This window comes from Phocoena phocoena, chromosome 20, assembly GCF_963924675.1.
Source record: "Phocoena phocoena chromosome 20, mPhoPho1.1, whole genome shotgun sequence".
Taxonomy (NCBI): Eukaryota; Metazoa; Chordata; class Mammalia; order Artiodactyla; family Phocoenidae; genus Phocoena; species Phocoena phocoena.
The window spans coordinates 9,112,894-9,234,592 of NC_089238.1; the positions used below are offsets into that span (position 1 = coordinate 9,112,894).

Below are 121,699 nucleotides of genomic sequence, written 5' to 3' on the forward strand. Positions count from 1 at the left end.
GACTTTGACGCGCGGAGACGGCGGGAGACGCTCCTCCCCGCGCCCCCTCGGCTGGTTCCCACCCCCGCGTAGCGTTCTAGCACCTTCCTCGCCCGGCGCATCTGGGCTCAGGTTGCCAAGTCCGCGCGGTTCACTCCGTCCGTCAGTCACTCAACAACTAGAATCTGCGCGGCCACGTGGGCGGGCACTGTGACGGCACTGGAGACGCGGCGAGGGCCGGGGGGACCCGACGGACCTCAGAGCCACCCTGGCCGCCGCGCGGAGCCTGAACGGCTCTGCTGCCCTTCCCCCCTCGCAGAGGCCCCTCGGCCTCAGCCACCGTCCCGAGTCCTCTGCCAGCTGCGCCGCCGCTGCTGGCCCATGGACACTGGTGGCAGTTGGAAGCGGGAGGAGGGGGACTCAGGCTGCGGTGAGAGCAGCAGTGACGTGGGACAGGGGCTCCGGGAGCAGCGGCTGCATTTCTGATCTTTGGGCAACCTGACCTTCCCCTTTTTGCTCTTTGCCTTCAATACCCGTGTCCTCAATGCCCTCTATTAACCCCCCAGATAAACAGAGTCAGTGCACTGTTTAGAAACAAATAAGTGTGCCAAGTGGCGATCAGAGGTCTGAAATAAAGTGGGGATGTGCGGGGAGGGTTACATTTTTAACAGGGTGGTCAGGGAAGCCCTCCTAGGAATGTGACATTCGAAGAAAGACCCACACGAAGTGAAGGACAGAGCCCTGCAAATATCCTGGGGAAGGGCACTCCAGGCAGCAGGAACAGCAAGTGCAAAGCCTCTGAGGCAGGAGTATGCCTGGCGTGTTCCCTGAACAGCATGGATAACTGGGTGGCTGAAGTCACGTGAGAGTGGTGGACAATGAAGCAGAGACGGGACGTACGGACAGAGTGAGTAGATCAGTGCTGTCCAAGAGAACTTTCTATACTTGCCTGGTATGGTAGCCATGGCCACGTCGTGGCTCTTGAGCACGTGTAATGTGACTCGTATGGCTGAGGAAATGGATGTTCAATCTTATTTAATTTTAATTACATTTAAATTGCCCCTTGTGGCCATTGGTTACACTATTGGACAGAGCAGGTCTAGACCACCGTAAGATCTGTGGCTTCGACCTTAATTGACATTGGAAGCCATTCGAGGGTTTGGGGGAGTGATTGACTGGACGTGACTTCTTAGTCAAGCCAGGTCATAAGGCCAGCCCAGATTCAAGCGGAGGGGAAACAGACTCCACCTCCTGATGGGAGAAATACCAGGCATAGACAGGGAGGGAAAGAATTGATACTGGCCATTTTGGAGACAATTCTCCGCAGTGCGCCCTCTGGCGGCGGCTGGCAGAGACGAGGCCGGAGTCTGTTTGCCCTGCTCCACTCAGAGTGGACACGAGTAACTCCACCTTCCTGACCCCAGTGTGAGCATCTGTCAGGGGCAGGTAATAAATTGTGGGAAGATGTTGGCTTGAATAAGAATCTGTAGAGAGAAGAGTTCTGACTACAGGTCACAGCCGTAAGGTCATTCTTTTTTTTTTTTGCCGAACTGCACAGCATACGGGATCTTAGTTCCCAGACCAGGGATGGAACCCGCGCTCCCTGCAGTGGAAGCGCGGAGTCTTAACCACTGGACCGCCAGGGAAGTCCCTGTAAGGAAAATTTGGAACAGAATCTTCTGGGAACCATGGTCACTTCTTCAACAACTTTTTTTTTCATAGACAGCTGGTAACCAAAGGATAGCATGGAGCAAAAGGATGGACCGTAAAAGGTGGATTTGTTTAAAAGGAGTCCTCTGTTGATTCCATTCACCTACAAGTCCATGATCTGTCATTCCTGTGACACTCTCTAATCAAATTATCTCATTTGATGACTCCCAAGATATTCATTTTAAGTTTTGTGTAGAGAATATAAGAAAGTACTTGCTGTCTGAAGCCAGAGGAAAAAGACCTGAATTTTTTCAGGGTTGGCAGACTGATGTTACGAAGTGTATTCCACAACAGAAAAATGGCAATGACTGTGGAATCTTTTGCTCCACACACACAAAAAGGCACTGCAAGTGCCTCTCCAGAGGGCAGCCTTTCCAGTGTTCACCAGAAGACATGCTTGAGTGTGGAAGGGGATTCACAAGTTGCTGTGTGAGTGCTGGCTCCTGGGCTGAAACTCAGCAGGGACTCTGGGAAATCTGACCAAGTCAGAGCAGATGATTTTGTTGCTTGAATCTCCAAACACTTATTTCAGTTTTTACAGATATTTCAGATCAGTGATGTTGGGCCACTCTTGCTACCTCAGGTTTACCTTTTTGTCCTTATTCATTTCTCCAGTTACCATGTACTATTTTTTAATGTTCGGGTTGGTTTCAGGTTTCTTTTTGTTTTTTGGTTTCAGTTTTAATTTGATGAATTCCATGCATCCCCTCTCCCTCATATTTAATATTTATATCCAAATGCATGCATATAGACAGGGCATGCCGTGCAGAGGGGTTTTTTTTTTTTCAAGTCTAAAAATGAAATAGTCGGGCTTCCCTGGTGGCGCAGTGGTTGAGAGTCCACCTGCCGATGCAGAGGACACGGGTTCGTGCCCTGGTCCGGGAGGATCCCACATGCCGCGGAGCGGCTGGGCCTGTGAGCCATGGTCGCTGAGCCTGCGCGTCCGGAGCCTGTGCTCCGCAACGGGAGAGGCCGCGGCAGTGAGAGGCCCGCGTACCGCAAAAAAAAAGATGAGATTACCCTGAATTATTCAAGTGGGCCCTAAATCCAATGACAAGTGTTATTATGAGAGAAAGAAGAGGAGAACCCCATGTAAAGATGGAGGCAGAGATTGGAGCCAAGAAATGCCAGGAGAGAGAAGCTGGAAGAGGCGAGGAAGAAGTCTACCCTAGAGCCCTGCTGACATCTTGATTTCTAACTTCCAGCCTCCAGCACTGTGAGAGAATACATTTCTGTTGTTTTAAGCCACCCAGTTTGTGGGGATTTGTTACGGCAGCCTTAGGAAACTAACACAAATCTGGACATAGATTGGATTTGGATATCATTGTAGATACACATACAGATAAGGACGCAGATGTAGATACGGCTGTAGCTCTAGATAAGGATACAGCTGTCAGTGTAGATATGGATGCAGATGTACTTAAGACAGAAACCTACAGACAGAGACAGAGATAACACAGATCTTGAGGAAACCCTGATACAGGAATGGAGCCAACCTGGGCTAACCATGGGGGCACTGCCAGAGGGAGGCCACCGCAGATGTCACAGACACAGCCTCCCACAAATGCTCCACAGCCAAACTCTCAAGGTTTTCTGGAGAATCCCAAATATCTGAAATGGCTTTCTTTAATGGCCCCAGAAAGCCTGCTCTTTTCTAGTTGCTAGATAATCATTTGGCACCCCCCCACCACCGAAGTGTAAAAGCAAAACTCGTCCCCAAACCATCTGAAGCTTTCTCTTATCTTTCTCGTATAAATCCCGTTTTGCCTTTACGCACTGACAGTAGTCCAAGGCCGTCTGCCTCCCCTTCCCACGCTGATAACTGTCTTCAAGTTAGACACAGGGGTTTGGAGCCCAGGAAAGAAGAGGGAGCTAGAAAGGGCTGAGAGAGGGGGCGCTGGGCCCCTAGGGAAAGTCAGGAGGGGAGTGCCCACCAAGCCGCTTGGGGATCCAGCAGCCAGCGCCTTTAAACCAGCTCCAAATGAGTGTTGGGGCAGCTCTGGGAAAGAGGTCCCAAGAAAACGCCTTTAAACATCCCTGTCTTAGGGACAGGAAAACAGGCCCAGATAGGAGGGGACATAGAAAAGGGTAAATGCCAAATACTTTGATTCAGGCTCAGTTAAAATTGGTAGTTGAAACCAAGTGACGCAAATTAGAAATATGTCTGTCATACAAATGAGTAGGGAAAAAAAACGCGGAATAGAGAAAAGGTACTCCCTTTACCCCGGTACTTTACTGCCATCTGCTGGAACGGTGTTGTAATGAATATAGAACACCACGACTTTAACAGCGCCCCCTAGAGCTGTAGAATAGACAGTCACAAAAGTATCTAATGAGAACTCTTGAAAGGACAGATGGTTAACAAAAATGCTTTGAGAATTGCAAAGCTCTGAGGGATTTATGAGTCTTTATTATCCGCGGTAAGACTGCAAACCATCTGTCCTAAAAGGAGAAAAAAGAGATCACCCAGGTGGGATGAATTCTTATTTAACTTAAATCTTTATGTATTCTGTGTTTCATCATCGTGAAAATTTAGTTTGTTTTGTTTGCTGAAAGGGGTCAAAAGCTTTCCCCCAAATGCTCTTTTAGCATTAGCGTCAAAGGTCTTATTATTCAAGAAGCTCTGCCCCTTCCTGTGTCCTCAGGTAAGTTGCTGCCTGACTCTGTGCCTCAGTTTCCTCATCTGTAAAATGGCGATTCTTGTTATGAGGAGCCAATGTGTTCATGCCTGCAATACGCCTGACACAGGGAGTGCTCAATATTACTGCAGACTGGTTAAAGGCACAGACTTGAGCCCAGCTCTGTGTTCAAGTTCCAGCTCTGCTGCTTGCTGGCTGTGTGATCTGGGACACGTAACTTAACCTCTCTGTCCTTCAATTTGCTTATCTGTAAAATGGGCATCAAAAAGCATGTCTATTCACACAAATGAACTTATCTATGGAACAGAAACAGACTCACAGACATAGAGAACAGACTTGTGGTTGCCAAGGTGGTGGGGCGGGGGAGGGAAGGATTTGGGATTGGGATTAGCAGATGCAAACTAGTATATATAGGATGGATAAACAAGGTCCTGCATAGCACAGGGAACTATATTCAATACCCTGCGATAAATCATAATGGAAAAGAATATGAAAAAGAATATATATGTATAACTGAATTACTTTGCTGTACAGCAGAAATTAACACGTCAATCAACTATACTTCAAAATTTTTTAAAAACTGCGTCTATTCACAGTGTTGGCATAAGAATTAAATGTTCATGCATGAAAAGTACTTAGAGCCGGCCATGTAGCAATTACTTTATGAGTTGCCTGAAAAGGTGTCCATTTTATAGGTGAGGAAACTGAAGCTTGCACAGATGCAAGCGTTTCCTTGAAGGTTGCTATCCTGATTGCTATCCTGCCCAGGGTCTCTGCGAGGCCAAGGTGGGTGGTGTCCCCCCCCCCCATGCCCCCCACCCCTGCCCTGCCTTCTTTCCCACCACATTTGCATCCCGCATCCCTGTTTTCAAAGTGACTGCGTCTATTTTTTATTGTGGAAAAAACACACAACATCCAATTTACCATTTAAACCATTTTGAAGTGCACAATTCAAGTGCATTTAGTACATTCACTGTGTTGTGCAACTTTCATGTCCATCTGGTTCCAAAATATTTCCACCCTTAAAAAACCCTCGTATCCGTTAAGTAGCCACTCCCCTTTCTCCCTGCCCTCCAGGCCCTGGCAACCACTAATCTTTCCATCTCTATGGATTTGCCTCTTCTGGACATTTCAGGTCAATGGAGTCGTACAGTATGTGGCCTTTTGTGTCCAGCTTCTTCAGTTAGCATCATGGTTTCAAAGGTTCTGCCGTAACATGGATCAGAACTTCATTCCTTTTTAAGGCTGAGTTGATATTCCGTTGTATGAATAGACCGCATTTCTTAATCCATTCACCTGTTGGTGGGCACTGGGTAATTTCTGCCTTTTGGCTGTAGTGAACAGTGCTGCTATGCACATTCGTGTACTAGCTTTTGCTTGAACGCCCGTTTTCACTTCCTTTAGGCATATACCTAGGGGTGGAATTGCTGTGCGTCAGGACTGTACCTGGGAATGGTAATTCTGTTTAACCCCTTGAGGAACTACTAAACGGTGTGCCACAGCGGCAGTGGCAGTTTCCATTCCCACCACGAACATGGGACGGTTGCAATGTCCCCGTGACTGTTTTTAAAGTACAGGCTGCAAAGCATGAGGCCCCCTGAGGCTGCCCCTTTAATCATCCCGAGATGGGCGCTCGCCCCAGCCTTCCCGACACTCTCAGGCTTTAATTGCTTCTGCCCACGTTCATTCTCCAATTCCTCAAGCGGGCTCCCTCATTCTTTGGGCCTCTAGCCCTGCGGTCATATTAACTCTGGATGTAGGCAGACCTGGGGGTCCAAATCCTGACTCCTTGCTTATTCTGTGTGCTCTGGGCAAGTGGCCTCAGTTTCCTCACCCTCCTCGTGCAGACACCAGAAGGAAACCTGACGGAATTTCCCTGAAATCTGGGTGGAGGGAAAGGCGTTCTAACTCTGACTCACAAGCCAGAAGCAATCAAAGAAAAACCAATACCTTTGATTTCTTAAAAATAGGGAATTCCCTGGTGGTCCAGTGGTTAGAGCTTGTCACTTTTACTGCCGGGGGCCTGGGTTCAATCCCTGGTTGGGGAACTAAGATCCCACAAGCTGCGCGGTGAAAAATAAAAAAATAAAAAAGTAAACTTTTACATGGCAAAACCACCACAAGCAAAGCCTAAAGATAAAAGACAGGTTGGGACAGGGTAAATTTTACGTGATGTGATTTTTTTTTTTTTTTTACCACAATACTAGTATTAAAAAAAAGGGGGGGGGGGAGAAAATTATCTGCAACGCCCATGACAAATACAGGGCCTTTTAGTACCTCACTATGTACTGTTCTGGCTGGAGATCCACAACCAGAGTCTAATCGGGCAGAAACATCAGACGGACCCCAAATAAACATTCTTTAAACAAAGAGGATGGAGAGGATTGTCTTCTTCACGAATGTCAATATCATAAAAGATAAAGAGGCTGAGGAAATGTTTCCGATTAGAGACCAAAGAGACAGGAGAACTAAACGTAACCCAGGGCATGACTGAGCAGGTCAACAGATACAACTGGAATACAGTTAGTAGGATAAATACAAAGAGCACAGCCACGTTAAATTTACTAGTGGATAACTGTAGCGTGACTATGTGAAAGCACCCTTAATCTTAGGAAAAACACACTGAAGTGCATAAGGCTAAAGGATCATGAGGTATGCCACACAATTTACTCTCGACTCAGGAAAAATGTGTGTGTGTGACACATACAGGGACACACACACACCAGTGCAAGCAAACGGAACAAAATGTTCTGTAATAGGTGAGTCCGGGTAAACGGTACACAGGGGTGTTCTTCGGACCTTTTTTGCAACTTTTTACCTTTAAAGTTGTTTCCAAATACAAATTTAAAAAAGAAAAAAAGAAACCGTCGGTATTTTAAGAGGACTGCCAGCAGCATGCAGTCTGGAATCGAGTCATCCTTAAAATAAAAAGCCAAATCGAACAGCTGACAAATTAAATGCTAGCCACGCGCCTCTTTCTATAGGAATAATTGCATCTCTGGGCTTAAAGTTAATTCTAAGCAACTTGAGACCAACCAATAAATTTACTTTTAATCAGAAATTTAAGTAAATTATTAAAAAACTTCCTCTGAAAGTGCTGTCAACATGGGTCTTGGTGAGGCCTCGCGTGGCAGGCAGTGTTCCGGGGAGGGGACTGGCACAGTGTCTCCCATCTATTTCCCCAGCCCCTTGAATCTGGGTCCGTCTAGATGACGTGGTCGATGGACACGATGTGGGGGAGGGAACGCATCGGGACTTCCGAGACCAGGTCGTGAGGTCCTGCGGCTTCTCTCTGGGCATCCAGGATGCTCCCTGGTGGGCCCCGGCTGCCATGCTGTGAGAAGCCCGGGCCACAGGGAAGGCCAGTGTGGGCACTCCAGCCACAGTTCCCAGCCAGCAGCCTGCCCCAGCCGCCAGGCGTGGGAGTGAGCCATCCTGGACGTCCAGCCAGGCCAGTCTTCAGGTGAGTCCAGGCCCAGAGGCCACCTGACCGACCACAAATGCCTGAGACTTCAAGTGAGAACTGCACGGCCGCCCTGTCAACCCATGAAACAGAGAAAGATGGGGGTGGGGGGAGGGGTGTGTGTGTGTGTGTGTGTGTGTGTGTGCGCGCTTTTAAAGTGAGTTTTAGGGTTTGCTATGCAGTAAAGGATTCACCTCACCCAAAGAAAGGTCTGGCCAAGGCGGGGCTCTAAGCCCTGGGAACATCCTCCCAGATAAGGGTCTTTTTTTATCCAGGTGGCCTATACGTACCCGAGATTTATGCTGGGGACCCTGGGCCACACGGTATCGGCTAGTCTCTCTGGAGACTAAGGTCAGCCATGTGGGATGGGTGGCCAACGTGACCAAGCCCAGTAAAGACCCTGAAAACCAAGGCTCAGGTGACCTTCCCTGTGCGTGTTGTCACATGGTTGCTGGGAGAAAGCAGCGCCATCCGTGTGACTTCACTGGCAGAGACAACCGGAAACCCGCGGCTGATCTCTCCTGGGCTCCGCCCTGTGGGCCTTTTCTCTTTGCTGATTTTTTTTTTCCCTTGCTGTGATAAACTAACGGTGCGTATAACAGCTTTCCTGGGTTCTGTGAGTTCTTCTAGCAAATGACTGAACATGAGGGTGGGCCTGGGGACTCCTGAACTCCGGGGTTACCAGCAGGAGTGATCACAACACCCGGACGCCGGGTGCCTCGCCTGCTGGAATTCCCCCTGGAGGTCTGAAGGACTCCTCAGAACACTTGTTTCCCATGGGAAGTAAATGCAACTGGCACATTGGGACTCGTGCCTATTTTCCTCAGGACAGCCCAGTGCATACCCCCGGAAGGTGGTTCATTCACACCCACTGCAACACCGACTTGCCGTGGAGAAAAGGACCTACCCGCAGGACCTCTCTGAATGCCAAAACAGAATTAGGACTGAGATCACCTCATTTCTGTCCCCCGGGTCGGGGGGCGGGGGCGGCACCTGAGGGGTCAAGGTACTCACCGGACTCCACCCTCCATCTGCTGTCATCTGGAAAAGGTGGATCCAAAAGAGCTCAGACTCAAAAACAGACATCTCTCCAGTGGCCCAAGCCAGGGAGAGCAGCCTGAATGGGGTTCAGCAGTAACCTCTGTTGGAGACTAAAAGGGGAAGTGGTAGAAAATACCTCCAGTCTTCCACGGCGGGTGGAGACGTCTGCTTCATTGCGTGATATAAGGACCGAGGCTGGCCTGCCCAAGAGGGCTCTGCCCCACTGGGCTGTGAGCAGCCTCAGTGAACACTTGCTGACGGGGATCGGCAGAGGGAAGGAGGAGCTTCTGCTCTGCCCTGGTCTCCCCACCTGCACGTGAGCCGTCGATGGGGGTTCTCTGTCCCAGGCAGCAGAACTCTCCCTCAGGAGCCCACTATGATGGGCAAAGGGGCTGCTTGGCTGGCTGGCCCCAAGACCGGCCTGTCCAGCTCCAGGGTGCCCCAGGGAGATGAGAGATGAGGGGATGGGACTTTATGAAGCGGTCACCCCCATCCCAGCAGCTCCCGAGGCTCCACCATTGGAGACAAGCTGACTTACAATAATGACTTTATTTTAACATAATTAATTACAGACATAAAAGAGCCGGGAAGGGGGTGAGCCCCAGCCTAGCCCCGCCCTGGGGCTGCCAGGAGCGGGTGAGGTGCAGGTGAGGCCTCCCTGATGACCCTCCTTCCAGGGGTCTTCCCTTGGCGGGGACCTATTGCTTTAGCAGGGGAGGGGCCACACAAGCAAGGGGGCGGGGAAGCCTCTGGGCCCCGCCCCCCCAGCAGTGCTGGCCTCCCTCCAGAATGCCGGCTCAGTGCCCCACCCTCCGCCTCTCCACCTCCTTCTTCTTTGTCCAGGGAGCAGACCATCTGGCCAGCCCCCCACCCCCTCTGCAAACCTAAAGGGGAATAAATACAAACTTTACAAAGTAAAAGGGGGTTCCAACGTTGCCTGGGCCGGGCCCGGGGTCGGACAGGGAGCAGGGCCCCTGCCGCGTGGGCCTCACATCATCCCCAGCTGCAACAGCGTGCTGGCATAGGCCATGGGCTTGACGTCGGGATGAGGCTGAGAAACCAGAGGCACACAGGTCAGACACAGACAGAAACGCGCCGGCACGTGGAGCACCAGATGCAGAAGCCAGCCCTACCCCTGAGAGCTGTTATGCACTCATAAGAGCCTCTTGCCCCCGGGGCCCAGGCCAGGGAGAGCAGGGGACCCAAGGGGGTGACTCACCACTGCTGTGAACTGGTGGAACTGGGGCCGCAGGTCAGAGCCCCGGAGGTGGATGTAGGCAGCTTTGTTCCCCATCTGGTCGCTGCGGGGACAAGGGCAGAAGGGCCAGTGTGGTCCATCAGAGGCTGGGTGGGCCTGGGGCATCAAGGAGGAGGTGGGGCGGGGAGAGGGAGGGAGAAGAGCCCTGGACAGAGTCAAGGACACGGACAGACAGAGGCTCACCAGGCAAGAGAGAGGAATCCAGGTGAAGAGGGGCCCAGGGGGCCGAGGCAGGAGGCGTGGGGATGAGGGGGAAAGAGGGCCACGTGGGAGCCGGGGGCGGGGAGGAGAGGGCCCAGGGAGCAGGGCCGGCAGAGGGCCTTCCTGACAGGATGGGCAGAGGGCACGGGCAGCCCCACAGAGGCAGGACTCTTGCCAAAACCTGGTCTCCAGGCTGACCATGCCCTGGCTCTAGTCAACAGGAAACACAGGGGACAGAGGAACGTGGTGTCCGGCCACCTGGGGATGGAACGGCCAGAGCACAAGAGACTCTGGTTTCTTCAACCAAAAACCAGCAAGGGGGAGGGCAAGAAGAACAGGCAACTCGAAGATCAGGAGACTGAAAACGTGGCCCTTGTTTGGGTCCTGCTTGGAAGAAATCGACTAAAATGAGATGTTGATGAGAGACGTGGGGAAATGGAACTCTGGCTGGGTTCAGGTGACTCTTTAGAAGGTGTGACAGTGGTGTCACAATTATACACAGGAAAGAAGACTTCCTTCTTTCAGAAATATACTAGGGCAACAACGGGTAGAAGCGAGAATGCCTGGGGTTTGCTTTACAATAGCCCACGGTAGGGGTGGTGAGAGCTGGTAACTGCTGAACCTGGGTGACAGGTGCGTGGGCGTTCATCATACTATTTTATCTACTCTTACGCATCCTGGGAATTTTCTATCACAGAAAGTTAAAAAAAGAAAACCACCAGATGGGTGGCGCAGGTGGGGACATACCAGTAGTTGGGGGCAGAGAAGACGGTGACGCAGCGCCCGCCGTGCGCCACCTCATAGCCCTCGGCCTTGACCTCGTGGCTACGGATGATGTAGTCCAGGTTGTTCTCCTCCAGGAAGGCCTTGGTGACGTCGGGCCCAAACTGACAACTCACACCCCGCTTGCTGACCGAGCGCCCGTTCTGGGGAGACAGGGAGCTCAGGGTGCCTGCTGCTCCAACCCGCCCGCTCTGCCCACAGCCCGCACCTGCTGGCCACGGCCCCGGGCAGACTGACCTGCGGCTGCGGGTCCGACCAGAGCAGGTCGCACATGGGACCTGGAAGGGAGCAGAGGGGAGCGTCGGGGCCTGACGGAGGGCAGGGGAGGGGCCGTCTGCCGCAGGGCGGGCATGGGGCACGTGAGACGGGACTCTGAGCCGCTGCTCGCCTCCCCGCTGACCTTCCCCCAGGACCAGACCCCATTCAATCCATTAGGGCCCCAAAGCTGGAGGGAACGTTTCTTTGTTGTTGTTTTTTTTAGCCGCACCACGCAGCACGCAGGATCATAGTTCCCCCACCAGGGATGCAACCCGAGCCCCCTACAGTGGAGCGCCGAGTCCCAACCACTGGACCTCCCTGGGGCCAGGGAAGTCCCTGGAGGGAGCTTTTAACACTGCAGTTCTGACCAGGTCCCTCTGTTGCTCAAGCCTCTGTGGCTCCCCCTGCCCTAGGAACAAAGACCAAGCTCTTCACCCGGACCTGTGAGGCCGGACAGGGTCTGGCCTCACCAGCCCCTCCGCGCCCCGCGCTTGCCCGGCCGCACTCCTGCGAGAAGGCACCTCCTCCTCCTGCCCTGTCGGTGTGCGCGTGGTGCCCCCAGGAGGCCCTCCCACGGCCCGCTACCTCACCACTCCACACACGCCCTCTCCCCACAGCTGTGTGTGGCTAACACTCTGCTGTGTGTCCCCATGACATCACTCCAGCGGCAGCAGGTGAGCTCACAGAGAAAGAAAGAAATGACCGCTGTGTGCTGCGGACACTCCTGCTCCCCGGCCAGCACTGCCTCACGAGGGAGGTGCACTGACCCACGTTACAGGTCAGGAAACTGAGGCTCAGCCTTGCTGTCTCTTGCCGAGGGCGCAAAGCCCATCGGGCAGGGCTGGAGGCCCCGAGCCCCAGAAGGGAGGGGCTGTCCCCAGCCTTCCCCAGTCACCTGAATCTGGGGGCTGCCGACTCCGCTCGATCTTCCTGATGTCATCCAGGGTGACGCCGTCTTCACTGAACAAGCCCCCGTGCATGATCTGGGGTTCAGGTGGGAACAGCAGCGTGAGGGCAGGGGCCAGCCACACCTCAACCCTCTGACTCGCTGCACCTCATAGCGGCGGCGGGGGCGGGCCTGCCTCACCAGCACTTTGCCATTGATACACTGGGCCAGCGGGAGCCACTCGAACACCTCACTGAAGAGCTCGTACATCTGGGCTGTGTACTTGGCCTTCACCTCACCCTCAAAGCCATAGATCTGGTTCATGTTGTCCGTCTCATGGTTGCCTGGCCGACAGCAGGACAAAGAGAAACCTCAGCACCGCTGGGTGCCCTCTGGCTCAGACCCCGACCAAGGCTGAGGATAGCCTGGTGGCCCCAAGCCAATGGCATCCACACAGCAGCTCACTGGTCCCTCCCAGAAACCCGGCCCCTTTCTAGAGGGGCAAACGGGCTGAGAAGGCACATGGCCACAAGGCCCAGGCCTGCACTGATCATCACGGAGTGGGTGAGGCCTGGGTTCAGCCCTGGCCCCGATCCCAAGTGACCAGAGGCCTGTCCCTTGCCCCGTGAGCCTTGGGCTCCTTCTTGAAGGACTGGCCGTGCGTTCTGGGCAGGAAGTACCGAGGAGGGGGAGGTATTGACGAAGAGGCGGCCCCCTGCAGAACGCCTGCTGTGGGCCGGCCCCACGCCCTGCTTTTATCTCCCACCCGCAACCTCACTCCTCCCTCCTGGGGCCTGGGGGAGACAAGGAAGCTGCCAGGCCCCCACGGCTGCAGCAGGCGCTCATTGAGCGTCTGCCACACGCCAGGTCCTGCTGCAAGAACCCCCCGAACCTGGCTGTGAACCTGCCCGGTGTCAGCACTCGTGCCCCCAGGAGCCCCCAACCCAGCCCGCTGCCCTCACTTCCTCCTGGTTCCCCCCTTCTCCCGGCTGCGCCTTCCGCTCACCGCCCCACCTCTCAGCGGGCAGGTCCTCCACCGGCGGCCCTCACTCCCTGGTGACCTCATCCTGCCCAATACCACACGTACGCTGAGGAACCCACACTTTACAGCCCCCCGGGTGCCCCCAGACATCTCTCAGTCTCACAGCCACGTCCAGAGCCAATCTTCCAGCCTACACCCTGCTCTTCCTGTCCCCCCATCTGTCAGTGGCAGCCACAGCCCTCCAGATGCTCCAGTCAAAACCTTGGAGTACCCCCTTTGACCCCTTCTTTCTCTCACACCCTCATCCAGCCCACTGGCAAACACTCTGGGTTCTACTTTGAAAAGTGAGCCCCAATCCAACCACCGTTCCCACCCGGGTCCAGCCACCACCAGTCTCCCTGCTCCCACTCTCAGCCCTTGGTTTGTTCCCCACACGGAGGCCCAAGGGATCCTCTTAACACCAGAGAGAGCCCCTGACCCTCCTCTGCTCAGAGCCCTCCCATGACCAAGTCCTCACCAGGGCCCACAGAGCTCCATTAACGCGATACCGCTGCACAGTGCACAACCTGCCCGACCTTACAGGGCAGGCCCGTGCATGATCTCCGTGAAGACACAAAACAAACACACCTGCAACCGGTGTCCCCACTTCTTAGGTAAGAAATGGGAGGCTCACAGAGGAAAAAGCGAGGGCTCTGCCCAGGTCCCCACACTGACCCCAGACCCTGCTGCCTTCCAGCTCACCTCGAAGTAGGTGAAAGTGATCAGGGTACAGGAGCTTAAAGCCGAAAAGGGTGAGGATCACTTCTACAGAGAAGGAGCCGCGGTCCACGAAGTCGCCATTAAATATCTGCCCTGCTAAGGAAAACAAGGGTGGGGGGGGGGACTGCTCCCTCCTCAGCCCCTCCACACCCCGGCTCCTGTCGGCACTGCCCCGGGGTCGAGAACGCCAGCAGGGCTTGGGGCATCTGGGCTTTCGTCTCTCCTCACAGTGTAGGTCTGGCCCAGCAGCTTGGCCCCTCTGAGCCTCGGGATGGTACTAAGATCTCCAACCTCGTCTGCTCCTCAGGGAAACTGATGGCAGAGCGGGAGACCCCAGGTGGTCAGCCGGCTTCAGCTCTCCCCCCAGTATAGGCCCAAAACCATAGGGCAAATGGGACACAGGCCCTCCCACCCGACACTGCACAGGCCTGGCAGCCCCACCCAGTGGCCATTCATCAGGCAGTTATAACATGAGCAAATACTTATCCAGCATGGACCGTGGGCCACTGAGCACGTCACAGGTGTTAACACACTATTCCTCTCAGTAGCCCGATGAGGGAAGCCCACTTTACCACTATCTCTTCTCCCCATTTTACAAACGAGGAACCCGAGGAAGTGCGAGGTGAAGTGACCTGCCACAGCCATAGCTGGAAAACGGCACAACCAAGAGGGAAGCCAGGTGTGGGCAGGGCCAGGCGCCCCACCTATGTGCTCTTGTACCACACACATCCAGCCCTCTTTCAAGCTGGGGAGAAGCTGGGGCTCGGACACACTGGCCACCTGCCCAGGTCACACAGCAGGCGGGGACTGGCCCTGACCGGTCTGGCCCCAGAGCCCGGAGCGCAAGGCCGCCAGCCGCTCCACCCCCACTCAGTGCCAGAGCAAGCACGCAGGCCTCTCCCTCCTCAGGCTCACGCCTGTTTCCCAGGCAGGGGTTCCTCTCCCTCCTGCACCCCATACCCGGGAGGCGGGGCCGGGGAGGGGCCTGCCCTTCCGAGGAAGGATACGTAGGGGTTGGTGTCCGAGGGTAAACCATTGAGCTCAAATATGTTGAGGAGGTCATAGAACTGGCCGTGGGTGTCCCCGCACACCGTCATCTTCTCTGTCTGGAAGAAAAGAGGCCACCGGAGAGGGAGGGGCCCAGAGAGAGATGTGGGGAGCGGGGAGGAGCGAGGGGAGCGGGGAGAGGTCACAGCAGACCGAGAAGAACCGTGCAAAACACACAGGCGTAAGGCACAGAAATGAGGGGAGGAGAGAGACAGCCAGGAGGAGAGAGACAGGGTCGGGGAGGAGGGCAGACGTCAGGGAGAGAGAAGGCAGACCAAGCCCGGTGGGTCTGTGAGTTTCTGAGCTCCGTGGCCCCTCCCCAGCCAGGGAGCCACCCGCCCCGGCCCGCCTGCCCGCACACTGCCCCCAGCGCGCACCTCTTTGAGCGTGGTCTCCACAAGTGTGCTCAGCTTGGAGAGGACCTCTTTGACCTGTACCAGAATCTGGAAGGCAGGGCAGGCTGTGAGTGGGGCCAGCTGGAGGGCCTGCCGCCCACCCCAGCCCCAGAGAGACTGTACTGGCCAGGAGACGCTGCTGGGCTGAGGGTGAGGGAGAGGCGGGGAGGGGAGAGGAGAGGAAGGGGCAGGGGAGGCCTGGCTGCGCGGGTGCTGGCCGGGAACAGAGGCGGCCCCTGAGCTGTGACCCGAGTGTCCCATGCGGTATTTAAACATCAGGATTATTTCATGGGAAAACCTAGATTCTTGGTTTCTCTTAAAACAATCAGCATGGATGGGCCTAGAGACTGTCATACAGAGTGAAGTCAGTCAGAAAGAGGAAAATAAATACCGTATGCTAACACATATATATGGAATCTAAAAAAAAAAAAAAATTGGTTCTGAAGAACCTAGGGGCAGGATAGGAATAAAGATACAGACATAGAGAAGGGACCTGAGGGCACAGGGAGGGGGAAGGGTAAGCTGGGACGAAGTGAGAGAGTGGCATGGACTTATATATACTACCAAATGTAAAACAGACAGCTAGTAGGAAGCAGCCGCATAGCACAGGGAGATCAGCTGGGTGCTTTGTGACCACCTAGAGGGGTGGGATAGGGAAGGTGGGAGGGAGACGCAAGAGGGAGGAGATATGGGCATATATGTATATGTATAGCTGATTCACTTTGTTATAAAGCAGAAACTAACACACCATTGGAAAGCAATGACACTCCAATAAAGATGTTAAAAAAAACAAAACAAAAACGATCAGCATCATGAAGAAACACACAGGATGAAGCCAGATGTGGAACATTTTATAAAACAACTGGCTTGGAAACGTCTAAATGTCAATGTCACGAAAATCTCCCAAAAAGGCTTGAGACTGCTCTAGGTGAAAAAAAGGTTAAAAAGGCAGGTCATATGCAGTAACTGATCCTTCAGTGGATTCTGGATTTTATTTTATATTTTATTATTATTATTTTTGGCCACGTCGCACAGCTTGTGGGATTCTTAGCTCCCCAACCAGGGATTGAACACAGGTCCTCGGCAGTGAAAGCACAGAGTCCTAACCACTGGACTGCCAGGGAATTTCCCGGATTTTGGATTTTTTTTTTTTTTAAAAAAACAGCTAAAAAGAATGTCTGGAGGGAAAAACTGGGGAAAATTAAAATATTTGTCTAGAAACACAGAGTATTAGTTCTTTCAGATTGAAGATGACCTTGACAATGTCATGTACACCTGACAGTGTTTGCAAATCTTATGGACAGCCTGTGGACTGTTTGCATTAGTCAGTATTATTGTATTGGTACTAAATTACTAAGGTGGGATGACTAAATCATAGTCACGTAGGAGAATGTCCTGTTTTTAGGGGATACAGATTATGATGCAACTTATTCTCAAATGGTTCAGGAAAAAGAAAAAAGTGTATGTGTATATACACACCCATATACATAGAAAGATGAAGTGAATGTGTCAAAATGTTAACGGTGAACCTCGGTGAAAGGGGTATGATGTTAACCGCACTGTTCTTTTGACTCTTCTGTAGGCTTGACAATTTTCTAAATACAAAGCTGGGAAAATAGAGTGTTAAAGAGAAGAGGAGGGAATTCCTTGGTGGTCCAGTGGTTAGGACTTGGCACTTTCACTGCCGGGGCCTGGGTTCAATCCCTGGTCGGGGAATTAAGAATCCCACAAGCTGCACAGCAGGGCCTGGAAAAAAAAAAAAAAAAAAAAAGTAGGAGATGTCCACTTCAGGTCAGAATGTAAAGATTTGTGCAAGGCTGTCATTCTTGCCCTAATGACGAGAACAAGCCAAAAAAAAAACAAAGGAACAAACAAAACAACCCCTGAAACATCTGAGAGCAAGGACACAAAGAAACCTAAATTCATCAAACTGCAGGCAGTAACGGCGAGAAACCCTTCCCTGGGAGAAAGGGGCCGTGACTGCATCCCTCCTGGCAGCGCGCCAGGAGGGCAAGACCCTTCAAGGCTGAGGGAAAGCCAGCAGAACCCTCGTGCCTGCATGGGCTGGCATTACAGAGCCCTGAGGGGCCCCGCCGCAGGCCTCCACCCTCGCCCTCAGATTCTCTCCCACAGCCACCCAGAAGGCGAGGCGCAAGGCGGCGTGGTGGAGAGAGGCCATCTGAGGCACAAAAGTGGGGGTGAGACTGGAAGGCAGAGAACTCCCCAGCCGCCCCATCTTGGCAGCAGGGCTGAAAATCAGAGCGCTTTCCTCCAGTTCCAAAAGCTGGAGACTTTACAGCATAAAGACATCCCTGGGATTCTGCCAGGGCTAAGATCCCAAGCCCTGCTGACGGGAGAGTCCTGATTCCACTCTGAAGACACCTGAAACCGGCGGTGAACTAAGTCCAGTAAGACCTGCCCCTAAACGGCAGATGAGATGGACAGAGACCCTCACAACAGCAGCCCGACAGAATCAGGTCCTGCCGTTTCCTGAAGGGAAGTTTTGTCTCAGTCGCTACTACTCTTTTACACAAGATGTCTGGCATACAATAAAAAATTATAAGACGCAAAGAGCACACAACGGAAGCAGACCCAGAGATGGTGGAACATCCAGACAGAGACTTTAAAATAACTATGAAAAAAATGTGTTAAAGGATCTAGCAGAAAAGGTAAATGACATGCACGAACATATGGGGCAGAGAGATGAAAGCTATTGAAAAAAATAACCCAATGGAAATGCCAGAAATAAAGCATTCATTCGCAGGGTGCCAGGCACACCACGGGCTCAGCAGGTGTTCACTGCCGGTACCGCCCTTCTCCTCTCGCGCCCTGTGATGGGGTTCAGGCCCGGCTGTGATGCTATCCTGGGGTCCCAGGTGTGTTCAGCCCTCGACGGGGGCGTTACCTGGTAGGCGCATTTCCGGTGCAGTTTCTTCTGGTCCTTGTACCACTGCATGAGCTCTTTCATGAAAGTGATTGTCACTTTGCCATCCTCAAGCTTGGGTCCGCTGTACTCATCTTCGATGGCTGGTGTGTGAATGGGGGGATGAGAGTCAGTGGCCATGGCCACTGTGAGGGTGGGAAGTGGGGCCTGGCTCCCAGGCACGGGGCAGACGGCGCTGGACACACAGGTTGAGAGGGGGATGGAGTGAGAGAAGATGCCACTCCCCGGCCGGGTCCTCTCATGGCCCGCTCCTTCCGTTCAGGTCAGCTCAAAGGCCCTCTCCTGGACTGGACTTGATAGCACTTAGCACTGTTAACTAACTAGTCAATCCTCTCTCCCCACTAGGACACCAGCTCCAGGAGGGCAGGGACTGTTTTGTTCTCAGCTGTATCCCCAGTGCCTACAACAGGGGCACCTATTAGGTGCCCAATAACCATCTGTGGAATGAATGACAGACTCAGCTGAGCGCCCAGAGGACCTATGGACAAACCAGACACAGGAGGCCCGTGACGGGTGAATGCAACTGTGGAGGGCAGGGTGGGTGGTACAGCAGGGAAGCTCGCCCGAATCCGGAACCTCCAGACCCAGCTCTGGACTGTGGAGCCCCCAGAAGCGCAGGTGAAGGAGCAACAGCGTGTGGGGACGGGCACCAGAGGCACCACTGAGCCCCATCCCCCCTGCGCCCCAGCATGCACTGGGAATGGAGGGCTCAGGCAAAGACGAGGAACGCTCTGGGCCGGGCACAGCGGGGCACCCAGGCCTGACTCACTCATGCTCTCGATGTCGAGTGAGTCCACGACGGAGCGCTTGTGCTCGTCACCTGCGATGGCCCGCTCGAAGGCCTTCTGCTTCACGATCTTGTTGCATTCCTGGTATTTCATCTTGGCATCCCTGTCGTGGGGCTTCACCTTCACCACCTGGGTGCGTGGGTGGGTGAGAGGGGAGGGAAGGAAAGAGGCATCAACACCCAGGCCGGGGTCGGGGCCATAGGGAGACGGGGACGCCGCGGCTGCCCTTGGCCTGCCTGGCCCGGGGCTTCACGACTGCTGAGCAGAGCACCCGTGCTGGGTGCGCTAGGGGTGCAAGCCTGGGCTTGCTTCACCTCTAGGCCTCAGCTTCTGCATCCCCAAACTGGGCCTGACAGAGCTGCCCACACAGGGCTGCCGGGTGCGTAAACGTGCTAACCCACGTAGATGCTCTTCATAAATCTTAGCTCTGACCATCATCAGAATAAAACTGGCCCCGCTTCAGCTTCCTCACTGGAATCAGAGCGGGCTGAGGTGCACTCTACTGATACCGTTACAGTCAATACCAAGGAGGGTGGGATTGACAGGAAAGGGTGGGCCGGATCCAAAGTCATAATTTACAGCCCAGACTCATCCGAAGAGGCAATGACTTGCTGGATAACCCGGACTCGCTGAGCCTAAGTTTTCTCATCTGCAAGATGGGGGAGATGACAGGCTCCACCTGCCAGGGCTGTTGGGGCATGCAGCCTAGGCTCTGTGGGCAGCAGCGGGCACCTCGTGGTGACGTGGCCCTTTTTCAACCTTGGGCTCTGGGGAGACCCAGGACAAGTGAGTTCCCTCAGTTTCCTCCTGTGTAAGGTAGAGGTGACAGTGTTTCTACCCTAGGGGGCTGGGAGGACTAAACAAGTGAACACTTGTGAAGTGTGTGCAGCGGTGCCAGGCGGGAGTCCAGTCCACATTAGCGTAGGCTGCTCTTCAATGCCCTCTCTCGTGGGCTGCTGCATTCATTAAATGAGATCGTATGGAAGAAGCGGCAGGCATACGGCTTTGGGACACACTTAGCTCTCAGGAAAAGGAGCCTGTCCTCTCCGCTCTCCTTACCTTCTACCCTGCTTCCTAAAAGCTCTGATCCTCCAAGCTGAGAGGCAGGCAGGGCTGCATTCAGATTCCAGCTCTGCTACTTACTTGCTGGGTGACCCTGGGCAAGTGAATTCACCCCTCTGAGCCTCAGTTTAGTTATCTGTAACTGTTCCTGTAACTATTCCTGTAACTATTAGTGGACCCTGCCTGACCTGCGTACCCTGTTGGCCTCCCCAGGAGCGGACTCCCACAGCTCCTGTGCCGGGGGGGCCCGAAAGGGGTGTGCCAGGGCTGGCCCTCAAGGGCAGGGATGCCCCCCGGCGGAAAGCCTGGCAGAGTGAGTCAGAAGCCTGGGAAAAGGCATCTGCTAATAACCCCTGAGGGTCAGTGTGGCTCACGCCCCTGAGAATGGGCGTGCAGGCCAGGAGCGGGGGCAGGAAGCTGGTTCGGGGCAGGCTCAGGCTAGGGCACCCTGCCAGGCAGCTCCACCCGGGGTAGGGGTGCGGTGCGAGGCTTGGGAGAAAGGCAGCACCAGACCTTCCCTGGAGTCCTCCCCACCAAGGAGACCTTACGAGTCCACACCGCAGGACGAAGTCCAAACCACCACTGGGCCTGGCCCACAGAGGCCCGCCCACCCCTCCACGTTCTCTGTTTGCCCAGCACTACCAGCCAGACCAAACTCCCAAGTCCCCAAGTGCACCAGCTCCTTCTCAACTCCAGGCCCCGTACAGGCTGCCCCCGGCCCAGAGCACCTCATTTCTACCTCCAGCGACTTTCTAGCCCCTCCTCCTCCTCCAGGTCTCAGCTCCCCTTTCCCCTCTCCCCCAGGCTGGGTCAGGCACCCCCTCTGGGCTCACACAGGGCCCTGGGCTCCCCCCGCCCGCCCCAGCCCGGAGCACTGCTGGAGATGGGTCTGCCTCCCCACTGCAAGGCGGCCATGGCCACGAGGGCAAGGCTGAGGCCGAGTCCCAGCTGTGAACAAATGCCCCACTAAGCATTCCCTCTGAGCCACTACCCTGTTTGCAGACAGCTCAGAGGCTGGGGTGCAGGATGCAGGCACACGCCGACGACCCCGGGAACAGAGGGGTGGGAGCAGCGACAGGAGCAGCGGCACCGGGACACAGCTAAGTGTTCGAACGCTCACCACACGGCTGATGTTGTGAGCAATTACCTTGCTCACTGTATCCTAGAGCAGCTCTATGTAATGTTATCACATCTCCACTTGACAGATTAGGAAACTGAGGCCCAGAGAGGTGAGGTCACTGACCCGAGAAGCCAGGATTCAGCTCTCTCGCTGCTTGAGATCCTGCTCCCCCAGCACGCTGGGATGTGCTCCCCTCCCTACCGCTGCCACTGTCCCCACGGTGCCCTGCGCGGCCTCCAGGGAGACACCGTCGTGGTCATGAGTGCAGGCTCTGGGGCCAGGCCTCCAGGGTCTGCATCCAGGCCTTCCAGGGCAGGCAGCCCTACCTCTCCAGCCTCCCTCAGCTTCTAGAAAGCGAGGGAGGCTGGAGAGGTGGAGGGTGGCTGTGAGAATTTAACACCAGGCCCATCACAGGGCCCAGCAGCGAGCGAGTGCCTGTGCCAGGGCCTGGGGCTGCTGCGACTGCTACTATAACTGGCTGCCTGGCTGGGAAAGGGAAGTGACCCTGCCAGGCTCCCGCTCCTGGGGAAGGTCGTTTGCTCCAGGTTGGAGGGGCCTAGTGGGTCCCAAGGCCTGTTGGGTCAGAAGCGAATGCTGGACTTTTCTTTAAAAAGTGGGATCTGGGGGCTTCCCTGGTGGCACAGTGGTTGAGAGTCCGCCTGCCGATGCAGGGGACACAGGTCCGTGCCCCGGTCCGGGAGGATCCCACATGCCACGGAGTGGCTGGGCCCGTAAGCCATGGCCGCTGAGCCTGCACGTCCGGAGCCTGTGCTCCGCGACGGGAGAGACCACAACAGTGAGAGGCCCGCGTACCGCAAAAAAAAAAAAAAAAAAAAAAAGTGGGATCTGGGTTGTATCCGTGTCAGTATCCAGATTCTGATAGTGATGCCAGATACGTCACTGGGGAAAACTGGGAGAGTGGGATCTCTGTATTACCTCTTACGGCTGCGTGTGAAGCTACAACGTTCTCAAAATAAAAAGCTGCTTTTAAAAAGTGGTATTTTCAGCTGGGAGTATTCACAGGCAGTTAACTACAACGACTCGAATCAATGAAATGATAACATAGGCTTGTGATCCCCACGTGAAGCCACGGGGGCTGCGCGTGTTTGAGAATTGGGAACTCTTCGGATTTTAGAAAGGTGACACAGTGCACCCGCGTGCTGTATGTTACAGGACACCTCCAGCAAGTCCGGGTGGCACCTGGTAACCACACACACTCCCGTTTCTGCAGTGAAACTTCTAGTCGCACTACATGGGGGCAAACAAGACCATCAACGGCCTATCAGTTCAGATCAGATTTTGCCACCAAATGAGTTGCCCAAACTTACCAGACTATTTTTCACAACGGCTCGGGTTTACAACTGAGGTGAAGGAGGACTGTAGTCTGGGAGCAAAAGCTCACTTCAGGGGACCCACATGACAATGGGTGGTGGGCCATTATGACTATTTCCAATGTAGAGGTGATGGGATGCAGCCCAGAGAGAGGCCACGCCTGCCAGTGGCACATGGGCAACCAAGGAAGCCAGGGGTCTGGGGGAGGCAGTGGGAAGCAGGACACTAGGGTTTTCACCCCATGGGTCGAGACCCTCCAGTGAATTCATCTAGGAGGTCACACCAACACTCCTTCCATAATAAATCAGAGTGAGACCATCGGAGTACGCTGTCTGAGCTAAGGGCGATGATTATGCCGACAGGTCTGGGACCAGGCTGTCCCTTCCTGGCTGCGGGACCTTGGGGCAGTGACTGCTCTCTGGGCCTTGGTCTTCTCACCTGTAAATCAGGGATAGTAAGAGTCCCCACTGCGTAAGGCTGTCATGAAGGTCACATGAGTTTGTACAGCACGAAGGTCACCAGCGCACCCGGCCCCTGAGAGCGCCGTGTCAGGTGTCAGCTGTGACCATTCCTGTCACTATCATACGTCCACACCTTAGAGGAACGGGCGTTCGTACAGGCTAGTGAGGCAAAACGCACTGCTAACTGACTGTGCTGGGCTATGCTGTAAGAAGAAACCCAAATGCAAACCATATTACAAACCAAACCCCAAAAATCCCAGGAGAGGGTGAAGAGTGCTGAAGGAGTCCCCCAGATCCGGCACGGGCCCGTGTGACTCACCACCTGAGTTCCAGCCACAGACGGGAAAGAACACAGGTGGAATCTTCTGAGAAGAGGACCCAATAAGGGGGCGGGGAATCCTGGAGCCAGAGTCCCCCGGAAAGGATGAGCTTGGAGATGAGGGGCATTGGTGGGGGGATTCAACATGGACCCATGGAAAGGGGAGATCAGCTCCTGCCCTGGAGGGAGAGCAGAAGAGAGGTGCCCCCACGTCCCCGCCCCCTAACAAGGCCCTGTGTCTGCACACGGCCCTTCCTGGGGGCCGCAGCCTCTTCCCCAGACACCCACAGGAGAAAGCGCACCCAGTACTGAGCAGGGGCAGGCCCTACTCTGAACGTACTACTCTTGCCGAATCCTCACAAGGCCACTGAGGCAGGCTCTGCTGTTACCTTCCGTTTACAGATGAGGGCACTGAGGCCGAAGATCCAAAGCTCTCAGAGATACACAGCTCATAGCCGGGCGTCCTGACCACGGAGCCGGTGCCTCCAGCCCCTGCATGAGTGACCTTCAGAATTTGAGACTATGACTCACAGTAAGAAATATATATTTTATCACACCTAATACGCACCCGTATTCACATAAATGAAAAATACTCTTTCCCGAATATATACGTACTTCCTCCAAACAATGAACTGCTGTCTTCTTCTCTATTCTGTTTGATGAAGACAGAAGTGCTGGTCTCAAACTGTTACACTGACTTCACGGCCCACTAACCATTACAAGCATGGACTATGGGTTCAAGTCTCAGCCCTGCCACTTCGCTGCCGGGTGACCTTGGAGGAGGGACTTCCTCTCTCTAGACCTCTTTCTCCTTCTTGCAGAACAGATTGAACGCATTTTCCTTCTTGTAAAAAGCACGTCAAGAGCTCACAGCAGAGCTAGGCCCACAGTAAGTATGCAGGTGAGGAAACTGAGGCTGAGAAAAGAAAGGTCCTTCACCTGAGGGCCCAGGCTGCTGTGAGACAGAGCCTCAGGCTCTTTGTTTAACCAAGGTCACATCTTGGTTCCGCCTCCGAGGATGCCATGACTTAAGAGGGGGCCTGGGCACATCCTCCGTGAAACTCCAGCACGTCACAAGATAGCCCTGGAGGTAGAGACTCTGGATGGGGAGCCACCCCAGGGCCCAGCCCTCTGCCCTGCACCCAGAGTCGGATGAAACGCGTCAGAAAGGACGGCCTGCAGGCGGGCGGCTGGCCCAGGTGGGCAAGGATCTCAGGCTCGTGCAGGGGCTCCCCAGGGCTGCTGGCAGAGCCCTCACAGGGAAATGGACCGTGACCCGGCCCCCAGGGCATCCGCAAGGCCCGGGAGAAAACTCAGATGCAGTATGCCCACAAGACGGTTGCAAGTGACCTCTCAGCCTCATGGAATATGTGGGGCGAGGCCCCAGTCTGGGCCAGAGCTGTGCCGCAGACCTGTGCTTGGGGTTCCTCTTATCTCCTGCCCCCTCCCATCTCCTCCAGGCCCCTCCCCCCATTTGGGGACCTGCAGGAAAGCCCTGTCCCCATCCAACCCCACCTGTCTTCCGAGTTACTCATTACAGAGCCCTCCAGCCCTATGATCTTTACACACACCACTTCACCAGAGCCCAACAGCTGCCCAGGAGGTGGCCACTCCTCTTGTCACCATTCTCCAAATGAGGACGCCAAGAGACAAGGGAGACGTTTGGCTGGGGAACGGCCTGGGAGCCCACGCTTGCAAGGGCTCTGTTCTGCTGCTCCTTCCTCCGTCCTCCTCCCGGGGGGTCACCCCAGCCCCCTCCTCCATTCCGCCCCTCAGTCTCTGAATTATCTCTTCCTCCAGGCCTCTGCCCGACCCTGACACAGGTGCCCCTGGCCCAGCGCCTGGCTGGAGCCTACACTTGGCCTGACAGCCGCCCTCCTCTCCGGGCCAGCAGCCAGCCCCAACCGTCTGCCCTGGCTCCCTCCAACTGCAGCCTGTGGCTCTCAGCCTCCCCTGCCGCCTCTCCCGACACCACAGAAGCTGCTCAGCGTGTGTGACGAATGAAATGAAAGGAGGGAGTGCCGGGTGCGGGGGCAGAGTGATCATTCATTCAATGAACACTAAGCCCCTGTTGGATGCCAAGCACCACCCCAATGACCAGAATAAACAAAACCCCTACTCTCAAGGAGTGACTCTCTTGAGTGGGGAAAGACGTGGGCCGGAGGGCTGGGCTGCCTGCCTTCAGATCCCAGCTCTGCCACTCGCCTGCTGCGTGCTGGTCGGCAGGGGACTTGAGCCTTCTGGGCCTCAGTCACCCCATCTGTACGATGGGAGTAATCACAGTTCCCACCTCACAGGGCTGCCGCACGAGTCCCTCAGCCAGATGACGAGAAGGGTATCGAACATGCCTGGCCCGAAGGCGTGTGCTCTGGGAGTCCTTACTCTGTCGTTATCATCAGAGCAGTTACAGTGATGGGGTGGCAGACGAGCGAGTGAACTGGTGAATTCTTGCCGTCCTCTAGGTCTCCTCCCTTGTCACCTCGTTAAAACACATTCCCCGTTTGCTCCCCTCTAACAGCATATCACCCTCGTCTATTTCCTCCCAGGCCCATATCCTCACCTGCAACGATTCTGTGTACCCTCACAATGACGGGTTTGCTTTTTGCCCTCCTCCGAATTATAAGCTCCACCAGAAGAGCTGTGTGCCTCTTGTTCACCAACAATAACAGCAACAATTATCATAATAGTTAATTATTACAGAACACTGACTACATGCTAGGGGCAGTTCTAAACACTTGGAAAGCAGAGGCTCATTTACTCTTCACGGCAACCCTGAGAGGTGGGTCTTACTGTCCTCCCATTTCACAGATGTGGGAAAGGAGGCACAGAGAGGCCGGGTCACCAGGTGACGATGGCAGAGCTGGGCTACGAGCCCGGCTGGCAGCTGTGGGATGAGCAAGCCGCAAGTAAACGTGTGAATGCCCCTCACACCTCCCCCGTCTAGTCCAGCCGCACACACAGAGGCCGTCCTCCCCCAGCCCGCCCCACCCGGCCCTCAGCACCCGCCCGGCTCAGAAGCTGGGAGCCGGCTCACCGCCCCGAGGCCTGGCTCACCGTCTCATAGTCGCGCAGGGCGGCCCGGAACTTGCCCAATGCCATGTTGCTGGCGGCCCGGCGGTAGTAGCCCTTGATGTACTTCTTGTCCATCTCGATGGCCCGCGTGGCGTCGGCCAGCGCGTAGCCGTAGCACTCGGTGCGCAGGTAGGCCAGGCTGCGGTTGCCATAGTAGATGGCATGGCTGGGGTTCAGCTCGATGGCCTGGCTGTAGAACTTGATCGCGTTCTCGTAGTCCTTGGCTGTGAAGACGGAGGAAGAGGAGCGTGAGGCAAGGCTGCCACCGCCCAGCCAGAAGGGGCCCTGGGCTGGGTACTCGCCCGGTCCCCCAATTTACAAATGGGGAAACTGAGGTCCACAGCCGAGCTCAGAAACGTCTCTTCAGCCCACCCCCCTTCCCTATCCTGGCCTGTCCCACCCTAGCACAGGCCTTGTCTCCTCAGGCCCAAATCCCTAAGACCCCAAATCACTTCCACACACCCATCCACCCAACCATCACCCCCCAAGGCCCCAGGTGGACAATACTTCTTCCAGGACTTCAGGAGGGTCTTACTGAATGTTCCCCATGGCCCAGAGAGGATATGTTACTGAGTGCCAGACCTGGGCTGTGAACCAGCAAGTGTGAGTCTTCCCTGAGCCCCTTGGTTGTCCAGCCCCCCAAGCAAGTAAACAAGCCCAAAGAGGGGTTCTAGTAGAATAGGAAGTGGGGAAGTTAAAACCTACTTAGGTCTCAAGAAGGGGACACTTCAGCAGAGACCCAAAGGAAGCGACAAACCAGACCAGAGGAAGAGCATTCCCAACAGAAGGAACAGCAGGTGCAAAGGCCCTGGGGGGGGGGAGGGGAAGGGGTGAGAGAGCATTATGTTCCAGGACCAGCAAGAGGGTGGTGTGGCTGGGGTGGAGTGAGCTGGGGGAGGGCAGGATATGAGGGCAGGGAGGCTGGCGGGACAGATCCCAAAGACCACAGCCAGAGCTGGGTGTGGACATCAATGTTCTAAGTGTGGAGTGACAGGATGTGACACCTGGCCAAGGGGAAAGGTCAATTTTATTTGAAATGAGCTACGGCCATGCCTTGCACGTTACATCTCAGCCTGTGGAATCCTCGCATCCCCACGGCATAAGCACCATCTGGTGCTCACTTTACAGCAAGCCACAGAGGTCTTGTTCAAGGTCAAACACTCAGTCTGTATCTGCAGAGCTGTCTTGGGTCCTGCCCATATGGCCATTCAACAGGCAGGAGGCCGAAGCTAGGAGGTGTGCCCTAACTGCGGAGGCCATGATGTGCCAGGTGCCACGTGGGGCTCTTGGTGCATGAGTCGCCTCACTGAACCCTCACGGCAACCCCGAGGACAGCTGCATTAGCCCCATTTTCCAGGCGTGGCTCTAGGAGGGAAACCCCAACACACAAAGTGGCAGGCAGGAATTGTGAGCCAGGCCAAGACCCAAATGCTCCCACTCTCATCCTCAGTACCAGGTGGCCTCTCAGTGGGAGCCTGGCATAGAGACAGGCACAGACACAGGGGCAGGTAGCCTGGGCCCAATTGCTGGCTCCACTCCTTACTAGCCGTGTGTCCTTGGGCAAGTTATGTGCCCTCTCTGGTCTAAAGTTTCAGAGTCCTCCAGACACTGAGCCTAAAATGAAAATTCCTGCCCTAACTTCCACTACTCTTTTCTCCAGAGCCATCTGATAAACCATGGTTTTCCTTTGTTTGCTTATAATCCATCATCCCAGTTTGAACCTAAGCCCCATAAGGGCAGGGGCCCTGATTGTCTTACTTCTTTGAACCCTTGCCCTGTCTGAGGACACAGCAGCCCCCAGCCCTGCCCTCCTGGGGCTCACAGTCCAGTTGCGGGGTGGGAGTGACACAGCACACACAGATCCACCCCCAGGCAGTGATGACCCAGAGTGTTTTACAACTGGGGCAACCCAGAGGGGATGCTGGAACTGAGACCTGGAGGAGGAGAAAGAGTGAGCCAGGTGAAAAGAATGGAAGAAGAGGATTCCAGGCTTCATGAATGGTTCCTGAATGAAGGCAGGAAGGAATGAAAGAAAGAGAAAGACAGGACACACCTACACTAGAGAAAGAAGCCAGGTGCTGGGAGATGCCAGGAACAATATAACAGCGATTCCTCCTGCAGGCTGACGTCTGGCAATCTTTCAAATGGCTCGGGTGTCACCTCCCTTGGGAAGCCTTCCTTGACACCCAGGCTGGATCAGGCACCTCTCCGGCTGCCTCGGCCCCTGGGCTCCCCTATGCCAGCCCTGCCCCCTCTGCGTAGTCACCGTTAGGTGATGGGTGTGTCCCCCAGGATGGTGAGCACTGGAGGGCAGCCCAGGACTTCCCAGAAACACGCAAGGGCAGAAGCTGGCAGCCCAAGTCTGACTGACCCTCCCTGGAACACCAACACCTTCGAGGGCTCCTTCCAGCCTCCCGGCTGGGCTCCAGAGGCAGACTGGCCAGTGCTCTTGCCGGGCCGTTCGGCATCGGGTGGGGAGCCTGGTGTCTCGGAGCCGGACATCTGGCTCTGAGGATCCCGACCACGAGACCTTGGGCAGACAGCCTCCCCCTCTCAGCCTCAGCTTGCTCATCTGAACTGCGGGAACCACAATCGGCCCTGCCTCATGGGCTGGTTGTGAGGGTGAAAGGAACTCCTGCATGAAATGTGGCTACAGCAGAGAAAGAGGTCAGCAGAGGCTTGTAAAAGAAGTGAATAAATGACTAAATGAAAGGAAGAAGAGACTAGAGCAAACAGGAGGGGCCTGTGCTTCGCACAGCCACCCAGTGGCACCAGATCCCAGCCCTGCTCTGTGTGCTCGACAAATATGAACGCATTTAATCCTCAAGAGAGGCCCCATTTTAGAGGACGAGACTGAGGCGCAGAGAAGTTAAGGTTTGCCCAGGGGTCACACAGCAGGTAAGAGGAAGTAACAAGATTTGAACCCAGGCAGCCTGAGCTCTTAAGCCTGTCTACAAACTCTTAGACTCAGAGGCCTCCTGGGGGGTCAAACAGAACCCCTCTCTTTTTACAGAAGGGGGTGGGGGGCAATGAGGCCCAGAAAGAGGGGAAGAGAGCTGAACGACATTGGGGATCAGGCTCTGCCCCACCAGGGCCTCTGGAACAGGCCTGAGTTCACAGAAGTGATCCAGCCATGCTGATGGGGGCGGGGGGCCTGGGGCCCCTCTTCTCCCACCATGTTGAGCCCCTGGGCCCCTCTTCTCCCACCATGTTGAGCCCCTGGGCCCCTCTTCTCCCACCATGTTGAGCCCCTGGGCCCCTCTTCTCCCACCATGTTGAGCCCCTGGGCCCCTCTTCTCCCACCATGTTGAGCCCCTGGGGCCCCTCTTCTCCCACCATGTTGAGCCCCTGGGGCCCCTCTTCTCCCACTGGGGCCAGGACGGCTCCAGGTGAGGCTGTGGCTAAGGACTCTGAACGTGGGTACCAAGCGCGTGGTGAGGAAGGGGGATATCCGGGCTGTGCTGCTCACACACCCTGACCTTGGGCAAGCGGTTTCACTTCTCAGAGCCTCAGCTTCCTCTAGAAACAAACAGGCCCGCCCCTACCTAGTGCCTGGGGGAGGATTAAACAAAGTGGTACCTGGCCACCATGGGGGGCTCAATTCAGGCGAGCTGTAATTATTCTTTTTATTGCTATGCCCCCAGCCCTGGAGACTGGGGCTCTGCGCCTGCAGCTGCCTGCCAAACAGCGAGGGACCTGGACCAGAAGGGGCATTCCCCTCCGTTCCAGCTCCGTGCCAGGACCGCTGGCTACCTGCCCAGTCTCAGGCCGCCTAAGAGCTCAGATCCCAGGTCCTGGAGGGCAAGGAGCCCTTCCCGACGGCCTACCGTTTCCCAGAATTCTTCCCTCGCCACAGCGTCACCCCCATACTTGCTGCTCCTCTCGAGCCCCATTGCAGGAACAGCCCCACCTTCCACACCACCCCCAGCTGGAGACTGGACCCTGTCCTGGACACCTGCAGTCACCCTGTTCTGTCATGTCAGCCTCCGGAACATCTCTCAAGTCTATTCTCTCACTTCCACCCTGAGAACCCCTCTCTGCCCTGGTCTGGCCTTCACCCTCTCCTGCCCAGGTTCCTGCCCCAGCCTCCTCCCAGCTCTCCCAGCGTACGCCCCCTCCTGCCGCTCCCGAGGGGCCTTCCTGAAGCACAAACCCCATCCAGTCCTTCCCCACTCAGAACCATCCACGGCTCCTCGGGGTCCTCAAGTGGAAAGCTCGGGCTCCTGCCTGCAGCCTCACCATAAACTCCTCTGGCCTCTTACACTCCAGCCCCACTCACTTCCTTGGTGCCAGGCTCACCTCTGGGCCTTTGTCATCCAGCTCTTCCTGCCTGGGGTTCCCTCCTCCCTCTCTCCAGGCAGCCGCTGTCATTCTCCCTCTGAAACATTTCTTGAGTCGATTTCCGTCTCTCCCGCCTAGCGGGCACCACCCCCCTCCCCACTCACCTGTCCACCATTCTAGTCTCCTTCCTGGTCTCCAGCCTCGCCCTTGGGTCCAGTCTCTACGAGGCCGCTGGGGGATCACCTTCAAACGCGCTAATCAGACAGTGCTGCTCCTCTCTTCAAACCTTCCTTGGCTTCCTACCACCCTTGGGATCACGTCACTGACCTGCCTCCAGGATCTACCTTCCAGCCTCACCTCTCACCAGCCCCACCTCTCACCAGCCCCACCTCCTTCTCGCTCCTCTGGCCTGACCTGGCTTTCCCACTCTTAAAATCTGTTCGTGCTCCCACCAGAGGACAGCTCTCCACTAATGCTCTGGATTCCTCCCATGCCCCACCCCTCCTCCAGGGCTCTGCTGCTGTAGGTCTCCTCTCTCTCCTGCAAGATCAACTCTCTCTCTGTAGGACCATACTCTTAGTCTCTTCTATCCTTAAAAAAAAGCACCCTCCCCCCATTTCTCCACTCCCCCTCAGAACCAAAATTCTCAAAACCCTTGTCAACAATTGCTGTCTCCACTTCCTCATTTCCCATTCACTCTTCAGCGCCCTTCCCTCTGGCTACCATCGCTATCACCCCCTAGAAACTGCTCTGGTCAAGGCGACCACCAACATGTTATGGAGGCAAATCCAATGGTCAATGCTCGATGCTCGCTTTGGCAGCATCCGACCTCAGGTAGAGCCCCTCCTTCTAGATGCACTCTCTTCTCTCAACTTTCCTGATTTTCCTTCCACCTCACTGACCACTCTTACTCAGCCTCTTCTGTTCTAAACATTAGAATCCCTTGAGGTTCCGTACTAGGCCCCTTCTCTTCTGAGGTGACCTCATCCATTCCCAGGGTGTTCCAGTCCACCCACAGGCTGATCATACCCAAATCCCTCTCCAAAGACTTCCAGACTGGCCCGTCTACCTACTCAATGTCTCCTCTTGGATAGCAGAGTCAAATCCACACTAGTCTATGCAGTGACTTGTGACACCCTACATGAACTGGCCCCTGTCCTAAGCTTATCTTGTACCTGTTTCCCTACTAACTCGTTAAAGTTCCAGCCAAGCCAGCCAGTCTCTTTTCATTCCCGACCTCAGGGCCTTTGCACAGGCAGCTCCACCCACCTGGGACACTCCTTCCCAATTCTCTTTCTAAACTTAAATGCCTTTTCCTCAGTAAGATCTTCCTTGACCGCTCTCTCTAAAGTACTAGCCTCTAACCCTTATTCTCTACTTCATACTACGTTGGGGTTTTTCCAAAGGACTCATCACAGCTTCTAAGTATTTTAATATTTATCTGTGTGTTTACTCAATGTCTGAGTCTTCTGCTAAATTACAAGCTATATAAGGGTAGGGCTACATCTGTCTCATCTACTGCTACATCCCTAACGTCGAGCATGGTCCTTAGCACATAGCAGATGCTCAATAAACGTAATGAATGAATGAATGAATGGGTACCCCACACCTTTCTTTCCCAAGATCCTAAGTCATACTATTCTTGGGATTGCCTCACCTCTACTCCCAGAACCTCCCTTCTCCTGGTGTAACCCCAAATCTCCTACTTCCTTTCCCTCCCATCTAATGATCTATTCTCCACTCCCATGATTTCCTGCTCTATTGGGACAGTTCCCCCCTCCCCCCCACTTGGTGTCTCTCCACTTGGTAGCGCCATCACTGCCCTGCCCCATGTCACTACTTGGTAGCGCCCTCTTCAGGTCTCACCATAAGCTGGCACCTCTGGGGTCTCACATTTGGTAGTGCCCTCATTCCCGTCCCCCTCCCGTTTCATACTTGGAAGCGCCTTCCTCAGTCTCCCCGCTTAGCACCCGCTCCGTACGCCACTTCTAGGTGTCACCCCTTCTCTCAGAAGGCCCCTCTGTCGCCCCTTGGTAACGCCATCCTCGGCCTCCCCACGCCCAGTCACTTGGTAGTGCCTGCCCCGCGCCCAGGCTGGCGCTCCTCGTTGCCATGGTTCCGCGCGGGCCCGGCACCCCTTGACCTGGGCCGCTCTCCACCCTCCTTCGCTCCCTCCAGGGCGGGCGCACCTTTGAAGTAGTCGTTGGCCTGCGTCTTGAGCTCCTCTGCCCGCTTCAGAGCGCCATCAGCCGGGGGCTCGTCCCGGGGGGGCTCAGCACACTCAGTCCGCTCGCCCTCCGCCATCGCCATGCCGCAAAGCGACCCCCCACCCTGGCAACCGCGGCCAGCGGCACCCGGCCGAATCGTCGCGAAGGAGTGCCGAGTTACCGCTGCCGCTGCTGCACAAGTGTCGTAAAGCGCGGGCCCTGAAGGCTCCCTTCGCGCGCCTGCGCAGGGCGCTTTAGCCATAGAGCGCGCGGAGAAGGTGACCAGAGGGCCCCCTGACGGCGCCCTTCCTAGCATGAGCCAATGGGGAAGGCGAAAAGGGGCGCGCGGGCAAAAAAGGCCCGGCGTGGCCCCGTCTCCCAAAGTTGCATGTTCCGAGCCGCAGAAGTTTCTCGGGGTCTTAAAGTGGGATTTCCCTGCCGTCTTCTCCCGTTGGTAGGTGGTTTGCGAATGCTGCTGGTGGGTGTGGCTTTTCTGCGAGGCACCACCGTGCCCAACGCGGAACCGGAGCCGGGGGGTCAAACCCTTCTGTCAGTCTACCTGCGTGACCTTAAACAAAGAAATCTTCCCTTCCTCTCTAGGGCCTCACTTACCTCTCTCTGAAAAATGGGCGGTTTCTCAAACCAACACCAGAAAGGGCCAGTGTTTCTAAGTTATTAATTAAAGGTGCCCTGGATCCCCTAGCCCTGAGCTAGGCTTAGAAGTTTGTTGCACCACCTCCTTTCTCCTTCCTCGCCCCCCAGTCACCAGCCTTCCATGGCTCCTCGGTGCCCTTAGGAGAAAACCCAGACTTTTTCTGATGACCTAAGAGACCCTGAGTAGTTTAGCCTCAGGCAACATCTCCAGATGCCACTCCCATCCCCAGTCTTCATTCACGGTACACCATTCCAGACTATCCTTCCTAAACCCACAGCCGCTACTCAATACCGAACTGTAGCACTAAATCCTTTAAGGCCCTGCTCTGGCTCCTCTCCTGGAGATAGCACAAGCTCTCCCACCCCCAAAACTTCTTGTCCTGGCAATCTGACCCTACCACATCCAAGAATCACCCGAGAAGGTAAATACTAGTGTCGTCTCCATTTTACAGATAAGGACACTGAGATTTGCAGAGGTCAACGTATTTGCCCAAGGTCATACAATAAGAAAGTGGCAGAGCCAGAACTTGAACCTGTCCCACCTAACTCCTGTGCTCTTAATTCCTACTCTAGGTTCCTCCAGAGCCTACGCTGTGGGTTAGATTTTTTTTTTTTTTTTTTTTTCTGGTGTGTGTGGGAAGAATGCCATAATGGATTTGAATCCTGGATCCTGGATTCGAGTCCAGCACAGCCCTTCCCTGCTGTGTGACCTCGGGCAAGTGATCATCCTCTTTGAACCTCAGTTTCATTCACTGCAAAATGGGGATAATAACTGCCTATTGTATAGGATTAGAGGAGAGTTTGATAAGATCACGTAAGTAAAGTGACAGAGGGCCTGACACAGTGTAAGTACTTTTTATATCCACTCCGAAGTACTCAAAGCGGGACAGAGTACCTAGAGCTGATGGGGGGGGGGGGGCGGGCAGCTCTCAGGAGGTTGTGGGAGGACCTCACCCAGCTGAGGTAGGCAGGGAAGACTTCTTGGAGGAGGGGATGTCTGAACCGAGATCTAATGTATAAGTAGGAGATTATCAGGTGAAGAGAGGGGAGAAGAGAGAAAGGCATTTAAGGCAGAGGGAACAGCCAGTGCGAAGGCTTAAAAGTGGCTTTCTTTTTTTAAATTTTTATTTATTTATTTATTTATTTATTTATTTATTTATTGCCACACCGTGTGGCTTGCGGGATCTTAGTTCACCCCAAGCAGGGATTGAACCCGGGCAATGGCAGTGAAAGTGCCAAGTCCTAATCACTGGACCACCAGGGAGTCCCTAAAAGTGGTTTTCTTCCTTTGAAAAGATTACTTTGTGGAACACAGGAGAGGGGTTATGAGGGTGACAAGACAGAACAGGCACACCCGTCCACACAGGAAGCTGTAGACACAAAACCTCTCTTTGGCACGTGTGCACGCACACACACACACACTCAAGTACAGAGAATCATGTCACAGAGACAATACACAGAATTATCCTGTCACACAGTCCCATACGTGCATCTAGAATCACACCACCACACAGACAACACACAGGTACAAAAAAAAAAATCGCAATGCCTCCTACACTCAGGAACACAGAAATCCACAGTAATGAGGAACACACATAAGGCTGAACCATTTCACCCAGACAGTAACACATGTAGGAGGAATTACAACCCTCCCCACACACAGGTTCACAGAATTATGTCACAATGACCCACACAGAATGAAAACATCACCAGACACACAACGTTACATAGACCTATATCACAAAGTGACATGGACACCCAGTCAGCCGGTGCACCCCCAACCCCTGAAGCGACCCCACAGATGAGTCAACACACAGAGCTCTGGTGCCTACCAAGGTGAGATCTTTATGGGGGTTTAGAGATCAGTGGGTTTCAGAGCCAGCATGGCTGGTCCAGTCCCTTCCCCTCCCCCAGCCCACACAGTTCCCTCCATAGAGGGCCTAGGTCACCCGCTGAGAGAGAGAGGGGTCAGACCCTTCCCCTCATAGCACCGATCTGGACAGGCCATCCCTTGACAAAACAGTGAGAAGTGCCTTCCATAAAGGGGGTGAATTGGGTTGAGACAGGGAGGCCTTTTCCTGTGGGAGACCGAGAATAGCACCATCGTCGAAAGAAGGTTGGGGGAAGGGGACGGGGACACATAGGTGGTGGTGGAGTACTGAGGAGTCCTGGCCTCTCTCCCCACCCCATGATATGCAGATAGGGCTGTGCGTGTGCCTGTGCGGCTGGGGAAGTCACCTGGATTATGAGGGAGCCCCAGGTTCCCCAGATACCTGGGGTTAAGTAATAGTAAGTACGTATCTGAGGGCTGAGGTGGGGAGGGAGGGGGTTCTAGGACAGAGAACTTTTAGGGATATGAGACTGAGAATGGAGAGGCTTGAGCATGAAGTCCATTAGCTCAAGGACCTGGAGGGTAGGGATCCGGGATGGGAAGACTGAAGGCAGAGAGTAGTAATCAGAGCAAGTTGAGTTGGGCGGGAAGCCCAGAATAGAGTTAGGAGGGTGGGGTCTGGAGTGAGGGAGTCAGAGGTCTTACGATTCAGAACTAGAGGAATCTACAGGGCAAGGTCCAGATTCTAAAATCAGAAGCCTTTGGAGGCTGAGTTCTAGAGCCAGAAGAATTTGGATCTGAAATCAGAGGCACTTGGACGCTGTGAGGTCTAGAACCAGAGATACAGAGTAAGGACTAGAATTTGAAAAAGTCTGAAGACCAAGTTCTAGGACCAGAGGGATTTGGGAGTTGTAAGGTCTAGAATCAGGAATTTAAAGCTGTAAGGTCTAGAACCAGAAAAATTTATAAGGCAAGGTCTGTAATCAGAAGATGTTTGAAGGCTGAGTTCTAGATACATGGTAGTTTGGAGTCATAAGATGTGGAATGAGGGGCAATTGGAGATTGTGAGGTCTAGAACCAAGGAAATTTGTAGGACGAGGTCTGGAATCAGAAGACATTTGAAGCCCATTACTAGAACCAGAAGAAAGGGAGATCATCAGATCTGAAATCAGAGGGCCCTGGAAATTGCAAAGTGTAAAGGTTGTATAGTCCAGGACCAGTCAGTGGTAGCGATGATGAGGTCGAGAGCAAAAGAGAACTGGAACATTGTGTCTGGTTCTGAAAGGTCCAGACACGAAACCCATAAGGTCAAGACATGAAACCCATTTTACTTCTTTTTGATGGGAGAAGCAAGTCTCGAGTGTAGAGTTGAAAAGGGATGAGCTGGGCATCATGAATCAAAATGACTGAGACATCACAAAGTCTAGATCTGGAACGAAATGCATTACAGATCAGGAAGACTAGAACCAATCCCAAGCTTGGGGATGTGGGGTTCCAAAATCAGAAGAAATCTGGTTGTAAGAGCTAGAATCAGCAGGAGTGGGAGCATGCGCCTTTGAGAACAAGGGAGACCTGTGGGGAGAGCTCTAGAACCAGAGGAAGGCGGAGAGTGGGCTCTAGAACCAGAGGAAGGCGGAGAGTGGGCTCTAGAACCAGAGGAAGGCGGAGAGTGGGCTCTAGAACCAGAGGAAGGCGGAGAGTGGGCTCTAGAACCAGAGGAAGGCGGAGAGTGGGCTCTAGAACCAGAGGAAGGCGGAGAGTGGGCTCTAGAACCAGAGGAAGGCGGAGAGTGGGCTCTAGAACCAGAGGAAGGCGGAGAGTGGGCTCTAGAACCAGAGGGTTCTGGTGGTCCTAGGCCTGAGGGAGTTGTGAGGCCTAGAACCAGGCAACTTTGGAGAGCGTGAAGTAGAAAGATAGAGTTGGAGATTGTGAGGTCCAGAAGGAGAAAAAGCTGAGGACGGTGAGATCCGGAATCACTGCCGTTTGGAGGATGCAAGGTCTAAACCAGACCACGTTGGGAGTGGCACAGTCTAGAACCAGAGTAGGTCGAAAGCTGTGTGGTCTAGAACCACAGAGGGTTGGAGGTGGCATGGTCTGGAAGCAGAGGTCGGAAGCTACACCTGGGATAGGAAGACCACCTATGGAGTCGGGGTCCAGGTCAGGCAGGGGCCAGCAGAAGTCCAGAGCGGAGGGGTGGGCAGAACTGGATGGCCGCTTGGGAGGCTAAGGGCTCAATCAGGAGTCGCCGGGGGTGAGGTCTGGCCCAGAGGCCTCCCGTCCCCATTGACACCTGAGTTGGTGGGAAGATCAGAGTCCCACATTCTTGTGGACCCCAGGCAGTTCATAGCGATGAAAGACATATCATGAAAGCAACAAAAATAAAAATAAGAATGAAAGAAAGATGGATGGAAAACAAGGTGCTTCTGGTTATCAATACTCCCCCAAGCCCAGAAATGCAGACCTGAGCCCCAAACTCCCCCACCCCTAATTACCGAAAATAAAGCCAAGAGAATTGGAGAAAAGGATGAGGTAACCGGTACTGAGAACCCCAAGGGAAGTCCTGAGAGAAGCAGGAGGGGGCCAGGGACCCCCTCCCAGAGGTCACTGAGCTGAGACCACCCCGGAGCACCCCCAGACAGTGGGGGTGGGGCAGAGGGGTGGGGACTGAGGTAGGCCTGAGGCGGGCGGGGGTCACCGAGAGGAGAGAGGGAGCCCCTCTCCCGGCACCTCCATCCTGTGCATTGGCTGCCGGCTTGGAGTATGATTGACGTCCTTTCTTGTGGGGGGAGAAGGGAGGTGGGAAGAGGACCTGGCTCAGTTGGCCTGGGCCAAGCCTGCCGCTGGCTGAAAGTGGCTCCTGGGCTGGGCGGTGTCCTCCTCCGGGTAGAGAGAGAGCAGGGAGGGGCCCAGGCCTGTGGGGGAAGATGGAAGGTAAACCAGTGGGGAGTTACCACCCAACCACCCAAACCCGTCTTCAGACAGTTAAGAGCATCGCTGGTGAGGCAGGCATGCCCGGATTCAAATAGGAGTGAAATCTTGGGCAAGAGCTGTTCTCTGAATCTCAGGCGTCCTGATGTTAAGAAGCCTGGAGCCAGATGCCACCTGAGTTTGAATCCAGGCTCTGCTATTTACTTGCTGTATGAACTGGGACAGGTGACTTTACCTCTGTGTGCCTCAGTTACCTCATCTGTAAAATGGGCTAACAACAATACCTCCCCTGCCTCCCACAGGGCTGTCAGTGAGGAGTAAATGAGTGAATCCATGTAAAGGGCTTTGAACAGCGCCCAGTGAGCTGTGGTCATCTGGGAAACAGGGATACTTAGACCTACTTCACTCATGAGAATTCACTCATTCAAAAAATATTTGTTGAGCACCTACTGTGTGCCAGGCACTGGAGACACAGTAGTGAACAGGATAAATGAAACTTCCTGCCCTCGTGGGGCTGACATTCCAGTGAGGGACGTCAATTGGATCATGTACATAACAGACTGAGCACAAAGCTTGGCACAGAATGAGCTCTAGATAAACGTTAGCTCTTCAATTACAAATATGTACTGAGGCCCTGCTCTGTGCCCAGCCTTGCACACACGGTGAAGCACGATGACCAAGACAGGCCAGGCCCCTGCCCTGTGAGGAGCAGACAGACAGTAATCAAATAATGTTACGAACTCCTATGTGAACGTGGACTGTGATGAGTGTTTCAAACCATAGCTTGGGAAATGAGGGAAGGCTCTGTGGGAAGAGTCGTATTTGATCTGAGATCTAAAGGATGTGGTAATTAGACAAAGAACGGAGGGAAAAGCATTCCAGGCAGAGGGATCAGCATATGCAAAGGCCCTGAGGCAGCCTCCTCAAGCAAGATGACTTCAAAGTCCTCACAATGCCCCACCGTGGCCCTGTGGAATCTGCTTCTCTCCTCTCTTCTCTGTGCTTTAGCCACACTGGCCTGATTTTTCCCCATAGAAGACAGATACACTCCCACCTCAGGACCTTTGCATTTGCTGTTCCCTCTGCCTGGGATGCTCTTCCCCCAGAAATTGTCACAACTCACTCCCTCACCTCCTTAAGGTCTTTGTTCAAATGGCACCTTCTCAATGAGACCACCCCTAATCATACTGTTTAAAATGGAAATCCCCCCGCCACAGAACTCCTTTTTCCTCTGCACACATTATTTTCCCAAGTAGCACTATTTTTCATCACGTGTACTCTTTATTGCATTTGTTTCTTTGTTCTGGACTGTCTCCCTCACTAGCATGTCAGCTCTGTGAGGGCAGGGGTTTCCGTGTGTTTTGTTCCCAGTTTTGTCTTCAGCTCTTAGGACAGTGCCTGGCACTTACTGTGTGTTTAGTGAATATTTGTTACACACATGAAGGAAAGAATGAATTAAAGGATAGTGACTGTGGCTGAAACGGAGGATGTGAAGCAGAGTGCAGTCTGAGACGAGGCAACAGTCAGACCCCGCAGAGACTGGAGTCCAAGATGAGGGGCTTGATCTTTCTCTGAAGGGCGCTAGGGAGGCATAGAAGAGCTTTGAGCAGAGGAAGGCCAGGGTCAGATTTGTGCTTTGGAAAGCTCCCTCATGGCCAGTGCCTGCAGGTTTCAGGTGGAGCTATGGCTATTCATAGTTGTGCTGGAAGATGATGAGAGCAACACAGACAAAGCAGCTTGTCTCATACTCTGCAGGGTTGTGGGGGTGGGGTGGTCTGGGACCAGCATCACCTTAAGGGCGACATTTCTTGAACATTTATTGTGAAACAGGTCTCGTGCTAAGCTCTTCCTGGGCAGCATATCCACAAGTCCTCAAAACGTCTCCTTAAAGTATGAACTCTTATATTGGGTGGGCCAAAAAGTTCGTTGGGGTTTTTCCTTACAGAAAATAGGCCCCCACTGACAAGGAGGGGGAAACCGAGACTCCAGAAGCAGAAACTATCTCCCAAAGCCACACAGCTGGGAATGACCAAGGGACAATCAAACACAGGCTTCGGGAGACCTAGACTCAGGCCCGGGCTCAGCTTCCACCTCAAGGGACAGCTTTGGCCAGCCCCTGCCTCCCTCAGGGCCTCTCTTTCCTCCCACAGTGTCCCTGAGAAGAGGGAGGGGCTGCCTGTTTCCACTAAGGTCATGTCCAGGCACAGACAGACCCCCCACCAGCCTCAGAATCATCCCACCCTCTCTCAGCCATCTAAGGCACCTCCCACAGGAGATGGGGACCCAGAGCCTCTCTGTCTACCCAGGTTGCTACTCACCCAGGGGCTCATTCAGTTCTAGGAGGTGGGTGCTGGGATCCTGCTGGCTCCCTGGGGCTGGTCCTCCTGTCAGAAGGAAACTCTAGGGGACACAGACAAAGCCGCCATCATCATCATAATCATCGCCGTCATCACCGCCATCATCATATCCAAGGAGGCAGGATGGGGCAGTGGTTACGGGCACTGTGGTGTTCAGTGGCTGCTTATTGGCTGTGTGAATTAGGGTGAGTCACTGTCCCAGACGTCCTCTGTGGGTCCCTCCAGAGCCTTGTTCTCCCCTTCTTCAGTGCCCCAGCAGGCTGACCTGTGTGTGTGGACTCCATCAACGTGCAACCTTGCTCGGTGTGTTCCTTTGAGGTTCACATGATGGGAGATACCAGCAGGTGGGAGGAGGAAGACAAGGGGTATTTGATCTTCTAGCTGCTTCCCTGCTGGGTCATCTTGGGTTGGCTGTGTCCCTCCATGGAAGGTTTCAGCTCTTACAAGGTGGACCCTACTCTCTCCAGGATCCAGTGACCACCCCTCTGCCCTGTGCCTTCAGGCTAGGGATGGTGTTGCTAGCCCCAGGGTGATGTCTACACCTTTGCCAACAGTCCTGTTACTAAATTCTCCTCAACACCCCATTTGAACATGTTCTGTTTCCTGTCCAGTCTCTGACTGATACAGTTGCTTAACCTCTTGTGTGTAAATGTGAATAATAATATTTCAAGAGTGGCTGTAGGGACTGAATAATCATGCAAGGCACTTGGTTCAGTCAGCGTCCAGCACATGGTGGGCGCTCAATAAATAAGAGCTGTTGATACTATCAACCACACTCGCACGTTCCAACAGCCCTGTTCAGGGCTTCCCTGGTGGCGCCGTGGTGGAGGGCCCGCCCGCCGATGCAGGGGACGCGGGTTCGTGCCCCGGTCCGGGAAGATCCCACATGCCGCGGAGCGGCTGGGCCCGTGAGCCGTGGCCTCTGAGCCTGCGCGTCCGGAGCCTGTGCTCCACAACGGGAGAGGCCAGAGCAGTGAGAGGCCCGCGTACCACAAAAAAACAAACAAACAAACAAAAAAACCAGCCCTGTTGAGAGTGAGGAGCCCGAGGTGCTGCTCTTGTTCGGTTGGTGTTTATACGCCCATTTATCAACAGCCCACTAAGGAGCAGCTAAGGGCCTGATTTCATTACGTCTCACGCCAGTCCTATGAAATGCAACCGTCTGCTACTTCCCAGATGAGGAGACCGAGGCTGAGAGTGGTGACGTCACCCACCCAAGGTCTCACAGTTACTGAGTGACGGACCTGGGACTCGAGCCCAAGTCAGTCTGACTCTAGTGTCTGTACTCTTAAAGCTACACTAATAATCCAAGGCCAAGACCTGTGCTAGGTTTGGGAGGGAGTGTTGCGTGGGAGCAGAGAAGATTCCTAGAGATATTCACCCTTGTCATTTCTCCTCTTACCCTGCTTATTTTTTCTTCTTAGCACCTACCACCAACTTACGTCTATTTGCAAAGCCCTTCCATACCTGTTGCCTGAACCAGCAGATCAAGGTCCTAGCCCTAGCTGGATGGCTGACCGTCCATTTGACCTTCAGCCAGGCCCTGCCTCTCTTGTTTTTCCATCTATAAAAACTAGGTTTAAGCCTGCTGGGTTGTGAGGGCCAGAGAATCCCACGAATCCCCACACGTACCAGGCTGAGGGGAGGCAGCAGGAAGTTTTCGGGTTCTGGGCTGGGGGGCCGTTTGGGGGGTCTCACTCCCAGCAGCTCCACCCCCTCTGCCTCGTCCTCTGCGCTCTGGGCCAGGGCCCTGGAGGAAGACAGGCAAGAATCTCAGAACCCAGCAAACCTAGGCAGGTGTGGGCACCAGTGTGAGCAGGTGATGAGCGTTCATTCACTCCCCCAAGCACCTATTTATTCCTTTACTCATACACCCACCAATCCATCCATTCATCCATCTGCCAATCCATCTTCTCATTCATGTATCCAGTGATCCATCACCCACCCACCCACCCACCTATACAACTACCATCCGTCTATCCTTCCATTCGTCCGCCTATCTATCCACCCACTCAGCCACCCACTCATCCATCCATCCAACTACTATATTCACTAATTTCCTCCCTCTCTCACTTCACAAATCTTTATTAGGCACCCACTGTATATCCAGCTCCAAACTGAAAGCCTTGGAAAATAGTGAGATGTATCCATGAAAGCCTTATAAGGATAGTAACGAGACCACCCTGGAGACTAAATGGGCACATGCCTACAATTTGGAGAGCAAAAACTTGAGTATTAGTAGTGCAACATCTTTGGAAGGGGGACATGGATCCTCTGAAATTATACGCGAGATCATGTGTCTATATGTGCGTGTAAATCTTCTTGGGAAGGGTCCATGGCTTTCAACAGATATCCAAAGGTGTTAGGGAGCTTAGTTCTAGAGAGTTTCTCTGACACTGTGGCAATGTCCTCTGAACTATGACAAAAATTGTTACTAGGCCAGATAGAAACATTCTAAAGGAGAGGGCCGTGGTTGACTGGTGGGATATGGATAAACAATGAGAACAGTGGAGGGCACTCCAGAAGGAAGGTACAGCCTAGGCAAAGACATAAAGTTTGAAACAAACATGACATGTGCTGGGGACACTGCGGGCCTGGCTGGAGCAGAGGTCAGGGTAGGAGGAATAATGAGGAATGAGGCTGAAGTAGGAGGCAGGAGAAAGATGGGGTCAGGGACCTTCTCTACACTTCTTTTTTTTTTTTTTTTTTTTGCCATGCCACTGCTTACAGGATCTTAGTTCCCCGACCAGGGATTGAACCCACACCCTCAGCAGTCAAAGCGCGGAGCCCTAACCACTGGACCGCCAGGGAATTCCCTCTACACTTCTTTATATCCCACCTCTACTGTGGCTCACCTCTTCCGAGCCCCAGCCATGGGGGAGGATGCTGAGGGGTCCCCTCTGGAGGGGCTGGAACAGCTCAGCCGGGGGTCACTCCCCCAGCGGGGCAGCAGGGAGGGCTCAGGGGTTGGGGGTGACATGCCGTGGAAGCTCCGTGCACGGGGCCGGGGGACAGCCCCTGGAGGTCTGTGGTAGGCCCTGGGTAGCTGCTCACTGGAGTTGAGCTGGAAGTCATCATCCATGGAGATGTAGGGGGCCAGCATCTCCAAGTCCAGAGCATCGACGTCCTGCGGAGGGCAGGAGGGAGTTAAGAGCATGAGCCTTGGCCTTGGGTGGACCTGGGCTAGAGTCCCAGCTCCACCACTTCTGAGTTGTGTGCCTGAGGTCAAGAGTCTGAGCCTCAGTTTCCTCATCTGTAAAATGGGTAGAAGGACTCTGTGGTAGCCAGTTGCCAAGATGGCCCCCAAGGGTCCTCACCTCTTGGTATTCACACCCTAGGTTATTCCCCTACTATGGTGACTAGGGCTGACCTGGTAACAATAGGATATTGAGGAGATGATGGTGTGTGACTTCCAACATTAGGTTGTAACGATACTGTGGCTTCCGTTGTTGCTGTGCTCTCTCTCTCTCAGGTCAAGGACTTTGAAGGGCCCGTTAGAGGAGGCCTAGATTGCCTTGAACAAGGCATTAGTCAAAATTTGAACCATGAGGAGCCTGCCACTGAGGGCTTGAAGGCAAGTGAGGAACACGTTATCCGAAGCTGGAGGAAAGATTTTTGCTGGGAAGTGGCTGAAAGTTTAGCAACACTGTCACCTGCATTTTTGTTGAAAGTAGAAAATGTAACTAGTAAGCTGGGTGATCCAGCTAAGGAGATTTCCAGCCAAAGTGTTGAAGGGGCTGCCTGATTTCTTCTTGCTTACTTGGAGTAAAAGGCAAAGGGAGAGAAAAGATAAAGGAAGAAATGTTAAACAGGAAGGAGCTGGGGCTTGAAGGGCTTGAAAATTCTCAACCTCCCTGTGCAGTGAAGAATTTTACCCAAAAAGAGGTTTGGCCTTTGTCCTGGCTCCTGGGAGGTGACATCTAAACCCTTGGAATTTCCCAAGTGATAGGTGTGTCTTGGCTACTCGTGATGGACCCCTTGGACCACACCGGATAGTTTATTCTGACAAGACAACTGAGGATGGGGACTCTCCATGCCAGAAAAGCCAACCATGGGATTTGAGGGCTGGGGCTTTGGGCCCCATGAAATCAGCCTGACCTCCAAGGAAAATGTGTGTGTGTGCTGGGGAAGGTGGAGCTGGAGATGGAACTCAACTACATTGGCAATAACTCAACTGATCATGCCTGCACAATGAAACCACAATAAAAACTCTGGAGACCAAAGCTGGGGTGAGCTTCCGGGACTGGCAGTATTCCATATGCATGTTTCCACACATCAATGACAGGAGGGTAATACCATCCCTGGGGACCTGAGAGCTTTGAACTTGGGACTTTCCCAGTCCCAGATTCTACCCTATGAATTTCTTCCTTTGGCTGTAATATTCTTTTGCTATAATAAGACTGCAATCATAAATACAGTGCTTTCCTTAGTTTTATGACTAGTTCTAGTAAATTATAAAACCTGAGGAAGCCCATGAGAGTCTCTGAATTTGCAGGCAGCTGCTCTGAAATGAGGGTAGCCCTGGGGCCCCCCAAACTTGTGACTGACGTCAGAAGTCTTGGGCAGACTTGACGGTCTGGAGGATTGTGCCCCTCACCTTGGGTTTGGCTGACTCTGGGAACCAGATAGCAAGTGAGGCTAAAATTAAGAAATGGTTTCTGAGCAAAGAAGGGCACTCTCAGGAAAGCATGGTCTAAAGATTAAGCCCAGGGTGTGTTTATAAAATTCCTTGTTAAGACCCCAGAAAGACAAAAGGTGGTGCCTAGAATATCCTCAGTCAGACAAAAGGTACTCTAGGGTTTAAGGATGTGCCTCATAGGTCTTCTCAATCAAACAATAGGGCTTCTGTTAAACCTCAGGGCACTGTCACTCAGCCATCTCAACAGAAGCCCAAGGTAGAGAAGGGTTTCTCTCAGAGATTTGTGGGTATGGCTTTTGTCTAATGGAGTGAACTCCAAAGAGATTCATTTAAGACATACAATGTTTTTTGTTGTTTTTTTTTTTTCTTTAAAGAGAATTATATGAACAGAAGCATTGCCAGCTTGGCCTGAAAGGGACAGAGATGCTACGAAATGAAAAGAGACCTTCAGGCCATCAGAGTTCTAAAAGCAGGAAGCAGGTTACAAAAACCACTCAGCTGCAAATACATGTTACCTTTTTATGAGAAAGGAAGGATGACTCAGAGTGAATTGCCAAGAGCCCAGAGGGTGGAGCCAAGAACCACGGAGAAAAACTCCTGGGGTGTTTTTGAGTCAGAATGGGTTCTGACCAAGGAACTTTTGATATTTGCCCGACTGGATTTCAAAACTGCTGTGGACCAGTGATACCTGTGTGCTCTCCTTTCCCCTATTTTTTGAATAGGAGTGTTTTTGGCAGTTATTCTATGCCTGTCCCATCACTGGATGTTGGGTACGTGGGTGGCAGACAACTTGTCTCTTTAGTTCACAGACCAACAGATTGAGAGGAACTGTATTTGAGGTGCTTTGCCACACCCAGACCTGACTGAGGTGACGAGATTCTGGACTTAAAGTTGATGCTGTAGTGAGAAGAGACTTTGGGGGACTTGGGAGGGGGTGAGTGAGTTGTGTGTGAAGGAGAGACATAAATCCCAATGACCCTGGCCTTTTGGTGTTCCCACTTGTTTGTGGCTGCCTTCCACATTGTGCCAGGGTTGGTCTGTATGGCCAATACAATACAGCAGAAGTGATGGTGTGTCACTTCTGAGATCAGCTTATAAAAGACTACATCTTCTGTCTTAGGTTCACTCTCTGTCTCTTGGATTACTTGCCTTGGGGGAAGCCAGCTGCCATGCTGTGAGGATGCTTAGGCAGCCAAAGCCAGTGAGGCACCGAGGCCTGCCAACAACCACGTGTGTGAGTTTGGAATTGAATCCCGTAGCCCCAGATGACTATGGCCCTGACTGAGAGCTTGACTTCAGCCTCATGACAGACTCAGAATAAACCATCCAGCTAAGCTGCTCCCAGATTCCTGATTCTCAGAAATTGTGTGACCTAATAAATGTTTGGGTTTTTTTTTTAATGTGGACCATTTTTAAAGTCTTTATTGAATATGTAGCAATATTGCATCTGTTTTCTGTTTTGGTTTTTTGGCCCCGAGGCATGTGGGATCTTAGCTCCCCGACCAGGGATTGAACCTGCACCCCCTGCATTGGAAGGCAAAGTCTCAACCACTGGACTGCCAGGGAAGTCCCATAAATGTTTGTTTGAAGGTATTTGAGTTTTGGGGTAATTTGTTACACAGTGATATATAGCTAATACATCCATGCCACTGTCATTTATCTCTCCAGACCATCAATCATCCAAACATTATCCATCTATCATCCATCAAACGGTCTATCTATCCAGCTACCCATCCAAACATACATCATCCATCCATCTGTCCATCCATCCATCCATCCGTCCAAATACCTAAGCATTACCCATCCATCTCTCTACCATCATCCACCTAGTGAAGTCAATGACCCATCTATCCATCCATCCACTCATCCCCTTAACCATTCCACCATCCTTCTCTAAAACTTAGATATGTCACCCAGAACCCAGAGGTAAAGACCGTTCCTTCCGTGCCAGCCCTTACCTGAGCTATATCTAGATCTGTCTCCACTGCCTCAAGGTCTTTCCCAGAGGCGAAGAGTTTGTGTGCATTCTCCACATCCACAAGTAGTTCATCTGGGAGATCAGCCTGTGGGGAGAGAGAATAAGAGACTTAAGGAAATCTTGAGCCTGGGAGATATTAAGCAGTAAGGCAGTCTAAACATTTGACCTCAGGGGTGGAAGTGAGGGTCAAATGTCAGCCAGCTGGGACACCAAAGGGGTCAAATAGCAAATGTGAGTTTCTGCACCTGGGTGTTCAAAAGGCTGAGTGCCTGGGTATAAATTTTTTTTATATATAAATTTATTTATTTAATTTTATTTATTTTTGGCTATGTTGGGTCTTCATTGCTGCATGCAGGCTTTCTCTAGTTGCGGCAATCGGGGGCCACACTTCATTGCGGTGCGCGGGCTTCTCACTGTGGTGGCTTCTCTTGTTGTGGAGCACGGGCTCTAAGCACGCGGGCTTCAGTAGTTGCGGCACGCAGGCTCAGTAGTTGTGGTGCACGGGCTCTAGAGCACAGGCTCAGTAGTTGTGGCGCACAGGCTTAGCTGCTCTGTGGCATGTGGGATCTTCCTGGACCAGGGCTCGAACCAGCGTCCCCTGCATTGGCAGGTGGATTCTTAACCACTGCGCCACCAGGGAAGTCCCGCTGGGTGTAGATTTACAGAGCAAACATCAAAGGTTCGAAAGACCAAAGCCTGAGGCCAAGATATTCTAGCCCTCTGGGGTTAAATGTCTTGGAGTCTGGAGGAAAACAATGCCCGGTCCAGCTTCCCAAGGATAAAGGGTGAGGTCAAAGGTCACAGTCTATTTCTCCAGTGGAGAGAAGATATTGGGGGGGGGGGCGGTCACAAAGGTGGGAATAAGGAAAGTCAAGACCAGATAATATGGACCCCTGAGTGAAAGGTCAGACTATCTGGACTCTTAAGTGAAAACAGTAACCGTTATGGTCTCTTGAAGCCTTTCTAAGTGCTTCTCATGAATGATTTCGTTGAACCCTCACAATAACCAATGAGGTGGCTACTTGCTATTATCTGAATTTTACAGGTGAAGAAACCGAGGCCCCACTTGTCCAGGGTAACACAGCTATAAATGGCAGAGTCAGGATTTGAATCCAAGCTTGCTCAGTTTAAGACATTAGACATTCTGGACTCTGAATTCAAACCTCAGAAAACCTGGATGCTTGGTCACAAGCAATGAGGGGGTCACCCACGCCAGTCCCAAACATCCTAGGCTTTGGTCCAGATAACAGTTGAAGAATTTGGAATCTAGGTCTTGAAGGAACCCCCGACTCCATCTCATCCCAGCCTTTCCACTACACAGATGGAGAAACTGAGGCCCAGAGAATAGCAAGGTTCAAGCCAAAGGCCAAATCAGCCTAGACCCTGAGGGCTGAAGTGGAGGGGACTGCTTACCGGAAGAGGACTTCGGGGGCGTCGTGGGGCTGGGGGTGCGCTGGGGGTAGCGGCTACTGAAGTCCCATCCAGGATCGGTGCCAGGAGGCGACGGAGGTCAGGGCTACAGAAACGACGGGGGTCAGCGGCCAGGGCGGCCTCACTCAGGGCAGGGGGGTGCAGGAAGGCTAGGATCCGGGGACCAGAGGTGTCTGCAGGACACATCAAGATGGGGAGGACACAGGAGGGTCACCCAGGGCTGAGGGGCAGAGCCCTCTGCCAACCCCCGGGAGCATAGCTGACTAGGTAATCAGCATAGACCCCGTTCACAGTGCTGCCGAGTCCTGGAGAACTTCTGCTGTCCCTCCAGTTGCCCTGGAGGGGCTAACGTGGGGTGAGGGCACACAGTAGGCTGGGGACTGTAGCAATTGCCCAATGGTGGGGAAATGTTTTAATATTTAAAATTGACATGTCTGGACCATGGCACGTGACTGACCCAGTTCTCCGGTGGCACAGAATAACATTCAGCCTGGGGGGCTGTCACGTTAGGAGAAAAGACTGGCCCATGATCCCCAAGGAGATTCTAAGGTCCCTGGAGGTCAAGATGTGGCCCTGAGCCAGTTCTAAGCCAGAAAAGGAAAGGAGATGGGGGACCTCATTACCACACCCAGGAGCATGGGTTGCCAGCAACAGTTTGGAGACGGTGAGGCCCTGAAGAACAAACAGGGAGGGAAGCTCATCCATCCAGGATTGGAGGGGGTGGGGTATTAAGCAGAGGAGAAGGAAGAGGTAGAAAGGAGCCAGACGTGGAAGATTACCGGAAGCCAAAGAACAGTGAAGTGGGAGCACGGAACAAATGGAAAGTGGGGGCGATTGGAAGCCACAGCAGGATTCAGAGCAGAGAGCAACAAGACTGAAGCACTCATCCTGGGGACAGAGAAGAGGGAGGAGGGAAGAGAGAAGGGCATTCTGGGCGAAGGAAACTACATGTGCAAAGGCCCTGAGGCATGAAAGAGTTTGGTTTGTTCCCAGAGCACTAAGGAGGCTGGTGTGGCTCAGAGAGTAAGAAGGGGAGGGTAGCAGGTCACACAGGGCCAAGCGAGTGGCATTAAGGCACTTGGGCTTTCTTCCGAGCATCCTGGGGACACAACCCCTCCCAGCCCCAGCCCTGCCCCATACCAAGGCTGTCACCAGGATTAGGGGCATCCTTCTGAGAGGGGGTGCCCCGCTGAACGTGTCTGCGAGAGTGTCGCTCCGTTTGCTCCAGGGACAGCACCACTTCGGTCTCTTCCACCCGGCTGGGGTACAGGGCAGAAAGGGGAGTGGGAGTCAGGGAGGGTGCTTGGCAGCCTCCACATATGATGTCCTGTTAGAGGAGGGCAGTCTCATCCGGGGGCTGGTGGGCAATGTGCAGAAAATAATTTGCCACATTGACTTGTTTTAAAGATTTAAATTTTGTTGAATGCTTTCTATTATAATAGCATTGAAAAGAAAGTGAAGTGTGTCTTCCCAAGCTCCCTCTGTGGAAGGAAAGGCAGAAAAAAAGAGTTGGCATTTAGCACAGCCTGGGGAGAGAGAGAGAGAGGAGAGACTGAGGGGCCATGAGGGGCAGAGAGCAGGGAGAGTGAAAGGCATGAGAACTGAATATTCTCTTTATAGATATTTACTTATAAATACATTCTTATAAATGTATTGATGAGGAATATGCACTTACTATATTCTTATGTTGCCAAATAGGAAGAATTTATGGGGATATATTTTTATGAATAAGAGATTTTACTTATGAAGCTTCTATTCGTAGGCATTTGTCACATTCAAGGGAACGAATTTATAAATACATCCTTATGTCCCTCGTGCCTTCCTGCCGCCCCCTCCCTCCCCAGTCTGTAGCTGAAGAAGCCACTCAAATGTTCTCTCTGCAAATTGGCTTCTGGAGAATGGGTCTGGGGTGGAGGACCAGACCTTCATTTGCATCTCATTTGCAGAACACTATCCAGGTCAGAATGTGGGTGGTCCTTCTACCAGCTCTTTGAGAAGCTGTGACCCTTCCCCATCCTCACCCACCCCTTCTGAGCTGGAAACATCCCAATTTAGGCTGGATCCAAAGCCACCCCACCCCTCTTGAAAAACATAAGGTCGCACAGTCACACATGTATGCACCCTCGGCACTTACAGGCACAAACAGGAACTCCCATATACACCCAAGTGTATACATCAGATACGCACGCATGCTCTATACACTTGGGCTCGCACATATACATACATGCCACACGAAATGCACGCGTTCATTCATTCCACAGACATTTCCCACACAACCAGTAATACTTAGTGGTTAAGAGCAAGGGCTCTGCAGCCAGCAGCCTGGGTTCAAATTCCAGCTCTGCCACTTATGAGCTGTGTGACCTTGAGCATATGGCTGACCTCTCTGGGCCTCATTTTCCTCTTCTGTAAAGAGGGAGTGATAATAGTACCTCCTCCCCAGGTTGTCGTGAGGCCTAAATGAGTTAGTGTATGTCAAATGCATAGAACCGTGCCTGGCACGGGGTGAGCTCTATGTAAGTATTTGCCATCATTGTTTATTGAGCAACTACTGTGTGCCAGACACTGTTCTAGGCACTGGAGATTCAGCAGCACACAAGACAGACAAAACTCCCTGCTCTCATGGGGCTTAAATGCTAGGGGGAAAAGACAGACCTTCAATAAAAGATATTATTTGTTGGTAAATGTATCTATCTAGTTACAAAATATATATTTCCACTAACGAAGCACTTGAAACATGGCTGGTTGGAATTGAGGTGTACTGTCAGTATAAAATATACCCCAGATTGAAAAAATTGAGTATGAAAAAGAATCTAAAATATCTCATTAATAATTTTTAATATTGATTACATGTTGAAATGACATTTTTGGATGTATTAGAATACACGCCCATCTACCTGTATTACAATGTATAACACACTTAATAGTGTATTATTAATTACATTAATTAATAATGTATTACTGATTTAACAATGTATTATTGATGTGATATATTATTGTATTTAATAAAGTATTATTGAAACTAATTTCACCTGTTTCTTTTTACTGTTTTTGGGGGGGCGGGTAGAGTTGTTTCACAACGTTGTGTTAGTTTCGGCTGCAAGGCAAAGTGACGCAGAGTTCCCTGTGCTATACAGCAGGTTCTTATTGGTTATCTATTTTATACATACTAGCGTATAGATGTCAATCCCAATCTCCCAATTCATCCCATCCCCCACCCCTCACCCCCCACTTTCCCCCTCTTTTTACTTTTTTAATGGCTATTAGAAAATTCAAAATAACATATGTGGCTCATGTCACACTTTTTTTTTTTTTTTTTCCTACGGGGCTGGCTTGAGGGATTTTACTTTCCTGACCTGGGATCAAACCCGGGCCCTCAGCAGTGAAAGTGCAGAGTCCTAACCATTGGAGTCCTAACCACTGGACCACGAGGGAATTCCCACGTCACACTTCTATAGGACAGTAAGTATTAGGGGAAAAAAAGGCGAAGAAGGAGGTATGCAATTTTGAGAAGGGCAATCAAGGAAGAAGGCCTGGTTAAACACACAAATAAATAATTACAAATGGTTCTAACTGCTCTGAAGCAAAAGGACAGGACCAGGAGGGAAAATGGGGAGATATGACCTCCTGTAGGGGTTCAGGAAAGGGTCTCGCAGTAAGTAATGTCTGAGCTGAAACCAGAAGGATGAGTGGGCGTCATTCAGGAGAAAGAGGAGGAGGGAAGGGGGAGGAGCATCCTGGCAGAGGAAACCCCACGTGCAAAGGTCCTGAAGTTTGGAGTGATAAGGGGAGGCATGCAGGAGTCAGGTCACACGGGGCCTGAAGAGCCATGTTAAGGTTTTTGGGCTTTCTCTTCTGGATACTGGAGAACCACGGAAGGGCTTTGAGCAGGGGAGAGACATGAACCAATTCGTATTTCAGAACCTGCCCCCTGACCTCGGCAATTGTGTGATCAGTGGAATCCAAACCAGCTTTAGATCTCAGTTAGGAGGTTAATGCTATAAACAAGGTGTGAGATGATGGTGGCCATGGAGACAGAGAGAAGGGAAACAAATTCAAGATCTATCCCAGAGGTGGACAGAGTGGATGGGGATAGGAGGGAATGAGAAAAAGGATGCAGGAGAGACTCCTAGGTTTCTGGCTTGAGCAAATAAGAGATTGTGTGGTTTGGTGGTTATTAGTGTAGCCTCCTGACCAACCTTGGGTCAAAACCCAGCTCTGACAGTTACTAGCTGTGTGACATCAGGCAAATGACTTCCCCTCTTTGGTCCTCAGTTTTCTCTCCTCAAAAACGGGGATCGAAATAATTGCTATACCTCATGGGGTGGTTGTGAGCACAAAGCCCAGGGCCTGGAATGTTGTAAGTGCCCCGTGCAAGTGAGTTGTATTTTTATGGAGCAGGTGCTCACTGCAACGGAAGGAGGCTTAGGTGTGGAAGGATGGATTCTACAAAGTGTCAGCACCTGGGCACGCACAAAGAGCCACGCAGCTGCACACCACACAGTATGTACACAGCACTAAGCATGATTCATACCATATGCTTCTCATCTCACTGTTACCAAGTAAACACCTATTCTTTCTTCACCCATTTTCTGCCAGTAAAACTGAACTCGAGGCAGATTGAAATTCCAGGGCCTGGCCATCAAAAGGCAAATCTTCATAATGAATGAAAGGAGCTTGCTGCAAGATATGGGGGCGGGTCCTCTCTCCTTAGCTCTGACCGTGAGGAGACTTCTCCCCAAGGCTACAAGTTATTCAAAGATTCTGATTTGAAAGGGCGTTAAGGAGAGAACATTCCAAGGATGATCAGCCTTGTTTTCTTGTGTATGAAGACTTAGATGAATATTCCTGTTACCAACCTCTGTTTTCTAATACAATCTGTTCTCGATCAAAAAGACCCAGGGAAACTCCTATGGCTTTAGAAATGAATGCCATGTCCTGGAAGATAATCTTCAAAGAAAAGCTGTAAGTCTCCGTCTTAGGTGATCATTTGCCGCCCTCGTCACCATGTTGTCATGGTGAAAAACTTCTAAGGTGCAAGATGGAAGCGGCGGGAAAGATTCACCACTACACACCCATTAGAATGTCACCCAATGAAGACAAAACAAGACAAAAACAGACAATACAAATGCTGGCAAAGATGTGGAGGAACTGGAACCCTCACACGTTGCTGATGGGAATGCAAGACGGTACAGCCTCTCTGGAAAGCAGTTTGGTAGTCTCTTAGGAAGCTAAACATACACCGACCATATGACCCATCCATTCCATCCTTGGGTGTTTGCCCAAGAGAAACGAAATGATCTCAAAAAATCCTGGACGAGAATGTTTACAGTAGCTTTTCTCGTAATTGCCCAAAATAGGCAACAGTCCAAATACCCTCCAACTGGTGAATGGATAAACCGTGGTCCATACATATTCACACCACAGAAGATTACCTAGCATCAAAAAGGAACGTATCGATACACACCTCAACGTAGATAAATTTTAAATGTATTAGGCTATGTGAAAGAAGCCAGGCTCAAAGGCTACATACTACAGAATTTCGTGTACATGACATTCTGGAAAAGGCAAAATTCTAGAGTCAGAGAACAGATCAGTGGTTACCAGAGATGACTGGGGGGTGGGGTGGGGTTCACTATGAAAGAATTTTCTTGGGTGATGAAACTACACTATAGCTTTTTTTGGGGGGGCCACACTGCGTGGCTTGTAGGATCTTAGTTCCCTGACCAGGGATTGAACCCAGGCCCCTGGCGGTGAGACTGTGGAGTCATAACCACTGGACCTCCAGGGAATTCCCTACTCTATAGCTTGATTATGCTCGGGGTTACACGATTCCATGCACTTGTCGAAACTCATAGAAGCGTATACCAAAAAGAATGAAACTTCTCTATGTAAATTACACATCAACTTTTAAAAAGCACAAAAAAGCCCCCAAGATTCAGCTAGATTTCTTATTTTAACTTGAATATAGAATCCTTTTAGTTTAAATTACACGCTCACACACATTTGTGTCTACATGCAGATACGTGTGTGGTCAGTCACACATGTTCTACATACGTGTACCTGTGCACATTCCCTCACACACGTGTGCACCACACACATGCACACTTGTGCATATACACATACACACCTGTTCACACGTATGCAGACCAGAAGAGAACCACACACAGCCACCCCACCTCATTCCCGCTTACCTGATCAGGAAATGGACGCAGACGATACTCTCAGACTGGGGGCCCCGGCCCCCCGACACCACTGTGGCCTGGGTCTGGGTCCACAGGTAGCCACCACTCCGGGCCAGGAAGCGGTACTGCCCCGTTACTGCCTGGCCCTTGCTCAGCACTGGGGAGGGGCATGGGGAGGGGTTAGGGCAACTGGGGAGAGAAGGCCGTGGGAGCAGGGTGCTGGGTATGAAGGGGCCAGGGAAGAGAAGGTTCCTGGGGACTTGGGGAAGCAGGCAGCTGGTGTTGGCTGGGGCCATGCAGCACTGGAAACGGAACCTGAACACGTACAGGTATGGATGCTCTGGCCGACTGTATCTGAGTCCAGCGCATGGATGTACTCATAGGCAGAACAGCCAATCAGGTCATCAGGGCTGTAGCCAGCAACCTCCGCAATCCTGAAGTGGGTGCAGTGGACCCCGGTCAGTTCAACTGGCGAAAGTGGAGGGTGGGTGAAAGGAAGGAGAGGGGGACACGGGGATGAAGCCAGCAAGACAGAGAGAGACAGGGTTGTAACAGAGAGAAAGGGAGAGTAAGAAATAGAAAACGGGGTGTGGCCGGTTGAATGATGGCCCCTGAAGATGTCTCCGTCCTAATTCCCGGAACCTGTGAATATGCTACCTTACACGGCAAAAGGGACTTTGCAGATGTGGTGAAGTTAAGGATCTTGAGATGCGGAGATGATCCTGGATCATCTGGGTGGGCCCAGTGTAACCACAGGAGTCCTTATAGGAGGGGAGTAGGTGATCAGAGTGAGACTAGATGTGATGATGGAGGCAGAGGCTGAAGTGATGCTCTGTGAAGGTAGAGAGAGGGGCCACAAGCCAAGGAATGTAGGAGGTCTCCAGAAGCTTTCATGGCAAGGAAACAGATTCTTCCCTGGAGCCTCCAGAAGGAACATAGCCCTTGATTTCAGCCTCATAAGACTCATTTCAGACTTCTCACCTCCAGAACACTGAGATAGAGAATTTGTATTGTTTTGAGCCACTACGTTTGTGGTAACACGATACATCAGCCATAGGAAACTAATAGGGGAGGAGAGAGAAGGTAAAAATTGGAAGAGTGATGAAAAGAAAAGACAAAAAAGGGGACTTCTCTGGTGGTCCAGTGGTTAAGAGTCTGCCTTCCAATGCAGGGCACGCAGGTTCGATCTCTGGTTGGGGAACTAGGATCCCACATGCACGGAACAACTAAGCCTGTGTGCCACAACTAAAGAGCCTGCATGCCGCAACTACAGAGCCCACGCACTCTGGAGCCCGTGTGCCACAACTAGAGAGAAGCCCACACCCCACAGTGAAAGATCCCGGGTGCCGCAACTAAGACCCGAGGCAGCCCAAAAATAAATAAATAAATATTAGAAAAGAAAGAAAGAAAGAAAGAAAGACAAAAGAGAATGTGAAAGAAATAGGAGAGGGGAAGAGAAAGAAAGAAAGTCACAAAAAGAAAGATAAAAAAGAATGAATAGAAATAAAAAGTAATCATGATGATAATGATTTTTAAAAATAGGCACTTCTAGAGTGCTTTGTACCAGGCAACTCACTGAATGCTCAGAACAACTGTTCAAGGTAGGTTCTGCTGTCACTCCATAGGGCGGATGAGGAAAGTGTGGCACAGAGAGGTGAAGTCATTTGGCCAAGGGTGCACAGCCAGCATTTGAACCCAAGCAGTCCGAACCCAGATACGAAGACCCACAGACAATTCAGAGACAGAGAGATACACGAAGACAGAGATAGATGGAGTCAGAGAGATAGAAACAGAGCAGAGAGAGCAGCTGGGGGGTAGGAGAGGAGACGTGAATGAACTTGGGCAGAAAGGAAGAAGAGGAGCCAGGCTGGCAGGTGGTGGGTGGGCCCCTGGCTCCTGCCCACCTCTCATCACAGTAGGTGAACTTCATGTCCAGGCTGTGGCGGCTGAGGAAGGCCCCCCGGCCCAACGGGGGCTCCAAGCTGCCAGGGTGGGGGATGGCTTCACAGATTAGCACCAGGCATTGCAGGGGGGGCTCCAAGTTGGGGCTCCCGGCCGGGGAAGACTGTGCAGGGGGCTTGTAGGCCCTCATGTGTCCAGAACAGTGCAGTACCTGGTGGGCAGGGAGCGAGGCAATGATGGACCTGGGCCTAGGGCTACCCAAGGGGCTGGGAGATATATCCCTGTAGGCCCCTCCCCTCAGGGAGCGGAGAAGAAGAAACCCCTGAGGATTCTAGAGACCCAGCTCAGGGAGCTCTGAGGACCCCCAGACCCCAACCCCACAGAGACCCAACCTAAGAAGGTTCTGACAATCTCTAGATTCTTAAGACTCAGGGAGCTCTGAGGACCCCAGATTCCAACCCCATGGAGACTCCAGGCCCAGGATGCTGAGGACCCCCAGCCCCAGGCTCACAGAGACCCAGACTAAGAAAGGATACAAGGACCCCCAGATCCCCAACCTCCTAGGTACCCAGAGGATGCACTAGACCCAGCCTGAGAATGCCCCACTGGATCCCTGGCCCAGGAGACTCCCGGACTCCAACCCACTGTGAGAACTTTAGGGCTCAGGTCCAGCCCCAGCAGGTCCCTTGCCCTCCTCCAGGCCAGGCCCTGCCCACCTTCCAGGTGGCCGCCTTGAGGTTGAGGGTGCGCCCGCGGCTGGTGAGGGTGCTCTTCATGCGCAAGGAGAAGCACCGCTCGGTGGGGGCCTCCGGCTTCTTTTTGGACAGGCCTGAGGAGGGCCGTGGGGGGGGGGGAGGAGCAGGTCACCGGGCAGCTTGGGACAGGGCCCAGTCCCTCCAGCACCCTGGTTACTAACCTCTCCCCAGCCTCATCCCCAAAATTGAGACTTCCGACCCAGAGAGGGTCTCCACGGGGTATGCTATGCTCCTTTAGACCCCCGGGGTGCAGCCATGTCCCTGTATTCCCCTGGGGCAGGGCCACATCATCCTCATCCCATTTTTCTCAGTCCAGTATTTCAGAGGGGGAGAAGATATGCTGAAGAAAGGATGGAGGGCTTCCCTGGTGGCGCAGTGGTTGAGAGTCCGCCTGCCGACGCAGGGGACGCGGGTTCGTGCCCCGGTCCGGGAAGATCCCACATGCCGCGGAGCGGCTGGGCCCGTGAGCCATGGCCGCTGAGCCTGCGCGTCCGGAGCCTGTGCTCCGCAACGGGAGAGGCCACGACAGTGAGAGGCCCGCGTACCGCAAGAAAAAAAAAAAAGAAAGGATGGAGCCTCAGTTTCTGTAATTCGGGGGCAGAGATCTCCAAGGACTCACTCTGCCGGGGAGTCAGGGCGTCCTGAAGCTCCTCTTGGTCACAGGGATGGACAAAATCAAAGATACTGTGTCCAATCAGCTCAAGCTGGGAGGGAGGGAAGCAGGGGGTGTCTTAGAGGAAAAGCATTTTTACCAGGGCCTCTGACCCATCTCCTCCCTCCCATCCTCATCAGCCTGCCCTAATTCATGAGGCTGGATTATTTCCCCAGTCTCCTTATTCATTCATTCATTCCTTTCTTTGGCATATAATTTGCTGGGCATTCTTCTACATGGTATGGGCACAGCAGTGGCTATGAAGACAAAATCCCTGCCTCTCAGAGCTTACTGGCTAGTGGCGGGAGACAGCCAATGAACAAACAAAACAACACACATGCATAAAACAATATACTAAATGATATGAAGAAAACTAAAGCAAGGTAAGATGATGAAATGATGGAACGCTATCTTAGAGGCAGTAGTCAGGGACAGTTTCTTGAAGAAGTGACATTTACACAAATTGCTGAACAAAGCCAGTGAGGTGGCTCTCTGGAGTAGAGTGTTCCGGAAAGAGGGAACAGCAAGTGCAAAGGCCCTGAGGTGAGACCCTATTCAAATTCCATTTGCTGTGCAAGCCCAAGACCCAACTCCTTATTTCAATTCAGGAAATGAGACTGGTGCTGGGAGGAGGTGACACAGATGAAAGGGGACCCACAGAGCCCACAGTCCAGAGCTAATGCTGAATAGGGGAGGAGTGAGATCTTGTAGTTGGATGTGAATCCGAGCCCTGCCACTTCCGAGCTTTGGGATCTTGAGACATTCACCCATCTGAGCCCAAGAGCTCAAACTAACAGAGAAATTGGTACCAAGAGTGGGATAACAAGGCAGGGGAAAGGAAGGGATGCCAACTGTGGAGCCCATTTATGTGAGCTAAGAAGAAGAATGGTATTGCTGTAAGGATCAGCTGAAATTGGTTCTACTCTCTAAATGTCTCTTGTTTGTCCTCCCATCCCCAGGCCCCTCATCCTACTTCTTTTCTCCCACTTGGGGCCCTGCATCCACTTCCTTATGGATTTTCCAGCCGCTAGTCTCACTCCCTCTAATTCTATCTCTGTGCAGTACCTAGAGGGATCTTTCTAAATAAAATGAAATTCTGATTCCACCTTTCTGACACAACCTCTCCCCTGCTTAAAATCTTTCCATGGCTCCACAGTGCCCTAGAGATAAACCTTCTATTTTGGTCCTAAATTATGTCCTCTCTAGCCTTTTCTCTCTCACTTTCTCCCATTGCACTCTGCACCTAGCTTGGATTAATGTCTTTATTTCCCCCAAATGCTGTTTTATCTCACATCTGTGTCTTTGCATATTCTGTTCCCTTGGCCATGTACATTGCCAGTCTTCTCTGATCCCATCCATTCGCCATACCCTTTGAATGGCTAAGCCCTTCAGGTTTTAGCTCAGATGTCTTCTCCTCCAGGAAGCCCTCAATTCCCACCCAGGCTGGGTCAGGTACCACCCTCCACCCCCGGCTTGTACAGCCCCCTAGGCTGCCCCACCCCAGCCCTGACCATTCTGAATCTTCCTGTCTGGTGACATATTTGTCTCCCCTCTGCACTGTGGGCCTTGTAAAAATAGGGCTAAGGTGGTTCTGGTCACCTCTGTATCCCAGCATCACCTGCACAAAGCAGGCAGCTCCTCTTACCTGACTGAGGCCCAGGTGTTTGCTGACATTCTCTGACAAGTAAGCCATGTCTCCCTCGGCGGTGAGCACCATAACGAAGCCCTCCAGGGCCTTCAGGTAGCAGGCATCCAGTGGTTCGCCCCCTGCTCCCACCTGGTTCCACTCCCCTGGTGTCCGGACCAGGATGGGGCATCTCTAGTCAGCGGTAAGGCCACCCTGGCTAGCCTCCCTCTGCTTTCCTTCACTCAGAGGAACTTATAGGTACCTCCAGGTGAGTGGAGCACATCCCAGTGGCTTGGGGTCCAAGGAAGAGGGCAGGACCACCAAGAACTGGAATTCTAAAGGAGCAGAGCCTCCCAGGGGTACAGAATTCTAAGGAGATAGGGGTTTCCTAAGGGAACAGAACTCTAAGGAGGGTAGAATCTTAAGGGGATGAAATTTCTAGGGGTCAAAATTCTAAGAAGCCGGGGCCTAGGAGGAGTCAGAATTCCAAGGGGGCCAAGCTTCCCAGGGGTTCAGAATTCTTGGAGCAGGACCTTCCAGATCGGCGGGATTCTAAAGAAGCAGGGACTCCCAAGCAACAGAATTCTAAGGAGGCAGAATTCATCTAATGGGCAGAGTCTGCCAGAGGATGAGTTCACTTTCCCCATAATAAAAGCTTTTCAGGGTCCTGGGATTCCAAGGGTGTGTGTGTGCGTGTGTGTGTGTGTGTGTGTGTGTGTGTGTGTGTGTGTGTGTGTGTGTGAAGGCGTCCTACAGAGAATTCTAACAGGGAGGGAATTCAAGGGGATGGCTACAAAGGGGACGAGCAATAGAACTAGCGACCTGAGGAGGGGAAGTGGGACTCTCTCAAGTAATTAAATATTGGGCAGTGAAGCCTCCTGGGGATATTGATTATAAGGGAGGGAAGCTTAGCCGAGAAGATCTCTCAGGAGACCAAATCCTAAGGGTCCAGATGCCTTAGGGAGTTAGCCGGCCTCCTATTCCCTAGGGTTCTAACTCTAAAGAGGCGGAGCTTCCCAAGGGCGCGTTCCAACGGGCGGGGCCTCACAAATGATAGACTTCTAAGGGGGCGGGGACTCTTAAGAAACTGGGTTCCGATTGGCCCAGAACCTGAAGGGGCGGGGCCTCTCCCACTAAGTGGATTCCAGAGGGGTGGGGCTTCGCCGGGAAGACATAGGGGGCGGGGTCTTGTGGAGATGAGGCTTCCCGGAGGAGGGGCCTCCCTGGGATGTACCTTTCCGAGGGCGGGGTCTTGCTGAGGTGGGAATTCCCGGGGGCGGGCCTCACCTGCGGCGCAGAGTTGGTGCATGCGCAGGTAGCTGATGGTGAGGCGCATGATGGAGGCCTTGTCCAGGTGGGCGCTCACCCCGCGCGCGAAGGGCAGCGTGTGCGCCAGCTGGTACAGCACCTCGGTCTCCTGGCTGCGCCGGCTGCGGGCCGCATCCCGGGACTTCTCCTTGCGCAGCTCCGTGCTCGACCTGCGGGCATGGGCAGCGTTCACTGGCGGCGCCCCGGGAAGGGAAAGAGTTGGATGGGACAAGCACGTGGGTTGCTGCCACATGGGTCTCGGGTTCAGAGAGAGCAGAGCCGCGACTGTGCTGGCCTCGCAGTGTGGCCCGGGCGAGTTGCCGGAGCTCTCTGGGCCTGGGTGGATTATACTGTGGAGTCGCTCCTTGCCTCAGGTTTTATCTGTCCCGGCGCCAGCCCATGCTGCCCTCCGGTGCCTCACTCCTCTCCAAGGCGTGCCCAGGGCCGCTCTGTCCCCTCCCTGACTTATCTGCTGTTTATTCTCCGGGCTTGGGAAGACCGGGGAACAGGGAGGCCTCCGGCTGGGAGGGGGCTGGCAGAGCTGGCCAGGAGCCAGGGAAGGGAGGGCGCAAGAAGATGCCTGCAGCCCCCCAGGCCCCCTGCCCTACAGCCTCCCAGAACCCCCTCTTCTGCCCTTTCCCCTCCTCAGCTGAGCTGAGTCCTCAGAATCTTGGAGTACAGATCTCAAAGTCCAACGACCCACCAACAGGGGCCCTGCCAGGGTGACACAGCAAACCAACCCCAGGGCCAACGGCTCACCACTCATCTCTGCCCTTTAATCCACTTCAAATGCCTGAATTCTGCATGTGGGGTTGGGAGGAGAGGATGAGTGTCATTTTTTTTCAGAAATATCTACCACTTAGCCAGCTTTTACTATTAGGTCAGACCCCGTGCCAAGTGTGTAACTTACATTAACCCGTTTAGCTCAGACATCCCTAGAAGGAAGGTAGTAACATTTTCCCCATTGAACAGATGAAGCCCAGGCACAGAGAGGTGCAGTGCTTGCCCACAAGGAGTGAAGCCAGGGTTTGAACGCTGGTCTTCCTAAACTCTTCAGTTTCCTCTGTTGTATGGCCCTGGGTTTATCTCCAGATTTCAGTACTTCTCCCTGTTTCTGCCACTGTCTTAAAAGTCAAACTCCAGGTCTGTCTGAATCCAAATTATAGTTTTGGGGAAGAAAATTATAGAGTATGTTACATATAGTATAGTATATGTAATCTTATCTATATTGATACTATTGATAAAACCATTAATAAGCAGCTATAAGTTGCTAAGCATTTATGGGTCTGGCGTTGCTCTAAGTAAGGACTCAGCCTATGTGTACTCATTCAATCCTAAGAAAGCCCTAGGCAGAGAGCACTTTAAACCTCCACTTCACAAAGGGGAAACTGAGGCTCTGGAAAGTGAAGTCCTTTGCCCCAAAAGTCACAAAGCCATTAAGTGGTGGAGCTGGGATTTGAAGTCAGGCAGTGAAGTTCCAAAGCCTTTATTCTTCTAATTCCTTTCTTGTGACGTCCCCGCCAACCTCCATGGACGCAAAACTCTAGGAGGGGAAGCTGCCCCTTCCTAAAAGCCAGAGGCCACTTCTGGGGCATCAACCTCACCCCCAAGCATGAGACCTGCAGCCCAACCCACAGGCATGATGGAGGGAGGGGAGTGGACTCTCCGGACTCTCCAGATGGGAAAGAACTCCTCAGTGCAAGTGGGTGGGAGGCACAGAAGGGGGCAGCTGGGTGGAGGGAGCCAGCAGTTGCCCTCATCCCCTCCCTCCTGGCTGATGGGGGGCAGGGGCCTCCAGTCCGGCTCTGCCCAGGGGACATTCCGTCCTCCTGTCCCGTTCTGTTCCAGCCCTGTTTGTCTTCCTGCCCAGAGGGTGGGGGTGGGCGGGCCTCACTGAGCTGGGGGCCCAGACAGAGGGAACAGGGAGTAGGAACAGGAACGGGGTTGGGGGGTGGGGTTGGCCCCCCACCTCCTGGGCAGCTGGGCTCTATAATCCTCTCTGTGGCCAAATGACTCCTCCCTCCATAGAAGAAGCTAGCTGGTGGCTACAGCGGGACCCTCCTTCTAGCTCCCAGCCTGTTCTCCGGATGTTCTGACAGGAAGTGTGGCCTCTCACTTGCTCCACAGATGCCCGGTCTCTGGCCTTTCCCTTTAAACAGAGTCGGGGCTAGTTCCTCTGGTGCAGGGTTCCAATCTCAACTCCCTTACTTAATAGCTGTGTGACTTTGGACAAGTTGCATAGCCTCCCGGAGCCTAAGAACAGCACAAACTCATGGGGCTGTTGTGAAGATTAAATGAGTTAATATATGTCAAGGGCTTAGAACCGGGTCCGGCAATTGGTTGGTGCTATATAAAGGTTCAACTTTTATTATCTCCCCTTTGTCCACATCAGGGATGGAAGGCTTAGGAGCATCGTAGGCACTGGAGAAACCCTCGGGCTTCGGTGGTAACCCCATGGTGTGGTGTGTGTATGTCTGCAAGTACACACGTGATTTAAACGACACCTTGGGAAGAAAACTAAATCATAGTGATACTAATAATAATGATAGCTTTGGTGGATCAAACACTCATGGGCTTAGAGACCCCATCAAATCCTTTCAACAAACCCTAAGAACCTGGAAAAGTGATCTCCCTTTTACAGAGTCAGAAACCAAGGCTCTGAGCAATTGCATCACCCAGCCAAGTAATCAAGCTGGTAATCCCAAGGCCCTCCACCAATGCGCAACCACGCTCAACGCTTCTGTTAGTCTGACCACGTATCTGCTTCTACCCAGAACCCTGTCGGACTTGAACACAGTTTATTGCTCACCTATCGGGTATCCTGCCCCGAAGATCTGTCCCCTCACTGCTTCTCATCTTGAGCGGGTGCAGGGGAGGGGAGGTATAACCCTCATTTTCCAGGCTACAAAACTAAGGCTCAGAGAGCAGTTGCTGGCACAAAGCCACACAAGCCAGGAAGCGGGTGAGCTGCAATTTGAACCCTGATTTGGGGGTCTGTGCTCTTAAATGCCATGCCTTGGTGGGCGTGCCACCCAACGGACCCCTGTCCTACCCCTCCTCTGTCCATTGGCCCCAGTCCCTTCCCCTTGTCCCACTACTGCTGCCTCCAGATTTCCCCAGCTGGCCAGTCTCCCCAGCTGGCCCCATGCCCAGCCCTGGTCCGTCCCCTTGGCACTCTGCCCAGGTTGGGACGTGCAGCTGGAACCCTGCCACCCTTCCTCTGTGTTCCAGTAGAGAACGGGGGTGGAGCCAGGCTGGGAGGCCCCAGGGTAAGGCCTGGGAATGGGGACTAGGGCTTGGTGCCCCCCCCCCACAACCAGGAGAGGGAGAAGCCCACCTCTTCCCTGCCCTGAAGAACTTGCCACCCGAGAGCAAAGGCATGGAGAAGCGGGGACACCCTTCCCCACGTTCAGGGCTGCTCCTGGGCCTCTCTCTCCTGATATTCAGCTGGGTACTGGGGGTCTTGCAAAAAGTGTAGAGGATTTGGGTGGGGGCTTAGGTTGAATACATGCAGGGACTCCTCTTGGCATTGCGCCAAAGTGGCCTGAGAGGGTTTGGGTTTGAGAAGGGACTTGGGGTAGGGGTCAGTGGGAGTCTCTCTACCCCTGACTCTGCTCCTTCCTAAGGACATGATAATCCAGTGGGGTGCCTGTACCCAAAGCCCTATGTTCTCTGGGAACCTTCTGACCCGAGGGGCACCCTGGGCCGAATGCCCATCAGGGACTTCCCAAGAATCACCCTTGCCTGGGGTGGGATGGCAAGGATGGAAGAAGCGAAGTGGGTAAGGGAGTATGGGGGGCCCACTCACCATCACCCTGACCCTCTTTGGCCCTAGCGCCATCCTAGGGGTGCAGGAGGGGATGGAGCGTGGCTGGGATCTGGGTGCGAGTTATGAGTGGGTGGTGCGTGGGCTCGGATAACACCACAGGAGAGGGCTGGCCTTGGATGGGGAGGGGGGAGTGCCCCAGCTCAGCCAAGAGGGGCCCCCACCTAGGCAGGAAGGGGTGCTGGGAGGGGCTAGACCAGGGTTGGCCTAGAAGGGGTGGGATAGAGTTCCCTGGCAGGCCCAGAGCCAGAGACTAGAATAGAATTGGGGGGTGTATAAGTGGGGGGAGTGAAAACATGGGGGTGGGGAAGGATCCAATCAGACCTGCGAAGCCAGGGAGGAGGGAAGGGGGTGAGGCTTCCTGAACGCCTCAGATTGGACAAGAGAAACCAAGGGTGTGGGATATTTTCCGGGGGTCCCATGAAAACATGGCCAGATAGGACCCCCTGGCAGTGGACCCAGAGCACGAGTTCCCTGTGCTGCCCCAGCAAATCTGCACCTGCTGGGAAGGGAACACAGAAACCCACCACCTGTCCGGGATGACCCCAGCTGGGCTCTGTGGCAGGGGGCGCTTCCCACAGCTTGCACTGAATCAGACACAGCACCCTCGCTGGAGTCTTCCCCAAATAAGGCTTGGGTGCCCCTTCCCACTGTCACAGGGACTGGGTGGGAGTGGAGGAGTCAGATAAGAGGCTAGACTTTGGGAAGTGGGTCAGGCTATTTTCTTGTTCTTAAAGAGGGTGACCCTACCTTCCAAAAGGCCCCTGGGAAGGGTCCCAAGGTGGCTTCTGAAAGGTGACCATCTCTGCCTATTTCTAGGCAACTCAAGGTTTGGGAGACTGTCAGGGAGGGTCCAGTTAAAGAAGATCTCTCTTCTCTTGAACTCAGAAGCTGACTCCGCATTCCAAGGGACTCCCTATATCTGGGAAGGCTCAATTTGGGGGTACCCCGGATCCCCTAGGACCCTAGGGGTCTGGTGTCAAAGAACAACCTCAATTCTGGGGGCTCGGAGGCCAGAAGGGTCAGTATGTGGAGGGAGAATGCCTCCCGCAGAAGCCTGGGAACTGCTCAAATGCAACCACCCCCGATTCCATGGGGACCCCGAGTTTCAACCCCAGTCAGGAGGGGAAGCGAACCCGGAACAGCAGGAAATCTGGGATCACGACCCAGATGTCGCTCCTGGCTAGAGGGGCGTGGCAGCCTGGACTTGGGGAAATGCCCCCACCCCTGCAGTCCCCTAGGGTGGAGGGTGCGGCAGGGATGTGTCTCCAACCGCGCGCCCGAGTGGCCCTAGGCTTGCACCCGCGCCTTCCCCACCCGGCTCAGGGGTCGCTGGAAGAGGAGCCCCCCCAATTCTTATCATTCCTGACCCCCAAAGCCCAGTACCTTGCGCGCTGTAGCCCCAGCGCCATGACTCGCCAGTCGCCGCTGCGGAGCCCTTCGAGGCCCCTAGCCCCTTCCCCTGCCCTGCGAGCCCCCTCCCCAGCTCCTCCCCCCGCCGAGCGGTTGGCTGCGCAGCGCCCGGCCCGCGGCTCTGGTTGGTTGACCGGTCTGTCACTTCCATGAAAGAGGCGGGACAAGAGACGAAGACTTGGAATGCCGGAGGGGGGGTGCGGGGGGGGGGAGGGGGGGTGTAGAGGGGGCGGGTGCAGTGGAATACACCCACCCACCCCCCCCAGCCACACTCCTTGCCGCGGACTTCTCAGCAGTGTCGCCAGCGCGGTGCAAGCAAGGTCGGCTGGCCGCGCCTTCTGGCCCAATATCTCCCGCCAAGTTCCGACACCAGTACTCTTCTGAACCCACCTAGTTCACTCCAGCCCCCACCCTCTAACTCGCACCCCCGGCTCACTCCTCCATTTCCTACCCCCGGGTGGGCCCCTCCGACCTCCAATCCCACCCCCTCCAGTGGCCCAGCCCTGCCTCCTGAGTCGCCCAGCTCCGCCTCCACCCGTTCCCTATCCACTGAGTCCTCCGCTTTTCCTCTCCTCCCCCAACTCCCGACCCCACCCCAGTTCTACAATCCCTCCCCGCTCTGTATCCCATCGTTCCCTCTCAGTCCCGAGCCCCTTCCTTCCACCTTCACCCCTCCATCTCGTGCCCAATCCCTCTGCTCCCCACTCCTCCGGTCTGGCACCCTCTGTACCCCAGCCCCACTTCCTTGCCTCTCTAACTCCGTTTTCAGGTTCTCACTGGTGAGTGATCAAGTTTATGTCAAGTAAATATGTAAAACTCAATCACACCCACTTTTCAAAAGAGCGGAGAAATGATCTTTCTACCAATGAAGTAAGAAGGGAGAGGCACAAGGTCACCAAGGAGTGGTGAAAGTGTTACAATTGGATAAGGAACAGGGTGTGTGTGTGTGTGTGTGTGTGTGTGTGTGTGTGTGTGTTGGTGGTGGTTGGGTTCTAATCTATAGCAGACCAATATTCAGGATGCAGCTTTGGGCAGGGAAGAGGACACTATAGCAGAAGTCTGTGGTTTTTGCCCACCCTAGTGTCCCACTCAGTTTTCTTTTGGGGAACCACTTCTCTCCCCTCTCAGTCTATTTAATTTGAATAGGGCTGGCCATAATCCTCCCCTCACCAGCTCCAGGGACTAGACCTAGCCAGTTTATTCTGTTTTTCTGATCACAGTGATTGGTTCAGGGAAGGCATGTGACCTAATCTAGCCCAGTGAGAACCAACGCTGAGACATTTGCTGCAACTATCACAAAAGAGGTTCTCTTTCTACTGGAGTTGCCAAGCTGGTGGGATGTGAGCCTGGAGCTCATGGGGCTCTGTTACCATGAAAGAAGAAGCTTTATGCTGAATGTCAATGCAGAGGAAAGCAGAAATGAAAGTTTGTAAAAGACAGTCCTAACACTAGCACTTAAGTGCCTGGATCCAGCCATACCTGAAGTCCATTTTAATCTTAGAACCATTATGGGTTGTTTGGTTGTTGCTCTTGTTGTTAAATATTGTTTTATTCATTTACTTTGTGCTTAGATTAGTTGAGTTGATTTCAGCTGCTTACCCCCAAAAGAAGCTTGATAAACTGAGAGAATATCTCCTGAGCCTCAGTACAGAGACATGCGAATGAGAGGTCAAAATTAGGAAGGGCTGCAGGAGAAGCAGGTCCTATCCGAGGAAGCAGAGGCTATCTGAGTCATAGCAGATAGCCAATCTGAGGATTTACGGTGCCCAAGGAAAATTGACATTTGTTAAACAAACATTAAAACAGGACTAAAACTTGTATACACAGATGTGCCAGGCATCTATGATCTAGGTTAGTGTTAAACTTCACTTGATGGTTCCTGGCAGCAAAGGTGATATGGGAAATGTGTTTTTCGAAATGATTTCCAATTTTTGCTAAAAGGATATGTTCTTGTTTGGGGCTTCCCTGGTGGCACAGTGGTTAAGAATCCGCCTGCCAATGCAGGAGACACGGGTTTGTGCCCCGGTCCGGGAAGATCCCACATGCCGCGGAGCAACTAAGCCCAGTGCGCCACAACTACTGAGCCTGCACTCTACAGCCCACGAGCCACAACTACTGAGCCCGCACGCCTAGAGCCCGTGATCCACAACAAGAGAAGCCACCACAATGAGAAGTCCGCGCACCACAACGAAGAGTAGTCCCTGCTCGCTGCAACTAGAGAAAGCCCGTGCACGAGAGCGAAGACCCAACACAGCCAAAACTAAATAAATTAATTATTTTTTTTAAAAAAAGGGATATATTCTTGTTTTTCTGGAGAGACAAGTTTTGTTCCTGGAGCTGAAGCTTAGGGGAGAGCTTTACATTATTAAAATGCAAAGTGATCCGAGCCACCAGGAACTATGGGAGCTCGGTGCAGGCACCTCACCCAGCCTAGGGGGGTTGTCAAGAAGGTTTCCTAAGGAGAAGACCTCTGAACAGAGACTTGAAGGATGAATAAGAGTGAAGAAGGTAAAGAGAGAACTTCCCTGGTGGCGCAGTGGTTAAGAATCCGCCTGCCAATGCAAGGGACACGGGTTTAAGCCCTCATCTGGGAAGATCCCACATGCCGTGGAGCAACTAAGCCCGTGCGCCACAACTACTGAGCCTGCGAGCCACAACTACTGAAGCCTGTACGCCTAGAGCCCGTGCTCTGCAACAAGAGAAGCCACCGCAATGAGAAGCCCGCGCATCGCCAGGAAGAGTAGCCCCCGCTGGCGGCAACTAGAGAAAGCCCGCGCAATGAAGACCCAACACAGCCAAAAATAAATAAATAAAATAAATAAATTTATTAAAAGAGAGCGAGAGAGGGAGAGAGAAAAGTATTCTGGGCAGAGGGAAGAGAATGCAATGGCTTGGAGGCAAAAAAAGAGCTTGGGACCTTGAGATATTTGAAAGGTACCTGTGGCTACAACGTGGAGTGTAAGGAGAGGAGGTGGGCAGTGGTGGTGGAATGGTGCATGCAGGTGAGATCAAACCAGATCTGAAAGCCGTGAAAGAAGTTTGGGCAATATCCTGGGAGCACTGGGGAGCCATGGCAGAGTTTTGAGCAGGACAGGAACACAATATGTGCCTTAAAAAGATTCCTCTGGTTGCCATGTGGAGAGTGGATAACAGGGCTGAGACTGAAGGTCAGAGAACAGGAGGGAGGCTGGGGTGCAGATCTGGGTGTAAAGAAGAGATGCCTGGGCCAGAGAAGGGGCAATGGGGGTAAAGAAGAGGAGACGGATTGAAAAGATATTGCGGTTCACCCCCCCATCAACATATTACTATACTGATATGGATAAACAAACTGTGGTACACCCATACAATGGATACTACTCAGTAAGAAAAAAGAATGAACTATTGATACACATACAACACAGATGAATCTTAAAATCATTATGCAGAATGAAAGAAGACAGACACAAAAGAGAATTACTATGTGATTTCAATTCCATGAAGTTCCAGAATGGGCAAGGCTAATCTACGGTGGAAAAAAAACAGTGCAAATGTCCTGAGGTGGGATTTGCCTGGTAAGTTCAGGGATCAGCAAGGAGACCAGTGTGGCTAGAGCAGAGGGATGGATGGGAAGATTGGGAGATGAGATCAGAGAGATGATGTGGGGAGGAAGTGGACAGTGGTGTGGAAAGATCATGCAGGGTGAGTTTTTTTTAGGTTATGTGTTGGCTTTCACCCTGAGGGAGATAGAAACATAGAAGGCTTTTGAGCAGGAAAGTGACATCTGAGTTAGGTCTGAATGAAGTCCTCTTTCCCCAAAGGTTGGAAAGAACTGGAAGCTCTCTCATTTACAAAACAAACCACCCAAACGAGATTTATTTTGCTCATGAATCTGCAATCTGGGCAGGGCTCAGTGGGGACAACTCATCTCTGCTCCACTTGGCATCAGCTGGGGCAGCTTAAAGACTGTCAGCAGGAATGATCTGATGCTTCCTCAGTCACATGCCCGGTGGTTGATGCTGCCTGTCAGCTGAGACCTCACCTGGGGGCTGTGGCTGGAACATCTACATGGGACCTTTCCATGTAGCTGCTTGGGCTTCCTCACATCATGGCAGCCAAGCCCCAAGGGAGAGGGAGAAGGAGTGAGGAGACAGGCAGAAGCTGTGTCTCCTTTATGACCTAGCCCTGGGAGTCATGCAGTGTCACTTCTTTTCATCAAGGCAATCACAAAGTCCTGCCCAGTGGAGGGAAACAGACTCTACTTCTTTTTTTAAAAAAATTAATTAATTAGGCTGTACCGGGTCTTAGTTGTGGCACACGGGATCTTCGTTGCAGCGTGCAGGATCTAATTCCCTGACCAGGGATCGAACCCAGGCCCCCTGCATTGGAAGCATGGAGTCTTAACCACTGGACCACCAGGGAAGTCCCCAGACTCTACTTCTTGATGGGAAAGGTCAAGCTTCCACAGGAAGAGCACGTGGAACTGGAAATATTACTGTGGCCATTTTGGAGAAATATCTCCCACACTCTTTATAGAACATCTTGGAGCTCTGCTATGAGTAGCACCGTGGAGGTAGAGTCTTAGGCTTTGGGATATTGGAGAAAAAATGCTTGATTTATTGACAGGGAAATAGGGTTCAGCAACAAAACCCCGGAACCAGGCACACACCCAATCTGACAAGTCAGCATCTCCGGCTGCTGTTTTCTGTACATCTGCTCAGATATTTTATTTGCTGGTGTTCACCTCTGTAAGACTCACCCTCCCTACTGCCCAAGACTGGGGGGAATTGCTCCTAACCTCTCTACTGCTGCCTCTTGTGATCTGATTTTCTTTCTGCTCTCCCTTCCCCTGGCTCTGACTCCTCATAGTATGGGTTTATAAAGGTCAGCTGGCATTCCTGGAACACGGCCAGGGGCAGAAAATCCCTCCAAACTCAAGCCAAGGCCAACCTGGAATCAGATGATGGACGTAAGTAGGGCGAGGGTTCTGTGCCCAGTGCTGTTCTGCTTTGACTGGAACATCACGACAGCCCCATTAGGTGGGCTCCATTATTTTCCTATAGTTTCGTGGTTTCAGTATATGGTTGTAGAGCCAGCCTTTGGGTTCCATCGCGTGCCAGCTGTGTGACCTTGACCATGTGATTTAACTTCTCTGTGGCTCAGAGAGTCATTTCTGAAAACTGCATTTAATAAAAAAATAATATACCCTGTGGTAGATTGGATGATTGTTTCCAAATCTCCACTCCCCTGCCAGCCAAGGGGCTCCATCCTGGAGGGTGGACAGACAAGGCTCAGACAGGCACGGTCACTACCCACACGTCCACATGCATACATGTCCATGTGCATTTTGATGTCACGCATATAGGATAGGTGTCACGTAACAGGCTGCCATTAACACACAAGTCAGCAGCAACACGTGGATTCTGACAAATAGACGTGTCAGTACATACCATGGTCAAGATATATGTCTTGGCATTAGGCATGCCTTGATGTGAGCCTGCTTGTTGATGCTAGCACGTGGATGCATGTTGTTGCACACACAGATAGTGACACATATCTGGGTTCTGTAAATAAGGGCACCTGTCATCGATAAAACATGTGAAACACACGCACGACTATAATCACACACATGTAAAAGTCTCTTGCATGTCATGGTTCCCTATGCAGACGCTGATGTGTATGTTGGTGTAGATGCAGGTAACTGCCCCTCCTCTGCACTGTGGCCGGAGTCCCCTGCTCGCGTGCTCAGCGCTTTGGCGCCCCCTGCAGGAGAATCTGTCCCTCCACTCTGGGAGGCCAGGAGGCCCCTCCCAGCGCCCTGAGACCCCACCTCCCTGGCACATCCCTTCTTGAGGGTTCAGTGAGCAAGACCCAGTAGCTGGGGCAGTCCCGGGAGATGTATGTAAATCTGTAGGGCTTCTGGTATTTGGTGGCCAGGGCCAGGGAACCCAGATTCTTGCAATGCACCGCGCAGCCCAGACCAGGAGGGGTTTCCTGGGTTCCTGCCCGAGTTCGTAGGTGCAGGAAGAATCTGTTAAGGATCATCTTAGGCTACAGTGGCTCCCATTTTACATATAAACAGCAAAAATTTTACACTATTTTAATACACTCTGAATTTTTCAGGAAAGCAACTACATGTGAATCAAGGGAAGATCATACCCTATTTGGGGCAAAAGTTGGTATTAGGAGTGCTCACCATGTCAGAGAATCATATCACTCACATTCTCCCTCCTTAGGGTATTTGAATCCCAGACAATCTAGCTGCTCACTCTGTTTTGGTTTCTCTCTTAATAGACATACGAATGTTTTTTGTTTAGCCCTTATTTCAAAATGTCAAATATAAAGATAAAAATCTGACTGAATCTTGTCTTCTTCACCTTAAATCTAAACTTATAATTCATCAAAAGCAGGAACATCGGGCCCTGTAGTGTCTGAGAACACTGACCTAATGGAACACTTCATATTTAATCATAGATTACAGGCTCACCATCAGTCATCCACAATTCCAGGATCCAAATAGCTCTGAAAAGGAGAGATTGTTGTCTAGTGTACTTGACAGCAAAACCTGACCCGACCCGGGCTATTTTGGTAATCTATATTTATCCCACTGTGGTGGGATAAACAGCCCACATTTCACTGCGGAAATATTGATCTGTTTGATTCCAGGAGCCACCCTGAACCTAGCTGGGCTGACCTCATATATGCCATATACACAAACCACCTTTCTAAAAACCAAACACATGCTTCATTCCTAAACACACATGTCTAGTAAAGGATTCTAGAGTGTATTTTTCTTTTGTTTCTTTTCTAAACTACAGATAACGTACTGCAATAATTTTAAGTTAGAGATTATATGTACAAATAAGTTATGCTGTACATGAATTTTGTTTCCTGGTAATAAAAGGAATACTATAAAAATCTATTATTTTTAAAGAGGGTACTGGATTGAATAGATTTAAGACATATTATATTATATTATTTTATTTTATATTATATTACTAAGCCAGTGATTCCCAAGTATGGTCTGCAGACCCCTGGGAGTCTCTGAGATCCTTTCATGAGCTCCACAAGGTCAAAACCATCCTCATAAGAATACTAAGATGTTATTGGCTTTCCTCTTCTTCCTACTATAAGGTAAAGTTTTCCAGAAGCTATGTGATGTCTGATATCATTACTCTGATATTAACATGTAATGGATTTATCATGGCTACTTTTCAATAAATAAATAAATCTTTAAAAATTATCAGTTTAAATTTATATAAGGTAAATATGAATAACTACCCTGTGGTGTGCTGGTGCCAGCCCTTACTGACTTGGGAGAGTGAATTGTTAAATTTAGGATCATGTGTACCAGTTGTTAAAACTTTGATAGCATGAAATGGGCCATGGTGAAGTATTTACACCATAGAAACATCGTATCATGGACTTTTTTCAGAAGGTTGGTTGAACAGTACACCATATTGTATATTACCCACACAAGCAAAGACTCTCCGGGGGTCCTCAACATTTTTTAAGAGTATAAAGACGTTCTGAGACCAAAGCATATGAGAACTAGTGGTCTACCTAAACTAAAAAACAATGAAGCCGTAACCTAAGCCTGACGCGCCCCCTGGTGGATGTGATGATATACACCCTCAAACATACATACCTAAAAAGTGTGTGCGTGCGTGTTTGTGAAGAAATAGCTACAGGTAAAGGTCACATTGATTACATATTTTTAGTGTCTTGATTTTACATAACAAGAACACCTTCGATTTAGTGAAATATTATGTGCCAAGGAATGTTACAAGATTTCACATCATATCATTTAATCCTCACATCTATCCTATAAGACAAATATTATTACCTGGCTTTGGTTTCCAGAGCCATTGAGGGTAAGTGGCCGACATAATGCCTCATCACCTCACCTTTGAATATTTTGTGCGTAATTACTGCAAACAAGGGCCACTTTTCCTACATAACTACCTTCAACATCAGGAAATTCACATGATACATCACTACCTTTTAAGCCTCAGACTGCATTCAGGTTTCAAAAATTGTCCCCCTTTATAACAACAGGGCCCAAGTCAGAACCACCCACTACACTTAGTTGTCATGTCTTATTTGAATTTCATGGTCTTCACCCTTTTGAAGCTTGCAGGCCAATTAGTATTTATTTTATTATTATCATTTTAGTTTTTGGCTGCACCACGCAGGATGTGGGATCTTAGTTCCCGGACCAGGAATCGATCCCACGTCCCCTGAAGTGGAAGCACGGAGTCGTAACCACTGGACCACCAGGGAAGTCCCAGACCAGTTATTTTGTAGAACATCCCTCGATTTGGGTTTGTCTGATGTTTTCTCATCATTCACTACAGGATATACACCTCTGGTAGGAATGCCGCAGAAGGGATTCAGTCTTCTTATTGCATCCTTTCCAGTGACACGTGATTATGATTTGTCTCATTATCCATGAAATTAACTTTGATTACTTTTAATAATTTGAGCCTATTAATACCTCTCACTTTACTTCAAAGTGATATTACTGGGGAAAGGTGGGGAGGAGGGATAAATTAGGAGTTTGGGATTAATATATGCACACTACTACATGTAAAATAAATAACCAACAAGGACCTGCTGTATACCATAGGGAACTCTACTCAATATTCCTTTTTTTAAAGGTTTTTTTTGAGGTGGACCATTTTTAAAGTCTTTATTGAATTTGTCTCTATTTTATGTTTTGGTTTTTTGGCCTTGAGGCATGTGGGATCTCAGCTCCTCAACCAGGGATCGAACCCTCACCCTCTGCACTGGAAGGCAAAGTCTTAACCACTGGACCAGGGAAGTCCCTCAGTATTCTGTAATCACCTATATGGGAAAAGAATCTGGGGACTTCCCTGGTGGCGCAGTGGATAAGACTCCACGCTCCCAATGCAGGGGGACTGGGTTCCATCCCTGGTCAGGGAACTAGATCCCACATGCATGCCACAATTAAGAGTTCGCATGCCACAACTAAGGAGCCTGCCTGCCACAACTAAGGAGCCCGCCTGCCACAACTAAGGAGCCCTGGAGCTGCAACTAAGGAGCCCACCACAACTAAGACCCAGTGCAACCAAATAAATAAATAAATACTTTTTAAAAAAAGAAAGAAAAGAATCTGAAAAAGAACAGATATAATCATATGTATAACTGAATCACTTTGCCGTACACCTGAAACAAACACAATATTGTAAATCAGCTATACTCCATCCAATATAAAATAAAATTTAAATTAAAAAAATACAAAGATTAAAAAATGATATTACGTTCATACATTGGTGTGGAATGTCTATGCAAATTAAGTTCTTTCTTAAAAAGTCCTCTGTGTAAATTCAGAAGTAAAGACAGACAATTGTTACTTTATCTTCCATAGACAATACTACATAATACTCCCCTGAGGAAGATACTTACCAAATACTGTAAAATAGATCATACTCCTGGATGGGAAGAATTTCTTTTTAAAATGCTGCACTAGACGTAGAGAATGGACTTGAGGACACAGGGAGGGGGAAGGGTAAGCTGGGACGAAGTGAGAGAGTAGCATTGGCATATATACACTACCAAATGTAAAATAGATAGCTAGTGGGAAGCAACTTCACAGCACAGGGAGATCAGCTCGGTGTTTTGTGACCACCTAGAGGGGTGAGATAGGGAGGGGGAGGGGGAGGGGATGTGGGGATACATGTATACATATATTCACTTTGTTACACAGCAGAAACTAACACAACAATGTAAAGCAATTATACTCCAATAAAGATGCTAAGACAATTAAAATATCACTTCCTTGATAATAAAAAAATAAAATGCTGCAATATATAAAAATATATCTAGTGCCATTCTAACCAGTTTTTCATACAATTTGAAAATGAAGAGTAGCCCGTGCTAGCCACAACTAGAGAAAGCCCAGGCACAGACACAAAGACCCAAGGGCATGATAAATAAATAAATGAACGAAAGCATTCAAAGGCCTTTGTAAGTCCTAGAAAACAAGTGCCTTTCTCTAGGTCATTTTCCTACCCCCAGCCCCTCTTACTACACACCTGACATTCTCTCTGTAATCCTGAAAGTCCACCTCTTTCCTGCCTGTTTCCTGGGAGAGGTTCCCTGTGTCCAGATAAAAATAACACCTAGATGCTGCCAGAAGGAAGATTCAATCAATTTATTCCTGGGGCAAAGGGGAATCCAGCGAAGAAGTACATGAAGACAGGAACTGATGGGGACTTCTCTGGTGGTCCAGTGGTTAAGACTCTGCGCTCCCAACACAAGGGGCCCAGGTTCAATCCCTGGTCAGGGGACTAGATCCCACATGCCGCAACGAAGACCTGGTGCAGATAGATAGATAAATAAATATCTTTTTTTAAAAAAACAAGAACTGACAGCATCCTCCTGGGTTTCACATCCAGGAGCCCAGCTCTGCCATTCTTGACTAAAAGCTGTGGGAAGGACAAGCCAGGTCTTGTTCAGGGGTGTCTGACCAGGTCCAGCCTGTCCTTCCTAGAGGGTTTGGAGGCTCTTGGACTGGGATTCAGGAGACCTGAGATCTATTCCAGCCTGTATCACTGACCAGCATGGGACCTCAGGTCACTATCTTGCTTGAATCCAGGGAGCGGGTTGAGAGAATTCAATAACTGGCCAATTGATCTCACCCTTACTGTCCAGAAACCCAGAATCTTTTAGACATGGCAAAAGCAGAGAGTCCCAACCTGAGACAGCTTCCACTCAGCAGCCTCGGCCCTGCCTCACGAAGCTGGGCTCAGGAGCGAAGACAGAGCCACTCCCACACAGAGAGGACCAAGGTGAACAGAATAGGATGGGGCCTCTGAGGGAGCCGGTAGTGAGATTGCATAGTGCTGTGTGTAACCGCTTTTATGACACTTGAGAAGGGATAGAAGCACGATGCCAGCACAAAGCCTTATCACTGTCAAATCAGGGGCTCTCAGCGTCCTTCGAGCCTTGGCCTGGTCCCCGCTGCCCCCCTAACAGCACAGCCTCTGAGTTTCCCCTGCAGTGTCAGGATCTCTCTCCACTTTCCTACCGCAGGGCCTGACTCAGCTGCCCTGAGAGATCAGACTCCAGGCCAGGGAGGGTGGGCTGGATTCCTCCCTCCACAGAGATGTTAACCCCGATGCTGGCCTGGGGACTGTGCTTCTGTCTCTCATCCTGGCTGGGATCCAGTCCCGGCCTAACTTCTCTTTTTGGTCGAGACAACCAGGTTTGCATTCCTCCAGGAAAATCCTGATACTGAGGACCAGAGAGATGAACCCTTTTATTTATTTATTTATTCATTCGTTCATTTAGGCCATGCAGTGCAGCATGCAGGATCCTAGTTCCCTGACCGGGGATGGAACCTGCGCCCCCTACAGTAGAAACCATGGAGACCTAACCACTGGATCCCCAGGGAATTCTCGAACCCCTTTATTAGAACACGTGATGGGGCAGGTAAGTTAGTGATTTTTTTTTTTCTTTTTTAAAAATTTATTTATTTATTTAATTTTATTTTGGCTGCCTTGGGTCTTCGTTGCGGTGCGTGGGCTTCTCACTGCGGTGGCTTCTCTTGTTGCAGAGCACGGGCTCTAGGCACACGGGCTTCAGTAGTTGTGGCTCACGGGCTCTAGAGCGCAGGCTCAGTAGTTGTGGCGCACGGGCTTAGTTGCTTCGCCGCATGTGAGATCTTCCCGGACCAGGGCTTGAACCCGTGTCCCCTGCACTAGCAGGCAGATTCTTAACCACTGCACCACCAGGGAAGTCCATTAGTGATTCGTAGGAAAAGAGGAGGTGATTCCCAAACCTTCTCTTTTCTCAAGTGTTCTAACCACTTGTCTGTGACTCACTGGGGAAAATAGATATTACATCATTATGTACCTTATACACAGTCACAGAAGAAAGTGCATTAAACAGTATAGCACAGCATCCTGTTCACAGCACACTCTCCCGTATTCTAGTCTATTCTTATTCAAGTAAAACATACTATTGTTTATGCCCAAGTGAATTGGTTTTACATCCTACCAGGATGCCCCAGTCTTTTCCTTGGGAAATATTGTTCTACCTGCTGCTGTAAGGGATGGGGCCAGAGAGCAGACGGGGAAATGGTCCTGCAAGAGGAGGTGGAATTACCACATCCTCTGTCAGGAGAAAGGGGTGATCAGTTCCCTGCTACAGGGTGGTGACTTCTGCTTCAGAAGCCTTTTCCCTGGTCTCCCGCTTCTACTAACTCTCCTGTCCACCTTCTTCACAGCAGACAGACACCAGGAAGTTCCACAGACACAGATTTGACCACCTTCATTCCCTGCTTATGATCCCTCCACAGTGCCCCGTGAGCTCAGGATCATACCCAGAGTATCTGAAAGCCTCACGAGATGACCAGCCCTGCCACCTCCAGCCCCTCTCCTGGGCCCACCTTCTGCTCTTAGAGGCTCCAGATTCACTGAATCAGCCACAATTCTAGCTCATCCTTGAAATCTCAGGGAAGATGCCGCTTCTCCAGTATCATCATCGCAGACTCTCTCCAGGTAGCACTTGGTCTTCCCCACCTATGGCTTCCCAACCAGCCCTGACCTTCCTGAGTCAGAGGCTGGATCTGTGTCCCCAGTGATGGCACAGGATCTGCTACTGAGTTGGCACTGTGTCCTCACATCGCCTAGAGTTACAGAACCAAACGTGGGCCTGCTTGCCTGTGTGTAGTAAAGCCAATCTACTGACACCAGGTTGTGATGAAGGAAAGTGCAGCGTTTACTGCAGGGCGCCAAGCAAGGAGAATGGGCAGCTAGTGCTTAAAAGACCCAAACTCCCCAATGGCTTCCAGCGAAAGATTTTTAAAGACAGGATGAGGAAGAGGGGTTGTAGGGTGCATGATCAGCTCGTGGGCATTCTTCTGATTGGTTGGTGGTGAGGTAATCGGGAGTCAACATCATCAACCTTCTGGTTCCAACTGGTCTGGGATCTATGTGCTTGTGGTCAGCAAATAGTTAACTTCTTCCACGTGGTGGGGCTTTCAGTATCTGAAAAACAGCTCAGGGACTTCCCTGGTGGTCCAGTGGTAAAGAAACCACCTTCCAATGCAGGGGACACAGGTTCGATCCCTGGTCAGGGAACTAAGATCCCACGTGCCATGGGACAACTAAGCCCACGAGCCACAACTACTGAGCCCAGGCGCCTCAACTAGAGAGCTCACGTGCCACAAACTATAGAGTCCACCTGCTCTGGAGCTGGTGCGCCACAACTAGAGAGAAGCCCACGCACCACAGCGAAAGATCCCACATGCCTCAATGAAGATCCCACGTGCCACAGCTAAGACTCGAAGCAGCCAAAAAAAAAATGCTGTCAGAGTCAAATATGAGAAAGCAAGTCCTCCTCTTATACAAGGACAGGAATAGTGTTACCTATAAATGGCCTATTTGGCCCTTTGAGAAAGTATAGCAATTCAAACCCAAGACTCTCTGACCCTGAAGCCTCATCACTGTTGAGTCTGGTGTTCTCAGTGTCCATGGAGCCCTGGCCTGGCCCTCAATGTCCTCCCACCCGTACAGCCTCTGAGACCCACCCTCTAGCCCTGCCCTGATCTCCTCTCACTTTTCCACCCAGGTCCTGACTCAGCCCCCTGGAGAGATGAGGCTCCAGATGGGGGGAGGCGAGGGGGCTGGGCTCCTCTCAAGGAATGCCAACCCCAAGCCTGCCCTGGGCAACCAGCTTCTCTCTGGAACTGGCAGGTATCCAGACCTACCTCGCCCCTCTTTTTGGTAGAGATGCCAAGCTGGGTGCCAAGCCTACCTTCAGCCACTCCAGGAAGCACCTGGGATGGAGGATGTGAGAGTTGAACCTATTTTTGGGGAAGACATGATGGGACAGCTAAGTCAATGGCTCTGAGGAAAGCAGAAGACAAGCCTGTGCCTGGAGTCTTTCCAATCGTGTGTGTTTATTACCCATTGTATGTGACTCACTGGGAAAGATAGATATTACATCCTTATGTGAGTTAAGATTCTCTGCAGTGCACGCGATTCTATCTTCCATCAATTCTCTTTTCATTTTCAAAGAACTCATTAAGATAAATTCATTGGTTTTACAACCCGAAGGAGTGTCACGACCCACAGTTTGGAGAACACTTTTCTACCCTGCAGCTGTAAGAGGAGGGGAGGCCTGAAGAACAGGGGAAGAAATGGCTCTGGGAAACGAGTGTGCTATACATCCCACCCCCTTGAGAGAGGTCAGACATTTAGAACTCTGGTAATTGCATGATTATTTCTGCTCCAGAAGCATCCTCTCTGGTTTCCTGCTTCCTGTCTGTCCACCCCCCTCACAGGAGACAGACACTAGGATTTTCCACAGACCCAATCCCAGCCATCTCTCCCCTGCTTCCCCACCCCACAAACATAGGACTCAACCCTGTGTTGGGGGCTGGAAACCCAGGCTACCAACAGCATCAGGGCCCTGCCAGGAGTGAGCAAGTTGGGATGGGGCTCAGAATCTTCTCTATTCTTGATTTTACTGACTGCCTGGTGACATCTATTAGGAAAAATAGACATTACATCATAATGCATCTTTGAGATACATGCATCATGCATCTCAAAAAAAGCGAAAAGAAGTATAGGCAAGTGGCTTCTCTAGTGGCGCCGTGGTTAAGAATCCACCTGCCAATACAGGGGACAGGGGCTCGAGTCCTGGTCTGGGAAGATCCCACATGCCGCAGAGCAACTAAGCCAGTGCGCCACAACTACTGAGCCTGAGCTCTAGAGCCCACGAGCCACAACTACTGAAGCCAGCACACCTAGAGCCCGTGCTCCACAACAAGAGAAGTCACCACTATGAGCAGCCCACACGCAGCAATGAAGACCCAATGCAGCCAAAAATAAATAATTAAAAAAAATAAAAGAAGTATAGGCAAAAATGTGCACTGTCAGCCTCCCTCAGGGGAGCAGCTCTTTCATCTTCTGATCCCAACTGGCTTCTCTCAGAGGAAAAACTACTCCTCTCTCCCTCAGATCTACTTAAAATCTGGTGTGGACTTTTTGTCCAGAATGGCAACAAAACAAATTAGTATGGTAACGATCTTGGTCACATCAATCACCTCTAAAGTCATCTATTGCTTACCAAGTACCCAGCACAATTTCTCCCATTCTCTCATTCATATTCTTCACATCTCCCAAATCAGTTATCATTTATATTGTTTAGATTATTCCCAAAGCAATCAACAGATTCAATGCAATCCCTTGCAAAACCCCAATGACTTTTTTCCTTCTTCCAGTAATGTGAAAGCATATTCTCAAATTCATATGGAATTGCAAGGGACTCTGAATACCTCAAAGAATCCTTAAAAGAACACTCTTGGTAGACTCACAAGTCCCAATTTTAAACTTACTATAAAGCTACAGTAATCAAAACAGTGTGGTACCGGCATAATGATAGACATATAGATCAATGGAATGGAATTGAGTTTCCAGAAATAAACTCATGCATTATGGCCAATTGATTTTTTTGTTAATTCTTTATTTATCAAGAGAAGCTATTCCTTAGCCCAGATATTCATAGTTCATAGTTTCATAGTTCAGAAACACAGGTAAGTGACAAACTTCCACAGAACCCAACCCAAAGAAATTCTTTGCATTCCAAAATCACTTTGCACTCTGAAAGATACCAGCCTTCCTCATCTCCTCAAAATCTTTTATAGAATCATAATTTCTGTGGACAGACTTCCCTGTGGTCCAGTTGTTAAGAATCCACCTCCCAATGCAGGGGACGTGAGCTCAATCCCTGGTTGGGGAACTAAGATCCCACATGCCGTGGGGCAACTAAGCCCACGCATCGCAACTGTTGAGCCCGCGCACTCTACAGCCTGTGTGCCACAACTAGAGAGAAGCCCACGCACCGCAACAAAGAGCCCACATGCCACAACTAAGACCTGATGCAGCCAAATAAATTAATTAATTTTTTAAAAAGAGTCTCTTTTTAAAAAATAATTTCTGTAGAAATCTGCATTTTCAACTCTCAGGGAGACAATGAATGCTCCAACAATATGAAATCACAGATTCTTGGCCAGAACACATCTGAGGTTTTGTCAAAAACTGGAAGCCATGGTAGTTTTTCACCTTGACAGCTCAACAACAATGTCCTTACAGACTGATGGAGAAATGGACTTTGGCCAATTGATTTTCAATGAGGGTCCTAAGACCATACAAAATGGGAGGAGGTTTTCAACATGTGGCAGACTGGGTCAAATGCATATCCATAGGCAAAAGGATGAAGCTGGACCTCTACCTCACACCATAAACAAAACTAAATCAAAGTTGATGAAAGGCCTAAATGTAAGAGTTAAAACTAGAAAAGTCTTAGGAGAAAACATAGGAGTAAGTCTTCATGACCTTAGATTTCAAAATGGTTTCTTAGATATGACACCAAAAGCATAGAGGCAAAGGGAAAAAAAAAAAAAACCCAGCATATATTGGACTTTAAAAAATTTTTAAGTTTTGGGTATCAAAGGATACTGTCAAGAAGGTGAAAATACAACTCACATAATAAAAGAAAATATTGAAAATCATATAGCTAATAACGATCTGGAATATAGTCTCCAGAATATATAAAGAACTCCAACTGAATAACAAAAAGATAAATAATACAATTTTTAAATTGGCAAAGGACTTAATAGATATTTCTCCAAGAAGATATCCAAATACCCAATAAGCACACGATAACATGATCAAAGTCATGTTTTAAGGGAAATTCAAATCAAAATTACTAGGAATTACCACTGTACAGCCACTAGAATGGTGGTACTTTTTAAATGATAAAAAAAAAGTGTGTTCACAGGGGTATGGAGAAATTGCAAACTGTACTCTTTGCTCGTGAAAATGCAAAGTGGTGCAACTACTGTGGAAAACTGTTCATTCCTCACTAAATTAAACATGTGAACAAACAAATTTACTCCTGGATTATAACCAAAAGAATTGAAACAGATGTCCAAACAATCATTTGTACATAAATGTTCATAGTAGCATTTTTCACAAGAGTCAAAAGGTGGAAACATCACAAATGTCCACCAAATGAGGAATGGATAAAAAGATGTGGTATGCCCATACAATGAGATATTATTTCTCTTAAGAAACGAAGTGCCGATACATGCTGCAGCATGGATGAAACTTGAACACATTGTGATGAGTGAACGAAGCCAGACACAAACCACCACATCTTTCATAATTTATATGAAAACTTCAAAGTAGGTGAATACATTGAGACAGAAAGCAGATCAGAGGTTTATAGGGGCTGGGAGGACAGTGGGATGGGCAGTAGTGATTGCTTAATGAATATGAGATTATCCTTCCGGGGTGATGAAAATATTCTGGTGATGGTTATACAACATCTTGAATGTACAAAATGTCACTGAACTGTACAATTTACAGGGGTTAAAATAGTAAATTTTATGTTAGGTGTATTTTTCCACACAGATAAAAAAGAAAAGTAAAAACATTTGAATGGGGGGGTGTGTGTCCAAAGAACAGCAGGAACTGTCCACACCTCTAGTGCTGACCAATTCGACCTGTTTCTGGAATGATACTTTCTCTGAGTATCTTCACTTTATAGTGTGCTTTTTTTTTTTTTTTTTTTTTCCAGTACGCAGGCCTCTCACTGTTGTGGCCTCTCCCGTTGCGGAGCACAGGCTCCGGATGTGCAGGCTCAGCGGCCATGGCTCACGGGCCTAACCGCTCCGCGGCATGCGGGATCTTCCCGGACCGGGGCACGAACCCGTGTTCCCTGCATCGGCAGGCGGACTCTCAACCACTGCGCCACCAGGGAAGCCCTATAGTGTGATTTTGATTCCCAACTGCTCGTGCAGACCGAAGGTTGGTGTCGTTCACCTAAATCTGAAACCCTTGATCTGTTTGGTCCCAGAAACAACTCATTCCCTTCTCACTGAGCATCAGAAGCACAACTGGCTCTAATTCTCAAGTGTCTTCCTTGACAACAAAGCCACACACACACAAAAAGCTGTGAAAAGTGCTCAAGAGAAGACATCCAAGGTGCTATCAGGATGTAATGAGGTTACAGACCACATCCTCAGAGTTCAGGGACATTTCATGTGGGCAACATTTAAACTGAAAGCTGCTGCGGGGGTGGTGCGGGGGCCGTGAATAGAATGCACGTGAAGAGATTGGAGAGAGGGTCAGACAGAAACCATCATGCACGAACCCTGGAACTTGTGGATGTGGGGGGCACAGACACTGATGCTGAGGCACAAGTAAGAGGGAAGAGAGTGGTGAGGCGTACAGCTGAGGACTTGGCGGTTGAGCCGTGGGAGACATTTTGGGTTGTAATAAGCAGTTATAATAATTTGGGGGCAAGGGGGAACTATGAGGAATGGGCAGGACACTTGGCATCATTGCCCTCCACTGAGGGCCTCCTTGTCTGCAGAGGCTGGGAAGATTCAGACTGCCTTTCCCACACTGCCTTGCAGCTGGAATTCTGGGTGTATTTGAAGCTCTGGGCATCACAGCCAGGTGTTTCGCCAGCAGCACCCGTGAGTTTAGGCAATAGCTTTGAGGTGCTGAAAAGCCACTAAGCAGAAACAAGGGCATCCAGATCCTGGATCACAGCTCAAGAGTGCTGTCCTGAGTATCATTCATGGAGACACAGCCTAGAGCCTGTTCCTCCAGCCACTCCTATGACATGTAGGCTCTTAATTCACTATATCATGTGGAGGATCCAAGCAGGCCTGGGTCAAGCCAGATCATCCATTCTTTCATCACTTGAAGTCACTTTGCAGGGAGCAGGGGTCTGTTTCTGTAATCCCAGGGATATGGTTGGTGCAAAGGGTTGACGCAGCCTCCCCATCAGCCAGCAGAGGAGGAACCTGCTGGCTCTGGGGAGCCCCAGCCCCTTCTGCATACCTGACCTTCTCTCCATACACCTGAAAGTCTACCTCATTCCTGCTTGTTTCCTGGGAGGGGCTCCCTAAGGCCAGATGGAAATAACACCCAGATACCGCCAGGAGGAAAATCAAGTCTATTTATTCCTGGGGCAACAAGGAAGCCAGTGGGGAATCCAGTGAGAGCAGGAACTGACAGCATCACCCTGGGTTTCACATCCAGGAGCCCAGCTCTGCCAGTCCCAAGAAGGGACACATGGGAACGTTAACCTGGGTCTTCCCCAGGGCTGTCTATGAGCAGAGGCTGTCCTTCCTAGATGGGCTGGGCCAGGGATGTTCGGAGGCCCCCGGACTGGGGTTCAGGAGGCCTGGGTTCTAGTCCAGCCTGAGTCACTGACCAGCAGTAAGACCTCGGGTCAGTGTCTTCCTTGGATTCAGGGAACAGAATGAAAGAATAAAACAAATGGCTGTTTGAAGTCAGAAGTAGAATTTTCTCTAGCCATAAGTAGTAGCAGGTCCCGACACCAAATGATGGCTCAGTCAACACAAGCCAGGTCCCTCCCAGATCTGGGCTCTCTTGCAGAAGACAGAGCTGTCCCCAGACAGTGAGGTCCCATGGTGGACACAGTAGGATGGGAGTCTCTGAGGGGGCTGGTGGTATGATTGGACAGGACTTTGTGCAAAGGATTTTTTGATACCTTGAGAAAGGGGCCAAGGCAGGATGTGAACCCAGGGCTATCTCATCCCAAAGTCTCAACGCTGTTGAGTTAGTGGCTCTTGGTATCTACAGATCTCAGAAATGGCACTGCTCTCCCATCAGCACCCAGGCCCCCCTACCCTGTCCTGATCTCCTTTCACTCTCCTGCCCTTTAGTGACTCAGCTCCCCTGAGACACAAGGCTCCAGGCCCTGGAGTGCAGTCTGGGCTCGTTCCTCTTCAGAGACGGAACACTAACCCTGCCCTAGAAAACATCCTTTCTCCCTCACCCTGGTTGCTGTCCAGGCATCTACCACACTCCAGATTTAAGCAGAGGCAACCAGGCCTGGGTCCTGTCCTGCCTGGAGCCATCACAGGAAGGGAATGGAATCAAGGTCAAGAGCAATGTGCCCCAGCCTGTAAAACATGACGGGGCAGCTAAGTCTGTGGCGCTTATCAAAGGAGGAATCCACCCTTGCCCTGAGCCTCCTCCATTCAAGACTTTGTTAACCAACAGGCTGCAGCTCTCTGGGAAAAAATAAATATTACATTATTATGTGGCTTCCAACATCCTTGAGGGCAAGTTTCAGGACACAATGTTTAATTGTTGAAATCCACTCCCTAATCTATATATTTTCAATTAAAAAATAACATAGCTTATGACCAACTCTAGTGGTTATCTAACCTACTAAAATGTTGCAATCTGCTGTTTGGAGCTACTCAGCGGCTGCAGGAGAAAGGACACCAGAGACCAGAGGGTGATGTGGGGTTGGGAGGGGAGCATGCTGTACCCCTGCCCCATGGGTGATAAAAAACAAGACTCTGGTAATTGCACAAATATTTCTGCTATAGCAGGACCTTCCCTGGACTCCTAACTCTAGTCTCAACCTTCCTGTCCACCCTCCTCCCAGCAGATACTGGGATATTCACAGACACAAATCTGAATACTTTCCTTCTGTGCTCAGGACCTGGCCATGGTGCCCAGTGTCCTGAGGATAAAGTCCTGAGTCCTGGGACTTCCCTGGTGGCGCAGTGGTTAAGAATCCACCTGCCAATGCAGGGAACATGGGTTCGAGCCCTGGTCCAGGAAGATCCCACATGCTGTGGAACAACTAAGCCCATGTGCCACAAATACTGAGCCTGCGTGCCTAGAGCCTGTGCTCCATAACAAAGAGAAGCCACTGCAATGAGAAGCCCTCGCACCTCAACAAAGAGTAGCCCCTGCTCACCGCAACTTGAGAAAGCCCCCGCACAGTTAGGAAGACCCAACGCAGCCAAAAATAAATAAATAAAAATAAATTTAGTTTTTAAAAAAAGAATGGAACTGTCAGCTTACTACCAAGGGTAGATTTGAGGTCAAGTCCCAGTGATGCTTTTTTTTTTTTTAATTTACTTATTTTATTTTTGGCTGCGTTGAGTCTTTGTTGCTGCGCGCGGGCTTTCTCTAGTTGTGGAGAGCGGGGGCTACTCTTCATTGCTGTGTGTGGGCTTCTCATTGCGGTTGCTTCTCTTGTTGCAGAGCACAGGCTCTATGCACGTGGGCTTCAGTAGTTGTGGCACTCGGGCTCAGTAGTTGTGGTTCACGGGCTCTAGAGCTCAGGCTCAATAGTTGTGGTGCACAGGCTTAGTTGCTCCGCGGCATGTGGGATCTTCCCGGGCCACGGCTCGAACCCATGTCCCCTGCATTGGCAGGCGGATTCTCAACCACTGCGCCACCAGGGAACCCCCCACCTCCACCCCAGTGATGCTTACGTGGCACTATGAGTCAGACATCTTCTAAGGGATCGACCCATGAGTTAGATACGTTATAGTATCAGCCCCATTTTGCAGGTGGGGAAAACTGAAACCCAGAAAGGTTGTCACTTGCCCAAGCTCACACACTGGAATGTCACCAGAATTCAAACTCAGGCAGCCTGGCTCTGAATGAGGGCTCTGGACCACCAGGCTTTACTATCTCCCATGTGGCAGCAAGGTGAGTAGCCCTCTTCTGGCCTGTTTACTCAACTGTGAAATGGGCTTCCCATTAGTCACCTCTTCAGTTTGCTGCAAGGGTTAAATGACATCGGGCTTAGGTCCAAGAGAAGTGTTTTTAAAATGGGACCCTTTGTTTCTTCAGCTCCTTGCAGGAGGATGGGAGAAGAGGCCTGGCCGCCTGCCTCCCATGTTAAGTCCTGGTGAGCTGTCCAATGCTCCACTGAGCGGAGAGACAAAACAGGGCAGAGATCCAGACCCTGGGTCTTCCAGAAACCACGGGGCGAAGTGCCCAAGGGCCTGTGTGCCTCTCCCCACCCCCCACTCTCGGCTGGGTGAGGGGCCCCTTGGCTTTACCACGGTCTCCCCCCTCCGGACCAGAGCACACCGCATCCTGTTGGGGCCCTGCCAGAGAAGGAAGCGGAGTCTGGGTTCCCACTGGGAAGTCCCGCGGGGTGTGGTGCAAGGCCTTCCCTGCCCCCCAGGCAGATAAAGGCGCAGAGCCAGCCTGGAGCTGCTAGCCATCTCCGCGCGCCCTGCCTGCCATGACCCGCCGCTGCGCGCTGCTCGCCTGGGCCCCCCTCGGCCGTCCTCAGCCTCGGGGCGGCTCAAGAAGCCTCGGTAAGCTGCATCCCCATCGTGCCCCGCAGAGAGTGGAAGGCCCTGGCGCCCGAGCGCAACCAGCGCCTAAGACGGGCCCGTGCGCTACGCGGTGGTGTCGCACGCAGCGGGCAGCGCCTGGGACACCCCGGCCCCTTGCCTGAAGCAGGTCCAGAACGTGCAGCACTACCACGTGCGGACGCTGGGCTGATGCGACGTGGGCTACGAGTGAGTGCGGAGGAGAGGCAAAAGCTGGAGACGGGACTGGAGCAGAGGGAGGAGCGCGGGCCCAGGAGACCGCGGGGACCCTGTTCTAGAGCCGCCTGGCCGACACCCCGGGCACCTTACTCAACCGCGCAGCATCTTCGTTTGTCCCCAGGGTCGCCGCTTAGGGCTGGGCGTGTGCAGGCAGCGCAAAGATGCTAGGAGGAGGGGAAGCAGCTGCAGTCCAAGCTCTGTCCCCAGAGGAACGGACAGACTTTGTCAATACACAGGAAGATGTCCTGTGCACTGGATTCCCTTGGTAAAGTCCGGTGCCTCGTTAAGCACCAGGCCAGGTTGCCGTCCCAGCTCCGTTTACTGCTGGCTGAGCCCTGGGGCAGGCATTCACCCTCTTTCAGCTTCAGTTTCACCTTCCTCCTCTGCAAAGTCAGGGGGGTGGTGGCCCACTCCATCACTAAGCCAGCCAATACCACTTAGGACACCGCCTGGTGTGCAGTGGGAGCCCCCAAATCCATGGACTGTTGGTGCCTATTACCATGTGCCAGGCTGTGCGCCATATGCTGGGACGGGGGCACAGCCACGAACAGTGTGAATCTAGCCCAAAGGGATTTAAAGACCAGCAGACAGCAACAGGTAAGAAACAAGCAAAGTCAACAAGATGAATTCAGATGGTGAGAGAAGCGATGGAGAAAAGGAACAGAGTGACTGACGCGGCTCCGGCATATGGGAGCCGAGAGAAGAGTGTGGTAAGCTGGGGGTACAGCAGAGGTAGAGGCCAGGAGGCTGAGTGAGTGGGTCATTCCTGAGGGACAAAGGGCAGCGTGGCTGGAGGTAGCCGGGAAGAGTGATATGAAATGAGGAAGGAGTTGGCAGGGGCCGGATGGCACGGGGTCTTGTGGGCCATGGGGAGGACCTCCGTTCTACTCTAAGACAGGAGCCGTGAGAGGGATGTGAGCCTGCTTGGACATGAGAAGCTCCCTCTGGCTGCAGTGTGGAGAACAGACTGTAGGGGGGTGAGGGCAGAAACAGGGGCAGGGATTGGTTAGATCTGCCTCTGGGGCCCATGCCCACCAGCTCCCTTTCCAGGGTAATAGTCTGGGGTCCTGCACACGGGCTTCTATAGCAAGAGACTCTACTGGTTCTCAAGCCTCGGTAAACACCAGAATCACCTTACTGGAAATGCAGGTTCCCAGGCCCCACACTTAGAGACTGCTTCAGTAGGGCTGGGGTGAAGCCAGAAAGCCTGAGGACCTCGCTTGGAAAAACCTGGAAGCCTTCAAGGGTGTCCCCAGCTCTTCTGGCTCAAGATTTTACCATTCAAAGGCTCCAACTTCAAATTTTTTTTCCAAAAGTCAGGCGCTCCAGTTCTAAGCGTTTCCCTGAAGGAACGAAGAGCGGAGCTTGGCTCCACAGCCTCTGGTCTAAATCACTTTATAGAAAAGCAAACTGAAGTTTGTTTCTCAGATTTTAGGATTCAGAGTCTGATCCAAATGTTTGGAATCCCCCTTCCTTGTCGCATCTTGTTCGGAGCCTCAGTTTCTTCACCTGTAAAATGGGACTCCTGACTACCCACCAGGTGGTGGGGTTTAAAGTTTAAATTAGATGCATCCATTTAGCTAATGTACAGAGAGTACCAACTGCTTGTGCCAGATGCTGGGGCTGTGGCAGGACCATAACCGGCCCAGCCCTGGGGGTCAATATCACTATGGTATTTCTAGTCTCTTCAATCCGGATTCTGAGAGTCTGCCTTCCCAAATGGCAGATTCAGGACCCAGTATTAGAGTTCCCACATTCTGTGCATCCTTGGTGACCTTGGGAGCCAGAGGACTGAGGCGACAGATATCGCATCTCCAAAACGCCAATCTTCTGGTTAATTCCAAATTTGTGCCAAATTAAACACGCTCAAGCAGGACGTGTTGAATGACTGAACCTGACAGATCTGCTGCCAGGATTGGAAACCTCAAAGAGGCAGGTGCTGCGGCTCCAGGGTTTGTGTCTGGTTGCAGCGCCAACCCTCGAGTCCCTGATCCTGTCACTCAAGTGTACCCCAGCAGGGAAGAGGAAGCAGGAAGCAGGCTGGGGAGAGGGCAGAAGAGCTTCTCAGTGGAGAGTTCTGAGAAGCATTAGTGTCCAGGACGTGACCTTGGGTAAATAATCTAAGTCTGCTTCCTCAGCTTAAAGTGGGGATGACAACAGTGCCTGCCTCCGAGGACTACATGTGAGAATTCAGCAAATCAAGAGCTCAGCCAATCCTCCAGGGAGGCAGGAGAGAGCCAGACCATGTGGGTGGGAGTCACGGAGACCTGGGTGAAAATCCTGACTCCTCACGGGGTTGAGGATGCAAAAAGGTGCATGTAGAGCTGTGCTTGACAAATGGCAACGGCCATGGTCATTGTTCTTACTGTGGAAGATTAGAGGATAGGAGGAGGGTGTTGGGGAAATTGTGTGTGAGTGACAGGGACAGGGGCGGGGCGAGCAGAGGACAGGGAGGGAGTCCTGCCCCCCGACCCCCGGGGAAACCCTCCGTCACTCATCCAGACCACCCTCCCACCCCCACAGCTTCCTGATGGGAGAAGACAGGCTCCAGTATGAGGGCTGGGGCTGGAACACCTTGGGCGCCCACTCAGGTCCCACCTAGAACCCCATATCCCTCGGCATCTCCTTCATGGGTAACTACATGGGTGACTGTCCAGCCATCAGCTAGGGGGCTGACATGGAGCCCGGGGGATGGCACCGCGTGGTGAGTAGTTGCTGGGAGGCTCTGCCACCTAGAAGCTCTGTGACCTCGGGCAAGTGACTCTGCTTCTCTGAGCCTTGTTTCCTCTTTGGGATAAAGGCCATTTGCAACCACATGGGTTCAGTGAAGATTAGTCTGTCTCTATAAAAGTTCTTAGACCAGTCCATGGCACCTAAGAAGTGCTTGATAAATGCCAGCTATTGCTGCGGCTTGGCTGGGGAGGTCTGGGGGCAGATGAGGGCAAATAAGCAGTAATCTTGACAGCTGACACTTGCTGAGGGCTTACTCTGTACATAAAATAACTCTTTTGATTATCCCACAGCCCTGTGGGCAGGTGCTGTCATTCTCCCCTTTCACAGATGAGGAAACTGAGGCACAGAGAGGTTCTGTCATTCTCCCCTTTCACAGATGAGGAAACTGAGGCACAGAGAGGTTAAGTCACTGCTTGGTGGCGGCAGGCTGGGTTCTGGGCCCTAGTGGGCCAGCTCATAGTACAAAATCAGAAGCACTACCCACACTCCCTCTGCCCTTCGAGGAAGCCCCAGCCTAACTCCTGCCTCTACCTCCCACAGATCGGGTGCCCCCGCCCCGCGCCATCAGGGCAGCCCAGAGTCTGCTGGCTTGCGGCGTGGCTCAGGGATTCTTGACTCCTAGCTACGAGGTCAAAGGACACCGGGATGTGTAGCAGACGCTTTCTCCAGGCTACCAGCTCTACGAAATCATCCAGCAATGGTCACACTACCACCATGTGTAAGGCCCTGTCCGTCTTCTCACACACACCCCCACCCCATCAGAAACCCCACTGCCTCCCCCTCCCCCAATAAAGGCGAACCTCAAACTGTATTTGTGTCCCGCCATCCCCCTCCCCACCCTCTCTCTCCCCCATAAGATCCCAGCCATCGCCCCCCAACCTCCCAGAACTCTGACCTTGCTCAGAACCCAGAGGCCCCGGCCCTGAACCAAGACCCCAGAGATCCCAGCTTGGAAGCCAAATCACAGCTCAGAACCCAGAGGCCCCAGGTCACAGCACAGGAATAGCACCAAGTCAGCTGAGATGTCACCACCAGAAGCTCAGGGGTCCTCATCTCCCAGGCAGTGAGCCATGCGGCAAGACACCCCCTCTCTACCACACCGCCAAAGACATCCTGGGCAGCATCTCTGCTTGAACTCCTCTGGGGACAAGCTGCTCACTCCCACCCCTCAGGTTCCACCCCCCCATTGCTTTAGAGAGTGCGGGAGTTTTTTCTGAGCCTGTACTCCAATCTGCCGCCCAGTCATAGGCATGGCCAGAAATACAGGTCCCAGTTACACCCCCTCCCCCCCCAATCTTCATTCCTCCTCACTCCACCCCGACCCTTCAGTCATAAGCTGAGGGATCCCAAGGGCACATATGTTTATTTACAAAACACACTTACCCTCCCTCCCAGAATGCAATGCCTGCGGGAGACGTAGGGATTGGGGCCTCGCACACCTGAGACCCCAACAGCACCAGGAGGAGCGGGGGCCTGGGCGGGGCCAGGACACACCAGCCCCACCCCTCACACCGAATCCATCCGAGGGGCAGTAGTCTCTCTCTGAGGTCACGAGTGCACGTCCAGTCTGTTCATGTATTCCTGCAAGGCCTTCAGGCGGGCGTCGATTTCGGCCATGTCCGCTGCCTGGTGGTCCGAGCTGTACTCTGTGAGAGCAGGCGTGGCTGTGGGGGTCCGTGAGGGGCCCAATATCCTGCCCTCAGTAGCATCCCAGTGGGCTCTGGGGCAGGTGAGGGGGAGATGTGGAGTCCCAGGCTCACCTTTGATGGGGACCCAGCCCCCCGAGTCCGCCAGGCGTCTCTGATGGCAGTCGCGTTCCAGGGGGCTAGGCTTCTGCTGCTGGGGGTGGCAGGAAAGGGGGTCAGGCACCCTCTATGCCTGCCCCCCAAACCCCACCGGCAATTCTGAACCAAAGGACCTCATAAAAATTAAGGGTTGACACCTACTGAGTACTTATATGCAAAATAAGCTCCCTGTAGCTTCAGCAGAACCCTCAGACGTGAATGCCATTACCATCCCCACTTAACTGATAAAGAAACTGAGCTACAGAAGCTAAGTGGCTACCTCGAGTCACACAGGTTCTAGGGAGGCGAGGCAGGTTTCGAGACCTGACAATTTGAGGCCAGAGCCGGTGCTCCTAACCAGAGCCTCCTGCCCCCACCTCAGCCCCATCCTCCTCTCCAACCCAAAGGTCTCAAAACACTGCCTCCAGGGCTTCCCTGCTGGCGCAGTGGTTGAGAAGAGTCCGCCTGCCGATGGAGGGGACACGGGTTCGTGCCCCGGTCCGGGGGGATCCCACATGCCGCGGAGCGGCTGGGCCCGTGAGCCATGGCCACTGAGCCTGCGCGTCCGGAGCCTGTGCTCCGCAACGGGAGAGGCCACAGCAGTGAGAGGCCCGCGTACCGCAAAAAAACAAAACAAAACAAAACAAAAACACTGCCTCCAGAGGCATTGCGGAGCCGCTTTTACAACCTGATCCCCTAGAATGGAATCATGGGAGAAAGGGCCAGCGAGCTTCCGGTGGTTTAACGCTGCCCCTGTCTCCTCCAAAGCCTGAGGAAAGACACTCACCGTATTGGACCCACTCCAGGTGGTGGGGCTGGGCGGCTTCCCCCGGCGACGAACGCTGAGAGGATGGAGTAATCAAGGACCAATGGGAGGGGTCTGTGGCACCTCCCACCTGGCCCTCTTCCTTGGTTTCAAGGCTCCAGCCTCTATCACCCAAGTTCCCCGCAAAAGACTGTTTCGAGTCTCCCCAGACACCTGTTTGGGGGCGGTCCTTTCCCCCAGCCCAAGTTTTACCCTCTAGGGAGGGATTCAGAGAAATCCTCGAACTCGCTGCAGGAGCTGGCGGACGAGTAGCGGCTGCGGAAACTGTCCACTAGAGGGAGAAGGAGAGTGTGAGCCTCTTGCAGTGGCCACAGCCCCGCCCAGCTCGTCTGCCAGTCCCGCGCGCTCCGGCCCAGTTACCCGAGGAGCGGCGGTTTCGGGAGCGGTTAGCCGCGTCTCCTCGACCGGTCACGGCTGCGGGGGGCCGAGTTTGGCGAGACCAGGAGGTGGATGGACCGTCCCCGCTTCCTCCGCTGCCCAATCGGTTTCGCTGCTGCTGCTGCCTGGAGAACAAGAAAGGAGACGCCCACCTGTGCGCCCAACTAATTCCGGAAAGGGCGTCGCTGCGCCCCGTGGGTCACACCTAAATAGGGAAAAATCATGCGGAGACACAGACCAGGTAGGGGTGGGAGAGACAAATAAGCAGGGCGGGGGGATGGGGGAGGCTGGCGATCAGGAGAGGGGATGGAGGTCAGGCGGGAAGCAAGAGCAGGTAGGGGGAAGGGGAGAGATGGAGCAGGTGACAGGTGATGGAGATGGGAGTTGGGGATGGATGGTCAGAGGGTCAGGTAAAGGGGCAGGGATATGGGCAGGTGAGGAGAAAATGGGCGCTAACTTCATCTTGATCGCTCTCTGCTTCTTCTCCTTGGCTTTCACGAAGGCTGTTGGGTCGAAACGGGGCACGCGACCACCTAGGACCAGGTGGGGGTGGGGTGTGGAGAGAAGAGGAGGCTGGAGTCATAGGATCACGCCTCCACAGTTCTAGTTCCATCCACCTCCTCCCACGGGCAGAGCAGGGTCGTCACAGACCTGTGGGCGAGGGCGAGGGGCGGCCAGGGCGGCCTTGACCCCGGCCCCCGCGGTCGCTCTCCCGGGATGAGGAGCGGGCAGCGCCACGGCCACGCGACGTGGAGCGCTCCCGAGACGTCGAAGCCCGATCTTCCCGGGCCGAGGGCGGCACCACCGGTGTAGTCCGTCTCCTGGGAGCACAAAGCCCACTGTCAGTTTCCCACCAGCGACAACTCCTGTCCCAAGCCTCTTGCCGGACTGCACTATCTCCGAAACTTCAGGCCCATCCCCCATCAACTCCTAAACATTCACGTACATACACGATCCTCACAGATACCTTCTCCCAGGGTCCACCCCCATCGGAGCCCCACAGACCACGCCCCCCCAAACCCATCTGTCACTTCCCTACAACCTAACACATCCTTTCACCAGGCCCTTCTCCCAGAGGTCTCCCACAGCTCCCTGGAAACCCTTCCCAATTTTTCAACACCCACCCCAATACATGCCGGCAAACATCACTCGGATACCCACATGCTTAGCCACGCCCTTTCGCTCAACTAGACCTCAGACCCCGCCCCTTTTCGGTCCCTATCTCCAGGTTCAGCCTCCTGAATGCCGCCTCAGGCCTGCCCATCTCTCTACAGACTCCGCCCATCGTTTTCAACTACTGTGTGTGTCCTTCCCTATGCCCCATGCAGTCCATTAGGCCCCACTCATCCCTCCGTTAGGCCCACTCTCAGGCTCTACCCGCCCTCTCCACCCTACCTGGGCCCCGCCCCGTCACTTAGGCCCCACCCAGCCACGCCCGGAGCCCACCTGCAGGCGGGGTCCACAGCTCCAAGGCCCCACCCACTCCGGGCCGCGCCCCTCACCCCCTCTTGTACACGGCCAGCTCGGTGTTCAGCGTCTTCAGCCGGGCACGCAGGCTCCGCTCCGACGCCTTCACCTCCTCTAGCTGCCGGGAGGGAAGAGGAGCGTAGAGGTCCAGACTGAAGCCAAAGTCCGGGACCCGCCAGCGCCCAGCCGGCCCCCCGCCCCCTCACCTCCTTGGCCAGGCGGCGGCAATCCTGGCTTCGGCGGCCGGACCCGCGGTGCCCGAGGCCGCGCTCCTGCCGCAGCTCCAGCTCCAGGCCGCGCACGAGCCCGCGCAGCGCCTCGACCTCCTGGCGCGCCGCCCGCCCGGCCAGCGCCTCCTCGCGCGATCTGCCCAGCTGGGCCTCCAGCTCGCGCTTCTCAGCCGACAAACGCGACACCCTGGGGGGAGCAGGTAGAAAGCGAATGCTGGGGCGGGGTGAGGGGCATGGTCCCATAATCCTCATTCCTCCACTGGGTTGGGCACGCACCATTTCTTGATCGGTAATTAGAGAAATGCAAATGAAAGCCATCAAGAGATGCTGAGCTGATAGGAACTTTATAAGACAGGGATCCAGCTCTCAACATCCAAACCCATCAGTCCCAACACCACCTGACAGTAGCAAATACACAGCCCCACAGAGGAAGGCACTGTCCCAGAAACCTGAATCTGATTAGCCTATAGGTTTAACAACCACTTCGCGGGAAATAAACAGAACGGGGGACCACGTGAACCATGGAGATAAAATCAACAAAATCCAGGGACTTCCCTGAAGTCCGTTGAAGCTGGGGCACAAGTACACGTGCATTATACTACTGTCTACTGTGCGTGCTTGGAATTTTTCCCAATAAAACATTTTTTTAAATCTGTGGCTCCCCCGCACTCTCCAAGGAGCTTCCCCATTCGGTCCCTTCCAGCTGACTTCCCCCCTCCCCTCCTCTCCTCCCCCCTCCCTCTCCCTTGGTGCTCTTTGCAAACGCAAAATTCCCTCCTCCTAAACCCTCTCTCCTCCTCCTGGCAGGAACCACTCCACTCATCCTCCAAACATCACATCCCCCCCCCGCCCCCCGCGGGGAAGCCTGCCTGCCCTCCCAGCCAGGCTGTCATGTCCCTCTATTCTCTCCTCTCCTGGCTCTCTGTACGTTTCCTTCCCAGCACCAATCATGGTGGAGCTGACGTTGATCAGTGTGATTATGTTTTCTGTCTGCATCCTCACTCCAGCTGTCTGGTCACTGTGTAGGAACTCGGGCTCTGTGGCCTGGCTGATGGCATCCAACTCTATTCCACTTCTTACAAGCTGTGTGACCTGGGGCAGTTTCACTTCACATCTCTGTGAAGTGGGATGATAATAATAACACCTACTGATAAAGTTGTAGGAATCTATAAAGAGCGCTTAGACTGTGTCTGGCACTGAGTGATGGCTCAGTAGACATCGGTAGGGCCAGGCAGTGTGCCTGGCACACCGTAGGAACTCAGTAAATGTTGTATGAATGAATGAATGAATCTTGGAGTCTTCCCAAACTCCCTAACTCCAAGCTGGGAAGAGAAAGGTAAGAACCAACTGTCCAGTTGTGGATCTCAGGGCAGATGACGCCACCTTGTGGCCATCCTGGGAAACACATGCGCACGCACCTGGAAGACTCGCAAGGTTCTCCAAGCCCCATGAGCTTGCACTTCTGGGAGGGGAGAGGTCTGGTCCTCCCAGGCAGCACTGAGCGCTCAGTCCTGGGCTAGCAGCTGCCAGCAGTGCACAGTGGCTGAGGAACCAAAGGTGGCTTGGGCTGACTGCCTGGATTCAAGGTCTAGCCAGGCCATATTACTTCACTGTGTAACCTGGGGCAAATTCTCTAACCTCTCTGGGCCTCGGTTTCCTCCTCTATAAAATGGGGACAATAGTAATGCCTACTTTGGGAGGATTAAATCAGTTAAATCATACAGCACTGAACAGAGTCCCTGGCACACAATTAAATGCTCAATAAACAATAGCTACTGGTATTATTATTATTACTACTACTAAAAATAGTATTAGCCCTCCCCAATGAGTGGGGCCCCCACCAGATGGAGACCAAGTCCCAGTCAGCCCCTCCACAGCCCTCAGCACACAGCAGGCACTCAGTAAACATGCCCATCAGGTTCCTGTCACAGCCTCCCATAACACAGGCTCCCTTTCCTGCCTAACCCCATCTCCATTTGCAATATACTCGGGTGGGTATGTGATCAATGTCTCTCTGCCCCCTGCACTGGCACTACACCATGGGCAGGGAAGGGGCCAGCACAAGAGAGGCGCTTGGTGAAGGTGGATTCAACTGAATAGAGCCCTGCCTCGCACCCTGTCTTTGCACATGCTGTTCCCTTTCCCTGGAACACCCCTCCCTTCCCACGCAGGGTCAGGTCTCTCTCTGGACTCCCTCAGCCCCATCCATGGTGAATCTTCACTGTCTACAGACAGATCTGTCTCCCGCACTGGACTGGGAGCCCCAGGAGAGGACAGGGCCAGAATTATCTCGGTCATTGCTGTGTCCCCAGCACCATTAACACATGGTGGGCACAGAGGAGGGGCTCAGAATAAGTATTTGGGGAATGAGGGATGGCTGTCCTTCCATCAGTGCTAAGCATTGGGTCCCGCAGTGCATGATGGGATGTGTCCCCCCCAGCCCCAACCGCCCACCCCCACCCCCAGACTTACTGCTCCCGCAGATGCCAGATCTCAGTTTCCCGGCTGTCCCGAGTGTCCTGGCCATCCAGCCCTCGAAGGCGGCTCAGCTCCTCCTTTAGTGAGCGAATGATGCCCCGCAGGACCACAGGGTCTGGTTTGCCCTGGTACGGGAGGGGCAGCGGGTAGTGAATCCTGAGAAGGAGGATTAGAACCGTGGCATCTCAGAGGCCAAGAATCCACCCAGGAAAGGACATGTGACCATTTCTAGCCAAATACTACAGGAAATTGGTTGGGAGTCTTCTGGGAACACTTTTAGTTTCCTGATAAAAACAGCTGATACAATTAACAAGCACAGCCCTGTTCCATTTCCTCCTTCTTTGATATAGATGCAACGCCTGGAGAAACAGCAGCCATTTTGTGACCATGAAGAGATAAGGATGCAGTCAAAAAGCCAACACATTAAGGATGAGGAAAAGAAGAACAAAAACAAAAACAGAAGGAGCCTGAGTCCCTAACAAAACTGTTGAGTAGCAGCCATCTACCTAGACATCTCGTTATGTGATAAACTATTGTTTAAGGCACTGATAATGGTTATCCTGATACTTGTAGCCAAACACAATACTAAATGATATAACCCTCAACACTGAAGATTCCAAAGGCTAGGCTTAAGCAACATCCCCACCTAGCCCTGGGTACCAGGGGTTCCTAAGTTCTATCCACGTCCTCTCCCACCTGACCACCAGCTACCAGCCTGGTGGGTATACTTGTACCCACCTGTCAAACTCCACAGAGTAGATGAGGATCAGGTAGCGCTTGGAGTTGAGCTGGGCCGATCTCGATCTCGAGGCCAAGGGGCCTGGGCGGCCTCCCATCTTTCGGTTCCGCAGGGATTCCAGATCTGTGTAGGTCAGCAGGTCAAGGGTAACCGACTCACTGCTCTGTTGGAGAGAATGGGAGGAGCTGCCAAAAGACCCAACGTGGCCATACCCAGAGCACACAACCCACACACCTGGGCCACGCCCCATTCATTCTTTAGGTTGGCTGGGCTTTTCCACACTGAGGCTGGTGATCAAGATGGCCCTGCCCCATGAGGGGCTGCCACAGGACATCATCAGAGGGAGAAACTGAAAAGAACCTAAATGCTCAGCCATAGGAGACAGCTTAGTGCTGGGGCTTCCAAGTACTGTCCACAGACCCCTGGGGGTCCCCAAGACCCTTTCAGGCGAGTCCATGGGGTCAAAACACCTTGCATAATAATACTAAGATGTCATCTGCCTTTTTTGCTGTGTTGACATTTGCACTGATGGTGCAAAAGTCATGGTGGGTACAACTGCTGGTGCCCATTAGCACAAAGCAAGCCAGGGGCATCAGATGCACTAGTAACCATTGTATATTCCACTGCCACGCAGTCTCCGCAGGGGGATGGGAAGGAGGGAGAAACACACAAATAAATAAATAACTAGATAAAAACACAGAAAATGAAACCTAGGAATGTCCTTGATAAACCTGTAAAAATTATTAATTTTGGGGGGGCCGTACTGTGCAGCTTGCAGGATCTTAGTTCCCCGACCAGGGATCGAACTCGCACCCCCTGCGGTGGAAGCGCGGAGTCTTAACCACTGGACCGCCAGGGAGCCCCAAATTATTAATTTTTTTGACTCTTGACCCTTGAGGTCACATATTTTTACTACTGTGTGTGACAAAATGGAAAGTACACATTCGGCTGCATTATCAAGGTATGACATTTTCTAGAAAAAGCACTTGTGTGATTGAATTTTGAGCTAAATTAGCCACTTTTTCACGGAACACTATTTTTACTTGAAAAGGTACTGACAAAAACTACGGTTATTCAGTCTTCGATGTTTGGCAAGCATTTTCTCAAAAATGAACAAAGCAAGCCTGTCACTTCCAAAAAAATACAGCTAACGGTATTTGTTTTGCAACAATAAAATTCAAACTCTAAAGTGAAAATTAGAATTTTGGAAAACTTGCATCTGCCACTGTGTGCTTGATAGCTTCTCAGTGTTGAAAGGCTTTCCTGGACAGATCAGTGAGGATATTAATAAACATGACTTCCTGATATTGTATAATGAAATGTGTCAACATTTGGAAGATGTGCACAACTCCGTGAACCAATATTTTCCAAATGACCAATGCGTGATGTTACAAATGATGCTACAAATGCATGATGTTAGAAAATGGGGAAAAGATCCCTGCAAAGTAAAGATACACCAATAGATTTTAATGTCACAGAATAGGAAAAGTTCACTGGGATGGTCTCAGATTCCGCACTGCGATAAACCTTTAAGAAACTACCACGTGTCCAGTTTTAATGTGCTGGCAAGAGAGGATAGGCACAATTATCTGAAAAAGCTATTAAAGGACTCCCTTTTTCAGCTATATATCTTCCTGCGGCAGATTTTTCTGCATGTACGTCAATCAGGACATATCACAACAGACTGCAGGAGCACATGAGAATCTAGCAGTTTTCTATTAAGCCAGACATTAAAGAGATTTGCAAAAAATGTTAAAAAAAAAACCCCACTATATTTCTTACTAAATAATTTTGGTTTTGAAAATATTTTTCATAAAAAGGTTATTTAGGTCAGTAACAGGTTTGTTATTGTTATTTTTAAATGAATTTGTAAATATCTTTATATTTTTCTCAGTTTTAATTTACAATATGGCAAACAAATATCGATAGATAAAACCTGCATGAACAAAAGCTTTTTGGTGTCCTCAGTAATTTTTAAGAGTATAAACGGGTCCTGAGACCAAAAAGTTTTTTTTTTAATTAATTTTTATTGGAGTATGGTTGCTTTACAATGTTGTGTTAGCCTCCACTGCACAACAAAATGAATCAGCCATACACATAACGGTATCCCCTCCCTTTCGGACTTCCCTCCCATTTAGGTTACCACAGTGCATTAGGTAGAGGTCCCTGTGCTATACAGTATGTCCCCATCAGTTGTCTATTGTATACATAGATCAATAATGTGTATGTGTCAATCCCAGTCTCCCAATTCCTCCCACCCCACCCCTTTCCCCCTTGGCATCCATACATTTGTTCTCTACGTCTGTGTCTCTATTTCTGCTTTGCAAATAAGAACATCTATACCATTTTTTCTAGGTTCCACATATATGCCTTATTATACGATATTTGCTTTTCTCTTTCTGACTTACTTCACTCTGTGTGACACTCTCTAGGTCCATCCACACTGGGACCAAAAAGCTTGAGAACCACTGGGTTAAATAAATCATGATGCATGGGTATACTGGAATACTAAGCAACCACTAACAAGGATGACAAACTCAAAAGTTGTAATAATAATAAAAATAGACAATACCTGTATAGCACTTATTATGAGGCACTATTCTAAGCTTTTTACATGTAATTCACTTAATCTTCATAACATTATGAAATGGCACTATTCTATTCTAAGCTTTTTACATGTAATTCACTTAATCTTCATAACATTATGAAATGGGGACTACTATCATCCCCACATTACAGATAAGGAAACTAAGACATGGAGAAACTGGCCCACAGTTCCCAAGTAGTAAGTGCTAGTGATTACTGATTTCAGAGTCCATGATCCTGGCCATTATGCTATACTGCCTATAGATACCAAAATGTTAACAGTCTGAGGTGGGGGATAGAAACAGAATTTAGACTCTTACTTTCTAAGTCACACATTACTTTAACATCATCACAGTTTTATGAGTGCATATTATACCTGTAACCAGAGAAATAATGTAGGTTCACAGTTTTTAAATGATGTCTAAATAGCATCTGTGTCACTCTAAGCCCCAACCTGCCTCTTTTTTTCCTATTAATATTTTTAACTATTTGACATTATATACTTTTTTCAATTGTCTGTCTCTCCCACTAGGCTGTCAGGTTCATGAGGGCAGGAATTTTGTCTCTTTTGTTTAGTGCTGTATTCCAGTGCCTGGCACACAACAGATGCTCAGTAAATGAAATGAATGATTATCTATATCCACTGACATGACTAAATTTTTATGAATTATTGTTAAATCTTTTAAAAGGCTACAGAATACCTTGGGAAATATATCAACTATATAAAATTATAGATCTGCAAATACACACACGTTCACAAGTGAATACAGAAATGCAGAAATGGCTGGAGTGATTTCCATCAAAATATTAATAAAAGGGACTTTCCCAGGGGTCCAGTGGTTAAGACTCCACCTTCCAATGCAGGGGGTGCGGTTGATCCCTGGTTGGGGAACTAAGATCCCACATGCCACGCAGTGCGGCCAAAAAATATATATATATTAACAAAATATTACTAGGAGTGAGTATTGGGAATGGAGTGATTTTTACTTTCTTCTTTACATTTCTCTGAGACTTGAATTTTCTCCATGATAATCATTATCATTAGAATTACAATCAGAATAAGGTATTTACATTTGGGAAAGAAGAAAAGAAAACGATAGCCCTGTTCCTTCAATGAAAGAGAAGGTAGAGGGTCTTGCATACATCAGGTGGGCATCTACCCTCCCAGAGACCCAGGGAACAGACAGCTCCCCCAGCCCCCAACCCTGGCCCCTACCTGGGTGAGGGCCGACTCCAGCATGTTACAGAAGATGTTGAACTGTTTGAAGTTCCCTGTCTTGTGAGTCAAATCTTCGATGACTAGGTAGGGAGAAAAGTCCTTCCTGAGGTCTGACCACTTGCCCAGCCCAAGGGCAATGTACCCAAGCTTTCCACCTTTCCCCAACACCAGTGCCTCTGGCCCAAGAGATGAGCCCTACACCCCCTCCCCAGCTTAGAGAGCTTCTAGTCAGGTAGAAGAGGCAGGTGGACAGGATCCTGACTGGCCTCATCTTCTGGGAGAAGCTGGGCCCAGGGAAGGACAAGTGAGCCCACCCAGGCAGGCACACTCACAGCTGGCATCGAATTCGGCCCGCCACTGGTCGGCCGTCATCCGGTCCTCCACCTCCAGCTCTAGCACCTGCCCAGACACCATCACCCGCACGGCATGCTCCACACCCCGGAAGACGTAGTCCACCTGCAGGCCAGCTGGCTGGTCCATGGCCAGTGTCGCTGGAGAGAGGAATGAGACAGAGACCCGGAGGGGCTGAGAGCCCAGACTCAGGAGCTGGAAGGCCAGAATCCTGGTTCCACCATGTACCACCTTAGGAAAGAGACTTTGTCTCTCTGTGCCTCAATTTCCTCATCTGGAAAATGGGTACAATAATGGCACCTACTTCATAGAGCTGTCATGAAAATTAAATTGGACAATACATGTAAAAGCACTTGGAACTGTGTCCTGCACGTTACTATGCCCAATACACGCTGGTTAATAGAATATATGATTTCCAATAAGAGGATCAAGATTAATACTATTGATTATTAATTTATTAATCCTTATACTCATTATATATTTATTGTTTATTCATTTATTTAAACATTTGTGGAGAAAAGTCAAGCCGTAAAGGGAGACAGAGTACTGAGATCAGGCTGGGCAGAGATTTTAAATAGAGGGTCAAGGGCAGGCCTCCCTGGGGAGGTGACATTTGGACAGAGAACTGAAGAAGGTCAGGGAACAAGCCAAGTGGCTATCCCTAAGGAAAGTGGTCCAAGTCGAGAGAACAGCCAGTGCATGGATAACAGATTATCCATGATAAACTTAAATCATTTACATTGAATTAATAATTGAACTTCTTCATTAGTCCGTTGTAAGCATAAATACTTTCTCTCAGCCAACAGGACTACTACTCACTGTTAGTTCTATGAGGAGCTGGAGGAGAGGGTAGGCCTCCACCCTCAGCATGAATTCTATGGAGTGGTTCAGAATGGGAGTCCCAGGCTGTTTGGGTTCGTGTCCAAGTTCAGCTATGTGCACTTAGATGGGCAAGTAACTTAACCTCTCTTGGAGCCAGATTCCTTATCTTTAAAGCCTGTGCCATCCTGGGTGCTGGGGATATGATGAGAAACCAGATTCTGTCCCTACCCTCAAGAGGGTGGCAACAGTTAGAGGCATAAAAATGTCAGCTGGTGGGGAATGGGGATACTAGTGAGTAGGGGTCACTCTTTTAGCTAAGGTGGTCAGGGAAGGGCCACCCCCTCCCTGCTGAGCAGAGGCCTGGAAGGAGGGAGGGGGGGAAGACAGGTGAATATCTGGGGATTAGGATCCAGGTAGAAGGAACAGCCAGGCAAAGATTCCAAGGCAGGATGTACCTAGTTTGTTCTGAAAACACCAAGGTCACCGTGAGGGAAGGAGAGAGGGAAAGTGAGGAAATCAGAGAGGTAACGGGCCAGATGATGTTCCTGCAGGCCTTTGTAAGCCCACAGAAGGATAACAGCGTTTATCTCCTTAGATTGGTGTAAGGATTAAATGAATTAATCATGTTAAAATCCTTGGTGAAATTCAGCCATCCCTGACCCAAGCAAGCACTCTATACATATCGGCATCATCGTCATTTTTTTTTATTGAAATACAGTTGATGGACAACATTATGTTAGTTTCAGGTGTACTACACAGTGACTTGACATTTGCATACATTATGAAATGATCACCACGACAGACCTAGTAACCATCTATCCCCATACAAAGTTATTCCAATATTACTGATCATATTATGTGGCTTATTTTATAGCTGGAGGTTTGTACCTCTTAATCCCCTTCACCTATTTCATCCCCACTCCCAGTCATCGCTATTCTTGTTATTATTACTTTGTTGTTGTTTCCGAGCTTGAAAGGGACTAGAGAGACAAGGCCAGCCCATTTCCTTCCCAGTGTACAGATGGGGAAACTGTGGCTCTGTGAGAAAAAGAGCCCTGTGCAGAGTCCCACAGGTGCTGCAAAGACAGAGGCACCCAGGGATGCCCCCAACCCAGTTCATGGGGACTCCTCCAGTGCCTGACCTCCTTCTCTCCCCACTGTCTCCTTCAGTCCTCACACTTTCCCCAATTTAGTCCTTCCTAAAGTCTGATGTTGGAAAATTTAATGTTTTGAGCCCTGAATCTCTAGGTCAGTGATTTTTTTTTTTTTTTGACCGTGCCACTGCACGGCATGCAGGATCCTAGTTCCCCGACCAGGGATCGAACCCGCACCCCCTGCAGCAGAAGCACCGAGTCTTGACCCCTGGACTGCCAGGGATGTCCCTCTAGGTCAGTGATTTTTAATCTTTTTAGAGTCCTTGAGCTTTTGAGAATCTAATGAGATCTCTGAACCCTCCCAAGATAAATGAATAGATCATAACCTCTGCAAGTAATTTCAGAGTCTCCCAGAATACCACATCCCCAGGCTCATCCACAGATCCCCTTTCTCAAATGCCCAAGGACAATCGCCAGAGCCCCAGCCATCCTGAGAGGCACGTCTCTGCCTCTAGACCCAAGCTCTTAACTTTATCTGGGGGAGGGGGTCTCTGGTCCTTTGGACGGACTGATGAAATCTGGAGAACCTTTTCCCACTCACACTCTCATAACTGTACTTTCATTCTCTGGGGTTTCAGAAGCGGGGGGGAGGTTAATAATTCCTGATCTACAGGCAAACAAACAGCTACACATTTCAACATATCCCTCAACCCCTGGTCCGTAGTGCGGGTGCCAGGCAGCGCTGGCCCCGCCCTACCGGTGTCCTAAACCCCGCCCACCCACTCCGCCCCTCAGACCCCGCAAGCCAATCAGCGGTTGCGCTGTCCCGGTTACCACGGCGCCAAAGGCAGCAGCGGAACACTTGACGCGCCACGCAGCCTAACCGCCCCATTCACCACCCCACTCTTGGTACCCAACTCTCCCGAGGAGGCAGAGGAAGAAGGGAACCCGGCCCTGCCCTCCTCCTTCCCCACTCCCCTACATAAGCCCCCCATTCATAGGCCTTCATTAGATAACAGGGCCTTTCTGCATCCCACTGCCCTGATGACACAGCCAACACCTCAGTCTCCAGATAGTAAGCCCCTGAATATTCTGCCCGAATTCAACTCTCCCCTTACACCTACCTGCCTCCTCACCTGCACAAACTGCGCCCGCTCCCTCCCTCCATCCTCTCTTCTAGACAGAATAAATCCCACACTCCCCAGCCAGCTTGACTCTCCCCTCCTGACCCCAGCTCCCCATCACTCACTCCCTAGATGGCCTCGAGATTCTGGTCACTCCCCTTCTCCCAGTCCCCCATGTTCTACTGGGGTTCCCCCCATATTCTACTTGAATTTTGTCCTGTCCCCCACAACACACACAGTATTCCGCCTGGATCCTGTCTGCATATTTGCCCAAGGTTCTACTCCACACACACCCCATTTTCAGCCTGTATTCTGTAACCCTGATATTTCACCTGGATTCTGTTCCCTCTCAAATTCTATGTAAACTCCCCGCACCACCCCCCATTTTCCACTTCTCTTCCCTTTGGAGAGCCCTCCTTGAAGTCCTCCTCCCCCCCAAGTTCTGGAATTTTCCAGGCACGGAGTCACTCCCCCCCCTCCTTCATGCCCCACCCTGCCCCCACTGCCGACCCTGTCCTTCTACCTGCATCCTCCATCCTTGCTCTGTGACTCCAACCAGTGGTCTGTGACCGCCGACCAGTGGCCCATCCTGGTCGCTGGTTTTGTTCCAGTCGCACGTCTCTCCCAGCTCCTCTTCGCCTCAGCTTAGTGACCTCCGCAACCCAGCCGGGGTGCTGTGCCTTTGAGGCCCCGCCCCTACCAACCCGCGACGTCAGCACTTCCACCTAGTGCACTCCGGGTGGACTCCCCAGCGCCCCACTCTGGTCCACACACCTGACACCATTTCTCCGGCCTTATGACATCATGGCTTCAGTGCACACGCGCGTGTACACACACTCAGTTTTCCAACCCCCAGCCCTCTCATCTTTCACTAAGGTGACCCCCTCTCCATTTCCAGTGTGACATCACCGCCCCTGGCTCCTCCTCCCGAATTATGCTCCCCGGATATTTCAGACTTCACAGCCCTCACCGCAGGACCGGAGTTGACAGTCCTCCACGCTGGGCTCCCCCAAAACAAGTCCACATCACCATGTCCTACACCAGACACGGGTAAATCACCGCCCCTGGCAGCCCCTACCCGATGGTTGTTTTCCCACCATCTGCCACCACCACGCCCCATACCAAATATTCCCGCCAGCCATGACCTAGCTGGAGTCTCCAATACAGCGTACCCCCCACTTCACCTTCATACACGTGGCCTGGCCTCAGTGACTCTTCCGAGCCCCCAGCTCACTGCCCCGCCCCCCACCATGTGGGTGAATTGGGGCTGGATGGAATCCCCTTCCCCTTAGCCCCGCACTCCAGATCAAAACCTTCCACATTATCCGCCTGGACTATATGGACCCCAGAGCCCTTTAGGACACCCACAATCCAGACCCCCGTAGTGCCCACCGCAGCCCATCACCACCCCCTGGGATATCAGACACCCTCCCCCACTGTCCCTCAAATGCTTTTTGCCTTAGATAAGGACTAGGCACGCCTACCAACCAGTGGCTCACCCGTAACTCTGCTCTCTGGTAGGTATTGCAACCGTCCCCCATTGTACAGAGGATGAAGCATCTTGCCTGGAATCCTGCAGCGAGGGACTGGCACATTCATCCCCCTACTCCTCACTCAGCTGCCTTTCCCTGACTACCTTCCTTTTCCTGCCGTAACTCTCTTCCTTCCAGCACAAATCCAAATGTGGGCTCATACCTTAAGCACGGTACACGCTGCAGGCTGGGGACTCCTGGGTTCAGATCCTAACCCACGATGTGACCCCCGGCAAGGCATTTACCCTCTCTGGGCCTTTCCTCATCAGTAAAGCGGGGATAATAAGAGTTCCCACCTCACACAGGATTATTGTGGGGATTGAATTAGTCAATACATACAAGGTGCTTCAAACAGAGCCTGGCACTTGGTCAACCGTTACCATCTGTGCAACTAGCTGATGACTAGTTGCCAGACCAGAAGCTCATGAGGGCACAGCCATTTTGATCATTCTTGTATCTTCAGCACCCGGGGCCTGGCACAGATCGGGGGATGCTTGTGAATTAATGATCGATGCCAGGAGGCGGGGTTCAAGGCACTGGAGGTACAAGCAAGGTCTTCTCAGCTCACTCCTTGTCATCCTCCAAGTCTCAGCTCCAATGTCTCCTCCTGCAGGAAGCCCTCCCTGACTCCCAGGCTGGGTAAAGGGCTGCCTCGATCACTGCAGAGTCCCCAACATGGCCTAGCACTGGGCCAGCCACAGAAGAGGAGTTGAATGATGAGAGTCCCAGCCCAAGCTCTGAACCGACCTGTTTTTCAAAGTGAGGGCCGCAGACCTTCAGCATCAACACAGGAGCCTGATGACAATGCATCATCCTGGGCCTGGTCCCAAACCTACAGAAGCAGAATTCCTGGAGGTGGGCCCAGGAATCTGCATTTCCTATAAGCTCCCCTAGCACGAACTAGAGCTGAGATCTTCTGCCCGTGGCCACCACAATCTGCCCAGTTTATGATCCCATCTAGACCCCAACACCCTCCCAGCTCAACAACCCTGCCCTATATCACAGGGAGACCCCCCACGAAATGGTGGTAATGGTGGAACAGTACAACTAACACCTTTTAAGCACTATGTGCGTTTCTAGGTGCTGAGTTCTAGATCCACTTGAAGCCAACGCTCTAGTGAGGGGCGTCTAAGAAGCCCAGTGGATATAAACAAACACTAACATATGTCAGGTAATGGTAAACCTTATGAAGAAAAGTAAAGCCAGGTGGTGAAGGGCCAGAGGGTGGCAGGAGCTATTTTAGTTTGGGTGGTCAGCGAGGGCCTGTCTGTGGAGTTGACATTTGAACAGAGACTTGAAGGAGATGCCACAAAGGCATCTGGGGGAACTCAATGCAGACAGAGGGGACAGCAAGTACATTCCCCAAGTGGGGATGTATTTGCTATGATTGAGGGACAGCAAGGGGGCCAGGGTGGCTGAAGCAGAGTGAGTAAGTGGGATTGGTGGGATTTGAGAGCGGCGGGGTGGGGGGGAGCTGGATCAGGTGGGGCCTTGTAGGCTTGACAAAGGCTTTTACTGCGTGAGATGGGAGCCATGGGAGGGTCTGAACAGGGGAGCAACATGATCTGACTTCTGTATTAACTTGACCGCGGGGTCAAGGGCAGAGGCAGGGGACCCAGTGAGGAGCCCACTGCAAAACATCAGGTAAGGACAGGTGATGGCTTAGGCCAGAGCAGTAGCAAGGGAGGTGGTGAGACACGGCTGGATTCTGGATGTGTTTTGAAGGCAGGCCTGTGAGATTTGCTGATTGACAGTACGTGGGTGAAAGAACAGGGAGGAGTGAACGACAACTCCAAGATTTCTGTCCTGAGTACCTGGAAGGACGGAACCGCCATCAACTGGGTTTGGAGGTTGAAGGGGGAAAACGCCAAGTTTAGTTTGGGACAAGTTTTTAAGTCTGTATGTCAGCTGGACTTCCAAGTAGAGAAGGGCCAGCCATTGGACATATGAGTCTTGAGTTCAGAGTAGATATCCCGACTGGAGATAGACACTTGGAAATATCATTACATAAAGAGCATATGAAGCCAGGAGACTGGGTGAGGCCACAAGGTGAATGGTACAGACTGAGAAGAGAGGAGGTCATTCTACTGATGATGAAGCTGAGGCACAGAGGGTTAAACAACTCACCCAGTGGCAAAGCCAGTGGCAAAGCCAGCATTCGCGCTCAGGCAACACAACGCCAGAGCCCACACTCTTAGCCACCGGTAGGGTTAAGAAGTTTAAGAGTTAATTCACATAATACACTTGGTAGGTGCCTGGCACACAGTAAGCCTTCAGTAAACGCTACGTGTATCACAAGCTTTCACACCTCTCAAAGCACACCCTCATCCTTGGAGTTCTCAATATCGTTCTTCACCTGCCCTCCACCTAAATCAAAGGTTTAACTGATGGCAGGGACTTCCACCACTCCACAATGCTCTATAATAACCCTCTGCCTTAAAACCTCCCATTAAATCGCAAGGCTATCTTACAAGGACATTTCTATATTTTACCATCTCCTGTCTCCTACTTTACACACTTCCCCCTTTAAAGAGCCTCCTGCGAAACAGAAAACGCCCCCCGCCTCACATACTGCCCTCTGCCTCACAACTCTACCCCTGTTAAAGGGCAACCCCTCCCGATTCTCACACTGCCAGTTCTGCTGCTTGCCCAGCCCACTCTCCCCCCAGAGCACCCCCCTCCCCCCAGGATCGCTACCCCAGCCCGCGCACCAACTACTCTGGCCGCCTCTCACCTTCTCCACGGACAACCCTCCTCGCGAGCGGTTCAACTGCCGAAGCTCCAGCCCCGCCCCAGGATCCGGCCTTCTCGCTTCTGATTGGTACTGGCTTACTCGCAGCCAAGTTCCCATTAGTCAAAACAGACGCCCGTCACTATAGCCCGCCCCAGAGAAGAACCCGCCCTCCAATGCTTGCAATTGGCCAACTCAGAAGAGAGGCTCCGAAATGGGTCGGGTCGTCAGTCTTCTCTCCAATCACTACTGGCCGGTAACTACTGCCAGTCATACAAAGAAGGTTGTTCCTCTGAGAGGGGAGGAAATCCCGGAAGTAGCTCTTTGACTCCGCCCACAACCCCCTGCGGCAGAGCAGGCCACGCCCACGCGGAGGGGCAGGCTGGAGGAGAGTGTCCGACGCGCCTGCGCAGAGGAACGTCTTGGCTGAGGGTACAGAAGGTGCGGAAACGTTCCTGAAGACTGGTTGAGCTTTATCATCGTTCAGTGCGTTCCAAGCCTGCACTTAGCAGTTTGCAGGCCTTGGCTTATTGATAGTTAGCAGTAACCATGCAATGTAGGGGCTATTATGATCCTCATTTTGCCACTAAAGAAACAGGCTCAGAGAGGTACAGCCACTGGCCTGGGATCACACAGCTTGAAAACTACCCCTATTTTGGCTTATGAGTCATCAATAGGGACGATACAGTTTATAGAATTTGATGGGGGAGTAGGGGAGGGGAGCGTTCTTTAAGAAAAGGAATACAAAATCACTAACCCAAAACTGGGTATGAACATGAAAATTTACTTAGAATATGATATGAAATAATTGTTATTGTACTTTTAATATTGTTACTTTTAAATGGTACATATTTAAAAGAGCTGACAAATACCACAAACATTGCAAAATCTCCAAAGATAAGGTAATGTTTTTATTAACTTACTACCTGACACACCTCTGTGGTATGTTTCCTACTCTTCTGGCTGCTTATACTTATTTCATAATATCCTGATCTGCAGAGAGAAGAGAAAAGTAAATTATCTTTCCTCTAGCATACTTGATGGAACTTTTTTTAGTCATTATCATTTAGAAAAAGTTCAGCTTCACAAGTCAGTATTGGTGATGTCATCTAAGTTTTTTGGAAATTTGTGAAAACTTTCATAAAGTTTAACTCATGTAAGCTACATGTTTTGGAAGATGTTTCCACAGACTAGCTTCTAGCTCAGTCCTTTTAATTCTTGACTCCCTTTCATTATGCAGGTGCTTCTGGAGTAGACCACTAGAGGACCATTCATACCACAACAGACTGGCCTTGTAACTATTCAGTTAGCACCTTGGACAATAAGATTATTCTGGAAGCCATTCCAGACACCAGGACAACTAGTTAGGTAATTTAAGTACAGCTGAAAGTGTCTATGAACCACATCAGAACATCCCATGGAACCCGACCTAAATGTATCCTCAACTCACCTTCCCCTCACCTAGATCCCACCAGTAACCAAGGTGACTCCAGCCCCACCCGTGGTAGAGACAAATGCAACAGGGGGACATAGAACTGGGAAAAACCAGTGGTCTTAACCAGCTGCATTTTAAATACCTTCCTTTTGCGAATTTTACAAAAACATCAGCCCACAGGAACACCTTGCTAGGGCCATGGAAGGGCCTATGCAAATCAGGGGCCCTGAAGCTTATGTGAGCTTTACTATAAATCCACTCTGAATACCTGTCATCATGCATCTATTAAATTGAATGTCCACTGTGTGCCAGAGCTAATGCCAGAAATCCTGCCCTGAAGCATAATAGCTCGTCCTGACACTGCCACCAACTGGCTGTGGGGACCCCCTCCCTCTCTGGGTGTGAGTTTTCCCACCTACATATTGAGTATTGCTAAAAGACTAACATTTGGGGTTATTAGGAGGCCCAGACATAAAGTCCACTAAAGAGTCCTATTAAGAACTTGTGGGGGTGGGGGGCTTCCCTGGTGGCACAGTGGTTGAGAATCTGCCTGCCGATGCAGGGGACACGGGTTTGTGCCCCGGTCCGGGAAGATCCCACATGCCACGGAGCAGCTGGGCCCATGAACCGTGGCCGCTGAGCCTGCGCATAACGGGAGAGGCCACAGCAGTGAGAGGCCCGCATACTGCAAAAAAAAAAAAAAAAAAGAACTTGGGGGTTTGCAACCAGAGAGACCTGGATTAGAATCCCAAAGCATATGGAAAAAAAATAATCTCTCAAGGCTTCCTCTTACCAGCTTGGGACTGTCCATAAGCCATACGTCTTCTGTGAGCTTCGCTTTCTTCATCTGTAAATGGAGTTCAGTGCATTCATTCATTCATCAACTATGCCTGCTATATTCCAGGCACTTTTTTATATTCCAGACACTATGTGCTGAGAGTAGGTACCTCAGTGAACAGGCAGAAAAAGCCCATGCTCTAGTGAAAGGGAGACAAACAATAAAATGCAAATAAATAAATGTCAGGTGGTGATAAGTGCTGTGGAGAAAATAAAGCAGAGTAAAGGGGACAGGATGGTCAAAGAAGTGTCTCAGCGAAGCTGGCTTAGAGCAGAGACCTGAAGTAAGTGAAGGAACCAGCCTTGTGGTCCAGGGGTAGAGCATGCCAGGAAAAGGAAACGGTGAGTGCAAAGGCCCTGAGGTTGGGAGCATGCCTGATGCATTTAAAGAACAGTGAGGGGACTGCCCTGATGGTCCAGTGGTGAAGACGTGGCACTTCCGCTGCAGGGGACACGGGTTCAATCTCTGGTTGGGGAACTAAGATCCCACATGCGGCACAGCCAAAAAATAAGAATAAATAAAAAATAAAGTCTTTAAAAAAAAAAGAACAGTGAGGAGGTCAATATTGAGTGACTGGGAATGTGGTAGAAGAAGTCTGGGAGGGATCCAGAAGCCAAGTTGTGTAGGGTCTTAAAAGCCATTGTGAGGTCTTTGCTGTGAGTGAGAAGGGACCCACTGAAGGTGGAGGGCAGCAGGGGCATAATTTTACTCATGTCTTGAGCAGTCATACTCTGTTAAGAATAGGCTGTTAGGGCTTCCCTGGTGGCGCAGTGGTTGAGAGTCCTCCTGCCGATGCAGGGGACACGGGTTCGTGTCCCGGTCCGGGAAGATCCCATGTGCCGCGGAGCGGCTGAGCCTGTGAGCCATGACCGCTGAGCCGGCGCGTCCGGAGCCTGTGCTCCGCACGGGAGAGCCCACAACAGTGAGAGGCCCGCTCACTGCATTAAAAAAAAAAACAAAAAAAAACAAGAGTAGGCTGTTAGAATAATTCCAATGAGATAAAATGGTACAACCTGGGAAAAACATTTTGGCAGTTCCTCATAAAGTTAAACATACAATTATCTAATGACCCAGCAATTTCACTCCTAGGTATATACCCGAGAGAACTGAAAACTTGTGCTCAAACAAATACTTTCCATGAATCTTCATAGCAGTACCATTCATGATAACCAAAAGGTGTTAACAACCCAAGTGTCTATCAATAGATGAAAGGATAAACAAAATACGATCTATCCATACAATGGAGTATTATTCAGCTATAAAAAGGAACGGAGTACTGATCCATGCTACAACATGGATGAACCCTGAAACACTGTGTTAAGTGAAAGAAGCCAGACACAAAAGGTCACATATTGTATGATTCCGTTTGTATGAAATGTCCAGAATACGCAAATCATAGAGACAGAAAGCAGATTAGCAGTGCCAGGGACTGGAGTTGGGGGGTGGAAAGGAGGGGAATGGGGAATCATTTAATGGGTGTGGGGTCTCCTTTGGGGAGGATGAAAATGTTTTGGAACTAAATAGAGATGATGTTTTCACCACATTGTGAATGTATGAAATGCCTTTGGTCTGTGCCCTTTAAAATGGTTAATTTTATGGTGTGTGGCTTTCACCTCAATAAAACAATTTTTAAAGCAAAAGATTACCAAAAAATCATTCAAATGAGAGATGATGGTGGCTTTTCTGAGGGTGGTAGCAGTGGAGGTGGAAAGACGTGGTTAGAATCTGCATCTATTCTAAAGGTAGAGCTGACAGAATTTGCTGATGGATTGGGTGTTGGGAGGAAGAGAAAGGGGAGTCAGAAATGATTGCAAGGTTTTTGAGCTGAGAAGCTGCCAAGATGAAGTTTCCATTTATTGAGATTAGATGAATAGCAGGTGCGGGAGGCAGGGGAAGAGTGGGGATCGAGAGTTTGGTTTTGGATGCATTCAGTTACCTAATAGATTTCCAAGTGGTAGTGTTGAGAGGGTAGCTGAATAGGTGAGTCTGAATTCAAGGGTGAGGTCCAACCTAGATAGATAGATAGGTAAGTAGATAGATAGATAGATAGATAGATAGATAGATAGATAGTTAGATAGATGAATGATTTGGGAAGGCCATCCCCAAAGGAGTGGGTAGAGAGAAAAAAAGAGAAGAGGACCAAAGACTGAGCCCCAAGACCCCAAAGATGTTTAAAGACCCCAAAGATGAGGAAGAAACAACAAAGGAGTCTGAGAAGGAACAGCCACTGAGATAGGAGGGAATTCATGAGAGTGGGGTGTCTTAGAAGTCAAGGGATGAAAATAAACCTAGGAAGAGGGTGTGACTGTCTGAGAGAAGGCTCAAGTAACGTGTGGGCAGGGCACTGAACTATTAAATTGAGCCATAGGGAGGTTCCTGATAACCTCAAGGGGTGATTTGGCCAAGTGGGGGAGCCAAACCCTAACCGGAGTGATCCAAGAAAGACTGAAGGAAAGGAATTGGAGATATTAGTACAGATAACTTTTTTGGCGGGTTTTGTTGTTGTAAAAAGCAGCACATCATTGGAGCTGGTTAATAAAGCTTGTTTGTATTACACCGTGGTTTTACACCAATGGGAACGATCCAGAAGAGAGGGGAGAATTGATGACCCAGGAGAGGAGAGAATTGCTTGATTTACATCCCTGAGTAGGCAAGAGGGGATGGGATGTAGTGCACACGTGAAGAAGTGGCCTTGGCTAGGAGTGGTTCCCATCATTAGCAGGAGGGAAGGCTGAGAATAGGGTCTCTGGTACAGGTAGCTGGGATAAATATGTTGGGAATCTGCGGAAATTCTCTTCTGATGGATTTAAAACAGGAGCAGGGTCAAGGGTGAGAGTGAGGACACAGAGGAGGTGGTTGAGTTTGAAGGAGGGAGGAGAAGGTGTGAAATATGCTTCCAGGAATGTGGGAGAGTGAATGGGCATGAGGGGGGCTTCCAGGCATGAAATTACGGTAAACTCAGGCTCACTGCAGTGTGTCTCTTTGCCCAGCCACATTCAGCAGGTACAGGCGCATGGCAGATGAGAAGGAGAGTAAGGTGAGAATTGCCTGCAATCTCATTCACATAAAAGCTAGGAACAGGACCTGGTACCTGGTGAGTGCTGGAAAGGAAGGCAACTGTAATAGCTATAAGTGCTTTGATTTGGGAAGACAGAGGGACTGTGAAACGAATAGGGATGAGGATTCTGTCCAACCTTATCCCTTTACAGGATGGTGGAACAGAGGTCCAGGTGAGTCCCTTCCGGGTTTCACACATTCTACCATGATTTTTTTTTTTTTTTTTTTTTTTTTGCAGTACGCGGGCCTCTCACTGTTGTGGCCTCTCCCGTTGCGGAGCACAGGCTCCGGATGCGCCGACTCAGTGGCCATGGCTCAGGGGCCCAGCCGCTCCACGGCATGTGGGATCTTCCTGGACCGGGGCACTAACCCGTGTCCCCTGTATCGGCAGGCGGACTCTCAACCACTGCGCCACCAGGGAAACCCTAACGTGATTTTTTTTTGAATGTGACATGGTGTTATTACTATATCGGTAAAATGTAAAATTTTACAAATTTGTAAAATTTTTACAGCTGTGATAATTCAGAGGCTTCATTAAGCCTCAGGTATTTTTCGTGCATCGTCTCATTCAGAGGTAGTGAGGTGGTGAATGAGCGTGTCTGCCTGGGTCTGAATCCCAGCTCTGCTCCTTCTGGCCAGTTTCTCTGTGTGTCAGTTTTCTCATCTGTAAAACGGGGGTGATACCAGGAGCATGTGCCTCATAGTGTTTTTGTGAAGAATAAATGAGTTAATACAGATAAAGGCCTTAGCAGAGTGCCTGCCATGTAGTAAACATATAATAAACAGTGGCAATTATCATCACGATATAGGAAGGAGGTACTATTATGTTCCCTTGTTTACTGTGACAGTGGCTAAAATATTAAAGTGTTAGCATTCAAAACCACACCACACACACACACACACACACACACACACACACACACAGGTAAGTTTGTAGTAATTCTGAGCGGAGATGCAAACTAAAGCAACCCAGAGAAGCTTCATTGATCTACATAAGAAAGTATATAAAACAATGCTTTCTTTTTTTAAAATAAATTTATTTATTTTATTTATTTATTTTTGGCTGCGTTGGGTCTTCGTTGCTGCACGCAGTCTTCTCACTGCGGTGGCTTCTATTGTTGCGGAGCACGGGTTCTAGGCGCATGGGCTTCAGTAGTTGTGGCATGCAGGCTCTAGAGCTCAGGTTCAGTAGTTGTGGCGCACGGGCTTTGTTGCTCTGTGGCATGTGGGATCTTCCCGGACCAGAGCTTGAACCCGTGTCCCCTGCATTGGCAGGTGGGTTCTTCACCACTGCGCCACCAGGGAAGCCCAGCAATACTTTCAAATCCTTTAGATTGGCCAAAATTAGACAGTCTAAGAACACCAAGTTCTGGAGAAGTATGTGGAAGAGCAGGTCATTGGGCACTGAAGTATGAATAGGTGTATCCTTTCCAGACAACAATCTGACAATACTTTGAGAAATTGAATATGAGGATGGGGCTTCCCTGGTAGCGCAGTGGTTGAGAGTCCGCCTGCCGATGCAGGGGACACAGGTTCGTGTCCCGGTCCGGGAAGATCCCACATGCCGCGGAGCAGCTGGGCCCGTGAGCCATGGCCGCTGAGTCTGCGCGTCCGGAGCCTGTGCCCCGCAACGGGAGAGGCCATAACAGTGAGAGGCCCGCGTACCGCAAAAAAAAAAAAAAAAAAAATCTGAGGATGCCGGATAACCTCATTTCCCCACTGTCCAAATGAGATGTGTATGAGGATGAACCTTGAGTGGAGTTTAGGTAGCAAAGAGTTGGAAAGTATTTGATGTCCATCATTAAGTCTCAAAAAATGGAATGTAAATCAACAATACTTCAATAAAATAAATTTTTAAATAAGTGGAATGGAAAATATATCCTGGAACATCCCACAGTAGTATAAGAGGTAGAAGCTGACATTCATGCCATGCTTAATAATGCTTCCTAAATGTTTTAAGATGTCAGCTTGCAACGATCCTGTGAGAAAGGTACCATGATTTAACAACCCCCATTTTACAGATAGAGAAACCAAAGCCCAGAGAAGTTCAGTAACTTGCCCAAGGTCATTTAGCTAGTGGGCAGCTGGGCTGGGACTTGAACCCAGGCAGCCTCTCCAGAGTCTATAAGACTTACGCCTCAGGAGCTAGAAATAAGCACAGCCACATCGAGAGCTCTCAAAACAAACCAACAAAAAACACACACACACACACAAAGAAAGAAAGATAATGAGTTTCTTCGCTCAGTGACATTTTTGCAAATTTAAAACACAGACAACAAGACTGACCTTAAGGATACATAGGGATCTTTGTAAAAGAATAGAAGGACTGGGGGCCCCAAATTAAGCACGCTAGAGTGGGTGCCTATGGGAGCGGGCAGATGAAGGGGGGAAATTACTAAAATTAAATTCCACCAAAGGCGGTTGTGTAGAATCAGCTTCAGCCTATGCACTGGTGGTCCTAAGCGCGAGAAGCATGGAAGTTCCCAGGGAGGGGGTGGTTATGGAAGGGGTGAGGGTGTACCTAGAAATTCAACTGAAAAGAGAAGAACTCCTGAGGAAGAGAGGCAGTGTGATAAAGTTAAGGGGGTATCTTCATCAGCCAGGCTGTCAGAGTTCAATTCCAAGCTCTGTTGCAAGTGACTTAAGCTCTTGATGCCTCGGTTTCCCCAACCACACGCGGTGGAAAGATGCAAACAAAACTCCTTCTCCCTCCACCAGGCCTAAGGCAAGAAATCTATATCGTCCCTCAGTGTTCTTAGATACCCCATTTTTGTTTCTCTTGCATACAGCACAGTGTCTGATCTGACTTGCCTTTTTTAAGGATGGCTCAGCTGCTGTCAAAAGGATAGGTAAGGGCAGAAGCCAGGATCCCAGGAAAGGGGCCCCTGTGGGTGTCCAGATGGGAGCCGATGGGGGCCTGGACTTTGATGATGTTGATAGAGGTGGCGAGACGGGGTCAGACTTGGAATTTAAAGGTGCCGCAGCAAAAGTTTGCTGATGGATTGGATGTGGGTGTGAGGGAAAGAGGGGGTGTCAAGGGCGAATGCAAGGTTTTTGGCCCGAGCGACTGGGAGAGTTTGGAATTTATCCCAGAGGCAGTAGGAAGTCATAGGAAGATGTTGAGGCTTGGCGGGCGTGGGGGGAGGAGGGGATGTGGTCAGATGCCATGATCACCAAGGAGGCAGCCAGGATCGTGAACACATGCTTGAGAGACAGGAGAGGGGGATGGAGTCTAGCCCTGGCTCAGCCCCCAACTCACTGTGGGCTCCTGGACAAGATACAACTGTTCTCCAGATCTTCATTTCCCCATCCTACAAAAAAGGCTATTAGGAATAAAAGACCATCAGCACAAGAATTTTTGCTCCAAGATTCTCTGACTCAAATATACCCAGGATCAGATAAATATAAGATCATCACTCAAGATCAGACCTCCTCTCTTCATCCTCTTTCCCAAAGCCCATCCTTGCCCCACTGGACAGGACACGGAACCTCCCTGGTCTGGGAGCCTGGAGGATAATATCAATGACAATGGCAGGCAATGCTTGTTGAGTACACATTCTGTGTCAAGGGCTATTCATGCTCTGCCACACGGAGACCAGACAGGAGCCCTGAGAGGTGAGTGCTTTATCATCACTCCCATTTGTAAATGGGGAAACTGAGGCTCTGGAGAGGTGAAATGGTTTGCCCAGAGTCACATGGAAGAACTAGGACTCCAGTGACATCTCCCCAGCTGCACTGCTATCTACCGCCCTGGTCCAGCCACCAGCACTTCTCACCTCCTCATTGGGCTCCTTACTTCTACCCCAGCCCCCCACATAGTGTTCTTCACGTGCAGCTAGAAGGATCTTGTGATAAAGCCTAAGTCAACTGAGATCTTTCCTCAAAACCCTCCCAAGCTGCCCATCTCACTCAGAGTCAAAGCTAAGTCTTTACAGTGGCCCTCAAGGCAGATACAGTGTGTTCCCTGCCTAACTCTCTGGCCTCATCCCTCCTGCTCTCCCCTCCCCACGCTTCTCTAGCTTCCCTGGGCTCCTCCTTCTTCCTCCAACAGACCAGGTGCACTCCAGCCTCAGGGCCTTTGCACCTGCTCTTCCCCCAGAGACCCATATGGCCCACTCCCTAACCTCCTTCATATTCTGCTCAAATGTCACCCCCTCAAGCGAAGCCTTCCTTGTCACTCTGTTTAAAACTGCAGGGAATTCCCTGATGGTCCAGTGGTCCAGGACTCCACACTCTCACTGCTGAGGGCCCAGGTTCGGTCCCTGGCCGGGGAACTAAGATCCCACAAGCTGCGTTGCTCGGACAAAACAAACAAACAAAAAACAAACTGCAGCCTCCCTCCATTCCCCTGCATCCCAATCCCTCAGCCCCCTTCCTTAATGTATTTTTCTTCACGGCATTTACCATCATCAAACAGACTATGTTTTACTTCTTTTGCTTGTTTATTGTCTACCTCCAGAATGTGAGCTCATGAGGTCAGGAATTTGTGTCTGTTCTGTTTACTGCCATATGTCCAGTGCCTAGAACAATGCCCAACATATAGTAAGCGCTCAAACATTTTTTTTGTCAGGTGGATGAGTGAGGATCAGCCTTTAGAGTTGACACTTGTATCTACTATACGTTGTGTGCTATACCCTGCGTTAACTGCTCCGTATGTTGGGTTCTTTTTATTTTATTTTATTTTATTTATTTATTTATTTATGGCTGCATTGGGTTTTCGTTGCTGTGCACGGGCTTTCTCTAGTTGCGGCAAGTGGGGGCTACTCTTCGTTGTGGTGCACGAGCTTCTTATTGTGGTGGCTTCTCCTATTGAGCATGGGCTCTGGGCACACGGGCTTCGGTAGTTGTGGCTCACTGGCTTCAGTAGTTGTGGCTTGCAGGCTCTAGAGCGCAGGCTCAGTAGTTGTGGCTCACGGGCTTAGTTGTTCCACAGCACATGGGATCTTCCCGGACCAGGGCTCGAACCTGTGTCCCCTGCATTGGCAGGTGGACTCTTAACCACTGCGCCACCAGGGAGGCCCTGTACGTTGGGTTCTGATCACACCCTTCCATCTCTCCTGCCCCTACTGGGGTCCAGGCAATGAACCCCTCCTCCCTGAAGTCTGTTCTGGCTCAATCCCTGCCCCCAGGCTGGTTTCTTCCCCTCCATTGCCCCTTTGATGCCCATGTCACTCCCCTGCTTAAAATCCTCCAATGATTCCAGGATTCCACCTCATAACCTCCACTCCAGGGTTTTTCATACTGCGTGTCACAACTGGTTAGTGGACTGTGAAATCAACAAGCATTTTTCAATAGCCTAGACTAGATCAGAGTCTGTGCACATAGTATAGACATAGTATAGACTAAGGTATAGGTGAAGTATGATTTCAAGAAACTTTTGGGGACTTCCCTGGTGGCGCAGTAGTTGAGAATCTGCCTGCCAATGCAGGGGAC

At 51.4% G+C, this 121,699-nt stretch overlaps 4 protein-coding genes and 1 non-coding gene across 6 annotated transcripts; 1 reads left to right on the top strand and 4 right to left on the bottom strand.

Moving 5' to 3' along the window:
- Positions 1 to 9,361: 9,361 nt before the first annotated feature.
- PPP5C (protein phosphatase 5 catalytic subunit) lies at positions 9,362 to 33,152 on the bottom strand. Of its 2 annotated transcripts, XM_065898553.1 has the most exons (13): positions 32,970 to 33,152; positions 26,482 to 26,723; positions 19,115 to 19,262; positions 18,307 to 18,428; positions 15,384 to 15,449; positions 14,967 to 15,065; positions 13,942 to 14,047; positions 12,420 to 12,562; positions 12,228 to 12,315; positions 11,312 to 11,352; positions 11,039 to 11,217; positions 10,052 to 10,133; positions 9,362 to 9,883 (listed from the first exon to the last, which is right to left on the bottom strand). In XM_065898553.1, exons 1-13 carry the CDS (start codon positions 33,088 to 33,090, stop codon positions 9,821 to 9,823), a joined length of 1,500 nt encoding a protein of 499 aa, XP_065754625.1. In that variant the 5' UTR covers positions 33,091 to 33,152; the 3' UTR covers positions 9,362 to 9,820. The 2 variants fall into 2 exon arrangements, with proteins under 2 accessions (XP_065754625.1, XP_065754626.1); XM_065898554.1 differs by lacking the exon at positions 15,384 to 15,449 and having other exon boundaries at positions 9,821 to 9,883; positions 32,970 to 33,090.
- Positions 33,153 to 38,264: 5,112 nt separating this feature from the next.
- Positions 38,265 to 66,472, bottom strand: HIF3A (hypoxia inducible factor 3 subunit alpha). Its single transcript, XM_065898257.1, has 15 exons — positions 66,447 to 66,472; positions 61,214 to 61,404; positions 59,945 to 60,090; positions 58,267 to 58,351; positions 57,609 to 57,721; positions 56,895 to 57,103; positions 55,318 to 55,424; positions 55,000 to 55,147; positions 49,946 to 50,064; positions 48,788 to 48,978; positions 47,355 to 47,459; positions 43,613 to 43,884; positions 42,390 to 42,507; positions 40,719 to 40,800; positions 38,265 to 38,384 (listed from the first exon to the last, which is right to left on the bottom strand). The coding sequence occupies exons 1-15, from the start codon at positions 66,470 to 66,472 to the stop codon at positions 38,287 to 38,289; spliced, it is 2,010 nt and encodes a 669-aa protein (XP_065754329.1). The 3' UTR covers positions 38,265 to 38,286.
- A 4,326-nt stretch (positions 66,473 to 70,798) lies between these two features.
- TRNAW-CCA (transfer RNA tryptophan (anticodon CCA)) lies at positions 70,799 to 70,871 on the bottom strand. The gene has a single exon. It is a non-coding gene; the product is annotated as a tRNA-Trp (tRNA).
- Positions 70,872 to 88,529: 17,658 nt separating this feature from the next.
- PGLYRP1 (peptidoglycan recognition protein 1) lies at positions 88,530 to 92,297 on the top strand. The gene is given in 5 exon segments (XM_065899505.1): positions 88,530 to 88,568; positions 88,570 to 88,680; positions 88,682 to 88,812; positions 91,366 to 91,487; positions 92,116 to 92,297. Coding segments are annotated over 5 exon segments (585 nt in total).
- An 826-nt stretch (positions 92,298 to 93,123) lies between these two features.
- CCDC61 (coiled-coil domain containing 61) lies at positions 93,124 to 103,762 on the bottom strand. Its single transcript, XM_065899599.1, has 13 exons — positions 103,615 to 103,762; positions 103,280 to 103,362; positions 99,477 to 99,640; positions 98,733 to 98,894; positions 96,237 to 96,447; positions 96,066 to 96,148; positions 95,215 to 95,384; positions 95,021 to 95,096; positions 94,546 to 94,688; positions 94,378 to 94,456; positions 94,147 to 94,201; positions 93,336 to 93,408; positions 93,124 to 93,221 (listed from the first exon to the last, which is right to left on the bottom strand). The coding sequence occupies exons 1-13, from the start codon at positions 103,760 to 103,762 to the stop codon at positions 93,124 to 93,126; spliced, it is 1,545 nt and encodes a 514-aa protein (XP_065755671.1).
- Between the last annotated feature and the right edge of the window lie 17,937 nt (positions 103,763 to 121,699).

Coding starts and splice junctions, on each gene's coding strand:
- PPP5C (XM_065898553.1), bottom strand. CDS start 33,090: ATGGCGATGGCGGAGGGCGAGCGGACTGAGTGTGCTGAGCCCCCCCGG. Junction 14,048..14,966: donor CCTCGGACACCAACCCCTAC/GTATCCTTCCTC, acceptor TTAGCAGGGCAG/ATATTTAATGGCGACTTCGT. Junction 12,316..12,419: donor GTATCAATGGCAAAGTGCTG/GTGAGGCAGGCC, acceptor CCTGAACCCCAG/ATCATGCACGGGGGCTTGTT.
- HIF3A (XM_065898257.1), bottom strand. CDS start 66,472: ATGGCGCTGGGGCTACAGCGCGCAAG. Junction 55,425..56,894: donor TTCACCTACTGTGATGAGAG/GTGGGCAGGAGC, acceptor CACCCACTTCAG/GATTGCGGAGGTTGCTGGCT. Junction 55,148..55,317: donor CGGCCAGAGCATCCATACCT/GTACGTGTTCAG, acceptor GCCCCTCCCCAG/TGCTGAGCAAGGGCCAGGCA.
- CCDC61 (XM_065899599.1), bottom strand. CDS start 103,762: ATGGACCAGCCAGCTGGCCTGCAGGTGGACTACGTCTTCCGGGGTGTG. Junction 103,363..103,614: donor GGCCGAATTCGATGCCAGCT/GTGAGTGTGCCT, acceptor CTCCCTACCTAG/TCATCGAAGATTTGACTCAC. Junction 94,457..94,545: donor CCGAAACCGCCGCTCCTCGG/GTAACTGGGCCG, acceptor TTCTCCCTCTAG/TGGACAGTTTCCGCAGCCGC.